At 57.5% G+C, this 138,640-nt stretch overlaps 3 protein-coding genes and 2 long non-coding RNA genes across 23 annotated transcripts in view; 3 read left to right on the forward strand and 2 right to left on the reverse strand.

Annotated features, from left to right (window-relative positions):
* The first annotated feature begins 5,796 nt into the window (after positions 1 to 5,796).
* Positions 5,797 to 38,227, forward strand: HTRA3 (HtrA serine peptidase 3). 6 transcript variants are annotated; one of them, XM_067036759.1, is made up of 11 exons: positions 5,797 to 6,213; positions 17,056 to 17,155; positions 19,933 to 20,155; positions 23,087 to 23,281; positions 24,043 to 24,075; positions 25,820 to 25,934; positions 27,753 to 27,788; positions 33,760 to 33,808; positions 34,925 to 34,996; positions 35,374 to 35,469; positions 37,081 to 37,644. In XM_067036759.1, exons 1-11 carry the CDS (start codon positions 5,829 to 5,831, stop codon positions 37,244 to 37,246), a joined length of 1,470 nt encoding a protein of 489 aa, XP_066892860.1. In that variant the 5' UTR covers positions 5,797 to 5,828; the 3' UTR covers positions 37,247 to 37,644. The 6 variants fall into 6 exon arrangements, with proteins under 6 accessions (XP_066892860.1, XP_066892862.1, XP_066892861.1 ...); XM_067036761.1 differs by lacking the exon at positions 34,925 to 34,996 and having other exon boundaries at positions 37,081 to 38,227; XM_067036760.1 differs by lacking the exon at positions 27,753 to 27,788.
* A 20,013-nt stretch (positions 38,228 to 58,240) lies between these two features.
* LOC136794447 (uncharacterized) lies at positions 58,241 to 60,031 on the reverse strand. Its single transcript, XR_010841212.1, has 4 exons — positions 59,782 to 60,031; positions 59,084 to 59,239; positions 58,592 to 58,704; positions 58,241 to 58,376 (listed from the first exon to the last, which is right to left on the reverse strand). It is a non-coding gene; the product is annotated as an uncharacterized lncRNA (long non-coding RNA).
* Positions 60,032 to 71,958: 11,927 nt separating this feature from the next.
* ACOX3 (acyl-CoA oxidase 3, pristanoyl) lies at positions 71,959 to 118,727 on the reverse strand. 13 transcript variants are annotated; one of them, XR_010841158.1, is made up of 18 exons: positions 118,514 to 118,688; positions 111,219 to 111,374; positions 110,661 to 110,891; positions 109,710 to 109,784; positions 109,140 to 109,229; positions 106,687 to 106,830; positions 102,851 to 102,939; positions 97,692 to 97,788; positions 95,662 to 95,844; positions 93,625 to 93,747; positions 91,945 to 92,065; positions 89,745 to 89,867; positions 89,388 to 89,501; positions 85,237 to 85,352; positions 79,568 to 79,742; positions 78,349 to 78,416; positions 75,931 to 76,355; positions 71,959 to 72,722 (listed from the first exon to the last, which is right to left on the reverse strand). XR_010841158.1 is itself a non-coding variant. In XM_059066504.2 (18 exons), exons 2-18 carry the CDS (start codon positions 111,360 to 111,362, stop codon positions 72,603 to 72,605), a joined length of 2,100 nt encoding a protein of 699 aa, XP_058922487.1. In that variant the 5' UTR covers positions 111,363 to 111,374; positions 118,514 to 118,727; the 3' UTR covers positions 71,959 to 72,602. The 13 variants fall into 13 exon arrangements, 9 of the variants coding, with proteins under 9 accessions (XP_058922487.1, XP_066892866.1, XP_066892872.1 ...); XM_059066504.2 differs by having other exon boundaries at positions 75,931 to 76,017; positions 118,514 to 118,727; XR_010841157.1 differs by lacking the exons at positions 71,959 to 72,722; positions 75,931 to 76,355; positions 78,349 to 78,416 and adding exons at positions 80,095 to 81,830; positions 82,490 to 82,552; positions 83,333 to 83,445 and having other exon boundaries at positions 79,659 to 79,742.
* LOC136794406 (uncharacterized) lies at positions 91,951 to 96,977 on the forward strand. Its single transcript, XR_010841161.1, has 2 exons — positions 91,951 to 94,395; positions 94,684 to 96,977. It is a non-coding gene; the product is annotated as an uncharacterized lncRNA (long non-coding RNA).
* Positions 118,728 to 126,544: 7,817 nt separating the features above from the next.
* The window catches only part of TRMT44 (tRNA methyltransferase 44 homolog), a 24,432-nt gene continuing 12,336 nt past the window's right edge, over positions 126,545 to 138,640 (forward strand). For both annotated transcript variants that reach the window (XR_010841156.1, XM_059066578.2), the window contains exons 1-6: positions 126,545 to 127,185; positions 128,864 to 128,978; positions 131,911 to 132,130; positions 134,096 to 134,164; positions 134,950 to 135,057; positions 136,292 to 136,363. Coding sequence is in view for 1 of the 2 variants with exons in the window: in XM_059066578.2 (XP_058922561.1) it covers positions 126,576 to 127,185; positions 128,864 to 128,978; positions 131,911 to 132,130; positions 134,096 to 134,164; positions 134,950 to 135,057; positions 136,292 to 136,363 (1,194 nt within the window). In the remaining variant the exon portion in view is untranslated. The remainder of the gene's footprint in view (positions 127,186 to 128,863; positions 128,979 to 131,910; positions 132,131 to 134,095; positions 134,165 to 134,949; positions 135,058 to 136,291; positions 136,364 to 138,640) is intronic.

Here is a 138,640-nt window from a genome sequence, read left to right on the forward strand (position 1 = left end):
GATGGGCCGAGGACACTGTGAGTTCCTGGATCAGGCCATACCTGACGTGAGATCACCGTGCACCTACCAGAAGGTACACCGATAAGCCCTCTTTGGCTGAAGCCAGCTGGAGCGGGGCTTTCTGTCGCTTACCCACAAACAACTTGGGGCCAAGGCATCACCTTTTGCACCTGGATCTCTGCAGAATCGCCCGCCAGGTCCCTTACTTTTTGCACGCCCCCTTCTGGCCAATCCAGGCCCTCACGTAGCCGGAGCCAGCTGTCTCCCAACAGCTGACCATGCTGTGCTGCTCTTTCTTCTCCTCCAGGGTCCCCACTGCCCTGGAGAGGAGGCCTGCCTTCCCTAACCCTGCCGGCCCCCTTTGCACCCCTGCACCCTCTCCTGGGGCTCTCTGTCTTCCTGCTCCGTCCAGCAAACCCCTCCCCAGCATTCAGAGCCCACTCAGGGAAGGCCCTCCTTTCCCCTGGGCCCCCGGGGTGGCCCCCCTCCAGCCCCCAGGCTTCCCCGTGTCCCAGCATCCTCCGCGCGTTCTGTCGTGGTGTGGTTGCCCCGAGACAGCGCGGCGAACTGGCCGTGGGCATGCGCTCTGGAGCCACACACCCTGGGTCCATATCTTGCTCCGTCTCGGGCAGGCTCTGTGCCTTTGGCCACCTTACCCCACCTCTCTGTGCCTTGGCCGCCCCACCTGCAAAATGCGGATTATAGTAGCACCTATCACCCCAGGGTCCCCAGAGCGGTCCTGAGTGCTAGCTGGTGCCTGCCCCTCCCCCTCTGCCCCCGGAGGCCAGGGCCCAGGGAGGACACAGGGGCGAGGAGGGAAGTCTCTCTCTCAGAGAGACTCACCTCCTCCAAGTGTGGTAAGGGCCAAGGGGCTGGGGGGTTGAAGACAGAGTGGGTCCCACCCACCCTCACCCCCTCCCCACCCTAACCCTGTGCAGGGGGCCCACCCTCTGAGTCACCCACTGACGTGGGCTGACGAGCCTTACTGAGGGCCGAGGTGCGGTTGGGATGCAAAGTCCCCAAAGTGACCTAAGTCATGACCTCATCCAATGTGAAGCCTTAGACAAGGTTCGGGTCAAAGGGCAGAGCTTGGAGAGCTCGACCCGAGGACCAAGGCCCGGCCGGCTGTCCAGCTCTGTGCAGAGATGGAGGCCTGGGGTGGAGGGTCCCCCAGGGGCTCCCGCCTGGATGGACTCAATTCCATTCCGATCAGTGTAAGTAACCTTGGCCCACGCCCAGCCTGGGGCGATGAGACACTGGTCCCTCTCTGCGAGGGGCTGACGTCTGGAACGGAGTCAGGCACGACCCAGAGACCACACTGCGATGGAACCTGGAGCCAGGCCGCTCGCTATAGCAGGAACCCCTACCTGCAGATGCAGGACGCTGAGCCCCACAGAAAATGTCCCTTTGGCCCAAGAACCCGGGGGCGTTTCCCAGAGGGCGCTTCTCCCGAGCTCACAAACGAGGCAGAGTCTGTAGGGAGCACGACTGCCCACAGGCCTCAGCCCGCTGCTCTGCCGGTGGCCAGGGGTGCGCCAGGCAACCCCACCGGTCTCCCCCGCCCAGGTCCTCGGGCGCCAGGCTTCGGGGACAACGCCTCGGTCCCCTGGGCTATGTTTTGTCAGAAGGTCCCAGAGCAGAGTGTCCGGGGCCCTCGTTGACATGGCTCTGCCGGCCTTCAGTCCTCATGGCCCGCTCCCCTCTTCTGGAACCTTCTCCCTCTGCTGTGTCGTGCGCCAAGAGTCACGTGGGCTGACCCAGCCCGCGCACTGAAAGGTTCGTGGAGCTCTCGCCCTGCGGTACAGCGTGTTACTCGGGGAAGGCGTTCTCACGAGCGCGTGAGGCCGGTGCTCATCAAGTTCAGTACCACCACAAGTTCCTGCTGCTGAATGAGGTTCTAGGACGTTCCACCAAGCTTGGGCACTCACTGCAGAGCTCCCCTGCTAGGGGGAGCTTACTGCGCTGCTGGCTGCAGTGCTGCCCCTGGGCCAGTCTGAATCCCACCTGCTAAGGAATGGAGCTTCTTGCAGGATCCCTAGTCTGGCTGGCCCCTCACTCCCAGTGAGAGCTATTTTCTGGGGAGCTACACGGGACCGGCTGTGGAAGGTGTCAGGCCATCCTGCAGAATCCTTTCTGAGGCTCCCTGGGGACACCTCTTTCCCCTTAGTAGTGAGAGGTCAGGCTGCTTTGGAGTAATGGCTTCTTTCTGCAACGTGGACGTCACGTTTCCATCTTCGCCTTGGCTACCAGGAAGCTGGGAGCCAAATTTGTGGGCATGCACTAAAAACCAGCATCTTCTGACAAGAACTTGTATATAGCTCCACCTCTGGCTTCCCATTATTTTTCTATCACTCTTTTTTGCTTTACTTGATTTCTCTGCCTTCCTTTTTATCTTGTTCTTGTTTGTAAACTGCCTTAAGTACCGACGGTGGGGATAAGGGAGGGTAAACATAAATGAATGAATAATAAATAGGAAGAGCCTCTGCCTTCCTTGAAGCACCACCTGGGAGCGTCCTAGGCCCTTGAGGACGTTCACCACAGGAGGGGAGAGTCAGATCCAGCGGGAGGGGTTCCTGCAGCAGGCGGGGAAGCCCCTCAAGGTGCCCTGGTTTGCTCCCAGAGACAGGATGGAGAGGGAGCAGCAGGGGGCGCTGCTCCCTCCGTCTCCCCGGCAGCTGCACCAACATCTGGAAACAGATTCCCTTTTCACCCACAGAGCGCTCTGGGCCTGGGGCCAGCCATGCTCGCCGCAGCCTCTGTGACAGGGGCCTGCCTATTTCAGGCAAAAACAAAGGCAACCCCAGGGGCTGCACCCCAGTTTCAGAGGGGAGAAGGGAAGCGACGGACGGGTCCTTTCACTTCGGGCCTCAGTTTCCCCATCTGTACAAGGGGAACACATCTCCCCTTTGCAAGACGGTTGTAAAGGTCAAATCAGGTGACCGTTGGGGACAGTGTGGTCTTGCGGGAAGAGCACGGACTGAGTCCCAGGCTGCGACACACTGCGACCCGTGCATCCCAGAGCTTCCTTCAAGGATCGCGATACCCACCTCCCAGGGCAGCCGTGAACGTGGCATCAAATCATGTAAGCAGAGCACCTGAACAGCCGCGGGGCCCAAGAACAGCAGGCGTTGTCCCGTGTAAACTGTACAGAGCTGTGAGAGCTCTGGTCTGCCGCTGTGGCCAGCCCAGGACCTCTCCGAGACTTAGTTTCCCCACCTGAAGACAAAAGGTTTGGAAGGAATGAGCTCCCGGTCCTACCCAGGTCTCTGATTTTCTGTGCACTGGAGCATCCCAGCAGGGTTGGGTGTCTGGCCTGCCGAGGGCCCCCAAGGCGCCTACTCTGGGTCACGGTGCCCCCAGGACGTCCTGGGCCCATGGGCCACTCCCTCTGTCCCCTCAGGCCTGCACCGTCCCTAGAGGAGAGACAAACCAGGAGCCCTGGCCAGGGTTGGGGGAGGCCCAGACCAGCCCTGTGGTCCCCCACCCCTGGCATCCTGGGTGATTCCAAGAAAGGCCTGAAATTCGCCACATCTTCAGAGCAAAAGGCATTTCCAGTTTTTCGAGGCAGAAGTGCAGACGTATCCCATGTGCCCTTTGTCAAAGGGCCTTTTGGAAAGGGAAGAGCCAGGCTCCTGAGGCCCGTTCTCCTGCCTCACGGCCACTGCCTCTCGGGGCCCCCAGCTCCCCTTCTGTACCCCAGCCTGAGCCACTTCCTCCAGCGTACCTGTCTGATGGGCTACATCCTGTCTGACTTCTCAGTAGTAGCCAGTCCTTCAAGGATGCCAAGGCCCTCAGGGACCAGACACAGTTCTCCCCCTCCCCCCCAGCTCCCTCTCCCTCCTCTGAGCCAGAGGTTCCTAACCTGGGTGTCTGAAAACTTGGATGAAAAAAAAAAAAAAACTTTATTTTCACCATCCCCTCCCCTGAAGCCCAGCATATCCTTCCATGGTGAAGCAGGCCCAAGCCACAGGGCCCCTGGGACCCCGTCGCCGAGAGGAACACAGGTATTTCCCCCCCTGCTGCAGCGGCTGCAGGCACCTCTAGACCCCTTTGTGCTCTGAAATCTGGCCGGGTGTCCCACTGCTGGCCAGATCTTATTTAAGGGGTTCACAGAGAATCCACGTACGGACCGTGGATTTATATGTTTAAATAACTGGATTAATAAGAGCATTGCTTCCCCTAGTAATGCTGTGCATCTTGTTTTATGCATTTAAAAGATATCATTCCAAGCAGGGCTCTCCAGACTTCACCAGGCGGCTGAAAGGCCTGCCAGAGAGGGTACAGACCCCCAACTCCAGGGTCTGCACCGAGGGCTTTCTCTGCCGAATGGGCTGCCATTCTGACTTGCCTTTGCTTCTGGACCCTTGGCCCAGGTGGGGCAGAGCTCCTGGCTTGACCCTGCCAACCCCAAGGCCCATGACGGCATCCAGACCCCGCACCCTCTTATTTATTTATTTATTTGGCTGTGCCAGGTCTTAGTTGTGGCATGCAGGATCTTTAGTTGCGGCATGCAGGATCTTTAGTTGCGGCATATGGGATCTGGTTCCCTGACTAGGGATCGAACCTGGGCCCCCTGCATTGGGAATGTGGAGTCTTAACCACTGGACCACCAGGGAAGTCCCAGACCCTACACCCTCTTGAAGCTCACCTCCAAAGGAGGGTTCTGGCCTCTCTTCGGATCCCCAAAGCCCTTGCCTTGCTGATGACATCACGGTCACCAGGCTCTGAGCCCTCGGGCAGGGCCTGGGTCTGAAGTGGCTTTTCAGAGACCGTGTGCGGAATAATCAGGAGGAGGGAGCAGCCTCCCGGTCCCGTGGGCCGACTGCGTGCCACGCACAAAGGGCTCGCAGACATTCCTCCACCATCCACGGCGTGGGACTCTCCCTACAGCCTACGAGGCGGCAAGTGCTATTCCTTCCCCTTTCGTGGAGAGGAAACCGAGGCACAGAGCCATAAGACAACTGCCAGGGCCACAGAGCACCGAGAGCAGGTCTGCCGCCAGACAGGCCCTGTCCCGAGCCTGGGGGAGCACATCCTCCAAGCTCTAAAGACTGAGGACAACGGGGTGGGGGCGGCACTTCCTGAAGGTTTGTCCCCAGTGGAGGAGGGGAGCCGGGAGGGGTGACATCCATCCCTCCCACCAAACGTGGATTGGTCCGGGCCTCTCCTGAGGGCTTCCTGGCCGAGGAGGCCTGCGGTGCGGGAGGGAGCGCGGGGGTGGCGGGCGGAGGAGAGGGAGGGGCGGCTGGCAGGGGAGGAGGAGCTGGGACGGTCTGGCCTTGCCCATTTCTCCGGGGGGGGGGGAGTAGCTGAGGTCACTGGAACTCAGTCATGAACTTGGCTAGCTCAGGGATTCCCAGGGGTGCCGGAGGCCTGCACACGGGTGGCTCCTCCTCCCCAAGGCCCCTAGCCGGGGGCGGGGTCGCAGAATATCCATCACACCGCTTTCCCAGACCAGGCAGGCCCCGCTTTCGGCCGCGGGTGGGTCCAGGCCCGGAAGGCCGGGCGGGGGCGGTTGGGCCGGGGCGGAGCTTGCGGAGGGGCCGGGCCGCCCCCTTCCAGCGAGGGCGGGCGGGAGGCCGGCGCCTTTAAACGCGGCGGGGCCGGCTACCCGCCACCGTCTTCCCAGAGGGAGCGGGCGCCTCCGCAGTCCCCCGCGTTCTCCGCGCCCCGGGCATGTCTCTGCGGTCCCGGCGTCCGCCCGCCTAAGCCGCCGGCGCGTGTGGCCGCTCTCCCGCCCGCGTTCCCTCCGTCGGCGCCCGGAGCGGCGGCCCCGGTGCGCCCCTGGCCGGTCCCCCGCGCTGCCGCCCGCCGCGGGCCCGTCCGCCATGCAGGCGCGGGAGCTGGTCCTGGCCGCCTTGGTCGCGCTGGCGCTGGCCCGGGAGCCCCTGGCCACGTCGTGCCCCGCGCGCTGCGACGTGTCACGGTGCCCGAGTCCCCGCTGTCCCGGCGGCTACGTGCCCGACCTCTGCAACTGCTGCCTGGTGTGCGCCGCCGTCGAGGGCGAGCCGTGCGGCCGCGCCGTAGACTCGCCGTGCGGGGAGAGCCTGGAGTGCGTGCGCGGCGTGTGTCGGTGTCGCTGGGCGCACGCCGTGTGCGGCACCGACGGGCACACCTACGCCAACGTGTGCGCGCTGCAGGCGGCCAGCCGCCGCGCGCTGCAGCTCTCCGGGACGCCCGTGCGCCAGCTGCAGAAAGGCGCCTGCCCATCGGGTAAGCGCTCGGTCGGGCTGCTCCGCTAGCCCTGCGGGGGGTGGAATGAAGCGGTCTCCTGGGGAAACAGGCTCAGAGCCAGGGCGGAGCCTCAAGGTCCACACTCCCCGGGCACAAGTGATGGTTTCTTTGAGAAATCATCCAACCAGCTTTCTGGTCTTCCAGGTGGGGAAACTGAGGCTGGGAGAGGTAAAGTGCTGCCCCCAAGGTCACAGAAGTAGTCAACAGTGAAACCCGGTGCTCCCCCCCCGAGGGGCCTGGTCTAGCTCTACATCTCTCCAGCCTCTGGCCTCATCAAAACTTACCCGTGTTGTGTCTCATCTCCCCTGGTCCCCATATCCCTCCCTGCCTGAGCGGTGGATGCAAAGCAATCTCTCCTGGCCTTAAATATCCGGTCTGGGTATTCAAGAGACACCAGTTGAGTGACATGTGGTGTTTTCTCTCTTGTCTTGCACGGCGCTTAAAACGCGTGTCACCCGAGGGCTGTTTAGGAATGGGGAGTGGGCTCGTGGAGCCTCTGGGCTGCTTTGGAGCTCCGTGGGGACCGGCCGTCGGGGTAGGAAATTTCTCAGTCCCGTCAAACCTTAGAACAGCCTCCCCCCAACCTGGACTTGGCTCTGGGTTGCTTCTTGCCACGCAGGTGGACCCTGTGGAAGAAAATGCTGGAAAACCCCGCTGTGCCCTTACGTGTTTGGGGCGCCTCTTAGGAATGCAGGCTCCGGCGGCGTTGGCTCCGCAGGTGCTCTGAGCGCGGCAACCTGCGCTGGGCCCGGAGCTCGCGGCGGTGGCGTCGTCAGGCCCCGTCGTGTGCCCTCAGCCCGCAGCCGCCCGCCAGGAGATGCTGACCACCCGGACAGGCTCTGCCGTGGGGGGCGCGGCTGCCGGCGGTGCCGGGAAACCTTCAGGGGTGAGGGGCAGCTAAGCTGAATCTCCGAGGATGGGGACACGTCTTCCAGGTAGCGGGAGGGATAGGCTTTCTGGGAAGAGAAGGCAGCGCGAACCGCCACGTGGAGGCGCGTGCGCGGCGAGCCGCGTAGCCCAGAGCAGTTGTCGTGCAGGGGACGCGGGTGCGCGCGCGTGCACCTGGGCAGCTTGGCTGGGGTTAGGACCCCAAGTGGCCCATACGTGTCGTGTTTCAGGCTCCATCCTGTAGGCCAGGCTTCCCGAGTCATGTCTGGGATTCTGAAAATAAATGTCCTGTGGCCCCCAGAGTTTGGGAAAGTAAATGCCAGCCCTGCAACGGGGATTCACGCTCTGCTTGAGTCTATCAGAGCTTCTGAGAAAACCTACAGCAAGGAAAAAAAAAAACCCACAAAATGATAAAACCCAGGGTTTCCCAAGAGAACTTCAGCAGAGCTCTTTCCTGGCAGAACACACGTGACCTCCTCCTGGCACACCGGGGTTCTGGGGAGCCCGGTTTGGGAAGCGTTATGTGGGATTAGCCATGAGGATGCGGGAGAGCCATTGAAAGGGTTTAAGAGAAGTGAGGGTGACGAGGTCAGTCTTGTGTTTGGACCGCGTCCAGGAGACTGGGAGCATGGTGCCACTCGATGTCATGGAGATGGGCGTTATCATTTCTTGAACCCCCATGGCACCTTCTGACTCGGGGCTCAGAACCAGCCGCCTGGTGGGTCTGGGAGTCAGAGAGCTCAGGGTGGGGCTGGCGCCTGCCCACTGCAGCTCGGTGGTGCCTGTGGGCCCCTTCCCAGTGCCAACTCTCCCAAGTAGTGGATGCTGTTAGAATCCGTCTCCAGGGTGCCGGGGGTCAGCAGGGACGTTGGAGGGGGTCCGATAAAGGTTTTGAAACCTTTATTCTTGACTGAGGGAGTCCGCGTCTGTGAAGCACCTTCTCTGTGTGTCCCGCTGGCCGTGGGCTGGTAATAAGGCCCCTGTAATGAGGCAGACCCCCATCTGTGTCCTGGAGAAACTCAGACAGTGGTGGAAACACAGGAGGGTGAGAAGAGGACAGTAGCTCAGTGACCACAGACAGACGTCTGTCCAGCCCCTGGGCTCAGTAGGTGCTGTGGAAGGAAAGGCTGGCCCACGTGGTGGGTGTCCCTCCTTGCATACCTCCAGTGATGGTGGGTTCACTACCTATCTGTGGAGCTCTTGTGTACTCCCATGTCTGTGCTAGGCAGATACTGCACGGTGTGGGTGAATATCTATCAATGGGAGAGTAAAACCCAGAGAACTGTGTGCAGCGGGTCTGCGTAGAGCAGAGGTGTCCCTTTTCACAGCCTCTCTACCTACAACTGCAGACAAATAGGCCTTCAAGCGTGCAGTTAAATCAGAATCTCAAGCCCTGGGCGGTTCACAACGTGGCATTTAATCATCAGCTTTTATTGTTCAGCCCCAGTGCAGGTGCCAGCAGAGGCCCTCGGCTCTATTTATTTAAGCGCTTTGTTGGCTTTCGATTTTTAATCCTCTTAGCAGCTTCCTGGGGCCTCGTGGGTCTCAGAATTCTGCATTCAGGACTCATCACGCATCGTGACTCCTCTCACTCCCCATGCCCAGACAGCAGGGCTGAACTGCAGCGTCTGGTGGCTCCTGAGGACTCGTGCCAAGAGCCAGGAGTCCAGCCAAGAGGAGCTTAAGGCCCGGGGTGCTGTGCAGCTGTCCTTTTCCCTCCAGGGCTTGGCCTGAGAAGCACCCTCGCCCTCCACGCTCACTGAGCTGGTCTGGAGGTGCACTGGGATCCCACAGCACCCCGTCCAGTCCGTCCCCCCAGGCCTCTCCCCTTCCCATGCACCTCCACACGGTGGCCCGAGGGGGTGGATATGAGACGCACATCTCCCCAGCCCAAAGCCCTGCTGTGACTCTGGGACCACTGGCTTTGGGACGAAGCAGGACTTCTGATGAAGCCTGTGGGCTCAGTACCTCCTGGCCTCTGCAGCCTGCCCACCGTCACCACCAGCAGCGGAGTCCTTGTGAAATCCCTGATCATCTGTGTCGCGAGGGACAGATGACAATGTGTGGAACTCAGGGGAGGGAGAACCCGTCTCTGGGATGGGGAGAGACATAGATCAGGGAGGGCTTCCTGGAGGAGGTGGCATCTAAACAGCCATGGAGAGGTTGACGCAAAGAGAGCCTGTGCTGAGGAGGACAGCAGGAAATGCTGAGCATAAGCTGGTGCCAGACGGAGGAGCTGTGAGGGTGACCCATCTTTGGGAGGTGAGGGACCCCTGAAGGCTTATGGGTAACAGGTGTGCAGAGTGGGTACAGGGGCCCAGCTAGTGCGAGTCTGGTGCCCTGAGGAGGAAGAACTGATGAGGCCTGAGCTAGGGGGACAGCCGAGGGGGACAGGCTCCAGAGGCGTTCATATCTCATGACTGATGGGGGTAGGGGGTCAGGGTGGGCGGCGGGGCCTCTCCTGGAGCAGCGGGTTCGGAGAGCTGTGATGTCATTCTGGCGGGGGGCTCTGGCATGGAGGGTGTCTAGTGGGGCACGGGGTTCCATGACAAGAGCCTGGCTGATGAGTGGCCCTGTCCGTGTGTTGGTGGCAGTATTGCTCTGTTGGTGTCATTGAGAAGGGGTGGCCTAGGTTTGGGACAGGGTAGCGGCCTCACCCACTCTCCAGGCTTTGGGGGCCCCGCCATGACCTGTGAGGCCTGTGGAGCTCCACCCCCACCCAGCCCAAATCCAGGTCCGTCCTTGCCCTCCAGTCCACGTCCGAGGGGACCCAGCAGAGACACCCAGCCGCTTTGGGGATGGACTGCCCTGACTCGGTCACACTGCAAGCATTGTGCTGGGTGAGCTGGAGCAGGGGGGTGCCAGGCTCAACCCACCCCACTGGCTGCGTCCACCTGGCCCGATACGTACCTCTCAGCTGCCGGGAGCTCTGGGGAAAATGAGGCCAAGCAGAGATTCACTTGGCCTCCTTGGAAGCCTGGGGTTCGTGCAGACTGGATGACGGAGTAGCCGGCGGCTGACCGAGTGAGCCGGTGTGTCCTGCCAGAGGGTCTGAAAGCGGCCTCCTCCTGGGCCTGCTCTGAGGCTGAGAAGCCACCAGGTTTCACCAGGGTCAAGGGCGAGACCCTGTGCTCTGGGCTAAACACACATCGTGTCTGGGTGTTTTTGTCACGGCCCTTTAGAAGAAAAGACTCATCAAGGTGAAGTGGGCTGCCCGAGGTCACCAGGTGGGGAGGGACAGCCGTGCTGAACCCGTGTCCTCCTGCCTGTGCATCCGGTGCCCTGTACCCCGGGCAGGCCTCCAGCACCTTGAGGAGGTGGCCTCCCTGCTTGGTTTTGATAAGGGTGTTGAATAAACAGGTTGGAAAGAGAATAAAATCACAGACCCCTTGTCCTCAGTGTAGCAAAGATGTGGCCAGGACGTGTGGGTGTGTGTGCATCCCAAACGGAATGCCCGGTCTGGTGCAGAGGGTAGCAGTACACAAGCCGCCCAACTGTATTCTCCAGCCCCTCTAGCAAATAATGGGCAGAGAGCCACAGCCGAGACCCAGTTCTGTTCCCGGCTGCTCAGGGGTGAGTCCCAGCTCTACCACTTCCCGTGGAGAGACGCTGCAAGTCTAAGCTCTCCACGCCTCAGTTTCTTCATCTGTGAAATGGGGACAACAGATCCTCCTCACTGGGTCATTGACAGTCAATGAGATGATGAATTTCAAGTGCTCTGCACGATGTAAGCGTTAATTAATAGGCGTTAGTGGGAATAAACCTAAATGTTGACAAGTGGACGTCTCTGACGTAAGTGGAGTTTGTGAGAGGAAGGTGGGGCAGTGGAGGACGGGAAGGGTCTGGAGGGCAGTGTCGGTGGAGCGGCTGCCACGTGCCAGGCCCTGCCCACGGGGGTTCCACTGGCCTCGTTTAGTACCCACGTCACAGCTGAGGAGCCTGAACCCAGAGGAGTCAGCTGATGGACCAGTCAGGGCAGGGAGGACTTCCTGTAAGAGGAGGACCAGGGGCTGACCCACCTTGGCTTCCGTGGCTTGGGCGGCCCTATGGGCAGCCCGGAGTCCTGCCTGGCCTGTGGGGCCCCTTTGACAAAGCACAAACGAGCTGATAGCCGAGCCCTCTCCTCCACAGGGTTGGCTGCAGCCCCAGTGGGCTTCACAACCAGAAAAGCCAGGCTGGCCCTAAGCTGACGACCGGCCAAGGCTGGGCTCTCCTGGGGGCGGGACAGCCAGTCACCCTGGCTGAGGACCAGCCTGGGGAGAGAGACGTGCGGGGGGTCAGGGGTCTGGGACCTGGCTGCGGGCCTTGGCGGGTCTCCTGACCTCTCGGAGCCTTTCCCCTCACCTGCAAAATGGGTGAAGATTCCTGCGCTGCAGAGCTGCTGTGAGAACTGCCTGCTCTCGTAAGTGCCCGCAACCCCGGCTGGTGTGGCTCACGGAGACGGAGGCCCGGCTACAGCCCTCCGCCCTGGGTTCCAGAGCCGGGGGCCTGGGGGTCGCACACAACAGCATCGCCCCCCGGGAGCTGTAGCCGCTGTCTTTGGCTGGGGGGAGACAGTTCACTCGGGGACAGGCGTGCTTTCAAGAAAAAGAAAAACACAGGCAGGGAGCCGTCCTGGGAACTAATCAGACCCGGAAGGAAGGCAGCTCTCGGGGCCTCGAAGCCTGCCCCTTGTGGGTGGTGGGTGGGGCCTGGGGTGAGGGCGAGAGGCTGTGGAGGAGCCCCTGGTAACTCCCCTGCCCCCCTGCTGCTCTCCGCTCACCACTGTGGGTCAGGGGCGCCCAGCCCACGGGGACAGTCTCGAAGGGCAGGTCTGGGAGGGGTCACCAGGTGCCTTGGGCCCCAGACGAGTGAGCTCGGTCACTGAGCCCGCTGAGTCAGGGCAGGCTCCGCAGGGGAGGCACGTTGGCCTGGGCCTGGGGGTGATGAGGGAGGGACTGGTTACAGAGGTTTGGGTTGGGGGGGCACTTCAGAGCACGCGTGCTTGGGGAACCAGAGCCGAGGGTACCGGGTTGGGGGCGTGCGGCAGTAGCGAGGCTGCAGGTGTAAATGGGACCTGGACACCCCGGTCCGTGAGCCCTGCTGAGAGGTTGCCATCTGGCCTGCAGGCTGTAGTCAGCGTTACGGACAGATGGGCGCAGGCTGGGACCTTGTGGGCACCTGCGGATGGCCCCTCCATTCCCAGCGCTTACCTAACTACTGGGTGATGGGGGCGCGGTGTCTTCTGATTGCAGGAGGCAATAGAAGAAGGGGCAGTGACCTCGGAGTTAGAGGAAAGAGCTGGGTCTCAATCCTGGCTCTGCCCATTGTGTGCTGGACGGGTAACGCGTACGGTTGTGCAGGTTGCGCACTGCACGATTCCAAGGGAGGTAGTCACGCTGTGATGTTTGTTAAGAATGGTCCTGGAGTTGTGCAGTACACAACCCGTGCAGCAGTACCAGTGGCCCTGTGGGGTGCCTGGGCCAGCCACTGTCCCACCCTGGGCCTCGATTTCCCCATCCCTTCCATGGCAGTCGTGACTGTCCAGAGCTGGCACATCATAGGTCCTCTTTCAGGGTCTGCCGCTGTGCCGGAGGCCCTGACATGCAGAAATGTGGGAGGTGGAGCCCCGGGCCCCGCCTGGCTCCCTGCCAGCCCTTCTCCCCGTCCCTTTCCGCTCTGGCTGTGCCCCTTCCTCTTGCGGGAGGGCGCCACCGCTGGACACCTGGCCTTGTTTGCTTTGCTCTGTGTCAAGTTCTTCCTGACTAGAACTTCCACAGCCTGTGGATTGCAGCTTATTTTTGAAAACAAACAAAAAAAATGTTAACAGCTGAATCTGGTCAAGACTGACTGTTGACTTCAGAACTTTGGCTCCAGGACAGCGTGCAGGCGGGGATGGGGGTTGTCAAAACCCCCAAATAAACAGAGTCTGCCCCAGCCGTGGGGCCCAAGGTTTTCATGTGGAAAGAGGCAGTGGGAACCACGTCTTCCCTTCCCACTGATTCATGGGATGATTCATCTGTGTGCGGGGAGGAGGACCAGGAAGCAAGCCCTGCCCGCCTCCTACCTCCTCCCCGCCACCCACCTCGCTGGCTTAAAGGGACAGGGCCTGGCAGGGCCTGTGTCACCGGCCCCGGCTGACCCAGGAGCTCCACAGGGGAGCCCCAGGCCGTGGGGTCAGGGCGGGCGCGGGCTCTGAAGTCCATGGGACCTGGGGTAGCTCCAGGCCTGTCTCCACCCTAAACCGTCTTTGTCTCCGGCCTGTTTCCTGGGACGCACTGACGCTGCTCTTGTGAGGCTGCTCCCCCCAAAACCTGGTTAACAGGCTGAGCAATGTTCTTTGTGGTGGTGTTTGCAGACCTACTGTGTGCTGGGCCGGATGGGGTCAAGCAGAGCATCATCGCCCTTGGGTTACGGTTAGGGTTAGGCCCCGCCTCCCGTGCCCTCTCTCAAGGGCTGCCTTGGGGGTTCACGTATGCTGGTTACAGCTGGGCTCTCGGGGGATCCGGACATGTGTGTGTCCCAGAGGAGCTGGTGCCTGGGTGGGAGGTGAGCCCAGCCCGGCTTCTCCTTGGAGCTTCCACAGCCCACCAGTCACCAGGGCCCTGCCTCCCGTTGTCTCACACCCCAGCCTGGCTCACAGCCCGTCCAGGCCTTCCTCTCTCGCTTCTGTTTCTTTCTATATCTAACTCGCTTACGGGAGAACATTTAGAAAATCCACAAAAGAAAACAAAATCACTCATAACTTTACCTCTGCCCCCGAGTATCCACCATGAAATATTCTGATGTGTTTCCCGCCAGCCTCTGGCCTGTGAATATTTTACAGGGGGTTTTTGTTTTTAAATCGTCACATGAAATTGAGTGTCACCTATTTTAAGGGATCTCTGCAGAGGCCACACGGGAAAGAAAAGCATTCGGAGGGAGGCGGCCGTGCCGTCCAGATCTGCGGGGGGCCAGGTCAGCTCCTCGGCTGCTTGTGCAGCTCGGCGCTCCGCCTGCGGGACCCGGGCTGGGTCAGCCAGGGGCTGGACAGGCGCGCCTAGCGCTTTGGATCCCTGGGATCTGGGAGTCACGTGGCAGCGCAGCCTCTTCTGATCAGATGTTTTCGCCCCTCCTCTGTCTTATTCACACTGGGCCCAGTTTGGAGTCGGCTGAATCCACCCATAGCTGCCCTCACGCGTGATGCTGTGTCTTTGCATCTCTGTTCCCCTGCCGGTGTGCTCTTCCAGGCCTGGATTAGGGGTGCCACTGGACTCCCCCATCTCACCCTGGGCCTCCCCCTCTCCCGTCACTGGTCACACAGTGCTGTGCCTGGCTGGTCACTGTCCTGTCCCCAGCACTGAGCACACACACACGGAAGGCACTCAGCATCCCTATGAGAGCGAGTGTGGTGGATGAGGCATTACGCTGGCAGCCCCAAGGAGGGCTGGAAAGAAGATGGCCGGGGGGGCTGCCTGGAGGAGGCGAGACTTGAGCTGCACCTAGGACAGGCCAGAGCATCGTGGTAGGGAAAACTGGGGAGCGGTCCACGTGGGAAGGGTGGATGATGGAGCAGAGACTGGGGGTAAGTGGCCCCCATGGTTTACAGAGCAGGGGCGGGGGACACGTGGCCTCACCCGCCTGGGCTTGCCTGTTCCAGCATGGCATGGTGGGCCCGAGCCTTGGCCACAGTAAATCCAGGCCTGGTGCTGAGTCCTCCCCACTGCCTGGGGTCCTCTGGGACCTTGGTGACATGGGGATTGCCTGGCAGGGGAGCTTTCTTGTCAGAGAGCGGAACCTGGAAGGGGCAACAAGGTTGGTGGCTGGCTTCCTTCCCTGTGCCTTTAGGATAGAGCGTGGGGCTTCCCTGGTGGCGCAGTGGTTGAGAGTCCGCCTGCCGATGCGGGGGACGCGGGTTCGTGCCCCGGTCCGGGAAGATCCCACGTGACGCGGAGCGGCTGGGCCCGTGAGCCGTGGCCGCTGCGCCTGCGCGTCCGGAGCCTGTGCTCCGCAACGAGAGAGGCCACAACAGTGAGAGGCCCGCGTACCGCAAAAAAAAAAAAAAAAAAAGCTAGCGCATGAAAGCAGGTTCCCAGTGCCCTTGGGATCGGGCAGGCAGAGCCGGGCTCGGGCCCCACAGGCTAGCTGACGGGTAGCTTCTCCTCCAGAGTTTCAGGGACTGTTGGCCGTCCGCATGGAAATAAACGTGCCTGGCACCCACGTGTGCCAGGAGAGGCAGAGCCGTGGCCCGGCACGGGCCTTGCCCACAAACACAACCTCTGAATCTTAGACGCCACCCCTGCATTGGGCTTTGCCTCTGGGAGGAGGGCTCTGGGCACGGTGGTCCCTGGCGGCCGCAGTTTGATCATCAGGGAGCCACGAGGTGGCCGGCAGTGGGCCACGTCTCCCAGCCAGTCTCCAGCCACCCCGGATAGGCGCCCTTTGATTCAGGCTGACCAAAGGGGGCTGGGCCCACCGTGACCGGCGCCCACAGGCCGGTTGAGAGGCAGACATCACAGGATCCGTGGGGTGGGACCTACTCGCCTCCCCGGACGGAGGAACCCAAGGCAAGCTCTCCTCTGGGCCCCGAGTCCCAGCTCAGGCTTAATTCACAGTCAGGGCCTTGCGGGGGGGGGCCACGGCGGTGGGGGGAGGGCCCTAAGGAAGGGAGCCCTGCAACCCCTGTCCGGATCCTGGCTCTCCTCGAATTGAGCCTCAAGTTTCCCCACCTTTAGGATGGAGCTGATGACCCCTGCCCTGGCTGCCCGCCTGGACAGCTGGGGAGGTGAGTCGGGCTGTAGACGGGGACCGCATTTGTCCACAGATGTTTATGAGGTACCGACTGTGGGCTTGCACCCTGCTCCCGTGCTGCACCCAACCTGCTCCCTCCCGTCCCCTTGGACAACCAGGAAAACCAGATTTTGTCTAGATCCCGAGGCTCCGCCACTTCCCAGAGACCATCAGGAGACATCAGCTGCAAAGCTGGACCTTACAGGCCGAGCCCTCTTTGTTCACCAACGTCAGGGAGCAGGGTGGACCGTGGGGTCCCCCCTTCCCCTCCCACCCCTGCCGAGGCAGGGAGCGTTACAGTTTGCAAGTCACAGCCTATTCCCACAGCTCCCTGGGGGATGGGAGCGGAGAGGCATCTTTGGTCTCACGTTTCAGGTGAGGTGTCGGAGGCCCAGAGAGGGTAAGTGATTTGCCTAAAGCCACACAGCTGGAGCTCAGTGGTGCTCAGCCCAGTACTCATTTCAGGCCCTGAGAGCCCTTACAAGCAGGGCTGGGCAGCGTGGGTTCCAGACAGCGCCGGTCTGTGGCGGGGACCTGGGAGACCCCAGCGTATGCCCGAACAGGGAGACCAAAGGGGTGTGGGCCTTGTGCCACCCACACGTCTCAGGCCTGTGGTCCTGGCAGGCAGCAGCTCCACTGCTGACGGCAGCAGAAATCTGAGCCGGCGACTGTTCCAGGGAAGGTCGTGAGCTGCCTGGCGAGCCAGCCTGGGGCCTGGCTAAGTGAGACACAGATCAGGGTCGGGGTGGGGGCGGGGGCGGCCCTGGCGGCTCCGACAGCGGCAGCCGACCTGGCCCAGATGGGGGCCACATCATGGCCAGGAGGAGGCAGCTCCGAAGGGACTATCCAGGGGCTGCTGCTGTAACCTTGTCCAGCCACTGCAGTAGCCCAAGGCCTGGAGGGACAGGCCGGTGCTGGCAAGGGGCAGGGTCGGTTTCCTCACGCCAGGGCGTTGCTGTATCTGAGAGAAAGGGCAAGGGCCCAGGGCGACTAGCCCAGATCCAGCCTGAGTGTCATGTCAGTGCTGTGTGGCCCCGGGCAAGTGTTCTGACCTCTCTGAGCCTCCTGGCCGGCCTGGCGAGGTGGGGTGAGGAAGCTCAGCAGTAACCATCCTTGGGGCAAGTGAGCCCCCCTTCCCAAACGTCTGGGCCTCGCTAAAGCGCCTGGTTGTGCCTGCCAGCGCAGGTCTCCACCAGCTGACCAGCCCGCGGTACAAATTCAACTTCATCGCTGACGTGGTGGAGAAGATCGCGCCGGCCGTGGTCCACATAGAACTCTTCCTGAGGTACGTGGAGCCCCCCTCGCCCCTCCAAGGCCTCCCCCACAGCTGCTGGGCCCAAAGTAGGCTGAATTCTAGCATCGGGGGGCAGTAGAAGCCAGAGTGGGCGTGGGGTCCGGCGGGCCTCGCTCGGAGCGCCGGGCTGCTGTCGCCCTTGCGGGGGATGCCCCCCTCCCTGACTCTGACCTCCTCACCGAAGGAGACAGAAAGCACCTCTCAGGTGACCGGGCTGTGGGACGAGCAGGTGCGAGGTCGGGGGTTGCTCAGGTGTCACAGGGACACTGCAAGCCGCTGGCTCCCTTGGAATCCTGGGGTCTGGTCCCAAACTGACTTCATACCCCGCAAAGAGAAGACACGAATAGCATGACTTTTCTCAAATCTAAAGTGTTTCTTCCATCGAGTTTCCTAACCTTTTGGCCGGTAGCAGCCCAGATGAGCCACACAGGGTCCGAACCCCAGTCCACCCGCTTGGGATTGGAGGGAGCCAGGCCCCCGTGTGCCACGCTGCCCGAGGGGACGGTCACTGAGGCCTCGACCGCGACCCCAGGACCTTGCGTGACCTCAGAGCGCTCTGCCCAGGCGGTGGAGGCTGGCCGGCGACACTATGCCCAGCTGAGGCACAGAGGACCAGGTGGCCCTGGGGGTTCCCGGGAGTGGGCACAAGTGCTGGCGCCCTGACTCCTGGCCCCAGCACAGGGCCCCCTGCTCGCTGGCCGTGGGGCTTCCCTGGTGGGAGCCCTTGTCTCTGGGCATGACCGGCCCCCCGTCTCTGGAGGGCAGGGCCCGTGCTCAGCACTGCTGGGGCTCCATGCGGGGCGGGGCGGGGCGGGGGAGACCAACGGTGTGGGCTCGGCAATGTCCGCGGACGCCTGCTGGGTGCCCGCCTCCTAAAGGAGAGGCCAGGACCAGGCAGCCTGTCCCTTAGCGCTGACTGACAGCCCGTGCCCCTTCCCATGGATCCATAAGGCGGGCTCCCGCGTTCCCATTTTCTGGACGTGGAAACAGAGACCTGGGGAACTGCCCCAGCTGCAGAGCTGCAGAGCTGCCCCAAGTCTCCTGCACCTCAGAGCTGAGCCCATCCCCCTGCTATACGCTGACCCCTCACTGTCCTTTCCACGGGCCCCAGACCCTGAGACGTGTCATTAAGGAAATGACACTCACTGGACATGTGAGTGGCGCGTCCCTGGCCTTGCAGGTGGCTTGGAGGGGGGCAGCGTCTTTCCAGAAGGCCCCAGGCATCAGACCCCCAAACCGGCAGGGCAGGCGGTGGTGCCATCTCCACGTCAGCCTTGGAGGCTGATGTCGCGTGGTGAGGCCAAGGCGGGCGAGACCCCGGACACCCGGAAATGATCCTCCAGCGCAGGCGCCTCTGGCCGTGACCCCGGAGCCAGAGAGGAGGCCCTGGGCGGCCCGGGGCCCTTCCGCAGACACTCGACAAACCCTACACGTGGCAGCCCGTGTGCGGCTGCCACTCGGGGGCCCACGTGGGAGGAGGCGGGGCCAGGAGCTGGTTGCTGGCGTGAGGGCACAGACGCTCTGGTCACCCCTGCAGAGGGCCGAGTGACCAGGTGCCTGGTCCAGACCCCCGCTGTGCCCTCTCCCTGCCTGGCCCGGGCAGCTGGTCACGCCGCTGGCCCCGGAGGCCCGCCTACCCCGTAGGGCTGCTGTGGGCGCGGAATGACTTGGCCCCTGGCTCTTGGTGACACAAGTTGTCCCTGGTCCTCCTGACGGTGAGGTGGCATTTCTGCACCTCCCAGAGACCCTGCCATCCCTGCTCCTTCCCTCCCGTTGTCTCTGCCACGCAGCCTCAGGCACTGATGACCTGCTCCGTCCAGGCCCTGCACTGGGGTCCCAGAGGAGGCCGACCCCGCTCCCGGGGTACGTCCCCAGCTGTGTCGGGCGCCCTGGGAGCTGAGGCTGCGACCCAGAGGGCCCCAGCCGCGGGGGGGGGGTTGTCCCCGCCAGAGATCACTGACTCGGGCCCCAGGCCAGCCACGTCACCTGTTCCACCCCGTTTCACGGAGGCAGACGCTCAGGCCGGTGTCCATGCTCTGCCACGCCCAGGGCTGCCCCTGTAGGCGCGTGGCGTGGAATTCGCAGAACGCGGCCTCACCAGCTCTGCTCCTTGTGCTGTCTAGGGCTTCAGGGTAGGCAGCGGTGGGGAGGCGCCAGAGGGAGGTGGGAGCACGCTCCCCTCAGCGTTTAGACCCTCTCTCTGCGCAGCCAGAGGTCTGGGACACTGACGTTCCCCGGGGACCTGCTGTGTGACGGTCCGTGGAGGCCCGGTGCACATCCCTGCATCTGCCCTGTGCCAGGAGCAGCCCTGCTTGTCGGCCAGCTGCCTGCAGGCCCCCGGCTCAGCGGAGCCGGTGTTGTTGGCCCATTTCCTAGATGGGGAGACTGAGGCTCAGCGGGGTCGGCCTCCTGCCCACAGTCAGGCAGACGTGCGTGGGGACTGGACTCGGGGTTAGAATCCCGGTCTGTCTGGCCCCAGGGCAGGAAGTGCCTGCTGTGTCGTCGGGGGTCTGACATTCACGGGCCTCCTGACTCATCCTCGCGGGTGGCAAGTCACAGATCGCGGGCCCCTCTCTGTGGCCGTGAAATGGGTCTGTAGACGCAAAGACCTGGCCAAGGCCACAGCCAGGAGGTGGCGCAGCCGGGATCCGACGCTGGGCCTGGTGGACGCCAGGCCCGGGCACTGGCTCTGCTCCTTTGCCCCCGGCCCACTGCTGCGGCCGACCCCCACCCCGGTCCTGAGCGGCCGCCCGCTCGCCTCCCCGCAGACACCCCCTGTTCGGCCGCAACGTGCCCCTGTCCAGCGGCTCAGGCTTCATCGTGTCGGAGGCTGGCTTGATCGTGACCAACGCCCACGTGGTGTCCAGCACCAGCACCGTCTCGGGCCGGCAGCAGCTCAAGGTGCAGCTGCAGAACAGTGACACCTACGAGGCCGCCATCAAAGACATCGACAAGAAGTCGGACATCGCCACCATCAAGATCCACCCCAAGGTGAGCGCGCGGCGGGGCAGTGGGGGGGCGGGGCCTTCCTGGCCCCGGGGCTCTGAGACGCGCTGGCCCAGCCCTCCCGTCGGACGCTCGGAGGAAGTGAGACCCCCCGGGGACCGGCGACGTGTCCCCGGTCTTGGGTCTAGTCAGACTAGAAGCCGGGCATCCGGACATCGCCCTGTGCCTCCCCTGAGCCGCCCGTAGCCACTCCCACGCGCAGGGTCTCCGAGGCCCAGGACACTCCCGCTGTCCCTCCCGGGCCCATTCCTGGGGATGCCGCTGTCCCCGTGGGGGTGACAGAGGCCAGTGGGGAGCACTCGGCGTGCTTGTCCCCCTCCATCCCTCCGCTTCCACATCGGCACCCCAGCTGAGCGGGCGGAGCTACCCCGGGGCCACAGCGCTCCTCCGTGACGACCACTGGCCATTTCTGGGAGGCCAGCCTGTGCGCGCTCCCCCCCCGCCGTCCCCACCATAGCCCTTGGCGGGAGGGGCGCCGGTGGCCGGCTCTTTCAGAGGGGAAACTGAGGCCTGGGCGGTCAGGTGATTGCCCGAGGCCAGGCTAACCGAGGGCAGGTCGGGCCCACTCGGCTGAGTCCTAGACTCCCGCAGCGTGTTTCCTGTCGTCCAGCGTTGTGGTCACGGCTCTGCGGGCCGCTGCGGGCTCACCTGCGGTGACCTGTGCCCTGCCTATGCCACGAGGTCCCCGAGGGGCGGGCCCATGTGGGCCGGCGAGGCCAGCTTGGCCGAGTCTGACCCTGGCTTCCGCTCTTTCTGGATAAAGTCGCCAGCACTTGAGATGATCGGTCTTCTGCAAGGAGGTGTTCTCTTGCCCGATCACGGGAGAGGAGGTTTGGTGGCTCCATGCCACTATCCTAACGGAGGCCCCTGCCCACTTTTGAGCCCTTTCCCAGTAGTTGTTGAGTCTGGGAACACCACCTCCATTTTAAAGACGAGAAAACTGGGGCTGGGGGAGGAGGGAGGGACTCAAGGACAGAGGCTGGCACACTTTTTCCGTGAGGCGCCAGGTAGTAAATGATTTGGACTTCGCGGGCCCTGTGGTCTCTGTAGCAACTTCTCTGCCCTGGACTGGGCAAACAGCCACAGGCCGGATGGCTGGACTCTGGCCCAAGCAAAGATCATTTACAGAAGGGGCTGCTGGATTGGGCTGCATTTGCCCAAGGGCCACAGTGTGCGACCCCTGCCCAAGGACCCCTGTGGGGAGAGACAGAGCTGGGTTGGAGCCCAGGTCTGGCCGTCTCTGGGTCTCTCCCCTTCCGGGCACTGGAATCCCATGGGGGGCAGGGGCGCACCCCAGCAGCCACCTGGGGCCAAAGAGGCCAGCAGAGTCAGTAAGACCCAGGGGCCCTGCTGCCCAGAGATGCCCAGCGCCTGCAGCGGTGCTCCTGACGGCAGGTCTGCCTCTTAGCCTCCGAGCCCTGCACGTGGCATCAAACCAAGCTTTGGGGAAAGCTGCCGACCTGCGTTGGCCCTCTGGGTCCTCACCCCGATGGCAGCGCCCGGTGCCTCCACCTGGGACCCTTTGTGCCACTTACTGAGGCTCCGCCGTCCAGCAGCACAGAAGGTGGCACGTCGAGACCCCACGCCTTCCCACGTGGGCACAGCCGCTTGGTGTCTCCTTAACCCGCCCGGAGGTCCCCTCACTCCGTTGACAGGCGTTTACCTTTCCGCCTCTGTTGAGAGCCGCTATGAGAAACAGGGAAAAATTCTTATTTGACGTGGTGGCAACTGCGTAGAAGGGGAAACTCCCGACATGGGCGCGAGAGCAGAGGCCAGATGGAACCCACGGTGCCGAGGGTTCATAGTGGGGGATCCTGCCCCCCGACTTCCAGAGTTAGCCGAGGCCGCTGTGATCCGAGCGCGGCCGCCTCCGGGGCTTTTCTTCCGTTTTCCATTGTGTAATTTAGAAGCTTCACTTCCCTCCACAATCAGCATGTGGATTTCATGTTATTTCGCTCACCTGGACGTTTGCTTCCTGCAGTTGCCTTTGTCCCTGACACACCATTGGTGGGGAAACTCCAGCACCCTGTAGAGAAGACTTTTTACCTGGAAATGAGGACAGACCCTCAGGAAGCTGTAGAAGGGGTGCTGAGGGGGGTCCCACGTGCCGCCCCTCCCCCCGGGGTGACACCTGACATGAGGGGTGCAACGTCCAAACCAGGAAACCCTCCAAGTTCCCGGGCGTCTCCTCCTCTGAGCTTTTGCTCCCCGCAGCTTCCAGAACACGGAGGCAAATGAGGCACGGCCCCTCTCCGAGCTCCCAGTCCAGTTGTGGAGTCAGACAGACAGACAGACAGGCTCCGCCGGCTCCAGGAGAGAACAGGAGAGGAGAGTGCGGGTGTCCTCGGCACGCAGGGGCGGGACGGGGATGTGCAGAACGTGGTTAAGTCACTTTAAATGTCTGGCCTCAGCTTCCCTGTGTGCCTGTATTGGGAGATCGGGTTGAGCTGCATCGGATTCCAAAACCAGTGTCGCGGGTCCCCACCGGGCTCCGGGGCTCCCGCGGACCCCACTCCACGCATCGGTGTGTGCATTTTCCGGCTGCTGCTGTCCACGGCTTTTGTCGGATTTTCAGAGGGATCTGAGACCATTGAACCACTGAGCTCGGTGGGCTCGGTGGGCTTGGAGGCCGGGCCTGGTTCGACGCTCTGTGCGTTCTTCCTGTGACGGCCCCCCGAGGCCTACCCTAGGGAGACCCGTGGTCACTGGGGGGCCGAGCCTCTGCTCTGTGAACGCCAGCCCTGGGTCTCGGGGCCACCACAGGGCAGCCAGACCTGCCTTGGTCAGCAGCCCTGACGGCTCTGTCCAGCTGCTTCAGGGGCCACCCTGCCAGGGGCCTGGACGTGATCTGGCTCTGGTCCCACCAGAGGCCGGCAGCTGAGCCTCCCTCCCCGTGTCCCCCCCACCTCCCCCCAGAAAAAGCTCCCGGCGCTGTTGCTGGGCCGCTCGGCAGACCTGCGGCCCGGCGAGTTTGTGGTGGCCATCGGCAGCCCCTTCGCCCTGCAGAACACGGTGACCACGGGCATCGTCAGCACGGCCCAGCGGGACGGCCGGGAGCTGGGCCTCCGGGACTCGGACATGGACTACATCCAGACAGACGCCATCATCAATGTGAGCTGCGCCCGCTGTAGCCACGGGGCTCCGGCCCCAGAGCCCTCGCTGTCACCGGGCGCGCCCAGCGGCCAGGAAGTTCTTTCTTTCCATTAAGTGGAGCCCTGACTCCCTGTGACTTCCACCCACGGGTGCCAGGCCGGCCCTGGGAGTTAGAGGCTGCTGCCCTGACCCGGGACAGCCCTTCAGGGGTGTAGAGGCCTAGCCAAGGCCCCTGAAATATCTTTGCCCCAATGCACACCCCGGTCAACATTGATTATTACCATTATTGTTACTGCCGCTGTTATGGTGGACGGCACCTTTTGCATATTCACAAAGCACTTTGACGCCTGGCGCCTGCCTCTCTGGCTTTGCCGTGGTTCAGACCCTCTTCCGGAAGCGTGAGGTTTTGAGAGACTCCTCGAGGCTGGTGGGGTGAGAAATGGTGCCCCATCCTGCGTCCGCCTCGTGCCGCCCTCCCCGCCGCCGCCCCCCCCCCCCCGTGGATGTGAGGCCGGAGGGAGCCCACGGGGTCTGTGCAGACAGCACGGGGCCGGTCGGACCCTCGTGATCAGGCGGCCGTGCGCTTGTCCTCTGTGGGCCTCGGCTTCCTTATCTATGAAACGGGCGACAGTGATGAGGCCTTTGGACGTTGTCCGGGGATGACATTCAATTTCATGTTTCTGTGCTGGTTGGAATGGTAGTTGGAAGAAAAAGCTTCAGGAACCCCCGGGGTCGGGGGGCTCAGGGCACAGCTAATGCCGAATTTCTTCCCCCTGCAGTACGGGAACTCCGGGGGACCGCTGGTGAACCTGGTAAGTGTCCCCTAGAGCAGGGGCCTCAGGTTTTCGGGGGCTCTGCTCACACGGCGGGTGGGGCACAGCCTCGAGGCAGGCGTGGGACCCAGAACACAGCCAACAGCCTGGAGGCCCGGGAGGAGGCTATGACCCCGAGCACGTGCTGCCCCGTGCCCCCAGGGGAGCTGGTGCTGTCAGAGGAGTGAGGGACGCCCCGAGAACAGCAGCCCAGGCCGGGGCTGTGTGCCTGTGGTGGACCTGGGGCAGGCGACACGGGTTGGGGATGAGTCGCCCCCTCGGGGTCCCCCTGTTGTCGTGTTGATAGGAGACAAGATGGGCGTGCCACGCACCTCGGCACCCGGGCTCCGTGGGTTTGGTCCCTGCGTCTGGGCCGTGTAAGGATAGACCAGGCCAGCCGAGGTGCAGCCCTCTCTAAGACACGGATGCCTGTTCCCCCAGTGCCAGATCTCAGGGAAATGCCTTAGACTTGCCATTCAGGCAGGACTTGGGAGGGGGTCCCATCCAAGGAGGGGGTCAGACAGGGACACACCCAAGCACAGTGTGAGGAGCAGGGAGAGCTCCAAAGCTCCAGCTCCGGGCTGGAGGACCTGGCAGCTGACGTGCGATCAGGGAGGGCTTCCTGGAGGCGGGAGCATCTCATCTGGGCTGTGAAGATGGAGGGTTTGGGTGGGTGGGGACGTGCAGGAGAAGGATATTCCAGGCAGAGGGCAGAGCACGGGCACGGGGTGGAGGCGTACAGGCAGGTGTCGCTGCTGGAGCGACAGATGGGACGGTGCAAGGAGGCCGGTGCACCACGTCCTGACGCGGAGGGTGCGTCTCCCCGCGCCCTGACAAGCCCGAGGCTCTAGTAGCGGTGCTGAGACCATAGCGCTGGTGTTCAAGAAAGCTCGTGTGGGAGGACCTTAGGCCGGAGGTCAGGAGGCCACGCCCTCTGGTCCAAGCGGAGGGGGGTGGGCATACGGAGGGCGCCGATGAGAGACTCTCCACCCCTGGATCCTCTCCTCGCCTGGTCCTCCCGCCTCACGGCTCCTGGGGAACAGGTGGGGATGGGCACTTGTGGGACCGGGCAGGCGAAGTGTGCCTTTGTCCAAAGCTCTGCGGCAGGCCCCAGAGGGCACCCCTGGTGACCAGGCCGGGCTCTGGCCTGGGTCGTGTGCAGGTGTCACCCCCGAGGTGAACGGGAGAGCCGGGGCAGGGGTGCCTGCTGGGCTGAGGGAGGGGCTGGGTCCAGGAGAGAGGCCTCAGGCTGCAGATCCGGCCCAGCTGCACCAGCCTCGTGGTGGGCAGGGCAGGGCAGGGTGGGAGCCCAGCTCCAAAGCGACAGAAAGGAGGGGGGATGCTGGGGGCGGCCCTGGGCCCACTCGCCCCGCCCTGCTTCTAGAAGGAGGGCATGGGGGGCTCCCACAGTCCTCATCACGTCCCTCTTGGCTCCAGCCCCTCAGAATGCTGCCTGGGGGTGTCTTCGGTCGGCGGGCTCTGCTTCTCAGGGGCAGACTGCAAGCTTCCCCGGCCGACACTCTCCAGCGATGGGGGCGGGGTCAGCTTTGGAGGCAAGTGGGGGGAGAGGTGGGGGTCCCTGACCCAGGTGTGAACCCCAGAGCACCTTTTCGGAGCTTCTCGGGGAGGGTGCTGATGGTCAGGGTCCCCTGTGGGGGCCGAGCCACGGACACGCTGCTCTGCCGCTGAGGGCAGAGGTCGCTTGGGCTCCCCGAGTGACCACCCGCTCTCATCACCTGCCCAGGACGGCGAGGTCATCGGCATCAACACGCTCAAGGTTGCGGCCGGCATCTCCTTTGCCATCCCCTCGGACCGCATCACGCGCTTCCTCACGGAGTTCCAGGACAAGCACGGCAAAGGTACGGAGCCCCCACGTGGAGGCAGGGAGGCTGTCCCAGGGCTGAGGCCACAGCCTCCAGCCGGGCCAGGAGATCCTGCAGTGCTGTGTGCCCAGGCTCACTCCTGACCCGGTCCTGACGCCCTGAGACCCCCGCCCGGGACACCTCAGCCTCTCGCAGGCCTTCCGCTTCATGGCCACGGTCACCCCTCTACCGTCCAGACGGGCCCCTCTGGCTGGGGCTCATCAGCCTCACCTCCCACCTCCAGGGGTTTGGCCCCTGGGCTTCACCTGTCTGGGCTGCTCCGTAGTTGTCAGAACCCAGTGCTTCCTTCTTTCCATCCACTCACCCCCCCACCCCCCCGTCCGACCGTCCGTTCTTCCACCCGCCCCCCCATCCCTCCACTCACCCTTCATCCATCTATCCTTCCTTTCTTCCTTCCTTCTCCTTCTTTCCTTCCTTCCATCCCTCCTTCCTTCCTCCCACGCATTCACCTGCCCACCCATGAGTTCTCCCTCTTTCAGCCCTCTGGCCATGCAGACTGCCAGGCAGCATAGCCTCTCCTCCAGGGGAGCAGAGCCCAGAGTCCGGATCCTTGGACATTACCCTCTTCTCATCCTCCGTCTCCTACCCCCATCCACACAGGCATGTCCAGCCCACCCTGCCTGCCCCCAGATGGCCACGAGCATCCATCTGGGAGAGGCCTTGACGAGGCCAGCTGACTGTCTGTCCCCTGTCCCTTGTCCCTAGTAAGGACAGGCCAGCCGCTTGCCCCAAGTCAGTGGTCACGGCCACTCTCCAGAGGAGGGCCGCGTTTCTGATCTCTGGACCTTTCCTGGCGGCCTCCGCCTTCCCATGATATTCTCTTCACCTGAGCAACTTCTCCTTCCGTCCAGTGTGTCTCCCATGACCCCTCGTGGCCCGCGCCCAGACCTGACGCAGCCCTGCTGTTCACACCTTCACATTGCTCCCCGTCTCCTCCCAGCCCCTTCGCCAGCAGCCCACTGAGGGCAGGGAGACTTCTTCATGCCTGCCCCGTCCTGCACGCCCCCACCAGCCAAGTGCACAGACTCCAGTACAGCCCAGACCAGGGCTAAGAGGACTGGTCCCATGAAGAACCGCAGTTGAGGACCCCGTTTGCTTCGTCTGTGTCCCTTATGTGAAGACAGCCTGAAGCCAGGGCACAGCCGGTCTTCCCTAAGGAAGCTGAGGGCTTCTGTTGGCCAGGGGATCATCTCACCTCTTGAGCCCTTTTCTCCTTGGCTGCTAGGAAGCTCAGAACTTGATCCAGGGCTGCACCTGCGTACCACACTTGGTTTTTCCTCTAATAACCAAGTTTTCCAGTTTAATTTTCTTCTGCTCCAGGGGTGCCTTTGACTTTGGCCACCTTCCTGGAAATCAGTGGGGCTGTACCTGGCACAGATTGAGCTGTGAGGTGACTGACTTGTTGGAAATGGGGTGATAACATCCTCTTCTTTTTTCTCTCTTCCTCTGTTGTTGTACAGGGACTGTCCCCATCCTTTGTTGTACGGGGACTGTCCCATCAGCACTGACCTCACCCCGGGCCCCAGGGAACACTCGTCCCCTGTCCCCAGAGCTGTCACCTCCCTAAGGACGTGTGGACTAATGAAAGAGCCCAACAGATTTTAGCTGAATGACTGAATTTATAATTTTAGAGCCTTCTGAAATTGACTGAAGTTCACTTTTAGGTTTTTTTTTTTTTTTTAATAAAAATACCAAATCATCCAAACCCAGTTAATCTAAATTTCTTTAAGACTAACCATCTTTTTATTATAGTGAGGGCATGTTAGTTAAGATGTGCTTCTTGTTTCCATCTAGGGGTTGGGGGGCAGAGGACTCCGGGGGACTTTCAAGGTAAGCGTGGCCCCCCAGGAGTGTCTGGGGGTTCAGGCAGCCTTAGGTCTAACATGTATCCACAGCAGGTGATTGAGTTAGTGGACTGGGCCATCCTAGGTGTCTACCCAGAAGGTACGCAGATAGTACACAAGCTTATGCCCAGGACTGAGTCGTGTGTGACCCTGGACTAGCCCTGTCCTTACTGGAAGCCTCGGAGAGTTGGAGAGGGAGGAAAGGGAAGAGGGCCAGTTGTGCTTACATATAAGTCTAACCCTGACCACACTCTCCACTGTCATTCAACATGGTCTAGGAAGTCCTAGCCATAATAATTAAATGAAAAAAAAAAAAAGAAAGAAAGAGATAAGAGGAATCTAATGGCAGAGGATAAAGGAAAACTGTCACTCTGTAGATGACATGATACTCTCTATATAGAAGATGCTGAAGGCGACACCCAAAACCAAATAGAACCCGTCAGAAAACTCCGTTAAGTTGCAGGATACAACGTTAATCTACAGAGTCCATTTTGGGGAGACAAGAGTCGATGCCGGAGACCAGTTAGGGGCCCACAGCAGCCTTTCTGGTGGCCAGGCTCGGGGGTGGCAGCCGTGGGGTGAGGGCTGGTCGGGTCCGGGATCTGTCTTGAACTTGGAGCCAGTAGGACCCGCTGAACCGTGGGGTGGGGTGTCAACGAGAAACCGATATGGCTCAGAAACCCTCTGAGCGAGGGGGAGTGAGGGACATTTCCTGGGGTGGGGGCCCTGGGGCAAATCAAGAGATTAGTCTTGACGCCGAGAAGTCCAGGTGTGAGAGCATCGCTGTCGTGTCTGTTGGTTGAAGTGAGAGTCAGTTCACGTGGCGCGCGGTTGACCGTGTGAAAATGTACCCTGCGGTGCATTTCTCCTTCCCGGGGTAGCATCCGGCCCCTCAGGCAATCACTTCCCCGCCCCGCCGCCCGCACTGTTGTTTTGTTACCGTCTTTGATGTACTTGCCTCACTTTGGATCAGCCTGGTTCCGTCTTTGTTTTGTTACCGTCTTTGATGTACTTGCCTCACTTTGGATCAGCCTGGTTCCCTGACACGTTTAGAAAGAAACAGGGCACCCAGCCTCCCTCCAAGCCTTGTTTCCAGCATCGGACACGCATCACTTAGGTGATTTTCCAGTAAGGACGGAGAGACGAAGGGTTGCAGTTATGATTCTGTTTCTGGAGAGGAGCCCGCGAGTGGGCGGGGCCCGCTGCTCCCGGGTGGGTGGAGGGTGAGGAAGCACCTGCCCCAGGACATCTGACGGGAGAGCCACTGGCCGCAGGTGACCCTGGGCTACGCTTCTCGAGGCCGCGGGTTTCTTCCTCTTTGGTAAGCGCGACCTTGGGGCCATGAGCGAAGCTGACCGGCGGCCAGTACCCGTGTCAGGAGCAGGATGGAGGGCTGAGGCCTCAGGCCCCGGGCCCTACCCCTTTCCGCTGAGGACCTCATCCAGTCTTGTGGATTTAAGTGCCATCTAGAGAGTGACTCCCCCAAATTGACATCTCCAGCCTGACCCTCTCCCCAAACCCTAGACTCAGATGTACAACTGCTTGTCACCCCCCACCCCCAATCTGTGTGTCCCCATCACCATTCCCCTTCTCAGTTATGGCAGCTCCATCCTTCCAGATGTTTCACCTGCATCCACTCCATCAGCCAGCCCCGCTGGCCCTACCTTGGGGACCTGTCGGTCCCCTACTGCCCTCTTGCCATCTCCAGCTCCACCCCCCCTCCGCCAAGCCGGCCACCAGGGACACTCAGCTCCTCTCTGCTCCTCTGTCCCTGCCTTTGCCCCCCACAGACTCTGCCCACTGCCAGAGGAGCTTCTTGCAAAATTGAAGGCAGACTGTGACGTGTCTCTGTGCAAACCCTCCCCGGGCTCCACCTCACTGGGAGTAAAACCCCAAACCCAGAGCCCACCGGATCGATGGGGTCGGGGCTCCCATGTGCTCTGACCTCATGTCCCACAGGTTCCACCATCTGGAACATCCATCAGTCTTCCTTGGTGAAATGTCTGTTTACATAATTTGCCCATTTTAAAAATTGGAGTTGTTCGTGTTCTTAAGTTTTGAGAATTCTTTATACATTCTGGATAGGATCCCTCTGTCAGATAAATGAATTGCAAATATTTTCTCCTGGTGGCATGTCTTTTCATTCTCTTAAGAGCAGAAGTTTTGTAAATTTTGATGAAGTCTAATTTACCAATTTTTGTAAATGGATTGTGAGTCTAGTGTTATATCAAAGAAACCTTTGCTAACCAAAGGTCCAGGAAGATTTTCTCTTACATTTTCTTCCAAAAGTTTTACTTTGTGAGGTTTTTAGACTTAGGACTATTAAGTGCTTTGAATTAATTTTTTAAAATAGTGCCAAATATGAATCAAGTTATTTTTTCTTTTCTTGCCTTGGATATTCAGTTGTTCCAACATCATTTGTTGAAAAGACTGCCCTTCTTTACTGAATCACCTTTGCGCTTTTGTCAGAAACAAAATGAGTATATTCTGTTCCACTTGTCTTTTTGTCCCTCTTTATACCAACATTACTGTCCTCTTTACCGTAGCTTTACGATGAGTCTTGAAGTCAGTCTTCCAACAGGTCTTCCTTTTCAAAGTTGCTTTGGTTCTTCTAAATCCTCTGCATTTCCATACAGATTTTAGAATCAGCTAGTCAATTTCTACAACCCCCCCCCAAAAAAAACCCTGCTGGTATTTTGATTGGGATGTGCTGAATCTATAGACTGATTTGGGGAAAATTGTCATTTTACCTATATTAAATCTTCTGGCCCCTGAACAGAGATACCTCCTCACTATTTAGGTCTTCTTTGATTTCTCTCAGCAGAGTTTTCTAGTTTTCAGAGCACAGCTATTACACATCTTTCATCAGATTTATTCCTAAGTATTTTGCAATTTTTGATGCTATTCAAAATTATTCTTCTAAATTTCAGTGTCTGATTGTTTGTTATGAGAATATGCAAATAAAATTGATTTTTGTATGTTGATCATAAGAGACCTGCAACTTTGATAACTCACTGATTAGTTCTTTTTGGTAAATTCCATCAGGTTTTCTAAATAGATGATTATGCCGTCTGTGAATAAAGACAGTTTTACTTCTTCCTTTCCAATCTGAATGCTTTTTTTTTTTAATTGCCTGGCTAGACCCTTCTATAAAAATATTGAATAAAAGTAGTGAGAGTGGACATCCTTGCCTCATTACTGGTGTTAGGGAGAAATTTTCAGTTTTTCACCATTAAGTATGATGTTAACTAAAGGCTTTTCATAGATGTTTGTTATCAGGTTGGAAAAGATCCCTTTTATTTGTAGTTGTTACTAGGAGTAGATGTGAGATTTCGTCAGCTGCTTTTTCTGCATCCTTTGAGATGCTAGTTTTCCTTTTTAGTCTGTTAATATGGTAAATTTCATTGGTTGGTTTTTAAATATTAAACCGTCCTTGCATTCCTGGAATAAACCTCACTTAGTCATGACGTATTATCCTTTTTATATATTGTTGGATTTGATTTGCTGAAACCATTTAAAGATTTTTTTTCTCATATATCTTCATGAGGGATATTGGTCTAGTTTTCCTTTCTGGTTTTGGTATTGGGATAATGAGTTGAGAAGTTGTTTAGGAAAAAAACTCACTCTGTCAGTCTCTTCCGCTCTCAATTTTCTACTGCGATACTATTTCGCTTCTGACACATCTGGTCAGCAGTGTGTGGGGTTTCCCCACGCCAAGCTGGGTGCCTTACAATTTAACTCAATTCTGACACCGTCTACCTGGAGATAGCATCAGACCCCACAAGTTAAGGGCTCAGTCCTACAAGACTGCCCCCCTACCCTGCTTTCAGATGCCAATTACACACCTGTGACTGTAAATCAGAATTACCCATGACCCCCTTCTCGGGTTGGATCATTTGCTAGACCAGGAAAACTGTTTACTCACTAGATTACCAATTTATTATGAAAGGATATGTCTGAGGAACAGCCTGATGAAAGAGATGAAGAGGGCAAGGTATGGGGGAGGGGTACGGAGTCCTTGCTCTCTGGGTGCACTATTCTCCTTGCATGTCCACATAGTCACCAACCCAGAAGCTCTTCGAACCCATCTTTTTGGGGTTTATGGAGGCTCCATGACATAGGCATGATTGAATAAATCATTGGCCATTGGCAACTGATTCAACCTCTAGCCCCTCTCCCCTCCCCAGAGTCAGGGAAAGGAAGGCTGGGGCTGAAATTTCCAGTCCTCTAATTACGTGGTGGTTTCCTCTGGCAACCAGCCCCCCTCCTTAGGAGCTTTCCAAAATTCACCTCATTAACATAAAGTCAAGTGTGATTGAAAGGGACTTGTTATGAATAACAGAAACCCATTTCACCTTTATTGTTCTGGAACTATCTCAGGAACTGAGAGCAAAAGATGCCCCCTGTATCTCTAATCACTTTAGGAACTTACAGAAGTTTTAGGAGCTGTGAGTTAGGAACTCTGGGCAAAGACCAAAATATATATTTCTTATTATAAGTCACAATGTCACAGAAGTACCGTTTTCCATTTTCTAGAGCCACTTGTGTAGAATTGATATGGTATCTTCCTTAAACATTAGTTAGAATTCTCCTGTGAGACCGTCTGGGTCTGAAGTTTCTTTGTGGAAAGATTTTTACCTAGAATCTCAATTTCTTTAATAGATATAGGGCTATTGAGGTTATCTATTTCTTCTTGAGTGAACTTGGTAGTTTGGAAATTTCAAGAAATTTGTCCAATTTACCTAAGTTGTCAAATTTATTGACATCGAGCTGTTCATATTAGTCTCTTATTATTAGCCTCTTAATACGTGTAGAATCTGTAGTGATGTCACTTCTCCCATTCCTGATATTGATCATTGTGTCCTTTCTCTTGTTTTCCTAATCAGTCTGGCTAAAAACGTATCAATTTTATTGAACTCAAGGAATCAACTTTTGATTTTCATTTATTTTCTCCACTATTTCTGTTTTCTATTTCTTTGATTTCTACTCGTTATTATTTCTTTTCTTCTGCCTGTATTAGATTTCATTTGATCTTCTTTTTCTAGTTTTTAAGGAGAAAGCTGAAGTTATTGATTTGATATCTTTCTTTTTTTTCTAATATTGGTACTTCAGTACTATTAATTTCCCTCTAAGTACCACTTTACCTACATCCCACAAAGTTTGGTACATTGTATTTTCATTTTTATTCAGTTTAAAATACTTTCTAATTTCCCTTTTGATTTACCTTTAAAGATGGGTTATTTAGAAATATATATTTGGTTTCTAAGTTATCGGGAATCTTGTAGGTACCTTTCTCTTAGTGATTTCTAGTTTAATTCCATTGTGGCCAGAGAGCATATTTTTATGAGACGACATTTAAAAAATGTACTGAAACCTGTTTATGGTTTAAAATATGTAAATTCTATTTCTGGGTCTAAGTCACAGGCTGGAGCAGCTGGGGGCATAGAGGTACCATCTTAGCCTATTATGTGTATAGTGCTCCAACCAGAGGGCCTGCCACATGGTTAGAGCTCACTGGGTATTATCAATTAATATATTATGTATGGAGAAGGCAGGGGAAGGTGACGAGTTCAGACCAGAATAAGGTGCGTTTGGGGAACCTGCGGGATGGAGGCTGGAGAGAAGAGCCCCACTGTCCGCTGGGGTTTGGATCTGGGGCTTAGCAGGAGAGCAGATGTCAGAGCTGAGGTGGTTGGATGGTGCCTGAGAGGGTGAGGGTGGCACAAAGCCACAAGATTAGAGCCAGGACGTCTCCCAGCTCCTCAAGAGCAGCCTAGTGGAGAGAGGTAACTCTAGGTGCCTGATCACAAGGGGCTGGGCTGGTCCAAGCAAGGTGACTCCTGCTGCCTTTACTACTGGTGTAGGGGGTGGGGGAATTCTGCCCCTGCCTGGCTCCTCGGCGGGGACAGAGGCTTTCACGGTGGCTCTAACCAAGTCCTGACATGCTCGGTTTCTAGACTGGAAGAAGCGCTTCATTGGCATACGGATGCGGACCATCACACCAAGGTGAGTGCTGAAGGACGCTGCCCCCTGCCACCCCTCCGTCCTCATCCCTCACCTCGAGCTTCCTCCCAGACCCTGGCCCCGACATGCCCGGCCACCTGCAGGTGCTCCAGCACACCAGACACACTCAGGCTTCTGAGCCTTTGCTCAGGCCGGCCCCTCTGCCTGGAATGCCTTTCCCCCTTTGCCTGATACGTTCCTTTGGCTTCCGTAGGACTCCATTCAGGTGCCCCTCCTCCAGGAAGCCTCCCAGGTTAGTTTCCTGTGGCTTCCGTAACAAATTACCGCAAACTCGGTGGCTTAAAACAAGAGAAATTCATTCTCTCACAGTTCTGGAAGCCCACAGTCCAAAATCAAGGTGTCAGCTGGGCTGCACTCCCCCAGGACACTCCAGGGGGAGGATCCTTCCTTGTACCTCCCAGCTTCTGGTGGTTCCAGGTGTTTCTTGGACTGTAGTTGCATCACTGCAAGCTCTGCCTTTCTCATCGCGTGGCCTCTTTTCCTGTGTGTCTGTGTCCGATCTCCCTCTTATTTCTCTTATAAAAACACCAGCCATTGGATTAAGGGCCCACCCTAAGTCAGGCTGATCTCACCTAGAGATTCTTAACCAACCACCTCTGCAAAGACCCTATTTCCAAACAAGGTCACGTTCTGAGGCCCTAGGTGGACGTGAATTTTGGGGGTGGGGGGGACACTATCCTACCTCCCCGGGCTACTCGAGTGGGAGGAGGTGCCTCCCCTTCACTTGCAATGCCGTGCGTCCCTGGCCAGCATCGCACTGGTCCCACGGTGCCAGAATTGCCCATCCACAACCTTGACCGTGAGCTCCTTGGGAGCAGGGACTGCGTCCTGCTCATCTGTCTGCTCCCCACCGCCCCCCAGAACCCCGTCTACAGCAGAGTGGGTGCCTGGAAATACTAAGTGAGTGAAATAGAGAAGGGGGCGGGGAAGAGGAGGGAGAGCGCGGAAGGAAAGGAAGCTGAAGGGGAGAAAACGCAACGTCAAGTCCAAGGTTTGAAGAAGGAAGAGGTCACTGCGTTGGGGAGCTCTGGGAAGAGATAAGCTCACCTGATTGACCCCCCCCCCTCAGTCCCTAAAATAACCTTCTTCCCGTTTCAGCAAATGTTCACATGGGGATAAATCTGAAAGCAATTTGGAATCAAGACCAATATGCCAATTGATCTCCTCAAGGTGTTCTTTCTCTCTCCCTATCACCCATCCACCCAGTCTTGTGTCTCTCCACAGCCTCATTCACCCGTTGTCTGTTCACCCTCCTCTTCCTTTCCTCCCTCCCTCATCTTTCCTCCCCCCACCCTCCCGTCTGTCTGTCCGTCACCCTCCCCTCTTTACACTTCTAACCATCCACCTTCACCGAGGTTTCTCTTGAGGAGCCCGTGTTGAGTAGGGGACACAGACAAGAATCCGTGACAACCCAGCGTGGCCAGTGGCAGGACAGGGCAATGTGGGAGCCCAAAGGAGACGCCTGGTCTGGCCTGAGTGGTGGAGAGAAGGAAGAGTCAGTTTAGAGGCTCAGAAGAAGTGCCTTAACAGTGGAACTGCCTTTTCAGTTTGGTGGAGGAGCTCAAGGCCAGCAACCCAGACTTCCCGGCGGTCAGCAGTGGAATTTACGTGCAAGAGGTGGTCCCAAATTCACCTTCTCAGAGGTAGGCTCCACCACAGGAAGCAGGGAGACTGGGCAGGTGGGTACAGGGCCTGGGCTGGGCTTCACTGATCTGCACGACCTTTAGCTTCCTGGCAGCATGATGCAACGCGGAGTGGCGGGCGGGATTCTGGCCAGTCCTGTAAGCCAGAGGCAGGCTGGAGAGGGGCAGGCCGTGCCCTTCCTTGGCCCAGAATGTCCTTTCCTTGTGTCTGGGGAGACAGGGTAGCAGAGGTCACCCCGAGCTGAGAACTCGGCATCAGCGTGGCTCTCACCGGCCCAGTGGGCCAGCCTGGGTCTTTCTGGGCCAGTGTTTTCATCTACCAAATGGGCATGATTCGGCTTAATCTTCCTGTCCCACGAGACATTGTCAAGATCAAATGAAATAAAACCTCGTCTTCTTGGAAACCATCAAGTACTAGAGAAAGGTCGAATGTTGCAACACTGGGAGCTGAGGCAGGCAGTGCGGTGGGTGGGGTCTGACGCACTTGCACGGCTGATCCTGTGCCCCAGACCAGCTCTGAGCAAGCGCCTGCCCCCCGCCACCCCGCCTCAGGGCTCCATCAGTGCAGTGGGTGGGCTGCATCAGATCCTGCTTTTAACTGTAACTCCGGAAGCTGGAGACAGTCCACGCTGAGGTCTCGGGCTGCTGTAAGGGACGGGTAGAGGGCGGGGTGGAGCCGGGCAGGTGGGCCCCCCCCAGCCCCTGTGGCCCCTTCAACCCGACAGGACCCCCCCTTTCTGTTTTGTGTGCTGCACTGGGCGACGCGGATCTCTTGTGTCCTTCTGCCGTGAACACAGCACACACGCTCAGCCCGCAGCCAAAATTTTACTGCAGTAAAAATTGTTGAAATACCGATCCGTGAAGCCAAAGAATAACCACCACAACTCAAGCTCTTTATTCCAAGTTGCTGCACCCCAGTGATTCAGCAGACAGCAGTCACCGAGAGCGGCCACACGCAGGGCACCCCAAGAGCCAGACAGGGGAGCTCGGTGGTGATGGTGGCTGCCGCTGACCGAGGCTGCGTGTGAGCTGTGCGTTCCACGTGCGTCATCTCAGTTAATCCTCACCGCAGCCTGGGACAAAGTCACTCCTCCGAGGTCACACGGCCCACACGTGCGGATCTGGGCGCTATCACCCATGCATCGAACCACAGTGCCACCCTGCCTGCCCTCTGGGTGCAGGGGAAGGTCACAGCGAGTCAGGTGCAGAAAAGGGGGGCCAGCCCAGCTCGCTCTGTCTCTGATGGGAAAGTCTTAGGTTCGAATCAACCCCCTGGACCTCGTCATTTGCAAAGCACGTTCCCACAGAGGGCTGTAGATGTGGAAACTGAGGCTCCAAAGGGCAGAGCACCTGGCCCAAGGCAGCCCAGCTAGGGAGGCTGCAGCCAGAACGTGACCCCAGCCCTTCTGATGTATAGAAGTAGACCAACAAAGCGCTAGTCCATTGTAGGACAGTGCCTAGCGTCTGGTGTGAGGGCCTTGCGGTCGGGGCCCTGTTCTTCCCTGTTGACATGAATTCTCTTAATGTACTGCTGTTAAAGCCCACTGTGCCCAGACCCGGGCCCGGGCCTCTCGGGGCGGAGCTGTGACCATGTGTCTCTCCTGTTGGCAGAGGAGGCATCCAAGATGGCGACATCATCGTCAAGGTCAACGGGCGCCCTCTGGCCGACTCCAGCGAGCTGCAGGAGGCCGTCCTGACCGAGTCGCCCCTGCTGCTGCAGGTGCGGCGGGGGAACGATGACCTGCTCTTCAGCATTGTGCCCGAGGTCGTCCTGTGAGGGTGGGGCCCCCTCCCTCCGTCGCAGACCCAGAGCCAGCAGACGGGCTCCGCCCAGAGCCGCTGCCTCCCATGGGGTCAGGACAAAGGACCGAGGTCGGTCCTCAGCAGAGCCAGAGGCCTCCCCCCGGCCGTCCAGGGCCAGAGCCACGGGCTGGGCTTGGCCAGGGGTCTGCAGCTCAGCCTTCTGGGAGGATTGGCTCCAGCGTCACGGTGCCCCTGGGGGCAGCCCAATGTCCCCCCACCCACGAAATGCTCCTGAGGGCCCTTCCAAGTTCCCAGATCTAGAAAACTCTTCTATTTCGCCGGAGGAAGTCCCATCCTCTCTCCCGCCTTCCTGCCTTTGCACCTGTTGATAGGATACCTCTCTCTGGAATGCCCGCCGGCCCTCCCCTCCCCTCCCTGACTCTCACCTGTTCAGGTCTCAGCCCTCCAGCCTCCTCCTCTCCCAGGTGCGCCTCCCTGGCCTCCCACACCCGATAGCACAGCGCCCACCACGTTGAATGACCAGGGCTGTCTGCCCGGCCAATCGGCTCCCCTTGACGAGTCAGGTTTGACGGGTCTGGCCCGGAGCTGGCACGGCGGGATGTCCCCCGGCTGTCCAGCTAAGCCCCAGGGCTTGGCGATGAGGTCCGCCTTCCCAGGCGCAAGAGAAGCTGGCAGGGAGCGGAGCGCGTCTGACCCCCTGGAAGGCCGCCCGTGCTCCGGGAGGGGCCCCTGGGGTGGAGGGCGGAGTGCAGAGGAAGCTGGGGCCTGCGGGGGGGGGGGGGGGGGGGGAGGGAGGACGGAGCCGGCTGCAGCTCCCCTGGCTGCTCTGTGTAGAGCGGGACTCAGGGCGTCGCCCAGGAGCAGGCGAGGTGCTCCTCTCTCCGTGGGGAGCCTGTTTCCAGGCGGCCCCGGGAGTTCACTGCGCAGCCCGGCCCCCCATGTTGCTTGTACTGTACGTTTCTCTACTGTATGGGAATTAAAGTTTACAAGCACACGGTCCTGTGCCAGCAGAGGCGTCTGGGGCGGCCCACCCGCCGCTGTGCAGCCTCTCCCGACCCAGAGCTGACACATCGGTGGGCACGGAGACCCGGGGCCAGCCGCCTGGAGCGCCCAGGCATCGCCACGCCCCAGCCGCCCCACCACTCAGCCCTGGCTCCCCACTTACTCCCAGCCCCCCGGTCCCCGGCAAGACCCCTCCCCTCCCCGTGCCGTGGCCTCTCCCACCAGGCAGGAGGGTCCTGAGACCCCCGACCTCCTGGCAGTCGGGCAGAGCCCTTGGGGAGGCGCCTGGCTGGCAGCGGCAAGTCCGCTGAGCGTGCAGTGTGTGCCCGGCCAGGCCGTGTGACAAAGGCTGCCCTGCATCTCTGCTGTGTCATCCTCGCCGCACACCACCCAGCAACAGGGAGTGAGGCGGGACAGGAGGGACAAAGCTCGCTGCCCAGGGACTCCGCGGGGGCTGCCCAGGGATGGCCGGAGCTGTGAACTTGCCCAGGGCCAGCTCCCAGGGTCACAAGTGGGGTTCTGAGGGTGAGGGGCGCCCATCAGGGCTGAGAGGGAGGGGCCCAGCCCCGTGTTCTGGACCACCGGCCCAGGAGGATCAAGGCCCCTTGGTTCCAAACCTCCCAGAGGGGCGGGGTCTGCCGCCAGCCGGCCTCTGTGTGACCGCGGCCACCTTCTGCCTCGGGGGTGGGGCGGGGGAGTGACCTCAGACTGCAGACTTCAAGCTTTTCCGAGCTCCCAGAGCCCGAGGTTCAACAGGTCCAGACTTAAGTGACCCGCCACGGGGCGGATTTCAGGAGACGCTCTCAGACGGCCATGGCGGCGGCCAGAATCGTGCTCAGTGCCTAGAGGGGCTCACAGGAGACGTGTGGGGACAGGCGTGCCGGGCGCTGGAGATGCTGAGTGCGGCCAGCTGGCTGGATGGGGGAAGGGAAATCGGACCAAAAAGCACTCAGCACCCACACTCAGAAAAGAACCAGAAGCTGTCACAGGAGGCTCTTTAATGCCGGCTCTGGGATCTGGTTCGCCATCCCGGGTTTCGCAATCCCGGGGCTCAGATGATCACGTGAACTGAGTACCCTTCTTAGGCCCCGCCCCTGGGCTGTACCCAGGCCCTGCTGGGGAAGGAGGGGGCCAGGCATAGAGGCGGCCCTGCCAGGCACCTCCAGACCCCTACCATGCCCTGGTCCCCACTGCCGGCCGGCCCGCCGGCCCCCTCCCGTCCACCCTGAGCTGGACTCCCACAGCTACAGCCCGTCCCGGTGGCAGCATCCTCCGAAAACGGCAGAGCACGGCCCCGGAGCCTGGTTCAGCCCACGCCGCGGGGCTGCCCCCCTCCCAGCCAGCCCCCATCCCTCCCCTCCCCTCCAGGGTGGGCCACAGTGTCCCCACAGAGCAGGCCCCGTGCCATCCCACCCCTCAGTCTAGAACAGCCCGAACGTCCGAAGGCTGTCCACCCTCTGAGGTCTCTGCTGTCCCTCCCACCGGGCAGGCCGCCTGCTTTGCGCCCTTGCGACGGCCCGTGCAGCGAGGCCCTCGCTCTCCATCTTCAGCCGTCCCGAGCACATGCCCCGCGGCCACCTGGTCCCCCCGAGAGTAAGAAGCCCGGGGCTGTGGGAGCGGCAGTCCAGGGCATGGCCGCTGGCGGGTGGGCCTGGACTTGGGCAGAGGGCGAGCTGGAAGCAGGGCACTGAGAGCCCATGCCTACGGTGGAGTGTATCATCTGAAAACAAACACATACCACCACCACCCCCTTGTCAAGAACAGAAGCCTGACAGCCTCCACACCACCTGCGGCCCCTCCCACGACGCCCCCTCCTTCCCTCACGTTGTGGGGTCCTCATTTCCTCCCTTTGCTTTAAAGTTTGATCACCTACGCCTGCATTGCTAAACACAAGCAGAGTTTCACGTGCAGCTTTCACTGTTCGAAATGGGATCCCGCGACGCGTCCTCGTTTGTGTGTTTTACCAAGTACGGTGCCCGTGAGCCTCATCCGCGGTGACGCGTGGCCTCAGTCACCGATGTTCATCATCGCTGCAGAGCGTCTGGTCCACGAGCTCCTGTCTCCTGGTGACAGACACCTGGGCTGTTTCCAGCTCGGGGCTGTGCCTCAGCTCCTCCACGCAGCCGTGAGCATGGGTGTGTGTCTCCGGCGACTGCGTAAGCATTTCTGCTGGGTGCCTTTCTAGGAGTGAGACGGCTGGGTCACTGGGTGCCCGTATGTGCCGTTTGGGTAGAAATATAAGCTTTTTGAAGTGGTTTTACTAACTTGCACTGGCCCCGCCCCCCACGTGGATGCGAGGTTCTCACTGCTCGTCACCAGCGCTTGATGTAGCCAGCCTTGGGCGTGAGGCATTCTGTGGCCACGGAGCAGTAGCTCTTGATTTCCGTTTGCAAATCTGTGACTCCTGGGAGCCTGGGCAGCTTTGCGAACACTTGTTGGTCATTTAGATGTGCTCTCTGGTGCAGGACGTTCCACATCTTGCCCGTTACTCTCTAGAACAGCCTTTTTCTTATCGCTTGGTGGTTCTTTTATACACTGTAGAAGTGAGCTCTTTTCACGACTTTTGTGCTGAAAATACCTTCTCTGTCTCTCTAGCTTGCGTTGCCACTCTCCAAACGGTATCCTTTGATGAACAGAAGGGTTTGTTTTAATAGCCCAATTTACCCATCTTTTCCGTCCTAGCCAGTGTTTTTTATATCTGGCTTAGAAAGTCTCTTCCTACCTCAGGATCCCTACCTTCCCGATAGTTTCCTGAAGCTTTATTATTTTACATTGTACACTTAGATACATAATCCAGCTGGAACTGACTTTTACGTGTGGTGCAAAGGAGAGGTCAAGTCCCATCCTTTTCCATCTGGACATATGGAGATATCATTGTCCCATAAAAGGCAATTATTTCTCCCTTTGTCAGAGCCCAAGCTCCCATATATGCCTGGTCTGTTTTTGGACTCTTCTGTCCTATGGATTTTCCCCTCTACCCTTGTCCCAACACCATCCAGTCAAAATCACTTCAGTTTTATGATATATTTTATTATCGAGTACAGTAAAACCATCCACAGCGTTCTTTTCCTTCAAGGGTGCTTAGCTGTCCTTGACTCTTTGCTTTTCTGCATATATTCTAGAATAAGTTTGTCAAGTTCCACCTCTTGTGAATTTCATTAGCATGGCACTGGATCTACAGATCAACTTTGAGAGAGGTGACATTTATAACATCCAGGCTTCTACTACATGAACATGGGTATTCCCCCATTTATTTAAATTTCCATTAATTTCTCCAAAAATGTCATATAGTTTTCTGTGTAGATAGCTTACATTTGATGTTGTAAATAGTATCCTTCAAAATTTTTTAAAATTTTCTGACGATTGCTGATATATAGCTTTGTTTTTATGATTTTTTTCTTATTTTTCAATAATTTTGTATACTGGTCTTATATCCAGCAACCTTGTTAATTCTAACAATATATATAGAGTATTTTGGATTTTCTACATACTCAATAACATCATCTATAAATAATGAGTTTTGTTTCTTCCTTTTCAATCTTAATACATTTTACTTGTTTTTCTTGCCTTGTTGCACTGGCTAAAACCGCTAGTTCAATGTTATGTAGAAAAACTGATAATGGACATCTTAATCTTGTTTCTGATCTCAAAAGAAGAGATTTCCACATTTCACCATTAAAAATAATGTTTCCTATAAGTTTTTTTATACTAACCTTTATCAGCTTAAGAAAGTTTCCTTTTATTGCTAGTTTGCAATAATAATAAAAATTATGAATATTGAATTTTAACCAAAGCCTTTTCTGCCTCTACTAAAATGATTAAATGATTTCCTCCCTTGCTCTGTCACTGTACTGAAATACCTTGATTTTAAAATGCTATACCAACCTTGCACTACTGGACAAAATCTTATTATGGTGTAATATCCTTTTTTCATATTTTGCTGGCATTTTGTTTGAGTTTTCTGTGTTCATTAGTAGTTGGTCTATAATTTTCCTTTTTCTGGGTGTTCCCTTCGGAGTTTTCTATCACAATTATTCTGACCTCATAAAATGACTTGGGTGGTGTTTAATCTTTTTCTGTTCTCTGCAAACATTTGTATAAGATTGACATAATTTCTCTCTTAAGTGGTGATAGAATTTTCTGGTAACGACATCTATTCTTGGAGTTTTCTCCAAGAACCTTCTTGGGCAGGTCTGAACTATGGATTCAACCTCTTTAGTGTAACAGGGACAATTCAGATTTTCCATTTCTTCTTATGTCAGCTTAGGCAAGTTGTGTTTCTCTGGGAATGTATTTATTTCATCTAAATTTTGCAAGTATTGACAAAATTGTTCATAATCTCCTCTTTTTATTTCTCTAATGGCCTCTGTTTCTCCCATTATGTCCCGTTTTCATTCTTGACATCACCATTTGTGCTTTCCCTCTTTTTATCCTGATTAGTCTTATCAGGGGTTAGTACATTTTATTACTCTTTAGAGAAGATTTGACCTTGTCGACCCTTTCCATTGTATACTTGTTTTCTATTTCATTGATGCACAGACGTGTCTCAGTGTCCAGCCCAGAGTGGACACCCAGACCTGCCGTGCCCCAACTCCTTGTTCAGAAGATGAACCATTCCCAAACAGACCCAGCTCTGTTCTCAACTCCCCTTGGCTCACAGCTTTCCCAGGGCTCCTGCCCCAAAGCTGGCATACCTTTGGGCTGGGATGGATATGTCTGAGTCTCTGGGGGTCAAGCTTAGGCGCGGCCGATTCCCCGCCACCTGCAACCTGCTCACACACGTGGACAGCGTGCCATCCGGCCCTCCTCTCTGCCACCCGGGGCCCCGCCCCCGCTCCACGAGCCAGGGCTGAGCTTTGAGCAAATCTCCTGACAAAAGACTGTGCATGTGAAAGGCTCAGGGACCCAGGGCCGCACCAGCCAGGGGCCAACAAGGCCCTGTGTATGTGCTTACGTTCACTGAAATAAAACTCTGAAGACCACCAATCTGTCAGATGATCGGTCATGACCCAGATCACGGTGTACTGAGGGGCAGGGAGTCTGTGAATCGGTGTCCTCAGGGGCAGGGAGCCCTGGGCGCCTGCTTTCCCTCCAGTCCAGACCTGCTCTGCTGGTCCCACAGAGAGCAAGGAGCATCCCTCTCTGTGTTCACTCCTCCTGACCTTCTGACCCAGCACTCTCACTCCTGCCTTCAGGCCCACCTGGATTCCTGAGACACTGAGCAACTCCACTGCTTGACATGGTGTGGGTTAACCCATCCCACGGTCACCCAGGGTCGCGGCATTCCCGCTGGGCTGTGCCGCTTCCTGCACCCGGTCCTCCTCCCGCACCTGGCTCCCTTCCATGGTTCCAGGTCCAGGCTCACCTGCGTGTTCTCAGTCTCTTTGAGGCCCCAGGACTTCTTTGCCAACCCTCTATTCTTCCCAGACATCCTCTTTACCTTTATCTTCTATCCCCACCTGGGACCTCTTTTTCTGCCTGTTCTAAATAGTGACGACAGACTTGTCAGATCACAGAAGTCACTGTCGCTGAGGGGCAGGCGTGCAAGGAAAAAACGCCATATCCTGGAATTCTCTGAAAAGAAGAGTTGGCAGGAGGTGAGGGCTGGAGGCACACCAAGGTCGAAGCATTTACACACGAGGTGTCTGAGGCCAGGTCCCCTGGATGTTGACCCCGAGCCGTGGATTCAGGCGTAGGTGACCCCCAGAAGCACTGCAGGGAGTGGGGAGTTGGGACAGGGAGGGAAAGGCAGCCAAGAAGCGGGTGCCTTCAGAGGCACCTGGGGCGAGATCCTGCGGGGGAGACGGGGGAGGGGGAGGAGGAAGGGGGGGGAGGGGGAGGAGGAAGGGGGGGGAGGGGGAGGAGGAAGAGGGGGAGGGGGAGGAGACAGAGGCTCCTGGCTGAGCCTCCATTTTCTCATTTATGAAATGGGATAGCAATGTATCCAACTCATGGGGTGGTTATGTGGCTTGAGAGAGGATTCAGGTGAGTTATTAATACAGCACCAGCCCGTAGTGAGAACGCAATGAATAACTAGGGGCTATTATGATTTCTGTGTTCCTGAGATCGTCCAAAACTCCCAGTTCTCACATCCAGTGGCTTTCCAACTCCGGGAAGCCGTGATAACGATAAACTATGTCGAGCACACACTCCTTTAGCAAGTAGGATCCACTGTCTCCCTGAGCTCTGCCTGTTCCCATATGCCTGACACCGAGATCTGCCCCAGGAAGAAGTGCCTTTTTCTGAGGTTAACTGCAAGATGTTTCTGCAAGCCTTTTTATACTGTATTTGGGTAGGAAGCATGGATGTGTCCGGGTCATCCAAGGGCGGGGCTGTCTGGATCTGTCCGCGGAAGGCGAAGCCTTGGCCAGCAGGCCATGACATCCACAGGTAGAGCCATTTTCTATTCTGGTGTCGCAGGGTGGGCTGCTCGTGGACAGGATCAAGTTGGCCACTATCTTGACTATGTGTTTTTGCGTTTAGAGCTGAAATGAGTCTAAGAGTAGGTCTGGGAGAGACGGTTGCTGGGGCCGGCATTCTGGGTGCCCAGTGGCAGGTTTGGGGGCTCAGGATGGAGCCCCGGCTGAGAATGTGAGCAGAGCAAATACAAGGCCCTGCCTGCTGGCCTCCCCAAGCCGCCATCTGAGCACGCCTCCCCTTCTCTCCAGGGCCAAAGGCCACCTCCTCCAGGAAGCCTTCCCGACCCCTCAGCTGAGGTGGCCTTCTTGTTCCTCCCCTGTGGTCAGTTTACCTGCCTGTCTCCTCCACGAGACTGTGAGCTCCTTGAGGCAGGGCTGCTGCTTCTTTGCCTTTCTATCACTTGGCCTAGATGCTTAGTGAAAGCTCTGAGTCAAGCCCACATGACTTTTCATCTTGTCTCTGAGTCCCCAGCTCTGTGACCTTAGGCACAGGCTCTCCCTCTCTGGGCCTCAGTTTCTGCACCTGGGAGGCAGAACAGCAATCCCTCCTCCTAGGGGTGGTTGTGAGGCTCAGAATATCCAGGCACCCCCTTCCTTGGTGCCCTTGGACTCTTACACCTGCAGGAGCAGCTCTTTCACCTGGAGCAATGGGGACGTGGAACGCATGCTGGGAACGATAATGGTGTACACTTAGAGACGGTTCATTAGGAATAAATGGGATCAATCGGGTAAAATAAAATTAAAACTGTGCCTGAGACTTAGTAGGTATCCCCAAGTATTAGGAGCCATCATCACGATCACCACCATCATCATCACCATTACCATCATCGTCACCATCATCATCACCATCATCACCATCACTGTCACCATCACCACCATCACCATCATCATCACCATCACCATCATCATCACCATCATTGTCATCATCACCATCATCACCATCACTGTCACCATCACCACCATCACCATCATTGTCATCATCACCATCATCACCATCACTGTCACCATCACCACCATCACCATCATCATCACCATCACCATCATCACCACCATCACCACCATCACCATCATCATCACCATCATTGTCATCATCACCAACATCACCATCACCATCATCACCATCATCACCATCACCATCATCACCACCATCATCACCATCATCACCATCACCATCATCATCACCATCATTGTCACCATAACCATCACCACCATTACCATCATCGCCATCATCACCACCATCATCACCATCATCACCATCATCACCATCATCACCATCACCACCATCACCATCACCATCATCACCACCATCATTGTCATCATCACCATCATCATCACCACCATCACCACCATCATCACCATCACCACCATCACCATCATCATCACCACCATCACCACCATCATCACCATCACCACCATCACCATCATCATCACCACCATCACCACCATCATCACCATCACCACCATTACCATCATCGCCATCATCATCACCATCATCACCATCATCATTGCCATCACCATCATCACCATCACCATCACCATCATCATCATCATCACCATCATCATCACCATCACCACCATCATCACCATCATCACCATCATCACCATCACCATCACCATCACCACCATCACCATCATCATCACCATCATTGTCATCATCACCATCATCATCAGCATCACCATCATCACCACCATCACCATCATCAGCACCATCATCATCACCATCATCACCATCATCACCGCCATCATCACCATCATCACCATCATCACCATCATCACCACCATCATCACCATCATCACCATTAACATCACCATCATCACCATCATCATCACCATCATCACCATCATCATCACCACCACCCCTGTGATCACCATCTTCTTCAGTACTTCTCAAGAAGAATCCTCTTGCAAACGATATGAGAGGAATATTGACTACTGAAGATTTCGTGGGGAACAAGGGAGGGAAGGTACATCACAGCCTCACAGCAAACAACTTAAAAATGCCTGCAAACTACAATAGGGTTGCTTCCCCTGGAACCCCAGTCCTCACTGGAGGGCCGCCTTCCACTCTGCCCCGCTCCACCTGCTCTCTGCACACTGCCCCTTCCCCTCCCTGGTCTCCCCAAAGCTCAGCAAGTCCCCTGCCCTGGTTTGCAGAGTATCCTCCCAGCAGGCAGGCTCGCCACAAGGCATCCCCAGACTCAAGCACATCCATGGTGGCTTCCACACACTTGTTCCATGGTGTTAATGAACATGCGCCCAGCCCCGTGCTAAGTATTCAGGGCACAGCACCTCGTCCAGTCTTTCCAGAAGAAACTACAGCTCAGAGATGCCCGAGGACACACACTCAGGGCACAGCTGCAGGTGGTGGTTCCCACAGGGGCACTGCCCAGCAGGGTCAGCTGTTATGTCATCTGTGCCATTCGTTCAGTGGAACTAACGTGGGGCCTGGAGCTGGCTGAGCGGGCCTCAGTTTCCTCACCTGTAAAATGGGGATAATAATACCTGTCCTCGTGGTTTTGGAAGAACAGACACAGGCAGGCGGAGAAGGCGTCCACGAGGCTCCTCTGAGGAAAGTGGGCGCGGCAAGTTTTTCTGTGAAACTCCGAGGGTGGCCACGGCTGGGCTCGGCCACGCAGTGCAGTGGGCAGGCCCAGAGGTGTCCGAGACAAACCCTGCCCACTGGGGGAGCCGCCCACATACAGAGAGGGGTGCCTGACGCAGGCAGCGCCCCTCGTTCGTGGGGGGGGTGCAAATGCTCTGGCCCCAGAGGAGCCCACCTGTGGATTAACGTGCGGCCTGCCCAGCTGCTTCTCCGATCCTCCTTGAAGCAGGAATAGCTGGGCCCGGGAGGCTGCGGCGGGGAAGCCTTCCTGGGTTGTCCCCGCCAGGCTGGACCGCGTGCCCGCCCCCCAGCCCCAATGCTCACCAGCATCGCGTTGGCGGCTCAAAATCAGCCACTGCGCGAGAATTTACACGGGACAGGTGGCAGACCCCACGAATCAGGGCTGTGTCTTTGTTTTAGCCGCAGAGCCAATGGTTAAACAGGTACCAGCCCCTGGCCCTCCCTCTGCACCTCCCTCCTGCATTTACACGGGATCCCAGTGCGCCTCTTCCCAGCCACCCTGGGGAGTCAGCCGGACGACCCCCTCCCCCCTCCCAAAGCCTCAGTTTCCCCATGTGTGAAATGAGGCATCTGGGCTCAGACTTTTGGAGTCTAGAAAATGGAGTCTTTCTAAAACTGGGACAGTTTTTCTGCCTCAGTTCTCCTAGTGCTGCTCTTAAATAATTACCGTAGACTCAAGGCGCCCGAGTTACCTTCCACCCTGCTGCCTGCACGCCTCTGACCCTCTGGGAAGCCAACCATCCCGGTACCGGGCTGGTCCGTCCCATCCTCAGCATCGGCCCCGCAGGCTGCGGTCCCGGCTCCCCGCCCCTCGGGACGAGGCCTCCGCCCCCAGAGCCCCAGTGAGCGCTGCTGACGCCCCCCAGAGAGGGGACGTGTCCCCTGCCTGCTTTGCTCAAGGACAGGGCCAGGCGCGTCACACGGAGCACAAACAAACGTCAGCAAGCGCAAGGGAAGGAAGGGGCCAGCGTCGCCAAGAATGGGGGATGGAAAGTGACAGCCACCAAGAGATGCCATCCTACCGTCACCAGCGGAGCTTGGAGGCACTTAGGTCCATCCGGGCCCTAAGGTGCGGAGACAGGCCACACGCCCACCGCGGGCAGGAGACCTTGTGTCTGTTAGAGGGTTAAATGCTCATCGCTTCAACCCAGAAATCCATACCAGAAAAATACACGTCTTTGCAAAAGTATGTGCACTGCTGGCTGGTCCACTTATTCCACGGCTGACGAGAGCCTCGCGGGGCTGCCCTCGGGAAAACTGGGATCACTTCCCTGGCGCCTGCTTCCCACAGGCCACCCCACCCTGCTGCTCTCCCCGGGGCCACTTGCCCTGACAGGAGGACTCCCGGGCAGGCCACTCTGGAACGTGGCTTCAACCCCTCCGCTCTGCAATGGCTGGCGCTTGTCCCCCGTCTCCCTGCTCGCCTGGTACCCTCGGATTTTCCACGGCCGCGCCCAGCTCTGTGCGGCCCGGAGAGACAGCTTTCTGCCGGCGAGTGGGTCTCTGCAAGCCCCGCGCCCGGCTTGGGGCCCGCACGTGCCTCTCCCGTCACCTGGGGATGGAGGCGCACGGCCCCCGGGCAGCTCGCCCCTGAACACCCGCCCTCAGGTCCCTCTCAATCACCATCAGCAGAAGCGGGTGACGGCTCAGGTCGGTATGCCCAGCACCCCTTAGTCACCCCTTAGTCACCTTTTCAGGGAGGTTCCGGCTCCTTCTTTAGAAAGGGTGGGCATTAGCCGGCTTTGCTCTCAGAAACACATTCTGGGGTGGGGAGAGCCCCATCTCATGGCCCCTGGCCATTGTGATGCTGTGCCGACCGCCCACCAGCTGGAAGGCTGTGCTCTGAGCACTTGATGTCTGGGTGGCATGGGATCCTCTGATGACCCTGTAACTGAGTTTGTTTCCCACTTTTGCAGATGAGAGACGTGATCAGAGAGGTTAAGGGTGTGCCCAGGCCACACAGCACGAAGCGGGTGGAGCTGGAATGTGATTCCAGTGTCAAGCTGCGAGAGCTCTGCGCACACTGCCTGCAGGGCCAGTGCCAGCACCCCTCCCGGGCCTGAGCCTGTTTTACAGGGACCAAGGGTCCTGCTTTGACTCAGAGTCTTGGAGCTACTACCGGCCCCTGTGACAGCCTCAGGTTCAGGGCCTGGCAGGTCTGGGGCTGCTGATAAATATTTGTTGGATGAATGAAAGCTTGTCACCTCCCCGGGATGGGTCAGAGCTGGCACGGACCCTCCTGGCTCTGTTTTCTTCATCAAACCTCCGGATACCTGCCCTGGGCCCAAGGAGACAGGGGCTGGGGGAAGTGGCAGGCGGCCTACCTGGGTCCTCAGCCTGCGTCAAATGTTGCTCCGGGCTAGTGTCGTGGGCACAGCCTCTGGGGTCCTGTGGTCGCCCCAGGACACGGGAGGAGGCGTGGTGACGCCCCATCCCCACGCCCAGGCCAGCCCACCTGCTGACGGTCCCGTCACTCCAGCCAAAGGCTGCCTCTGTCTGACATTTCAGGCCAAAGCACCAGCCTGCGAGTGTGCCAGCAGGTGCCCAGGCAGGACGGACATGCCTGGGAGGCTACGCCCAGGAGTGGCCCTCAGCCAGTGAGGGATGGCCGCCTGCGGGTGAGGCCAGCTTCCTCATGCCTGGGTGGGACCACTCGAGGTGTGCTCCACAGTCTCCCAGGGGGCCCCACTGGGATTGAGCCCCAGGAGCCTGCAGCCGTGATTCTTGATGCACCCTCTGTCCCCCACTCACTTCCTCACTCCCCTGTCAGGGGTCACTGGGGTCAGCCTGGTCCCCTTCCCTAGTTTCCTCCACGAGGAGAAAAAGCTCAGTGACCCAAGACAGGGCAGGTCAAGCACACTAGGACACCAGGCAAAGGGGTGAGCCCTGTGGGCCCAGGAAACCAGAGGGGGCTTCCTGGAGGAGGTGGCACTGGAGAAAGGCCTTAAAGCCAGAGCAGAGTCCAAGGAGCAATGCCCTCACAGTCCTTGGGCCTCCTTGGGGCCTTTCCGCTGCAGGCTGTGTGGACAGGGGACTTGGCCGTGAGGAATTGCAGTTGGGCTTTTCGGCAGTATCTGCTCCATCATCTATTTCAAAAGCCTTTTAAAAGAAAGGACCCCAGCTGGAGAAATAATCCCCTCTCGGCCCATCCAGACCATAGAAAATGGATGCTTCCCAGGTGTTCCATCTCCGCAGATGTAAAATGCAGAGAGGCCCAGACCCCAGGCCAGTCTGAGTTGAATTTCACTGTGGGACTATCTCTCCAGCAAAGCCCTTGGATGGGGCAGGCTGGGGGCGGGGTGCCCAGACACCGAGAAGGAGACGTATGACAGCTGGCCCCAGTGACACTCCTGGGTCCCGTCCAGCTAACTCCAAAAGGCTCTGCTGCTAAACTCTTCTGCCCGGCCCCTCTCTGCTTACTCTTCTTTCTTTCTGCATTTATTTCTTTTAAAAAATATATAACTTCATTGCTCTTTTCTAATGTTAAAAGCAGCATATGCTCATGGCAGAAAAATCAGAAAAGCACAAGTAAAAAACTTAAATCACTCGTAATGTCAGGGCACAGTGGCAGTATCTGCCGACTTTGGTGTGTCCTTCTAAGTCTTTTATTGACGTCCACAAAAAAACAGGCTGAGATTTTAATCGGGTTGCTATGAATCCATAGAGCAAGTTGGGAAACTGACATCTTGACGATATAGAGGCTTCCTGTCCACGAACATGAACTACCTCTCTGTTTATTCTCTGATGTTCGTCTTTTTCCTACGTCGCAATCTTGTTGCATTGAGATCACACTGAGGTAAATTTCAGTCCTGCTTTCCCACTTCATCTTATGTAACGTTAAGCTTTTCCTCAAGCACAGATGCTAATTCCTGCCTAATTTTCCGATATGTGGAGACACAGGAATGCACTAATCATCCCCCATTATTGCACCTCTAGGTTGTTTCCAGACTTGTTTTGAACTAAAATAACGATAACGAAGAAATGCTTGTCTTCTGTTCACTAAAACTTGAAAGCAGTTCAGCCGAAAGCTCAGAAAAGGGCTCATGCACGCTCAGTCAGCTGTCCTTCTCACCGTGCAAGCTGCACCCACCCTGTGTGATCACTGAGACCTACCGCGGGCAGGCCCGGGGCACTCAGAGCACAGGAAAGTCCTAAAAGCATGGGGTCAGGACAGGAGACCCGTTCACGATGCTCGACCAGCCTGAGGGCACGGGACTCGACTCCCCCCGGGCATAGATTCTTCTGTTTCCAAAGCACCTCGGATTGATTCCCCTGGGGGCTCTTTGAGACCCTATACACGGTGGGCACCCTCAGAGCTCGCTGTTGACAAAGAGCCCGAAACGTCGCGACACGTCCTTCACCCTACTTTCCTGTGACTCCTTTGTCAAGGAGCCTTTCCCTGGCTATAACGTGCATACAGAGAAGCTCTAATCGTAAGGGTGCAGCTGGGGACTTTTCACAACGTGCCCATGCCATGCACCCAGCCCCGGGTCTGAAAGAGAACGGTACCGGGAGTGCCTAGGGGTAAACTCCAGTCCAGGGGCTCTCGGCTGGCGCAGCGTGGGCCCCGGGGCGCGTCTGGCGAGGAATGCAGACACTTTTGATTGTCGCAACTGAGAGGGTGCTGCTGGCATCGAGCGGGCAGGCGCCAGGGATGCCGCTCAAAACTCTTCTGCAAAGGTTGCTCCCCAAGTGGAGGACTAGTCAGCCCCAGGTGTCCACAACTCTGGCTTTGGGAAGCCCTGCTCTCGTCTATCCTGACTCCTAACTGCACAGACTAGTTCTGTCTGGCACTTAATCCACCAACCAAACCCGGTCCAATTGGGTCTTTCCGGGATCAGTTCACGCTTCTCACCCGTTCCTTCCTAGCCTCCCCGACCTCTGGGTCCAGACTCTCATGACATCCCGCCCGAGCGAGGGGCGAGCCTCCCCAGCCCCCACTCGGAGTGGTGCCCGACTTAGAGGTCAGGAGCGAGTGAATGCTCCCCAGGGCTGGGACAGGTCACCAGGGTCCCACCTCTGAGCAGGACCCCAGCACCAGGCAGGCCCCCCCAAGTCGGGTTCTAGAGAAACCCCAGGCCCCTGGGAGGAACAGCGATACCCCGAGGGAGGAGGGGTGGTCAGGGACTCTCGCGCACTGGACACCCAGAAATGGACCCAGGGCGCCCTTGCCCCTCAGGAGCCCCTGTGCCGAGCCCGACCAGGAAACAGTCAGGAGACCTGCAAGACAGTGACTCTGGCCAGTGGCTGGGGAGAAGCGAGGCAGATGGAGAAGTGGAGGAGTGTCAGCCTGGGAGGAGGCCAGGACTGGGGAGGCCGGGAGAGACGGGGAGGAGAGATGGAGAGGCTGTGACTTCTCGGGGAAGCGGGAGGCTAGATGATGGTCCTGGGGGAGGGGCGAGCCAGGCCCAGGGGCTGGATGCTGGGAACAGGGGCCAGGCAGGCCCACGGGGTGTGGGGGACAAGGGAGCCTGGAGGCTGCCCGAGCCCAGGTGCAGCTGAGCCGCAGGACCACCGACCACGCTGGGTCCCTAGCGTCGGGTGACACCCCCGTCCACACTCCTTGCAGGCTGGAGGCGGCCTGGCAACCCAGGAGAGGCAGCTCCGCCCTCCCCGTGTGCCACAGCCGCTGGGTCACCCAGCTGCCGAGCAGGCATCAGGCTGCACCTACGATGCCCAAATCACGCCTCTGCGCTTGCACGCCCCCGAAAAGTGGGCACCTCGTTAACCTGTGCCCCGGGCACCCACCCTAGTCCAGCCCCGCGTGAGCCACTGGGAACAGGGACCCATGAGCACGTGAGGCCCCCTGGGTAGGGCCTCACCCTTCACCTCCCGAGCGCCAGGCCCAGGAGGACGGCACGCTGCACGGAGCTGGTACATGAGGGAGCCGTGTGGCGGAGACACCCAGGACCTTCCGGGGTGTCAGCGTCTCCCCGGAAGCCGGCAGGGAGCAGATGGGCTGCCGACTGAGGGTGCGGGCGGGGGGAGGGTGGGTTTCAGACCCCCGTCCCAGCCAGCTGGGCTGCTGTACAGACCACATGCTGCTTCTCAGGGCGCTGGAGGCGGCACGTTTGATGAGACTATGTTATGCTTCAAACCAGAAAGAAATAAATTGTATCTAATCAAAAATTAAAGTCTGAGAATGTTTTAGCGCTACAGCCCTCCGGGGAGAATTGCTCCTGGAACCAGAGGTCGGGCTCCCCAGCGTGAGACTGGCCCAACTCCAGAACATCAAAGCCTGGAGTCCTGGATGCCTCGGCTGTGGCCCTCGCATTCTTTTTTTTTTTTTTTGGCCGTGCCGCGCGGCACGTGGGATCTTAGTTCCCCGACCAGGGATCGAACCCGCGCCCCCTGCACTGGAAGTGCGGAGTCTTAGCCACTGGACCTCCAGGGGAGTCCCCTGCCCTCGCATTTTAAACAGGTCCTTGCTGCCCCAACCGTGCCTCCCGGCCCCCACCCCACCCCCTACCTGGGGGGGCCAGACGAGGAAAGCGAGGCACCCAGACCTGCACTGGAGGAGGTGCTGCTCGCAGGCCGACACCCGAGAGAGACAGAGCTCGGCCTCCTTAAACGTTGCCCCTGGTGCCTCTCTCCCCTCGCCTGCCCCACCCTGGGCTCAGGCCTCGACCTTGACTTCTGGACCACAGAAGACAGCGACCTGTCACCTCCTCACCACGTGAAAGGCTCCAACAGGCTCCATGCTCAGCCTGAGGCCCGTTGGTGGCATCTCCGGAGGCCACTGGGCCTGCTGGCGTCAGAAGGCAGGGAAGGGCACCCCGGCCCCTCCACCCACGGCGCTGAGACCCTGAATTGCTCAGTTGACTTCTCAGACCTCAGTTTTCTCATCTGTTAAATGGGTACGGGCTCTACCCCACAGGGTCGCTATGAAGAGCCTCTGAGACCACCCACGGGCAAGTGGTCCGGCGCTGCACGCACTGCAGGCCCCTCCATCCTCATGATGTGAGTAGCAGTATATGAGTCTGAGACATGAACCCCCACCCCCACCCCAGAGCCCGCACCCAGCTCGAAGCAGACTCAGGAGCTTTGGTCCCCTCTCTCAGGCTGGCCGGCTGGCCGTGGCCGTGGTCCCGCGGCTGGCAGCCCTGGGAGGGTGAGGTAGTGTCTGTGCCGGGTCCGGCTCTGGTGCCCGCGTGATGTGGGTGTAGGAGTGGGGGGCTGGGCCAGGCAGGGGCCCAGGCGGAGGGCACCGGGCCACCCCCCAGCCCCTTCCCCTCGTGGGACCAGCCCCCACCTGTGCGGCAGGAGAGAGAGCTGAGCTGGCCTCCTGCCCGGGGGACTGAGGGAGGTGAGCAGAAAGATGAGGTCACAGGGACAGAGGGCGTCACTTGTTTACAGTCAAACACCCACAGCCAGAGACACCGCGTGGACACACACGCGGTCCAGTGCACGGACAGCCCTGCCCGGAGAGGGTCGGGCAGGCGGGGCCCCGGTCGTCAGCCGGCTGGCGTGTCTGGACGGCAAGGAGGTGACACATGTCACTTGCAAGCAGCGGGCTGTCAGGGCTTCAGCCACACGGCCCAGTAGGAGCCGTGCACGAGGCTCCCCGCTGGGCTCCACAGGAGGGGCCCTGGCACGGCCAGGAGACTTGCATGGGGAAGGGGCCCAAGGGTGAGACTGGGCGGCCTTGGACCCACAGACAGAGAGACCCCGAAGGCCTCAGAGGGACCACGGGCCTCGGTCTCCCCAGGGCACCCTAGGGGACCAGACCACAGAGGTATCAACCCCTCCTGGGTGTTATTTTGGTTTGTTTTGTTGTTGTTGGTTTTTGGTTTTTTTGGCCGTGCCGCGCGGCTCTCGTAGGATCTTAGTTCCCCGACCAGGGGTCGAACCCGTGCCCCAGCGGTGGAAGCGCCAAGTCCTAACCACTGGACGCCAGGGAATTCCCAACCCCTCCTGTTTTAAAGCAGGAGCCACTAAGGCATGTAAAACGGGAGTGAGGGGTGACCAGGAGCGCGCCAGGTGGCCTGGGCTCCCCTGCAGCCCTGGGAGAGGGCGAGGCGGGCATGTCTGGGGGCTGCAGTGGTGGGCGGCCAGGAGGTCGCCGGCCAGGAAGTCACACACACCCCTACTGAACCCACATCCACACTAGGCGGACTCACAGGTTCCCACGTTCACGCACAAGCACACCCCGCGCAGTCCAAGCCCCAGGAAGACGCGGGCGGCCCTCCTCTCAGCCCCGCAGCGGGCACCGCACCCCGCGCGCAACGGCTGAGCCTCCGCCGCGCAGAGGAGGGGAACGAGAGCACCGCGCCCGCTTCCGCCCGGCGCCGGGACCCGCCCTCGCCGCTCAGGACACGCACAGCCACCTCCCGCCCAGAAGCTGCCGGAACCAAGGAGGTTGCCCTCGGACGGCCCCTGGCCTGTGGTTGGCAGGGAGAAGCAGAAGGAAGGGAGCAGGCTGACCCGCCCACAGGTGAGATCAGCGTATCGCGGCCCCGGAAGCACTGCTTGAGCACCGTTTAGGCACCAGGCCCAGCGCCTCTGCCCCACGAGACGGAAACTCTCACTCCCTGCTCACCGCGGGCTCCCAGGGCTGTGCAGGGGTGCTTTTCAGCACTGGGGCAGCCGGGCTGGCGCTGTGGGGCTGCTGAGAGCCCGTCTGAGAGGCACGGTGGGGCCTGGGCCCTGACGACGCTGTCTGAGCCCCGGATCCGGCAGCGCCTGGGTCCTGCCGTGCACTGAGACGTATCGGTCACCCTTCGGCCGAAGCTGGTTTGAGTTGTGTTTCTGCACCTTGTGACCACGAGGGTCCAAATGGGCCCAGTCAACGTCTTCTGAATCTGAAAGTCACCACTGGAAGACCTGTGTCCCGAGGAAGCACGAGGGTGCACCCCCCGTGCGCCCCACTTAGCTCACGTGCTTACTCTGCCCAGGGCTGTATGAGGACCTCCGGGGGTGCTCGGTGCTTTTGCTTCCGTGGATTCCCTCCTTCATTAAAAAATATTACAATTATATTTTACAACTGTGCCGGTACAAGTAGGAATGTGATTCAGGCCAGATTCATTTTTATGCATTTATTATTATTTTCACTTTTTATGCTATTTTTTTTAAAAAAATTAAAATAGAACATTTCCAGGGGCCCCTAGGAGCCTGTCAGGCCCTCAGGTATGTGGGTGCTGTGACTGCTGGAGAAGTCGGCCCTGACCTAGCCCAGCAGAGACTGGGTGCTGTGCCCACCCAGCAGCGCACCCTAAGTGCGGGGCGAAGCAGACACAGAGGAAAACCGCCCTCCTGGCGAACTGTGCTCATGGAGGGGGCAGGAGGGGGCAGAAATCCTGCTCAAAACTCCCGCAAAGGCACCAATACACGAGGACCCCGCTGACTTGGACCCGTGGACCACCAGGGAAGGGAAAATCCCGAGGATGGAGACCCGAGAGGATCCAGGAGACGAAGATCAGAGCACCCCAGGAAGGCCTGGGGGACACAGAGGGAGCCCTCTCCCCAGCACCTGGCCAGGTATCCAGTGACCTCCTGGATCCCTCCCCCACCAGCCCCACCTGCCCCATTCCCGTCACAGAAATCATTCTGGCCACCGCCCGCTCCCTCAACCCCACGTCCAGGAAATGCACACGGCCCGGCGGCCCCTGGGGTCCCCAGGGTAAAAGGGCCGGTTCCTTATGCCAGGGTTCCAGCCTCTGACCGTCTCTGCCTCGGGTCCATTCTCTGTAGCCACGCTGACCTGCCTGCAAGAGAGGCTTCCGACGCGATCCTCACCCATGCCTGGAAGGCCCGCAGCCACCCGGTTCAGCGCCCGTGGCCCAGCCCAGGCCTGCTCACGGACCCCGAGACCACGCCAGGACCTCCTCCACCTCCTTCCTGGAAGGTGCAGGTCCCCTGGCTTGACCCTGGTGAGCTGACGGAACTTGGGCTGTGACGGTCCCAAGGGGACTGTGACCATGACACCGCCCAACAGGGAGGGGTAAGGGAGGTGGCAAGCCCTAATGAGAACCAGAGGGGCGGGCGGCCCAGCCCTTCTTGGCGGGAGTCCCCCGCCTCCCAGAATGCCACAGCTCCAGGTCGGGGATGAGGGGGCTGTGGTCTGCATCAGGCTCCAGCTCCCCGGGGACAAGCCTGGACCCTCTCTAAGTGGAGCCTCAAGGGCATGTGTCACAAGCGTTAGGCCCACCAAGGACCCCTGGCTCCTTGGCAGACAGTCCGATGGTGAGTCTGAGGACCCACCCTGTGCCACTAAGTGCTTATCAAACCATACCTCGTTACTGTTTTAATTTTCCAAACAGCTCTCCTCTCCCCATTTTACAGGTGTGGAAACTGAGGCCCGAGGGATCAAGCCCCTAACCTTGGTTTATATGGCTGGGAGGGCGGCCCTGTGGTTTTAACCTTCTATCCCATGCTCTAACCCATCCCAACATGAACCCACTCAAACCCAAGGCAGACAGGAGGAGGGGACAGAGTCTGCCTCCCTCAGAGGGTCCGCCTGCAGCATCGGGGGCCTCATGTGCTCCCCACTCCACGCCGAGCTGGGAGAGATGCACACAGTCAGCTACCTGAAGGGCCGTGGGGACCCGGGAGGGGGCTGACGCAGAGGCGGCTGGGCCAGGTGGGTGCTCCCGCGTGTGGATGGGAGGGGGACGCAGGTGCCCCGGTGCAGGGGGTGACGGCGCTGGACGCTCCCCCTGCCAAGGCCCACCGCGTGCCGGGCGCTCCACGCAGCGCCCGCGGCCAGTCCTACAGCACACAGACCCACGGGAGTTAAGATTCGTGACAATAAGTTTCACCCCCCCCCCCACATCACAGTACCCACTGGCTCCACACTAGATGGAACATAAAGCCAAGATTTACTCCTGAGATTAATCTGGGGTGTGAAGTCAGCTCCCCCCGACATACATAAAACCAAGACTTGCTTTTGCCTGTTTGAAAGATGCAGGCGTGAGGGCCAGATGAGAGCATTCACAAATTATTTTTTTTAATTACTTTAATGTTTGAATAAGTAATAGAAGAGCAAAAGGTCACACACGAAGTATTAGGGATCAGGATGGCTTTGGACGTGACAACGGTTATAGTAGCAGCTGGAAGACGATGGAGAAATTTCTGCAAAATTGGCCTCTGCGCACCCTTTTCTGTAGGAAAATGATTTTCAGGTTAGAATTTTATACCCAGTGTGATAGACTGAATGTTTGTGTCCCCCACCCCCAAATTCACAGCTTGAAATCCTAACCCCCAAGGCGATGGTGTTGGAAGGTGGGGTCTCTGTGAGGTGATTGGGCCACGAGGGTGGAGCCCTCATGAGTGGGATTAGTGGTCTTATAAAAGGGACCCCAGAGAGCTCACACACCCCTTCGTCCACAGGAGGACACAGCAATAAGATGGCATCTACGAACTGGGAAGCTGGTCTCACCAGACACTGAGTCTGCTGGCGCTTTGATCTTGGACTTCCAGGCTCCAAAACTGTGAGAGATAAGTGCCTGTTGTTTCTAAGCTGCCCAGTCAATGGCATTCTGATGCAGCAGCACGGACGCCCTGGGACAGCCAGCCAAACTATCCATCAAGTGTAGGAGGCCATGGACCTCTCCAGACAGTTGAACTCTCCCCTGCACTCTTGTTGGAAAGGCAGCAGACTACAAGCTCCCAAGACAAGGGAGTAAATCCAGGAAGATGCAGAACACCCAATGTGTCTGCGGTCTGGAGATTTAGACAAGAGGCAGAGAGGGTCTGAAGCTGGATTAACAATAAGCACATAAAGAAAAAAGAAACAGATAAAACAACACAGCGATTGATAACTATAGGGGAAAAAGGTAAGGCAGGAAAAGTAACGATAGTATATTACCTGGCTCTGCCGTAGGCTCCATTTACGTGATCATGTGAACTGAAACCACGCTCTCTGCGTCGCAGGGCTGGTGCTGAGAAGGAGGTGGTAGGGGCAGTGGATGAGGGAAAATTTATGCCTCTTCTTCATAGGGGAAGTCAGTAGATCCTGATTCAGCTGAAAAAACAAGGAGCAATACAAGAATGTTATTTAGGAATACAGACAGAAATACCAAAAGGATTACTTTTTTAGAAAAGAGGAAGTTGCCGCCTCTGGGGAAGAATAACTGGGGTGGGTGGGGTGGGAGGTAGGGGATTGCTGTTTTTTTATAAGAAGCCCTGGGAATTATTTAACTCCTTAGATTATATGCACATACAACTGTGATTTTAAAAGACTTAAGAAAAGGTTTTCCCGTGAGCCCTGGATAAGCGAGAGCTCAGATTGCAGCTGGAGGGAAGTTGGCCCGGGAGGCGGATGGAGACCCTGCCTTGCCTGAGAGACATGGGGGAGGGAGGACGAGTGAGAGGCAAGGGCCCTGGGTTCCCTGGTGGAGACGGGGCTCTCAGAGACCACCAGGCAGTGTGGCGGCTGCCTGCTCCCTGGGGCACGTCCAACCTCCCGCTGCAGGTCCGGAGGAAGGCGCCTGGCAGCAGGGCCCCGAGGTGCTCGGGGAAGCCACGGCGGCCAGGCCGTGCGGGTGGAACCCAGGTCTTCCCCACCTGGTCTCGCCTCCCCTTAGATCCTATCTGGAGACACTTAGGGGCGGGCACAGTGCCCCGTACTGAGCTGACTTGGCCGCCCTCAGGCCATTCCAGGGACTCTGTCCTCCCGTTTCCAGATGCAAAACCAACACTGGATTTTTGCCATTTGAAGGACGCGGGAGCGAGGGCGGAGATTCCTTTGTGTTCTGAGAAAAATACAGCATCTGGCCCCTCTGCCCCCAGCGTGGGAACAGACAACCCTCAAAATGTGTGGGCGTGCGTGTGCGTGCGTGCGCGTGCGCGTGTGTGCGTGCGCGCGTGCGTGTGTGCGTGCGCGCGTGCGTGTGTGCGTGCGTGCGCGCAGAATCACACTCCTAGGGCCCATCTGTCCTTTGGGCTTTAGGATAGTTTCCTCCGCGTTGCTGGCAAACCCTGCCGTTCTGACGGCAGCTGTGACTGCTCCGCTGAGTCTCCGGAGCCCCGTGACCACACAAAGGGCTCGGTCTGCCAGTCCGTAAACCTGCCCCCGGCAGCGCGCCGGGCAGTGACACGGGGGGCGAGAGGGGCCGGCTCAGGGGTCTCGATGTGCTAGGCCCGAGTCCTTGCCGCTCAGAGTGTGACCGCAGTTGGGCAGCTGGGTGTCACTTGAGAGCTTGTTGGAAAGGGGGCTCGCCAGTGGCACCCCCAGATCTACCCACTCGGGACCCGCGTTCAAGCAGATACCTGGGAGGTTAAAGTTCAGGGCTACCTGGTTTATAGGACTTAACGGTCCCCCGAATCATGCAAGGTTGGGGTGTCACCTGCGGGTGAGAAAAGTGTGGTTCAGTGAAGCTGGGTGACTGACCCCCCCTCACCCAGCCATGAGTAAACGCCCTGGCCTTGACCCCAGGGCCGGGCCAGCTGGGCTCAGAAGGGCTGCCGGCTGGTCTGGACATGGCCTCTGGTGACATACAAGGGACACCAACTGTCTGGGGCTGTTTCCTCAGCTGGAAGGTGGGGAGGAGCGGCTCTAAGGGCACCTGCATTTCACACACGGTTACGAACCCGCATTCCGCTGTGGGGCCTCCGGGGGGCCAGACACAGTCACGGGGGAGACAGGCGGTGGGCGGGCAAGGACCCAGGCGGCCAGAGGCAAGCACCAGGTGCCTATCTGCATCCTGACTCTGCTCCCGGCTGGCTGTGTGACACTAGGCAAGTGACCTGCCCTCTCTGTGCTTCAGCTTTCCTCCTCTGTGAATGGAGAGTAACTGGAGATGAAATACTTCACTACTTGTAGGGTGCTTCCAACGGAGCCTCGCGTGACAAGCACTCTAGACTTGTTTCTTAAACAGATATTAAAGAAAAAGCGCTAGGCCAAGTTCAGCTCAGGGGCAAGAAGGAGGGTGGGGGTGAGGGGAGGCTTCTGGGAGGAGGAGACCCCAGGCTGAGATCACCTGGGACACAAGGAGCAGGGGTGAGGGGCCGGTGGAGAGAAAGGAGACCAGGGACCCCTTGGGGATGGCATGTACGTGGGAGTTGGCTGGTCCCAGTGGGGTGGGAACAGGCTCCAGGGCAGGTGGGGAGAGATGAGGGAAGGCGGGCTTGCTGGACCCAGTGCCACCACCTGTGGGATGAGATACCAGGTCCTCAAAGTCAGAAATGATGCCTGACACCTGAGTGAGATGTTTCCAAAGAGCTTCCTTTGTTTTGTAGAAAGAGCTGAATGCAGGACGTTGCTGGGAGTGGACGCTGAGCTTGGGTTTGGACTGCTGACGGCTGCAGCCCGGGGCGCAGCTCACGGGAAGGATCCCAGGCCACTGTGCACACAGAACCACACTCCATTACGGGCACCCCTGCTTTGGGCACCCCTCCCAGCCTCTCTTCCTTCCCAGGTGGGGCAGGTATGGACCAGGAAATGCCCAGGTGAAGGGTCCCGAGGTCCAGGGACACAAGCTCCTGATGGGGCAGGGGCAGGGAGGTCATGCAGGAGCAAGCTGGGCCACGGTGGTGGGGCTGGGGGACCAGGGGGACCTCTGGGAGCTCCAGGAAGCGGTGCCCTGGGATGGGGCAGATGACCAGCCTTCAGAGGAACGGCACCCAGCGCGGACCTGTAGGTGGAAGGCTTCCCGCGCAGGAGATGCGGCCACACCTGTCCGGTGGCATGTGTCTCCTGAACTGTCGGGAAGCAGCCTCAGGACTTGTCACCTGTCCCAGGTCACAAGGTAACAAACAAACGGCTGGGCTCAGGCCCATCCGAATCTGCCTCCTGGCTGCCCTCAAAGTCAATCTATCCCTTCAGGGTCTACCTCCTGACCGGCTGTCACCCCTCTGTCTACCACCATCTCAAGCATCTGGCAAGCAAGTCCCAAAGGCCTCACCACCCACAGACCTAGAACTTTCCCACCATCTCGCTCGGAGCCACCATCAGCTGATGGGTCCCTGTGGGACCCTCTGCCTGTCTCCCTGCTTCCGCCCTTGCTGCCCGAGGCCTAGCCCTGCCCCACCTTTACTTTCCCCAGAGCACATGGCAAGCTCTGTTTACTGTTTACGCTTTAATCTAATTCTCCCCATGGGGATGTCAGCGCCATAGGAGCAGTGCTCTCTGCTTTCTCCCTTTGTGCCCCCATCCTACAACAGCATCAGAGAGGGGGCAGGCACAGGCAGGGAGGCCAGCTGGGAGGCTGGGGTTCTGATGGAGAGAGTAGGGGTGCTGACCCAGGGGTCCAGGAGGGCTCCCTGGAGGAGGTGTGGCTCAGTCGGGTGGGCTTGGCTGTGGACGCTCAGTGACTTAGATTAGCAGAGGCTCAGGAAGGACGCCTCAACTCCCTGCTAATCAGGACGCAGCTTTGAAGGAGCATCTGCAGAGGCCCGGCCCTGGCCATTCAGCTTTGTGCCTCAGGAGTTAGCAGGTACCCAATGCGGCATGGCTCCGTCCCACAAGTATTAAGTGGACGCTTTCATTCACATGAGAGCCTAGAGGAGCCTGGAGGGGAACCACAAAGCTGACTTCCGCAAGAGAGCATGGACTTCTGCGAGACAGCACGACGTCCGCAAGAAAGCACGGACTGCTGCGAGAGATCACGTCTTCCGCGAGACAGCACAACTTTCGCGAGAAAGCACGGACTTCTGCGAGAGAGCACAACTTTCGCGAGAGAGCACGACTTCCGCGAGAAAGCACGGACTTCGGCGAGAGATCACATCTTCCGCGAGACAGCACAACTTTCGCGAGAAAGCACGGACTTCTGCGAGAGAGCACAACTTTCGCGAGAAAGCACGGACTTCTGCGAGAAAGCACGGACTTCCGCGAGAAAGCACGGACTTCCGCGAGAGAGCACGTTTCTGCGAGACAGCCGTCTGTGGAATGCAGGTAGGCCACCTGGGACACAGAGACGGAGAGGCCGAGTGAGGGTCAGTCTGGGAAGAGGAGCTGCTGGGGGGACAATGAAGGGAATGGTGTTGGAGGCAGAGGCAACAGCCTGTGCAAAGGCTCTGAGCAGGAGGCCCCAGCTGCCTCGCCGTCCTCCCAGGGGCCTGGCGGGATTGTGGGAGGACAGCGCTGGGCCCGCCACACAGCAGTTGCACCTGGAGGGGTGGGTGCAGGGACCTGTCAGGTGGACTTTCTCCGGCACAGCTCTTGGCTTTGCTCACGTGCCCGCCAGCGGCCTGGCAAACGTGCCGCGGAAACCCCACTTGGTTGTTCTGGTTTGGGTTTGTGTGTTTCTTTTTAAAGAAAAACAGCCGCAAGGCCAGGAGAGAGTGGCCGTTTTGGAGAAAGTTCCGATGCCACGGGCCCGGCTTATACACTCAGGGCCAGGCCCCAGAGCCACCCCCTCCCGCAGGCCTGGGGGAGGCCGTGCTGCCCCGTCCAGCAGGATGCCAGCCCTGCCCCCTCAGGCCTCGGGCTCAGGCCGGCACGACATCGAGCTCCCTTCAGCTTTCTCAGACGAGGGCCTCCCTCCGGGCAGAGCCCAGACCAGCCGTGCGGTGTGCTCTCTGGAGCCCCGCTCGCCAGGCTGGGCTGAGCCCAGGGCCTGTGCACAGCCGCCCCAGCAGGGCTCCACCCTGAGCATCTGCCGGGCCTGGGGCCGCCCTCCATGCCCCCAGAGCCCCAGACGGCACCGTCCTCCCCGCCGTGACCCTGCACAGCAGCAGCTGGTCACCACCTGCTAGACGTCTCATAGGAGCCGGCCCACTATCTCCTCAAACCCTCACGGGACCCCTGCCATGTAGGCGGGGCCGCCCCATTTTACAGGTGTGGAAACTGAGGCACCGGCAGTTTGTGTCGCTTGCCTGATCCCAGGAGTGGGGGTCGGGACCCCTGATGTCAACACACAAGTTATCTCCCCTCCGGGGATCTGGGTCCAGCCTGGAACAGGGATGAGAAGCAGCCGGATATGGGCCCGGAGACACGATCCTCGGGTCGCAGGCTGGCCTCTGACGTCACCGCCGCCCGGAGAGGCTGGGGTTGGAGTCCCCACTTCCCTCACCCTCCACCTCTGCCGTCTCACGACCAGTGCCGGAAAGAGGGTCCCCACGTGCCTCTGAGGTGAAGCGGAGAGGGAGGGGCTGTGGTGGGTGCCCTGGGGGCAGAGGCAGGGGAAAGTCTCAAGAGAGGGTCCAAGCCGAGGCTGGCCAAGGGCTTGGTGAATGGCCAGAGGTGACTTTTTCTGGGCTGCAGGGGCAAGAAGGGGAGAAGGTGGGGGGCCGTGGAGGCTGCCATGAAGGGCCCTGAATGCAGTCCAAGGAGCTCCCCACTGGCCCCCAGGGGCGGGGGGCATGGGGAGGCCTCTCCATCAGGCCCAGGTGATGGGCGCTGGCTCAGAGAGGTACATGGGTGGGCATAGAGAGGAGGGGCTTCTGAGGGAGGGGGCACCCGGGGGCCTTGTCAGGACCAGGTCGCTAGGGGCCAGCGGTGACCCCAGGACGCAGCTGGGGCTGCGTGGGGAGCACGTGTGGGAGCGGGGGCCCCCACAGCTGTGCCCTTCCCTGGGGCGGGACCTGGGGAGCAGAGGGGTCAGCTGACCGTAGCCATCGGACTGGGTGAGATGGGACCCCGGGGCTCCCGGCCTGCCCAGCGCTCTCCACGTCCACCCTGCCTCCCTCTAGTCCTGGCCCACCTATTAAATTGAAATGTCCTGCAGTAGCAGTGCCTGCACTGGGGGGTAAGCTGACAGCCGCATGCATCCCCAAGCCTCACTGTTGACTTGACAAATTGGGGTTTTTGTGGGGTTTTTTTGTTTGTTTGTTTGTTTGTTTCGGTATGCGGGCCTCACACTGTTGTGGCCTCTCCTGTTGCGGAGCGCAGGCTCCGGAAGCACAGGCTCAGCAGCCACGGCTCACGGGCCCAGCCGCTCCGCGGCACGTGGGATCCTCCCGGACCGGGGCACGAACCCGCGTCCCCTGCATCGGCAGGCGGACTCTCAACCACTGCGCCACCAGGGAAGCCCGACAAATCGGAGTTTAACAAGTGTGAAAAACAAACTTATATGAGCCAGTAAACATCAAAAATGTGCATGAACGTCGACCCAGAAGTCTCACTCTGGGAGGACACCATATAATCCCAAATACACAGGGGAGGACACACACATGACCTTGTCCACCCCTCGCTGGGCCATTTGTCATAGAGGGAATCAGAAAACAGCCTTCACATCCAACCACAGGGAAATGGCTACAGCAACCGTGGCCGTGTGAGCGCTGTACGGTGCCATGGAGAATACTTAGAATCGAATATTAACAGAGAAAACAAGAAAAACCATGTGAGCCCAGGCATGTAGTGCCGTCCAGAAAACCCACTGCAGGTGAAGGTGCGGGGGGTAGAACCCCCTCGATGAAGGATTTGCTGTTTGGAGGCGTGTGGCCAGGCTGTGGGTGGTTCTCTTCCTTGAGCTGAGAATTTTATATGACGTGTTTGTATTATCTTTCTGATTTTAAAAAGAACCCTTAACAGAGATCGAGGTGTGGGCAGGGTTGTTCCTTCTGAGGCCTCTCTCCCTGGCTTGAAGACGGCCACCTTCTCCCTGTGTCCTCACAGGCTCATCCCTCTGTCTCTGTCTGTGTCCTAATCTCTTCTTACAAGGACACCAGTCCTCCTGGACTAAGGCCTACTCTCAGGACCTCATTTTCCCTTAATTACCTCTTTAAAGGCCCTAACTCCAAATGCGATCACTCTGAGGTAATGGGGCTGGGGCTTCAACATGGATTCAGGGACGGAATTCAGCCCAAAACTCACAGCTGTCCCCAGCTGCAAGGGAGGCTGGGAAAGCAGGCCTGTCAGGCCCAGCCGCAGAGAGGAGATGACAGCTGTAAATCACGCACACGTGGGTCTGCGAACCAGCCCTGAGTCTGGTGAAAGGCACACGAGAATCAGGAAGGGGGCCGCGGCCCCGCATGTCTGTGTGACCCTACGTGCCCAAGGCTTACTATTGATCCATTTAGGCTAAGATTTCTGTTACGATGCCGTGGTTTCAGCTGGACCATATTCATGGGCTCTGCTGCGGTGGGAAGTTTGCACAAAGGTAGCAAGTCGTGAAATTCCATCGGCTTCCTTCACAGCCAGAGCTTCTGAAACTCCGCTGCGGTGGACAGAGCCCCTAGCTTGTGCCCGGCACGGCAGAGCACCGGGAGCACAGAGGAGGGTCCCCGAGAGTGGCTTTCGCGAGGGTCCAGGGGCAGCAGGAAGGGCGTTCCAGGCAGGAGGAGCAGCCCGTGCAAACGTCTGCGGAGGGGCTGGAAGGGGCGTTGGCTTGAGGGCAAGGGGGAGCCCAGGGGAGACGGGAGTCGGGCTGGGGGGGGGCGCGGGGCGAGGTCTGAACAGACGGGCCATGGGGTGTGGAGGCGTGAGGCTGGGACAGAGGGACACTGGGCAAGAACCATGAGTGGCTGCAGTGAGAAGGGAGGCAGGGCGGGTTCGCCCGGACATCTGGCGTGAGCGGACGCACGGTCATCGTAGCTTAGTTACAATTTTAAAAAATGCTTTAAGAGGCCCCATGGTGCCAGCCCTGCAGGGCAGTGGCGCTCCCTGCAGGTCCCCGTCCTGCTGCGTGGGGCCCTCTGTCTGCCTCTGCAGGCTCCCGGGGTGGAGGCACACCTGCCCACTCACCACCGTCCTCCATCGTCCTGGCGCTGGGAGGGAGGGAGACGCAGGCTGCCGCACCCTGCCCACCCCGTCCTGACGCTGGCTCTGGGCTGAGCACCCGGCAGGTCTGCTCAGGCTGCTGAGTAGGGGACCCGAGGCAACAGGCCTTGTCACGTGACCTGGGGTGAGTCTCGTGACTTTGCTGAGCATACCTACTGAAATCTGGGGGAGTGGGGGATTCAAGCGGTCGCTTAGCTCAGGGGTCTGGCACAGCCTCGGCGTACCAGGTGGCAGACCGACCGCTGCAGCTCAGCTCTGGACCGGAGCTCGGTGGCACCTGAGTGGTTAATGTTACTGCCTGGCAGGAGGCTGGGAATTCGCCAAAGGAGTTGTCAGAGTTTACCAGGGGGCCTCTCTTCCCAAGACACTCGCCCTGGGGGCCTGGGCCATCTTAGAAGCCTCCACCGCCGCAGGAGCCCCTGCCCGCCTCCCAGGGCTGGACCTGCCCCACGGTCGGGCCGATTAACTGGACAGCCATGACCTCACAGGGCGGCTCCCACAGTGCCCAGGGCTCGGTGATAAGGGACGGACGGGGTCCCACATCTGGGATGGATCAGCCGCCCTGGACAGGCCGCGGGCCCCGGGTCAGGCCGTGCAGAGACCGTCTGGGCTGCAGAGCGGATGCCGCAGAGCAGGAGTGCTCGGCACAGCCGAGGGGAGCCGTGCACGGAGGAGTAGCCTCCCCTGGCCGCCCTGGTTCAAGGGCTGTGTGTGGCTCTGCTAGATTCGGAAGTGCTGGGCAATAGTGCTGGTGGCAGATGTGCTGCGTCTCCTCCACGCCCACTGCTTGGGTGCACACTCTGTGTCCCAGACTTTGTCCCCACAGCACCCAAGAGCCAGTCACCGGAGATGTGGAGCCACAGCAACGGGCACTGCAGCGGCCAGCCCCCTGCTGGGCAGTTCCAAGCATGGTGACCACGGAGCACCTCCACTTACCTGCTCAGAGACCAGCACACAGCAAAGGCTTAGTGGGTGTTTGTTAAACAAATGGTGGATGTTGGGGAGGGGCTGGATGGAGGTGGGGGAGGGGTGGAGCTGGATGGAGGTGGAGGTGGGGGCTGGCGGGTGGGGTGCCTATGGCTGCTGGCTACCCCAGTCCTGCTCATGCCTCTCCGAGCCCATCACCCTGGAGTTTTCAAGGTTGCTTCAGGGAAGCGTGGGACCTGGTCCAAGGCTGAGATTTGTTGAAACCACTGTGGTCCTCTCCCTGGTGACGGGGCCGCGGGGGTGCTTCTCCAGCCTGGCTGTAGGAAGACGTCGTGCAAACACAGACCAGACACCGTCTGAGGCCTACAGCTTGGCAGGATGCCCGCACCGTCTTCCCTCCTGTCCCCACAAAGGGCTCTGTGTCCCCCTGGCCGGGCCGGTGTCACGGCTTTCTGAGCAGTGTTGTCTCTGCTGCCTCTGGCCCCCGTGGGCCAGCCAGGCAGGGGTGGGGGGAAGCGGGGAGGGGTGGGGCAGGCACCATCGGCAGAGCTGTCGCGTCATCGTGGCTGCAGACGGAGAGGTGAGGGTCCTGCAGAGGTGCCACCAGGCCCCCAGGCCTCCCGCCTCCCTGAGGGCATCCCTGGGAGCAGGGCGTCTTCCTGGAAATGCCCACCCTCTCTGGGAGGATGTTGGCCTGGCCCCAGACCTGTGCTCCTCACATGCGGCTCTCCTGGCCTCAGGCTGCGAGCACGCCCTGAGGCCGGAGGCCCGTGGTTCCTCGCCGTCCTGGGGCGGATCATTCAGCCCAAACCAGTCTGCTTTCCACTCCTAACACAGCCACTAGTGTGACTCTGAATACCCGCCCACCCAGCGCTCCAGACAGAACCAGCACACTGGTCCTGAGGCCCCTGCTATGGACGAAGGAACCTTCTGGAAGGATGATTTCACCGCAGACCACCCGGACAGAACGCAAGGCGGCCGGTCTCCTCTTCCACACTCTTCTTAGCGCACGACGGTTCTGCTGCCACCTTTGGACTCACAAAGTTAGCCCTGGAAGGGCTGCAGCCCCCAGCCCGGGAGCCCCTCGCCGAGGGACGGTGGAAGCACTTGGGACTGCAGGCTGGTCACTTGAGCTCTCAAGCAGCAGTGTCCTCCCCTGGAAAATGGGCACAATCCCGACCTCTGGAATCCGATGCACACGGCCTGCAGTTTCTCCCCGGTGGCAGGCCAGTGCGCTCTGGAGCCGGGGAACCTGAGTCCACATCCCAGCCCCTGACTGTGGGCTGCCTGACCCGAGAGCCCACCTCCCTGTGGCCACCACCCCCGGGGCTGGTGGGAGAGAAAGGCAGGCAGGGGGAACGCCAGCTGTGGGTCAGGTGCCACCTGGACACCGGTGCCCAGGCCAGCCCTGCACACGTCTCCTCCTGGCTTCCCTTTCAATGTCCCACGCCAGCCGGCGCCCACATGCCCACGATTTCCCCGGAAACACACGTCGTCCCCGTCCCCTTAGCCTTTTCCCTCTGGGCAGCGGAAACCCAGGCTGAAATCTGCACTCTGGGTGCAGGGTGCCCGTTGCCAGAGGAACCCTGGACCAGCCACCGAGCCACCCGCTGGAACAGGTGGAATCATTTGGTCCCTGGCTGGGCTCACAGAGGTCATACGGGAATGGGTCCTGTGCGTTTCCTTGCCTGGGCTTCCAAACCACAGAAACTGACTTCTTCACAGCCCTGGAGGCTGGAAGTCCAAGATCAAGGTGTGGGCAGCGTTGATTTCTTCTGAGGCCTCTCTCACTGGCTTGTGGACGGCCGTCTTCTCCCTGGGTCCTCACGTGGTTACCCCTCTGTGTGCGTCTGTGTGCCGATCCCTGCTTCTCATAAGGACACCAGTCTTACTGGATCAGGACCCGTGTGTATGACCTCATTTTACCGTAGTCACCTCTTTAAAGGCCCATCTTCAAGTACAGTCACATTCTGAGGTGCTGGGGGTAGGACTTCGTCATATGGATTTGGGGGGACACAGTTCAGCCATAACATCTTGTGTGGTCATTACTTTGGGGAAGACGGGCATCAAATCCAAGGTGCAGCAGCGCTGGTCACAGGGGAAACCCCCGGACTCCAAGTCCTCCCTGCTGAGCTCCCCCAGTTCAGAAGATGCCGAGGATGTGCTCCTTTCCTGGGGTTGCCCTTCCCACCTGGACCTCCCGTGTGCATTTCCCTTCCTGTAAGTTCCCGTGGAAGGTCAGCGTCCGCTTGCTGAATGACCAAGCCTGAGCGGGACCACTGCTGCTGCTCTGGCCGTGTCGAGTTTGTGTTCACAAAGCCTTTATCCGGCGTTCTGTCATTTGATACGTGATTTTCTACACAGGAGTAGAAATACACTCCTTAAGAAAACCACTTGGTTACTGAGACGGGCAAGTGAGTAGCTCTGGAAATAGCATTTGTTCATTTAATAGGGCTGGAGGGGAGCAGTGGCTTTGGCTTTTTTTTCCCTTGTGATGATTTTTAAAGAATTTCAACTGCAATGATATTGCAAGATGAGAAATGGATTTTTCAGTGGCTGGCGGGCTCCGTCTGGTCATACGGCACTCCAGCATTATTTTCACGGCGGTCCACACGTCCTGCCTGCTGTAGACGGGATGCCACTGGTCTTCAGTGTGAAGGACGTGCCCCCCCTCTGCCCACCTCTCCCTCCACGCGGCACCTCCGCCCCTGTGAGGGGCGGAGCTAGGAGACCATCACTGGTCCCAGGCATCCAGACGGGAGGCAGCCCCACCCAGGGTAGAGAGCCCTGGCTACTGCCTTGGAATGGGGCTGACCAGGAGCTGCAGCCAGTACTGGAGCTGGAAAGGTGGGCGGGGGTCAGCATGGGCTCAGAGCAGCAGCACAAGCCCAGGATGGAGACAGGAAGGCCCGAATCTCACACAAGAAGGCGAGCAGCCCCACTTGATGGAGTGATTGGACCACAGCTGTACCTGCCATCGCTGGGCACGGGGGCCAAAATGGTCATTCTTCCTTCAGCAGCATCTAAATCCGCCCAAATCATTTTTGACTCATTCATTCATTTGTTTCTTCACTCATTCATTCATGAGTTTTTTCATGCAACTCATTCACTCTTTCGTTCATCCACCCACCCACTGATCCACCCATCCACCCATCCACGCCTCCCTCCAGCACTTGCCAAGCGCTTCCTGTGGGTGGCCTCGAGCTGGGCACTGGAAACAGGTGACTCAGACCTGGTCCCTGACCTCAACCAGCTTCCAGACCAGTGGGAAGACTGACTACAAACCAGTCAGTGCTGTGCCGTCCAGGGAATCGGGCTATGCATGTGGTAAGGGCAGCATGTCACGTAATTCCTCCTGGCACACGAGTGGCACCAGGGCACAGGACAGGCCCCCCTGGCTCAGATACCAGGTGGGAAGGGAGTCCGCTGCCAACACCACATCCGGGTCCACACAGAGGCCGCTGCTCGGTCAGGAAAGGGGGACACGCCAAGGACGGAGGGAGCCGGGGTTGGGACGCCACGTGGGCATCCCTGGGACACAGCCGATCGTCCGTGGGGCCCCTGGCCCTCGACAGCCAGGTGTTGAGGTCGCCCACAGACAAAGACCACGTGACAAGGGCTCCCCCGGAGGGCAGGCTTCTGTGCAGCCCGGTATTTGCAGAGAAGGGCCGGCCTGGGGCCACGTGAAGCTCCTCCTGCGACCCCACCAGTCCCTGGTCCTCCGGCAAGACCCTGCACCCGGGCAAGAGGGCTGGAGGCCGGGGGCAGAGCCGGTCCCGGGCACACACAGGAGGTGAGGGGGCCGCACCTGGTCAGCCTCCATCCTCCATCCTGGCCTCTTCGTAAGGCCACAGGACGGCCCCTTCCCGGCCCCAGAGGCCAGGGGGAACGGAGACGGGGTGTCGGGTGAGAACCCACCCACCAGCCATCATCGTCCTGACCTGGGACACTCGAGTGACAGGTGGAGACGCCCATCAGCCTCCTCCGTCTGTCTCCCCACCGCCACCCCATCAGGGCGCTCAGGACCGCAGAGCAAACGCCCCCCCCCCCCCCCCCCCCCCGCGGAGCCAGGCAGCAGTGGGCGTTCCATTGCCTGTAGGAACAAACCAACTCACGTAACAAAGTGACAAAGTACACAACTGGGAGGTCAGAACTTAAGGATGACCAGACGTTCAGATCATTATGCATTTTTTTTTTCCCTTTGGAAACATGTCTTTGATGGAAGCTTCCAGTTCCACACAACAAAGTAATAAAACTGATTGTCTTTTCCTTCAAACTCTTCAACTATGTCATTCGGGTGGTCCATGATGCAAATTAGTAAGGTTATAATTTAATTACATGAGAAAGTCAAACCAGAGTGAACAAAGAATCAGATCGGCATCATATAGGGCTTAGTGAAGCAGAGCCTTGTAAGAAATCTCAGACGAAGAGAGAATATTGCCTGACCGGAATTACCAGCGGCCAGTTTCATAATCAGCATATGAAAATAGAACGTACAAAGCTCTAATTGTCAAAAAGCGCTCAGTCCATCAGGAAGAAATGACCTTGCAGGTTTTCTTTTCACCCAGCAAATCGGGATGGACCCAAATCAGCCCTGCCCCTCAGGGGTTACCCACCCTGCTGGGACTCGGGGTTGGGGGCTGGCCGGGATGAGCCAGTCCCGCCTTGGGCTCGACGGGACGAGCAGCCGGGCAAGGGCAGGGCGGTGGGCTTGGAGGGCGGCAGCCATCTCGGGGGCCTCCAGAACTTGAACTCGAGGCCCCTGTCTTCACGGCTTCGCCACAGTTAGCCAGTGCGACTACAGCTTTGATTTCAAACTTCCTATGACGGGCTTGTTGGCAGAGAATTCCGACCACCACGATGCCCTCTCTAGCACCTTGCTTTCCTGCAGCACCGCGCTCCAGAGGTTTTTATAGAGCTGCAAAAGATACATACAGAACACACACGTCCGTGAGGAGAAAGGTTCCGAGTGTGCCAGTGCAACTGTGAAAAGCCAGGAAGTTCTCTCCTGTCACTTCATGGAAACATTTTAAGATGATTTAAATTTAATTTACGTAAACCAGTCTTTGTCGGTAGAGAACAATTGTGAAAACGCAACTATAAAGGACCAGAAGGTACACTTAACGATGACGACATCCTGCTTGCCCTTGGCTTTGGAAATTCTCGTGGAAGGGGGAGTCTGCAAGTTGACGCTTCTCTCGCGCCCATGTGGCTGCTGGCTGGCAGGCGGCGGTGTGCCCTGGGCCACGGGGCCTGGGCACGCACTGTCCCCTCTCTGCCTGCCCCGTCGGACTGTGCAGACTGGGCCAGCTGGCTGTCGCCTCAGGGCCCCCCAGGTGGATGTTATCTTCGAGGAAGGTCCTGAGCGTGGCAGGCAGCTGCCTGACACCTCCCTGCTCCCAGCACGGCCAGCGTCCAGGCTGAGGTCCGTGGAGACAGGGAAGGGGCCGATTTTGTATCTGGCTGATGGTGACAAATGTTACTCTTAAGAAGCCACCCTCCCCGGCACCTGCTAAACACACTCAGCAATTCTGCCCACGTGCTGCTATTCTCGGCTCCCAGGGAGACACAGAGACAGGCTTTGTCTCCACAGGTCATCAATCCGAGGTGACACTGCCCAGCCTGGAGCGTTAATGCTTCACCTACTGATGACCTCGATCTCCTACAGCTGTGCTTGTTCATCTAAAATGAATTTCTGGGACTTGCCTGGTGGTACAGTGGTTAGGAATCGGCCTGCCAATGCAGGGGACACGGGTTCGAGCCCTAGTCTGGGAAGATCCCACACGCCGTGGAGCAACCAAGCCCGTGCACCACAACTACTGAGCCTGCGCTCTAGAGTCCGTGTGCCGCAACTACTGAGCCTGTGCGCCACAACTACTGAAGCCTGTGTGTCAAAACTACTGGGCGCGTGCTCTAGAGCCTGCAAGCCACAACTACTGAACCCACGCACCACAACTACTGAAGCCTGCGTGCCACAACTGAGCCTATGCTCTACAGCCTGCGAGCCACAACTACTGAGCCCGCGCACCACAACTACAGAGCCTGCGCTCTACAGCCCGTGCGCCACAACTTCTGAAGCCCACGCACCACAACTACTGAAGCCCGCGCACCTAGGGCCCGTGGTCCGCAACAAGGAGCCACCGCAGTGAGAAGCCCGCGCACCGCAACGAAGGGTAGCCCCCGCTCGCCGCTAGAGGGAGCCCGCGCGCAGCAACGGAAAGTAACCCCCGCTCACCGCAACTAGAGAAAACCCGCGCACAGCAACGGAGACCCAACGCGGCCAAAAAAAAGTAAATAAATAAATTTATAAAAAGTAATGCCTGACATTAAAAATAAAATAAAATGAATTTCTTACCTAGGAGCACCTAGTTCAAACCTCAGCCCTTAACACTAGGAGGAACGCGCGCTGTGTAAGGCACCGTGTTGGGTGAAGCCTCAGGCTGGCTCTGGTGTCAGCGTGGAACCCGGGGCCCCCGTCTCGGGACAGCACGGGATGGGACGGACCTCCCCTACTCCTCCGCCGCCCGCCCGCGAGTCAGGGCCGCCTTCTGCAGAGCCGCTCGGCGCCGCCTGTTCGGGGCTAACGCCCCCGTGTGTGCTGCCTGCTGCTGGGAGCCCCGTGTCGCAGAGGCCAGCCCCTCTCCCGTGGGCTCGTCAGCACGTCCTCCTCGTGCTCCAGCTGGGGCCCTGGCCAAGAGCGAGGTTCACTCTCTCCTGCCTTCCCTCCAGACGGTCCATCTCGGCCCCAGTCCTGGCTCCGCTACAACCCGCCCGGCCCCTCCGGACGCTGGGTTTCTCCCTGGCGAAGTGGGCGTGGTAACACACACCGTGAGGCGGGGAGGGGACGCCCCGCCCAGCTGTGCAGCCAGAGGACAGCAGACCCTCCACAGATGTACAGTCCCCGCCGTCCTGATTCGATGGGGGACTCGTCCGAACCGCCCACCCCAGTGCCTGCTACTCCCGTCCCAACCCCAGGTGTGGCCCGGGCTGGTCAGAGGTCCAGGCGCCTGCCCCACCCCCCAGACTGATGGCAGTGTCCCCTGGGGACAGACGGAGGGTTCCTAGCACCCTACGTTCAGTCTCCTGGGTCAGCAGAAGTCTCAGCAGAAAGAACACGACAGCCCTGGGACCTCAGCACGTGACTTCAGCACTTTGAAACGCCACGTCTCCATGGAAACACAGGGACCACCGCCCACAGGTAGTGGGAAGCACTGAGCAGACCCGTGGGTGTCGTCCAGCACGGGCATCTCCACGTGGTGGAGGAGGTCAGGCAGGGATGCCTGCGGGCACCGTGAGGGTCCCAGGGCAGGACAAAGTGGGGCCACTCTCGGGCGGGGGCACTTCAGCTGGCGGCCAGAGAAGAGCTCTCCGAAGAGGCGGCATCCGCTTAGCATGAACAGAAGCGCTCCGGCAACAGGAACACAGGTGCAAAGGCCCTGGGGTGGGAATGAGCCCAGTACGCCGGAGAAACAGGAGGACAGCGAGACTTTAGTCCAGAGGGTGGGAGGGGCGGGGCGTGAAATGACCTTGGAGAACCGGGCAGAGGTCAGGCCGCGTGGGCTGGGGACGCAGGAAGGGATGTGGGTGCTGTTTCAGGTGTGGGGCAGGTGCAGGTGCAGGGCTCCACCCGAGCAGCTGTCTGACAAGGTCTGCTTTTTAAGCCATCGTTGTGGAGCGTGGGGAGGAGGGGGAGGGGCGGAGCTTGGGAGCCACGTGCGGGCTGCCGGGGAAGCACAGGTAGGGGGTGAGGGGCTACGAGCTAGCGCCGTAAGACGGTCACAAGTCCCGGGAGTGGAGAGGCTCCCGGGAGAGCGTGAAAAGAGCGAGACAGCTGCAGGTCCCCGAGCTTCGCACAGGCTCGGGCTGACCTCGGCATCACAGCCCAAGAGGGCGGCAATGCCGTCCCCTTTCTCGGAGGAGGGCAGGCCGGGGGACGGCTGACCCGCCCGTGACCACCCCCACTTCTCCCGGCCACTCCCTCCCCGCTGCCCACGTGTGACCAGCGACTCGTGGGCCACGCCATCGTCTCAGGCTCTGCCACGACTGCCTTGAGGCCCCAGAGGGCCCCCGGCTCGCGGTCCCGAGCGCAGTGCCCCCAGCCGCCACGGGAGGAGGCTGCTCTTTACCTCGCCGTCAGCTCTGCCTATCGGTGAGTCCAGGATGAAGTCAGGAGGGGCCATCACATCGACCAGGGCGACAGCGTCACCTTTCAGCTGTTGGAAAACAAAGTCCGTACACTTGGCAACTCCCGGCATCTCCATGGCGACCCCCGAGCAACGGAGCCTGCAACCCACTAGCAACGGTAACTCCAGCGGGCAGGCACATGCGGCTCAGTTACTAAAGCATTCTCTTCTCACTGGCCTGGATTTTACGTTCCCTGAGTGTGTGTCTGAATATTTTCACCATGTCGCTATCCGCTCAAGACTTCCAACGTTTTATTTTGTTTTCCAACAAGGTACGGACCGCTCGTAAAACTGACGATTCTGTGGCTCATTAATTGGCAACTGTCTTCTGAGGTTTGTCTCTGAACCCTGCCTTATCTGGGCCATTCCTGTTCCAACGGAGGAAAATATGTCCGGAAAAAAAATGTAAGAGAAAAAGCATCTATGAGCACCTGGAAAAGCCATCGTTCCAACGCTCTCTGGTTCCCAGTCGTTTGATTATTACTCCCGTCCCATTATACAAATTATTCTTCAATATGACGAGTGGAATTTATAGGAGAAGGCTCTCAAGCATTTTCTTGAAACGCAAACAATAATTTTCCTAAAATAACTGAAATGCCGTGGCTGAACTGAAGAGAACGCTGGAACGGGGGCGACTTGAACCACGTACGGAAGCAACCGCCGAGCAGAGAGTCGCGGGAACAGAGGAAAATGCAGCCTGCTTTGTGGTTCAGATGCTGCTGCAGGGCCCCGCACACCCTCGCCCCTCGGCGGCTGAGGGGAGACGAGCCCGCCCCGCCGCAGGGGCACACGTCAGCAGAGCAGGGTCCTGGGCTCGACGGGCTCGTAAGGGGCCCACGGGAAAGAGCCCGGCTTTGTGGGCCGCAGGGCCTCTGTCTCACGCTCACCCCCGCTGCGACGGTGTGGACGGCCCCACAGACGACGCACGAGGGAATGGCTGCACCCGGGAAGGGGCTGGCGCCCTCCACCCCTCCGACCCTGGCCTCCCCGAGTCAGGCCGAGCCTGGATCTGCCAGGCGGCTCGGGCTGCATTACGGCCCAGGACCGCCAGCCACCGGCTCCGTGGTGTGCGTGTCACGTTTGAGAGCAAGGAAACCGATGGCTGTATTTTTTATGACGGCAACTCACCACCTGTGGAACACGCGAAGGCAAACCCCCTCCTGTCTGACTAAACGTGGCCTGTGTACGTGGCTTGATCACAGAGACACCCTTACCCGGAGCCCACGTGGGGAGAGATGGGCGCTTAGGAAACAAACCCGGGGAGAGCCTACTGCCAACCGCGGAGGCGTCACCTAGGACTACATCAGCCTGAAAGCCCTGAAAGGGGAGAAACAGCGCGGCCTGTCGCCCGTCGTGTGAGACGCTGGGCAAAATGCTGGGACTTTGGTTCATGTCTTAACCATCAAAAGTAGAGAAATGCCTCTAGCTGCACCGCCCGAGAGGGCAGCCACGACACACGTGACTTGTTTCATTAAAATTAAAGAAAACTGGACTTCCGTGGTGGTGCAGCGGTTAAGAATCCGCCTGCCAACGCAGGGGTCACGGGTTCGATCCCTGGTCTGGGAAGATCCCACATGCCGTGGAGCAACTAAGCCCGTGTGCCGCAACTACCGAGCCTGCGCTCTAGAGCCCACGAGCCACAACTGCTGAGCCCATGTGCTGCAACTACTGAAGCCCGTGTGCCTAGAGCCCGTGCTCTGCGACAAGAGAAGCCACTGCAGTGAGAAGCCCGCGCACCGCAACGAAGAGTAGCCCCCGCCCTCCATAACTAGAGAAAGCCCGTGCGCAGCAACGAAGATCCAACGCAGCCCCAAAATAAACAAAATATAAATAAATGTGTTTAAAAAAAATTAAAGAAAACTAAAAATCCTTGGTCACACCGGCCGCCATTCTACCGCCAACAGCCCCAGGTGGCCAGTGGTGATGGTATGGGACAGCGCCGCCCCAGAACACGTCCACCCCCCAGAAAGCTCCAGTGGACAGAGTGTCGCCAGAACGTGACGTGGGGCTGGGGCCATCTGACTTTTCTGGGCGACGAAGGTAGAAGGATGCAATAAAAAAGGAAAATACCATGAAACGAACTAAAATTGGAGGCTCACTTGAAATGCTGGAGAGAATTACCGATTTTGCTGTAAAAAATATTATTAGAGCAAGCTGAACGTGTACAGATTCTACGACAGTGCCCGAAAGCGACGCTTCCTGAAATTTCTGACATAGGCACGTTCTCTGTTAAGTTTCCCGGCTGTGCTAACGGTTGCACGCACGCAAACGAGTCGGAAGCTAAGGTCAGTGAACGTTAATATACGGGTGATGGCGTGTAATGTGGAAATCGCATAAGGATATAAGGGGATTTCAACTCACCTGGGCACACAGGGCCAGGATGGCGTTCTCCACCATTTTACCTGCTTGTTCACCAGAAAAGTAGCCACCTGCAAGCAGAGCGCTGGTTACTCTGGGGTCTGCTACCCTAGCTCCCAAATTACCCACAAATGGCAAACATGCTGAAACAGCTTTCCAAAAGAGCCCATTCTGTGTGAAAATGCCTCGCTACTGCTGCCCGAGCCCCGCTGCGACCCCTTCACAGAAAGGCACCGGCCGGGGCTGGGCTCCGGTGTCCCCCTTCCCGCCAGCTCACTGAGCCTGTGCCGGGGGTCAGAGCCGGGAGCTGGGGAGGCTGAAGCCCAGGAAGGGCGGCCTCGGGGGGCTGCGGGGAGAGACCCGCGGGGCAGGGCCGGCGGCAGGCGCAGCGCGGGCGGCGGCGGGAGGCTGGGCTGGGGGCCGACGGGGGCTGCGGGCACACAGCTGCAGCTGCGGGCATGTGGGCGTCTGTAGCCACCGGGGGCTGGGCACGAGACCCAGCGCCTCAGCCTCACCTCCTACGCTGCGGCGGGCCGTGCCGTGCCGTCCAACAGGCCTAACGAGGTGGCCCCGACTTTGCTGCGGGACTGACTGGCTTCTGTCTGACTTTTGCCGCAGAGGACGGCGCCCGCTCACTCGGAGTGGGTGGGCTCCCCGCCCCACACACCGCTGCTCCGTCCGCCCGGGAGCCCTCGGGCACCACCTCCCAGGGGCAGCACCAGCCCCACGAGGGAAAACATGGGTTCTTGGCCAGGGGGAGGGGAAAAGTGTGCTCCTCACACAGCCCAGATGTACGCACAGAACGTGAACAGATACAGAGAATAGCTGTAGCGTTAACACGTCGTGGGGGTGGTTGGGAGAAAACGTCTAAAAGGGCTCCTTGGGGGATAATAATGAAAACGAAGGTTGAGAAACTCAGGTTTACCCCCTTCCCACCAATCTTCCAGGAATCAGGCCGTTCATCACCGCCTCCAGGAAGCCCTCCCGGATCCCCAGTCTGGGCATTCCTGGGGGTGCTGCCCCGCCCCAGCAGCCCGGGCTCAGCCCCGTGGGCGCCACCCTGCCGCTGTGCTTTTCTTCTTGTGGCCTCTGGGCTCCTCATCTGCTTCTCACTCAACACGTGATGAACGCTCCGAATGTGGCACGGAAGGAGCACCGTACGGGGAAAGCAGAGTCTCCCGGGTAAGGCGGAGGGTGCCCAGCTCCTGGGCAGCGGGCTCACCTCGGTAGAGCAGGGCCGTGTGCTGGTTCAGGGCCCACAGGGCGTAGAGAGCGCTGAGCCGGCCAAGCACAGCCCGCAGCGAGGGTGGCACGTGGGGCTGGTGCACGTGCTCGTGGAACCTCCGCACGACCGTGAGCTCCAGGAATGCCAGGGCCAACGGGCGGCAGCAGTACACCTTCAACAGAACAGAGCGCGCCGCGTCGGGGAACACACACCACAGCCTGCGTGCCAGCAGCACTAGTGCAGCAGGGGACAGACGGGGCCGGGCAGTGCCTCTGGGGAAGCACCATGGAAAGGCCTGCAGGAACACAAGCCCAGCTGCAGCGGCTCTGGACCTCAGGCCCAGCGACCTCTCAGCTCAGTCCCACCTGGGACGCGGGGCGACCCCGCAGCCCACACACAGGCACGGCGGGCTTGTCCAGCGCGGCCCGGCACTGCGGAGCAGCGGCGTCTCCAGGAGGCGGGCTCCCTGAGAGCATGAGGGCAGTTCTCAAGTAGCCGCGGACAAGGCCACTCCAGGGGCTCACCTGAGAGTGACGTCAGCTCCTCCAAGGGCGTGGCCACGCCCCTGCCTCGCCTCGCAAGTTTCTAGAGATCAGCCTTTCTCTCCCACTCTCCTGTCACTTCCAGGAATAAGGGAACCGCTGAACGGGGGCCAAGATGTGCAGCCGTTCCCAGCCGAGTTTTACTTGCGTGTGAGTTCGGATGCTGGCTTGCTTTGTTTGTGGAAGCAGGAAGTCACCGCGGATCTTTGGGTCCCAGCTTTTCCTTTTTGAACCAATATCCGAAACATCTGCCGCTAATCATTAGCTTTGCTTGACAGTTTTTCTTTCCCCATCTCTAATTTATCAGTTTACTGGTTTTTTATTAGAACAATTATAGATGCACTCCTGATCTGTTTTAATGAGCATGTGTTGCTTGTGTAGTTGAAAAACTAACCCAGCAAGGAGGTGACCGGGGATGGGGCAGGGTGAAGACCTTTATTCAGCGCCTGCCTACTTTGGCCCCGAACATCAGCCGGAAGCAACAGAGCGCGGTCCACGGTGCGGGCGGGGGGAAGGGGGTGCGGTCAGCAAGGGGCAGGGGCTACGATTTCAAGGCCTGCTCTCGACTTTCAGAGCAAACACTGGGTCGTCCCTTGGTCGCTTCCGAGGTCGAGGCTCCCCCAGGGCCTGCCCGAGGCTAGGCGCCCTCCGGAGAAAATTCTAGGGGAGGATGCTTCCCCGGCCTCGTGCCAGTCTGCCCGGTCCGACCCCAAGACCCCGCTGGGCTTCGGAAGCCGCGAGGGCACACATCCCGCGTCCCCGTGTCCCGCCTGGAGGGCCAGCCCGGGGCCTTCAGAGCAGCTTTGCCCCCTCCCCTCTCGCACACGCTGTGGGGTGTGCGCCCTTGGAGGGTGAGCGTTGGGGGAGGCTGGGTGAGGAGACCTCACAGGAGGGAAGCTGACAAAGCTGACGACGCAGGTGGGCAGGCAGTACCCCACCCTCACCCCAGGCCGGGCACTAAGCGAATAAGAGCCAGCAGTTTATCACCTCGATCCTCCCTGGACCCCACGGATGAAACAAGGTCACGCCACGGGCAGGAGGTGGAGACACGGTGGAACCCAGGCAGGCTGGCCCCAGTGTCCCCAGCCCTTCACTGCGTCGCTAGAGCATATGTCGTTACAGCAACCACCGGCTCCCCTAAACCTGCTCACGCGCCGTGGGCTCCGCTCTGCATGGGGGCCCTCGCGCACCCCAGAGGCCGGGCTCAGAACCGAATCCAAACGCTCCATGCTCTCCGCTTTACTCTCTCCTTTTCAACCACGCGGACTTTCTGGTATTAAATCACGTTGCGTTCATCTTATTTTCCTGTGCAAACAGCGCACGTCCATTTCAGCTACGGCATCAGCTGGTGCAGCCTGGAAAGGCAGCGCCGCCTCTGACCTCGCCACCCGAAGAACGCATCCTGAGCCCCGCCGAGCTCTCAGTCACTGACGCAGCAGTGATTCGGGGTCGAGGGGACCAGCTTCCAAAGCCACTCGGCTTTTCCAAATGTGCCCGTGTGGACAAGTGGTTTCCGCCCCAAGCCCGAGCTTCTGGGTGGGAGCTTCCGAGGGGGCGTCAGAGTGCAGCCTCCAAGCGCTGCCAGGCGGAGCGTCACACGGCATCTCAGGCGTCCAGCACTGGCTCGGGGTCCCGGAAGCTGCTCTGTGATGGAGGCTGCTATTCTACTCTGTCTCAATCCCAGGACGCGGACACACATGACGCTGCTACGTGTGCTTCTGGAAATGTTCAGATGAGGCCGTGAGCCACCCGGGGGGCGTGGGCTTTGGGGGTCCGCCCCACCGCGACCTCCGTGCCCAGGACGCCCGGTGCAGCAGCGGGCTCAGGAAGCCCACGCCTACTCCCTACCCCGCTGACCGGGCGCCAGGGGCTGGCGGGCCGGCTCTCCCGGCCGCTCGTCAGGCCACCTGACCTGCTGCCTGAGAAACGGAAGAGCCGTGGAGGACACAGTGCACGGGCAGTATATGTGCTGGGCCTGGGTGGTCATGTGGGTGCAGGGTGGCGGCCACGCCAGGCCACGGGCAGGCAGGAAGTGTCCGAGGGGAGACATGGCGGAGCCGAGATTCCGGGAGCCACGGAGAACGGATCTGCTTCCGCTTCCCATCAGCTCCGCCCTCCAGACAGGAGGCTCCGCTGACCCAGGGCTCCTTGACTGGGGCCGGCTTGCCCCCCTGGGGCACCTGGCACCGTCAGCAGACAGTTTGGGTTGTCACGACTCGGGGGTGCTCTTGGCATCTTCGTGGGTACAGGCCTGGGGTACCGCTGGGCACCCCACCGTGCACGGACAGGTCCCCCCAAATCACACAGCCCGAACACGCGTAGGGGTGAGGGCCTCACTCCAGCTCCCGTGCCCTCAGCTTCCCTCCCAAATCCTTACCCACAGCGCCCGTCCTTGACTTCTCCTGGACAGCCTGTCCTCGCCACCAGCGATCTGACCACGCTATTAACAGACACGGGCCAGTGCTCACAAAGGGTCCTGTACGGTGTCCACTCTGGGGCCATGGTGGGGGCAGAGACACTCAGGGGTGGTCCTACCCGCCCTGGCCCCAAGCTGCTCCGTACTCAATGCTTCCGCAGCTCTGTAATCGTGAAACGCTCCAGACAGAGGCCAGCAGGCTGACGTGTGAGGCCAGGAAGGCCCGTTCCCCTCTCCCTGCACTGGTCCCAGTGCCACGGCCCTCCCTCTCGTGCATCCCCGCCCCCAATAAACCTACAGCCCCAGGGAAAAAATGCGGATCCGGGCATCAGTTTCTGGTGTGCTCTGATTTCTGAGTATATTTGCATTTTAACAAGTCATAAATATTTCAGGCAAAAAACAAACTCTGAACTATCCAAGAGTGGACATCAGCCGTGCAGTGTGTGGAAAAGAGCCGGGCTCGGGGGTCAGCTGGCTTGGGTTCAGTGCTTGGGAGTTCTTACCAACAGGAGCAGATAAAGGAAAGCTTATCAACCCCCCACCCCCACCCCGCGCTGAGTCAAAGCGTGAACACGCTTTACGTTCTCACAAAAGCAGCCGGTAACCTCCTCCAGAGGGTGCAGTGGTCCACACCCTCGGCTGACAGCGCGCCGAGTGGCCCCTGTCCGTCCGACACCGTCCTCTGCCCCGCACATCCCTGGCCCTGCAGTGGCTGCTGTTGCTGCCACCTCGGGCCAGTGGCTGGTTTCCGGGCCAGGTCGACCCTCAATCCGTACCACCTCTTTCCTACCATCGGTTACGTACGTTTCATGCTTCCCCGGACAGGAATCTGTCTTCTGACTTTGCTTGTGGTGTCTTTTGCTGTTTAGGAAGGGTGAACGTAATCCGTCTTCTGACTTTGCTTGTGGTGTCTTTTGCTATTTAGAAAGGGTGAACGTAATCCGTCTTCTGACTTTGCTTGTGGTGTCTTTTGCTATTTAGAAAGGGTGAGCGTTTGTGTTGTCAGAACTGACAGTTTCCTCCTCTTTCACAGCCTCTGAGTTTCCTGTCATACTTGAGCAGCCCGTCCCACCGAAGGCACGTAAACGTTCGCTGAAGTTTCCCTCTCATGCTCTGCCGCTGCTGCAATCACCATGCGGGCGGGGGCCCCATCTCCACAGGACCCCGAACGCCCGGCCCCGGGCTCGGAGGCGCTCGCGGCTGTCAGGATGACACAGCGCTCACTCTTAACGCTCCGTGATCCAGACCAGGCCTGCAGGATGCAGCCCCCCCTCGGGTCACCTTCCCCTCCAAGCCCCGCGGCCGCCTTCCAGTCCACATCACGGCCGCTCCGTCTGGCCGCACCTCAGCTCTGAGGCTCTCCCCGGGGACACCCGTCTTGGCTGGACCCAGGCTGGGCGCGCCGGCCCCTCCTGTCCTCTGCCGCGAGGCTCCCTGGAGTGCCGTTACCGAGTTCTCAGTCGAAGGTCTAAACGTGAATTCCTCCTCAAACGACCAAGCCGCACGCTCGGGTTCTGTTGTCTGCGTGTGCAGATGCCGGGCACAGGCCGGCGGGCAGGGCGGTGTCGCAGAACGCCTCAGGCGAGACCTGTGGTGACCTTCTGGGCAGCTCTGCGGGGTTCGGATGTGGTGGGAACATGGGCGACCTCGGTGTCCTCCACCTCGTCGGGGTCTTGGGCTACCACGCAGAGAAAGGAGGAACTCCGCAGCCGTCAGTGTCCGAGCGACCGAGGGGGCCGCGGCCCCAGCCCACGTGGAAGGATCGCGTTCACACCTCCTCTCTCGGGTGTCTGGACTGAACTAGGGTCTCGCCAACCTGGACGTCTGCTGACTTCATGTCAGACACAGGCCTGATCTCGGTTTGCGAGCCCGCGGTCGGAGCCTTCCGAGTGAGGACCCGTCCCTGTGTGCACCTCTCCCTCCCCGGGGCAGGCGTGCCCGGCAGGTCCCTGGCTGCCTGCTCGGGCTGCATCTGCAGAAGGGGGCGAAGCTGTCCCTCGCGGCACAGGGGACGGGGCCCTCGGAGGACATGGGAAGGCGCGGGCCCGGGGGCTCTCGGGGGAGGCTCCAAGGCCCAGTGTCCGAGGAGAAGGGAGGACGCCAGTTTTAGAAGCTTCCTGGGCTACGTTTCTCCCAGACGACACCCGTCACCGTAGATGCATGGGGCCCACGGACCACGGCAGGGCTACATCCCGGGTAAAGAGGTGTTTAGAGCGGCTGTTTTCGTGCTGGGTTTTCCAGACACGGGAGGCAGCCCCGTCCCAGGGTGCTGGACCAGAGCTGCCCCGGGGCCAGTCTCCTTGGAGAGAGGCACGATGAGTGAGGAAGCAAGTGCAGACAGAGCGCGGGCGGGCGGGGCCTCAGGAGCCACCGAGCCGCCACTCTGCTGGTCCGGAGGGACCCCGGTGGCTGACGGGCTCCACTGTGTGCCTCAGGCTCCCACAGCCCCGGGTCCCCCTCCAACCCGCACGGCGCCGGCCGGCGGGCCACGCGCTTGTCGGGCACCTTAGATACGATGCCCACGACCTCCTCCACACGGGGCTAGGGCGGCGCCACCGTCCCAACTGCAAAGCGGGGCGCGGAGAGGGCGGGCCAAGCGCCCGAGGTCACAGGGGCTGAGCACCGGGGCCTGCAGCTCACCAAGGACGCGCCAGCGCGCGAACTCGGAGCGAGTCGTTAGCAGAGCGACTCTTAAAACAAACACATACCTGGCAGTTGTTTCTTGCTTCAAAGTCGTTGCTTCCCGATTGTTTCTCTTGATTTAATTTCTGGTGGCTCTCGCGGAGCAGGTAACAGACCAACCACTCGTACGCCGCCAGCGGGACTTCAAAACGAGAAACAGAGAGACCTGTGACCGACGTAACCGGAGGGCATCTCACCCTCGTCGAGAGCTCAGCTCTCCAGTTTACAGGTGCGGAAACCGAGGCCCAGAGACGGGGGGCTGCCCACGGCACACCCCGGGTGGTGGCCGGGCCGGGACAGGCGCAGGGGAGGGTATTTCCTGGCTCTGCTGTGAGGCCAGGCCGTGTTCTACACGGTTCTAGCAGCCGCGGAGTCCACGGGGTCACGGAGTCACTCTGGGGGCAAGCACCACATTTACGGTGAGGATACGCGGCCTGGAAGAAACTCGGACCCGCACGGATGTCAGGACGACTTTCCAGCAGGTGGTAGGAGGAGGGGCGCCCCGTCCGCCTGGACAGCCCGGCCCTGGGGCCCTGGACCTCACACCGGCTCCCCTGAGGCCTCGCCCCCCTCGCCCGAGAGCCCTGAAGGCAGGCGTGTAGACGGACGGGGACGGGCTGGAAGGGGCTGGACGGAGACCCCGTCCTCCTCCCCACCCCCCGGCGCCGCGCCCGCATCTGTGGGTCCTTTTCGTCACATCTCCGCTAGTTCCGAGGACTCGGCGACCTCAGCACAGCCTGCCCGGCAGGACGGCTACCGCCTCTTCCGTTAAGGACGAAGGGCGGCGAGCGAGCGGGGCGGGGTGAGGAGTCCGACCTGGCCGCGTGGCTCTGCGTCCACGCTTCCCACCCCACCGACCCAGGCCCAGGGCCCAGGGCCGGGGCCCCCAGGCCTGCGGGGCCTGCAGCTGCTCTCGGCTCCGGACTCCCGGGTGGGATCTGGCCGGACTGGGTCTGGGCACAAAGGCGGCACACGGGGGCCCTGGGATTTCCTCCGATGTCACACAGCCCGTCCCCTGGCAAGACGACACGTGGTACCCACTGGGGTCCTGCTACAGGCCCCTGACCGTCTCACGCGGTCGTATCCGTTACCCGATAGCACAGCTGAGACGTTCGTTAAAGAGCAAACGAGCCGTCTCACGGGGCTGCGGGATCCAAGGCGCAAAGGCTGCAAGCAGCCTGCCCGAGCTCACGCAGCTGTTCCCGGGGGGCCCAGAGAGGCGGGGGTGGGGACGTGGGACGAGGCGCCCCTCCCAGAGGCCTGCCAGGTGGGGTGGCTGGAACGGCGCCCCCCGAAGTCACATCCACGTCCTCACCCCCTGAAACCTGTGAATGTGCCCTAACTCGGGCACAGGGCCTTTGCGGATGGAACGGCGTGACAACACAGGGTGGCCCCGAATCCAGTGAGAAAAAGGAGAAGCGCACGCCCAGGAGAGAGGCCGTGCGAAGGCAGGGGCAGAGATGAGGGATGCGGCCACGAGCCCAGGGACGCCTGCAGCCCCCACGAGCTGCGGGGACGAGGAGGGAGCCTCCCCGGAGCCTCTGCGGGGAGTGCGGCCCCGCCCACGCCGGGGCTGTGAGCTCCGGTCCAGGACACATTCCTGCTGTTTCCACACCCAGTCAGTCCTGTGCCACGGGACGCCCACAAACCCGCGGCCCGGGGCGCTGCCCTCGAGGACATCCCTGAAAAGCCAGGCGGACGCTGGAAACCAGCTCTGATGCCGACGGGGCCCACTCGATACACGGGCGTCCCAGGGTCTCTGTGGCTAGACTCTCCCCGCCGGATGCACCGTCTCCGAGACGGTAACAGGTGGGTGCCACGGGGACTCGGGTTTTTCCATGATTTACCTCCGTAGCAACAGAACCCAAGGAAGTCGCCAAGGCCGGAAGCCGCTCAGGCTGATTCCTGACCCCAGCCGGAGGCCCCGTCATCCCACGACGCAGCAACCGCGGCTCCTCCGGACTCTTCCCAGACGCTGCCCGGGCAGGCGACCCTCTGCAGAAGTGACCCAGCTCCCCCGAGGGTCCCGCGCCACGTGGAGCCACCGTGCCTGACGTCAGCGGCCAGTTCACGGCTTGCTCTGGGCTCCGAGTGAGAAGCGAGCTTGACACGGGAGTTGCTGGAACGTTTTTCTTTAGAAATTCCACCTTTAGCCCTTAATTTTTCGCGGAGAAGTGGGTCGTGCTGCTCTGTGTCCACCCGGAAGGGCGGAGCCCCCGGCGAGCACACAAAAGGTACAATCACAGCCGGGCGGGCGGCGTGCGGGCCACTCGGCGAGTGCGGCGTCGGGGCGTGAGGCGCCATCGGGAACAGACTGGGGGAAACTGGCACAGGTGGGCGGTGACGCTCTCGCCTGGGAGGCTGCTGAAGGCCCAAGACAAATGCTGCTGCAACCTGAGTCCTCAAGTCAGGTTCCCGGGTCCCCAATGGCCTCTGAGGCGCTGCCACGCGGGGCCTCCTCGGGGCTCCCCTGGCTGTTCCTCTGCGCCCCTCGAAGGCCCTGAGCGCTGTCTGCCTCCCCACGCTGGCTCCCCCCACCCAGGCGCGCTCCCAGGGCGGCCGCTGTCACTACGGTCAGTAACTACGGTCAATGACTCCGAGGTCTGCCCACCCGCGTGGCCTCTCGGCGTCGGGGCTCCCCGACACGCCCACCGGGCAACTCAACCGCACCCCCGCTGTCCTGTGTATATACACAAGGGTCAGGGCAGCCAACACGCTGAAGTCCAATTATTTAATAGTTTTGCAAACTAAAGCCAACTAAAGGAAAGAACTGGGCCTCGGTTATTACGCGACGGGCAGCGCCTCAACACTCAGGACCATTTGTTAAACCCATCCTCAGCGCATGAATCAGAGGAGCCAGACAGAGAGCTGCCCCGCCCGCGGCCCCTCCCTCTCCAAATAAACCTTTTAATCCCCGAAGGAGAAATCTCCTGACCCTGCAGTCAGCCCTCGCTCAGTACTGGAAAGGTCGTGAGTGTCCAGCCCTACAGAGCCCCCGGGTCATATGTCACTTATGGACTTTTTACCAAAGATGCAGCTGAGACAAAGGCTGGCCCCGGAGACGTGGGATTTGATGATCAAATGCCCTGGAGACTGAACGGCTGGCCGCGGGCTCCCTTCTCCGCGTGGAGAAGCTCGTCAGTGTTGGATGCCAAGCCCCTTGTGTCAAATGCATTTTGTTTGCGTTCTTTGCTCCAGAAAGTGTTTTCACTTTGTTGGAACGAGCAGCAATTAGAGCGCCCGCGGGAAAAACAGATGACGCTGCCCTGGCGTGCTTCCTGATGGCGGTGCACAGGACAGCTTCTGCGTCCACAGCTCCAGCGAGTGGGGAAGAGACACAGCAGGCGGAGCAGACACATCCTGAAGCTGGCAGACCACGTGTTTACCTTCTGATTCTACAGTGGGCGACGGTATTAGGGGAGAAAATTCCGGTGGGGTTGAGGCTTTTAGAATGATTAGGGCATTTCTGGGGGCTTCCCGGAGCAGTATTTGGGGAGCTCTGTAACCATCAGAAAGAGATCTTCAAGTGTGTCCCTGCGTCCTCTTAGCACTTTAAAAAGGGAGATAAAGGGGGTGAGTTATTGCCAGAAAAGCTGTAACAAAGTGCGGTGAGGGAGACGAAGCGAGTACTAGCGGCCACGTTTCTGGGTGATGATGGTGATGAAGAAGATGGAGGAGAGGCGGCTGGCAAGTCAGCCCAGCCCGGGTCTGACGCCTGCTCTGGCCGCTGACACGCACTGGGGTGCGCTGGGGTGCGCTGGGCGGCCGTGGTCTCCTCTCCTGGAGACGTGAGCAGCGGTGCAGCCCGGCGGGGTCCCCCAGAGACGGCACGCCCAGTGCCCGCAGCTGCTGGTGTTGCGATGTGTCACATGATCTCCACGCTCCGAGTAAGGGAGGGGGCGGCTCCTTCACCAGGAGGACCCAGTGACCCGCCCCCAAGGGACACGAACACTCTGTAAAGCCAGGTGCCCTCCTGCCACGCCCAAGGCTCTCTGCTAACAGCGTTCCGTGGAACACACAGCATCTCGACAGCGGTTTTTGCGGTGAAAATCACAACTGTTAACACGGTGGGGGGCCAGGAGCAGACCCAGCACCCCTTGCTCTCTGGCAGACGGGCGGCCATTCCAGCTTCTGCCAGGCACAGTGCACCCTGGAGACACGGAGGGAGGGTACTTACCTGAGGAGTCCAGGCAGTCCTCGGGGCTGGAACCCTCGAACCTGTGGCCAAGGATGTTGGGATAGGCTTCCAGAAAGTCCACGGTCTTCAGTGGGCTCTCGATGCGGGCACCGCCTAGGAGCACAGCCAGTGACTCGGGAGAGCCAGGGACACCCCCACCCCCACCCCAGGGGACGTCTGGTGGAAGGACCCCACCTGCCCCAGCCCATCACTTCAGAAGCTGGTCCATCCCCATCTGATCACACACGTCCTTCCTGCAAACCCAGGGTCCATCCTGCCAGAAGAGCTAACTCAAGGGGGCCTGGGAACCGCACCCTCCTGCCCCCAACTGGGCTGCAGGGGCGCCGGCCTCCTCACCTTGGTCCCGGCGCACCAGCAGGCCAAGCAGGTAGTTGCTGGTCTGCTGCAGCAGGACGTTGTTGTCGCCTTCGTACGTGCAGTTCGGGTCGTTGTCATCTCTGAGGTCTCCCAGACGGTTCACTGCAAGGAGGCCCCAGCGTTCTCGTCACTGGGGGTGCACATGTGAGAAGTGGCCCCCAACCCCCAACTGCCACCTGGGACTCTGAGGTCCCGGGCCCGGCTTGACTGGATGAAGCACTTCCCACCCTGCTCCCAGAGCCAACTCCACCCCCGACCCGCGGTGTGCCCTCTCCGTCCAGCTGCTCCCTCTTTAAGGACATACTGGTGACACCCTCAAGGTCCCCGGGAAGAGAGGCGGGTGGCTCCCCTTGAAGCCCCGGTGCCGCGCTCAAGAAGCATCCGCTGCCAGCAGCATCCCTGTCCCTATCGTGAGCCTCTCAGGTCACCTGGCAAAGCGCCCTCCAGTGGGGTCACTGGCAGAGCTGACGACCTGAGCGGCGGGAGGGAGCCCTTCTTCCTTGTCCAACTGAAGGAACCCTTCTTTTGACACGAGACGTTTCAAATATCTGAAGACAACTCTCATTTTTTCTCTTGTCTCTCCTACCGGTGAAATAACCCAGTTCCTTTGCAGATTTTATAAAGTATGCTTCCCAGATCCTCACCACCTAGGTTTCCATCCTCTGATGGAGAATGTTCTCCAAACGTGAGGCTGAGACGGGAGAAAGGGTAGGACCCTGACTTCTCACACTCACGTATTGCCGTGAACAACCCAAGAGGGTGTAAGATGTTCTGCGGCATATATGAGGCTTGTGGTCACCTGTGACACCCTGATCACCTTCCTCTGACTTGCGGCCCACGCCACAGTTAGACCACTGAACGTGAAGGGCTAAGAGTGCCCTTAGAGAAACGATTTGCAACTGATATTTACATCTAGATAAACGGCTTTACATTTATCCCTGCTGAGCTGCGCCTCACTGGCTTCAGCCCTGTTTGTATTATGCGATGACACTTCCTTTAGTCATTTTTGTTGTCTGCAGGGCTGCATGATTCGAGTTCCTCCTTCCAAACTATTTATAGCGTCTCTATATGAGCTATAACAACAAACAACTACTACAAAGAGCATTGCAGAGGACAAAACACATGGATGAGTAACTTCCGCAGCCCCACGGTTACTCACACGTCAGTAAACGCCGAGTGTGGAGGAGGGGAGGGGGCCCCCCTGCCTGCCGCCCCCGCACGAGGAGTAACTGGGACACATCCCAGTTACTAAAAGCTCCTAAAAGGCTTCCGGAGGAATAAACTGTCAAGAAGGTCTCTGGCAGCTCTGTTGTTGCCTTTGTTGAGTAGCCAGACTTTAACCAACCAGTTATTGAAGATTAGCACGTGGCGAGTCAGGCAGGTAAGCGGCAGTAATGATGACGACCACGGTGACAATGATAATAACAATAGACCAGAATGACCGTCACACGCCACACGCCGACACTGTGCTGGACCCTTCGTGTGGGTCAGTTCACTTCCTCGCGGCAAAAACCCCCGGTGCGCTGCCCTATCCTTAGTCCCATTTTATGGAGAAGAAAGCAGAGGAGCAGTGGGTCTGGGCACCTTGCCCGCGGCCAGGAAGTCAGGGGCCGGCAGGGCCGGGCCGGGCCGTTGGTCGCCCCCTCTCCCCACCATCCACCAGCTGACCGAACAGCTGCCAGTGTCAATCAAAGCGAACTCTCTTTTCCTAAGTTTCAGAATTTTTCTTCGGAACAAAACTTGGTGCCGGTTTACTGCCAAAGTCCTGAGCTAAAAAGTTCCAATTCAGATGAACAGATAAGCTCCTCTGTGTTCTGGTTTTCGGTCTCCACGCTGCCCCGTGACACCCAGATTTCGACCGAGGAACGTCAGGTAGCAGCTAGCCGAGGGACCGGACTAGGGCAGGGGTTGGCAAACTTGCTCTGGAAAGTTCCAGCCAGTGAATGTTTTAGGCTCTGCTGAGGCGGCTCAGCTCGGCGGGTGGAACGGGAACAGGGCCACAGGGAAGTGTGTGTAAACGAATGGGCGTGACCAGGGGCCAAGAGATCTTTATTCACAAAGACCTTTACCCACAGAGACGGCTTTGGCCCACAGGCTGTCGTTCGCCGGGCCCCTGGCCGTGAGCCACATGGTGCGGGCGCGGGGACGGAAGACCAGCCCACGTGTCCCCAGAACCTACCGGCCAGATAGCCGTGCCCTCCGCACGCCTCCCGGCACTCCTGGATTGCGCGCTGGGCCGTCCACGAGGCCAGGGGCTTGCCGGCCGACGCCAAGGCGTGGATCTCGCGTCCCAGCTCTGCCTTGGGAGAGAGAAGCCAGCGAGAACAGGTGAAAAAAGCCTCTGACCCCAGAGGTCAGGGGTCAGGTCAAGCACAGCCTCGGAGGCTTACGTCCCCTCCAGTCTAATCCGAGGTACCCGACAACTACAAAGGAAAGAAACCCAATTTTAGTTTAAAAAACAGGATTCGAGGAAGCACGGATACCCTGCAGTACAGTCACACAACTTCACGACAGTGAAAATAAACGACCACCGCTCTGCCTGGCCGGTAAACACGGCGTGCGAGTGAGGGGGAGCAGGGAAGGCTGATCGCAGAAGAACATGACGTTATGACTCAGTTTACACGACGTCTGCAGCAGAGACTAAGAAGAAACCCAAGGGGTGGCAGGCTGTGCCGAGACACTGCCCCCCCGGGGGGGCGGGGGTGGCAGGCGGCCCCGGAGGACCGCACAGCCATGACCACCCGGTCCACACTGCGCCGAGGGCCCAGCCGGCATCCCCACCCTTAACACGTCTGGTAAATCCTCTTCCGCCTCGACTCGATATTCAAGGCAAACAATTACAAGAAAGACACACACGCACAGCCGCTAATTCACGTCAAGTGTGTGACCAGCATGTTCAACTTCAGAGAAGGGCTACTTTCTAACCCGTGCCTGGGTTGAGGCACCGAGTTTCAGAAAGAACAGAGCTCGATGACACTTCAAAACATTTTTAACAGGACAACTGCATTGTCAGCTGGCAAGAGTTTCCATGACTCACGCTTGGGAGAAAAAACACGCGTAACGCTGCACAGATGAAACTGTCTTCAGGGCCACGGTCCTCGCGGGTCAGCCTGACTGCTCGGCAGCGCACGCGGCCGGCAACCCCCCGCCGCCCCCCCCTCCCCCGCCCCACCTCTTGACTCCTGGATGTTTACGCTGAATATTCCACAACGTGCTAATTTGATACAGGCTTTTCAGGGCGCGGTACGTAACCCGGATCTGCAGCATTCCTAATCAGTTTTCAGACGCCGCCGCTGGCGTGATTCACGTTTCACCGCTGCCCAGGAGGCAGCATAAGGGGGGAGAAAAACAACACGTGAACCGTCCACATAGAAAGTAGCGGAGGACCCCTTTCTACGAAGGGGCCGATCTCAGTGGATTTGCACGCACATTTCTGGAGCGAAGCCTCGCCTGTCAACTCAGATCCAGTCAGCTGGATTCAGACCTTTGTGAGACCTTTGTCGGGTTGTTTACAAAGGGATCAGAACCGTGAAACAGGCAGAGGGGCCGGTAATGTGGCTTTTGCAAAACCATCATGTTCTCAAGAGGAGAACACAGCAGCTGAACTCACAGACGGGAACCAGGAGGCGTGTCAGCACATCCCTGAGAATCGGGAATGTGGACACGTGCCTGACACGTTCCCAATGCAGCGAGGGCTCCGAGAGGACACAGCCCGGGGGCCGGTCAGGTCGGAAGGGGCCTGCATCCCCGCGGACCCACGCACCGAGGCGGTTCTGAAAGAGAGGCGGAATCTGGGCTGTCCAACCCCAGTGAAATTTAAAGGATGATAGACGCCGTGGAGGAAAGCGGAGAGCCTCACCTGCCTGGCGCTCCGGTCTTTCCCCAGAAGGCCTTGCTGAAGCTCCACCAGATCCAGGAAGAGCGATTTGGAAAAGTGGTCCAAGGCGTAGGCCGCGGCCAGGTACGGAAGTAAGCGCCATTGCTGAAACAGACAAATCCCTGTCTGGAGACCTCCAGGCGCCCCCAGGGCCCGCCTGCCTTCCGGGGTGGGCGACAGGGCTGGAGCGCCAGGAACCCGCTGCCCACTGTCCCCACCTGTTGCCGAAGGTCCTCCCGTCTCCCGGACCCACCCCCGTGACGCCTGCCCCCCGACGCTCTTCCGGTGCGGCCAGGTCTCCCGCACCACCCCGACGACCCCACTCAGGGAGAGACCGTGCCGCATGCGCCACCTTGCACGGCCCCCTCACCGCTCGCCCATCCACGTGACCCCTGAGCCAGAGCAAATGCTGATCTACAAGAGAACTAAGAAAGCCAGGCGGCCGTGCCCGAGCGCGGGGCCCACCCGGCGATGCCTGTGCTTTGGGAGCCTCTACGGGGAATGAAGCGACCACCCCCCCCCGCCCCCGAGCCAGACGGGGAAACAGGCTCGCGGAGAGCCGAGGGAGGGTGTCTCTTTCACCAGCGCACATCCGCTGTTGCGTGGATGGAGGGGGCGGAGCCTGAAAGGACCTGGGAGACAGGTGCCCCCATCAGCAGCACCACGGTCACCTGCCGTTTCCTGGGTGTGGTCACCGTGCCAACTGCTTCCCGTGCACTAACGTATTTAATCCTTACAGCCACTCACAGAGAGGTATTATCACCAGTCCCAACTTACAGAGGAGAGAACTAGAGCACAGAGAGGTTCAGTGGCTTGCCCAAGGACACACAGCAGGGAGGGGGTGGACCTGGGGTCAGGAGCCCAAGCATGTGGCTCAGGTGGGCTCTCGTGCCCGCTGAGCCAGGCCTGATGCCCAGGCAGTCGGACGTGCCGTGACCTCACCAAGGCCACGGGGTTCGTGGTGTGGTGGACACTGTGTGCCAGCCAGGCATGAACCAGGCACTGGGCTCTTCCTTACTTGTCCATTTGGTATTAAAACAGATTCACGGCCATAGTAAAAGAGTGCTAAAAGAAACAACTTCGGCTTCCCTGGTGGCGCAGTGGTTGGGAGCCCGCCTGCCGACGCAGGGGACGCGGGTTCGAGCCCCGGTCCGGGAGGATCCCACGTGCCGCGGAGCGGCTGGACCCGTGAGCCACAGCCGCTGAGCCTGCGCGTCCGGAGCCTGTGCTCCGCACTGGGAGAGGCCATAGCGGTGAGAGGCCCGCGTACCGCAAAAAAAACCCAACTTCGATTCAGTTACAATTTCCTGAAACTTTCGCTCAAATACACCTTTGCTCACGCCTAACTGGCCAAGACCTGGGTCCGATTTAGCCGCTGACTCTGGCAGGAGCCGCCCACTCGATCCTCGGGGACCCACCTGGAACCCGGGAATAACCAGCAGCCCACCTGGCGCGCAGGGCAGCTGCATGGTGTGCGTGGAAGGGCTGGGGGCGCAGGGGCACGGCTGGGGGCTCGCTGTGATAAAATGCACCCCCCGCCCCTCCCCGGCGCCCAGGTGATGCCCAGCCCGAGCTGCACCTTTGCCACCGAGGGCTGCCTCATCTCGGAGGGCCCGGGAGGCGAGCATCCCCTCTGCTACAGGACGTCACCACGAGCCGTGCTGCACGCTCAGCCGCTGTGCCCTGGGGTCACTTCCCGGGGGTGGGACGAGTGCGCCGGAGCGCGGCCTGGACGTGCAGGGCCCTGCAGGTGGGAGAAGCGTGCACGCCTGCTCCCTCGGCCTCACCAGAGCGCCTCCTGCTGGTCGCACACGCTCCTTTTCAACTAAAGACCATCTATGGAGACCACGTGTGGCCCCAGACTCCGCACTCCTTCCCTGTGAGTGTCTGTCACCCCCTCTGCTAACTCCTGAAGAGGCCTGATCAGCAACCAGTAACCCAGGTGCAGCGACCTAAGAGAGAGGGTGGGTCTGCACGCGGAGCAGAAGGAAAGTGATCTCAGGCCTGCGGAAGCCGTACCTGCATCGGATACTCCAGCACCGGCACTTCCTCCTGGTCTGTTGGTCCGAACTGACGCCTGGTGGCCGAGAAACGCAGAGCTATGGACACGGCCAGCTTTAGGTTCACGACGGACATGCCCGCGATGGCGACCCGGCCGGAGGACAGGCTGCCCAGGGACTCGCTGAAGTGCTGCCTGGCGTCCTGCGGGGGGAAAGCAGGCGAGGGCGGATCTGGGACCCGCAAGCTGCCGTGGGAACGGGCACAGGCGCGGAGGGGTGCTCCTTGATTCATTCAACGCTTCCAGGCCCTGCCCCCAGGGCACCCCGGACACGGGCCCCTGGGCCCAGGAGGCCAAGCTGCACGGGGGCCGGCGTCCCCATCACGGGGTGCTGTGGGGAGGCACGGAGCGTGCGCAGCGACAGGAGGACGGGGCCCCGGGCAGACGCGCCATCTGCAGAGACCTGCCAACGGCCACCTGGAGGTACGGGGCCCTGCTCCCAGGCCCACCGAGGACCGGACAGCCGTGCTGAGAGCGGGGCAGGAGCCGAGGGCAGAGGGCGCGGCTGGCGCCGACATTCCGTTTGTGAAACAGGCTCCTTCCCCCACCCCCCCACACCGCCCCCACACCGCCTGGGATTCCTCCCGGCCCATCAAACCACCATTCTAAGGGGTGTGACGGTCAGCTGCTGTCCGTTGTGATCTCTGAAACTGGGTTAACTGCCTGTGTGCATCTATTTTTAACGTGCTGTAAATCACAATGCACGTATCGCCGTTTCCAACGGTGGCTTGTGCTCTGAGGGCCGTCGGCGGGCGGCGTTTGGGTACATCCGCCCGTCAGCCTCACCAAATTAACGGATCACGTGCACCTCCCTTACCCCCTGCTGCTTCTCCTGGGTTCACTTATTTTACTATGCGGACTTTTCTTCCAAAATTGCGTCCACTCTGGTATTTGTATGGCAACGTTTCAAGCCTCTGGCCGGGGACATTTATCACGTTCTCATGCGCGAATGACAGTCCCGTTGGATTTAGAAGCAGCGTGTTTACAGTTGCGTTCCCTCAATGGTGTGAAACGTCATCTCACTGGCTTCTTGCGTTCGGCGTCGTGCCGAAGAACTCTGAGACTAAAGGGGGTTTTATTCCGTGGGGGTCGGCTCAGCGCCCTCTCTCTGGAAGACCTCAGCGTCTTCTCTCCACGGTTCGGACATTTCTCTCCAGTGAGCGTGGGATGGGAGATCCTGACTCCCCCTGTATGGGCCCCTCCGTCAAGGTTTTCTTCCTTCTTTACTTTAGAGACATTTCGCTTCATCGTTGCCGCAAAACATGTTGTCTCCGTGGTTCTCTGCGTCCTTTCCTGCCGCCTCCTTCACCCCGATTCCCAACCGCTAATTCACTCTCCCGCTGTGTGTAGCCCCTCTGTTGGGTTCTCGCGGTGACTCACTTTCGTACTTTTCATTCCTTTTCTATGTCGCCATTTCCATTCCGGAGCGGCTTCCCGTGTCCCCTCTAGCTTCTCTCGTCATCTGAAGGTACCTGTCACACTCGCTGAAGCCCCGTCCCCTCGGCTCCAGGCAGCCGAAGCTCAGGGTCGGGCGGGGGCTCTCTCACGCACGCGTGCTCCCGGGACGCGTCACGCCGGCTGTGGCTTCGGGACTGGGAGGGCTCAGCTACCCCGACGGGCCACGTCTGCAAAGCGCCTGGGGCCGCGCCACTGCATGTCTACGCTCGATGAACTCAGGGCCGTGGCCGGCCCCAGACACCAGAGGACACTGTCACCCCCCGTTGGCGCACAGCCCCTGGTGGGGAACAGCACTGGCGGGGGGCAACCTCCCTACCCGAAAGGCCGGGGGGCTGGCAGGGGCGGGGTGGGGGGCGGTCATCGTGCGGGGGCCCCGGGGGTAAGGCCGACCCAAGCGCTCCCTCCCCCGTTGGCGGCACTGGGACCTGATCCCAGACAGGTCTGCACGGGCCACGGGCTCCTGTGGTGACTCTCCCCTTCTGAGCACGGGGGGGGGGGGGGGGGTGTCCCGTGGGCCTGGAGGCAGCTGTACCTTAACATGGGTGACGTAGGTGCCCTCGGGGGTGATATCTCCTGAGCGGTTCAGCAGGTCCTGGCGAGGAATCCTGACCTTGTGGAACATGGCAAATCTGTGTGGAGACGCAGCACTTCTGGTTAAACTGGGGTCGGCCCCCGGGGCTTATCTCCTCTCCCTCCTGAAACTCAGTCAAATAAAAGCTTAGGACAGCTCAAAAGGTGACATAATCCCCAAAAGACCAAAAAAACAAAACAAAACAAAAACACAGGCGAGAGAAGGCACCAGAAGACAGGACATTTCAACAAATTTTTCTATCCCAAAAAGCAGGCGTGAGAAGAAGTTGGCGTGAGTGACGGGCTCTGCGTGAGATCAAGCGGCCGTCGGTTGGTGATGATGGAGGCGAGCCCCCCACCCCCCGAGCCCCGGCGCTCGGGCCTCCGGGCTGCACGCGGGCTCCCGCTACACTACACGCTGGGAGGAAACGTCCTCGCTCGCTGCGGCCAGAACGCCCGGGACCGGTCATTGAGCAGAAGAGGCGGGGCCGTTTTCGTAAAGACGAGAGTCTCCGGTTCTCACGCTTGAATCCCACCCCAGAGTCCACACACGGCGGGACAGAGTCAGCAAACTGAGGTTTTAAACGTCCCGAGTCCAACAGGAGACCCGCACCGTCCCGTTAGGGCTCCAGAGGCAGGCGAGTCAGCCCCCCCGGGCAGCAGAGAACACACGCGCACACGCGTCCCTGGGGGTCACGTGTGTGTCGGTGATCGAAGGTATTGTCTGCGGTTGTCAGGAAGGAAAATCCACCCCACTGACAGCGCAGGGAACGAGGTTATGCGAAGTAACGGGTGGTACAGACACTGTGCAAAAAAAAACCCACACCACCTTAAAAGATCGATAGTTGTGACAGTGCCTTCTCCGATTTCTAAGCAGTTTCGATGTCACGCGGGACGTTCTCTTCCTGGAGCGCAGGAAGCAGCTCTGGGAAGAAGAGAGGCGCCCTGCGGAGAAGGGGGGCAGCTCCTCGTACCACCCCCAGCTCCTCCCTGGATCCCAGGCTGCGTGGCCCCGCAGGCACCGTCCCGGGCCACCGTGCTTACCCGCACCCTGAGCTGTGTCCTGATGGCCTGTGGCTCCTCTGGTCCCATTTCCTGCAACAGTCCCCCCCACCCCCGGCTCTTTCCAGGCCCCGCCCCGTCCCCCTGTCCCACACACGGGAGCAGAGGCCTCTCTGAACCTCAGCTCGGGACGGTCACACCCGGCACGAGAATCTTGGGTCCCTGGGACCAATAGAAGCGAAACCCGTAGGAAAACGTGGGAAGCCCTCCAGCAGGACCCCTGTCAGCTGCTGCAACAGCACCGGCCTCCTCGTAGCCCGCAGCCCGCGGCTGGGTCACACCTGCCTGCGTGACCGTGAAGCCGGCCAGGCCCTCTCCCGGCCTCTGGGCCGACGGCCCCCAGAGCGCCGCCACCTCCTCCAAGATGCCTGCCCCGAGGTGAGCACCCAGGGGTCCCAGAGCACCGTTGGCTGGCGGCCCTGGCCACGCTGTCCGCTCCCGGTGACCCTGTTATAAGGGGGCCACGTGCCCGGCGCCCAGCAGACACGTAATAGGCGCCGGGCACGAACCAACAGCGGCGAGACATCGTCCTTAGGGCGCTGGTGCATCTCCACACAACCCCGAGTCCCGGGGCAGCCTCGAGGGGGGCGGCACAGCCAGTGCACCTGGGGAAGAGCTGAGACCCGGGGCCGGGCGCGGGGCGGCTACAGGGGCCCCTCCCAAACTCCTTGGGAAGCGACTAGGATTCCTGCACGTGAGGCTACCAGGCCCCCACCAGCACCCAGGCCCGGGTCTCCCTCCGGCACGTGAAACGCAGGCCCGGCCCAAGCGTCCGAAGGCACCGCCTGGAGGGAGCCACCCGTCAGGACCTCTGTGGGGCGGCTCTGACTGGCCCCGGCAGCCTTTGCGGGGTTCAGACACCCACGTCCCAAGGAAGCCCGGCCTCAGTGCCGGTGTCCCTGCTCTGGTCCGGCTCGTCACTTGAAAGGCAGGGAGCGCTTCTCCAAGCCTGGTGCCGTCGACTCAGAGCGCCCTTTTTAAGGAGTGGAAAATCTTCACCCTTCCCTGCCACGCACGGGTGGAACAAGGCTGAATATATTTACAGTTGCAAAAGTATTCGCTGGAGTTTCACTGAAATCAACATTTTACACATTCTCTTTCGAGCACTGCCATGGCACGGGCTGTTCCAGAAACAGTCAGTGCTGGCCAGCCTGCTCAGGATCCTCAGTGTCCCGGAGGGTGGGGGGGCCGCACAGGTGGCGTCTGACACGGGGTGCACGTGCCACGGGGCGTGTGACACGACGGTGTGAGCGTACGGCAGGGCGGGGGAGCTCGCGGGCGGCAGGCCCCGCTCCCAGGCCCCGCACCCCTTCCTCCTGGGCCTCCCGCTACACTTCCCAGTGACCTCGGTGCTCCCGGGGCCTCTCACTGCTGCCCCAGCCCCACCTGGGCCCCGGAGCCTCCGGGGACGCCTCCCCGCCTCACCTCTGAGCAGGTGTGAGGAGGCCCTGCAGCCCACCTTGAAGGTGAGGCTCAACAGCTCACTTGAGGGATCTTTACCGATTTGCTTTCAGAGTTATTTGGCTAAAAGCAATCCGTGCCATTTACGTCTGCCTCTGATTTCTAGACAAGTCTTCCCACAGGCTCGCAGATTCTTGTGACCTACCTATGAACCGTTGACCACTTTTTCGAAAGAAAAGATCTCGGACAAAAATCACTCAATCGCGACACTGCTCTGCAAGCCGCAGGCAAGCAAGGAAAGCCCGGGATTCAGACCCGCGCGCCCCCTGCTGGGCGTGCGCCCCGAAGCTGGCGGGGACGGCTGCGTTGCTGGCGGGGCGGGCACTGCCTGCGTCACCGCCCCTGGCCCACAGCCCGGCCCCAGCCCAGGGGCCGAGGGACCCCAGGCGCCACTGAACCCTCAAAGGCTCAGGGACCGGGTACGGCTGCTCCCACGTCCTGTCTGCCGGCCTCCAAGTGGCCCCATGGGAACGGCGACTCTGGTTTGGGGGGGGCCGCTCTGAGCCGGCTTCAGGGGGGTCACCACGCTGCCCCCTGGTGCACCCGGGCTGGCACTGCTGAGTCTCAGAAGAGCTTTGCTCCCCTGACGTGACAGGTTTATTTAGGAGGCCGTTTGCTACGTTGGTGTGACTCCCTGGGACCATCGCAATAAGAAGCAAATACTCAGTCTCTAAAACGGGACTCGATTGGGGAGAACCAAAGGCAGAGTTTTTCATGGATGTCGCCAAACAGTGTTAAAGGTTCTAACTTGTAAAACCAAATGAACGGGGACTGGAGATCTGTGACCTCGCCCAAGGCCTTCCTGGGACAGCACTTGTTCACAGCTGGAGGGTCATTTCCCACCGCCAGGCGCCTGGAGATACACCTGCCCGGCCTTACGTGGGAGCACAGACCCTTCCACGGATGGAGTCCCCAAACACGCATTTTCCGGGTCCCACGACGGGACGCGTGGATCTGATAAAAGGACGCTCGCGCTCCAGAGCAAGACGGGGCCTTCCACCTCCACCTCCCGCGTGGTCCTCCTTGATGCTGCCTCGCCTCGGCCAGATCGGGTCCATCTTCTCGAACACACCAAGCCGCGTGGCGGCCTCGCTCTGAGGGCTGCAGAGCTTCCCCTGCCCCGAGGACCACGGCCCACGTGACCCATCCCTGCCGGGGGGGGGGGGCCCATGCACCCGCACAAAGCACTGATGGAAGGGAACTGACACCCTCCTCCCCCCACCGCAGGCCCCAGCGTTTATTAACAGGCTCTTTTCACAGGCCAGCGAGAGAGGCACTCAGAGCTCTAGACAGGTATAGGTTAGAAGGGCTGTGTGCGTGTGCGTGTGCGTGTGCGTGTGCGTGTGCGTGTGTGTGTGTTTCTGGTTTCACTTTTTAGCAACATCCTTCCGTTTTCTCCTCCAGCTACACAGAGTGAAAATCGATGGTTCTCCAGCCCTCTCTGGTACAGGCTGGGGCCCCACCTGTTCTGAGGGTCCAAGCAGAGGTTTGAGACGCTCTCCGTGCCCCCAGCTCCCCTACCTCTGGGGAGGGGTGGCAGCCGAAAGGAGGCTTCTCCACGCTTAGGGTGGTGGGAGACCACCGGGCCCAGCTTCTGTCTCGGAGATGAGCTGCGTCCTGACTTACTCTCAGCACGACTGGGGCCAGGGTGACCCGCGGGCTCAAGCTACGGCGAGGCGGGCTCCTCTGCCCTCTGCCCCCCGACGCAGCGGCAGGTATGCAAACATTCCCAAGACGCAGTGTGCGGTGCACGACTAAGGAAGCCCCGGCCGTGCCTCCCGCCAAGGTGGACAGCGTCTCAGGAAAACAGAGGGGCACAGGGCATCTCAGCCAGGCTTTCCGGGAGGTGGCACGTGAGTCCGCCTGCAGGCGCAGGTCAGGGGCGCACTGACAGGTAGCAAAGGTCGGTAAGACCACGCCCGGCCCCCAGGCAGCGCTAGCGAGGGCCCGGCTTCGGACAGCATGCCCACCTTACAGACGAGGAGACGGCCAAGAAAGCTGGTCACGATAACACAAAGAGGCAGAGGTGGACCCCGGATTTGAACCCAGATCTGCCTGATTCCAAAACTCAGGCCATGAATGAGCCCGGGAATCCCTCAGGGAGACTCCAAGGCCCTTCCCGACGTGGCTCCCCTGTCCACCCGCACCCCCTCCAGCTCCCCGAGCCCACGTCTCGTCTCAGACCACTCTGCCCCCGCGACCCGGAACCTGGCTCTATCCCCAGAACCCGCGTGGACACCTGGTGGGTGCCTGAGCTCCAGGATGGGGAGCAGGCCTGGGTCACAGGCTGCGGCCCCATGGGATACGGGTGTCCGGCCTGAGCCTGGCCTGAGAGCTGGAGCGGCCACCCGCCAGGGAGAAGTTTGTGGGCTCCGCCCTTGGGGCCACTTCTGCCTCCTGAGGTTGGAGTACAAACAGGACCCGGCCCTTTGCAACACGATCTCAAGGGCAGAGGTGAGGCGTATCCCGCGGGAGTCTGGGAGGGGACGGGGACGGCAGCGAGGGACCCGGGGGGCTCACAGGTAGGACCTACTGCGCAGGCGGCCTTGACGAACGGGCCCTGGAGGAGTGACCGGCAGGTACAAGGGGCGCGCTCACCCGTTGTCCAGACCGTTCTGTCCAAGCTTCCTTCCGATGTCGCCAACCATCACCCCTGGCATGGGAAGAAGGGTCTTCGGGTCCCGAATCTGCACAGACCACACATGGCAACTCTTACGACCACACGAAAATCAAGATGAGAATGTTCGCGACCCCCAGTGACCGAGCCGCAGGCTCTGCCTCCGTGTAGCTGCCGTGGGTTAAAGTGTCCTCCAGACACGTGACCTTGTTGGGAGACAGGGCCCTTGCAGATATAATTAAGGATCTGGAGGTGAGGTCACTCTGGGTGACCTGGGTGGGCCCTGAATCCAATGACCGCGGTCCTCCAAGAGTCAGGGGAGGAGAGGGCATGGAGAGAGGGGGGGCCACGTGCAGACGGAAGCCGAGATGGGAGGGAAGCGGCCACAGCCCAGGAACCCTGGGGTCACCAGAAGCTGGAAGAGACAGGAAGGACCCTCCCATGGAGCCTCCGGGGGGGGGGAGTGTGGCCGTTCTGACACCTTGATTTCACACCTCTGGCCGCCAGACTGTGGGGAGTAAATTTCTGTGGTTTCGGGCCCCCGGTCCGTGGTGCTTTGTTTGGTTATGGTGGCCCGAGGACACTGAGGGAGGGGCTGATTAGTACGTACTGCCTGGAGGGTGCCAGACATTTCCCAGTCACATTTTATTTTATTTTATTTTATTTTTTATTTTTTATTTTTTATTTTTTTTGCGGTACGCGGGCCTCTCACTGCCGTGGCCTCTCCCGTTGCGGAGCACAGGCTCCGGACGCGCAGGCTCAGCGGCCACGGCTCACGGGCCCAGCCGCTCCGCGGCACGTGGGATCCTCCCGGACCAGGGCACGAACCCGCGTCCCCTGCATCGGCAGGCGGACTCTCAACCGCTGCGCCACCAGGGAAGCCCCCCAGTCACATTTTAGATGGAGGACTTTCCGCTGGCTTTTAATGAAATGACAAAACGGCTGTGCACATACTTGCTGTGGATTATTTCTGTAAATCTCTGCTCCCCCACATGAGTTTCCAACAAACATACTTACTGACACACACACAGACAGCTAGCCGGCTGGGCCTCGCTTCGTGCCCTCTAAGCGGACAGTATGGAGTTTCGTTCTCAGAGACGTTTAGTGATTCCTACCGGGCGTGATGGCGCCACCCTCCCCTCCCAGTGTCATCTGCCGATGTCTGCTGATACTTCTGGTTGTTGTAAGCGGCGGCTACCACAGGCATCTGGTGGGTAGAGGCCAGCGATGCCACAGTGACCGCATGGTCCCGCAGCACGTGGAATTATCCAGCCCCGAATGCCAACGGCACGAGGGCCGAAAAAAGATCCGTGCTGAAGAACTACTGAATTTGCACTATTAGAAATTTAGCTATTCGTATGAATTGCTAGTTTTTCTTTATTTCAGCGGAACAGCTAGCTAGTTTAGTTGAACTTTATAATACTGATAAAATAAAATTGAAGGCTAGAGACAAACAATACGGCTCAGTAAAGATTCAGATAAAAACTCTTGAAATCCTTATGAAATAGAAAAAAAATAGCTTTAAAAAAAAGATGGAGAGGAGAAGAGATATAAAAAACAGTTAGTGAGTTTCAAGTAATCAAACAGAAAAATACTGCTAATGCCAGTTTTCAGTTCATCTAGAAAGAAATGTTAACATAGTCCTTACAAACTTCACGTTAACCTCTTAAATCAAGGAAAGGACGCTCACTAAAATGAAATCCAGAATTAAGTTAATGGTACAGCCACCCCTGGACAATCGGCCAGGACTCGATCAATACCGACCGCCTCCCTAATCGTTGTCCTGCCTCCGACTCAGGACCAACCCCAGAAGGCCCCGCCTGCCCCCTGACCAGTCACCCGGATGCACCCCCTTCAGTCACCCTGAAGACCCCCCAGGCCCCCAGCTCCCAGCAGGGCACCCTGAGCCCCCTTTTCTCCACTGGGAAGCTCGCCCACGCCTCTGCCTGCCTCTGGGTCTCTGCCAGGCACAATGACAAAGGCTGACCCCCGGCTCAGCCATCTCCGAGCACACAGCCTTTGCTTTCTCAGTCCCTGCTTGGTTCCACGGGGCAAAGGATTTGAATAGACACTTTGACAGAGAAGATAAGCAAATGGCGCAGGAAAATATGTTCCACATCGTTGGTTATTAAGAAAATGCAAATCAAAATCACAACCAGATACCGCTTCATACCCACTAGGGTGGTTATGGGGGGAAAAAAGGAAAATGACAAGCGTTGGTGAGGCTGTGAAGAAACCGGAGCCCTCGGCGTTGCAGGTGGGGATGTAAGATGGTGGAAACTAGTACGGGATTCTACAAGAAATTTAACACAGAATGACCATACGACCCGGCATTTCCACTCCTAGGTACATACCCCAAAGAAGTGGAAACTGGTGTCCAAACAGACACGGCTCACGAATGTTGACAGTGACATTACCCCCAACAGCCACCACAGGACGAACGCATACACAAACTGTGGACCATCCGCATAATGGACCATTTGGGCTTAAGAAGGAAGCGGGGGGCTTCCCTGGCGGCACAGTGGTTGAGAGTCCACCTGCCGATGCAGGGGACATGGGTTCGTGCCCCGGTCCGGGAAGATCCCACGTGCCGCGGAGCGGCTGGGCCCGTGAGCCATGGCCGCTGAGCCCGCGCGTCCGGAGCCTGTGCTCTGCAATGGGAGAGGCCAAGACAGTGAGAGGCCCGTGTACCAAAAAAAAAAAAAAAAAAAAAAAAAAGAAGGAAGGGGGTCCTGGGACAGGCCGCAACGTGGATGAACTTCCAAAACACATGAAGAGAAAGAAGTCAGACACAAAAGGTCACATAGCGCGTGATGCGTTTTATACGAAACATCCAGAAGAGGCAGATGCATAGAGACGGAAAGCAGACCACTGGGTGCCAGGGCTGGACAGGGTGGCAGGGAGGCAGTGCTGAATGAGTGCGGGGTTTCTTCTAGAAAGGAAATGCTCTGAAACTGGAGAGATACAACACCGTGAATTCCCTAAATGCCACTATATTGTTCACTTTAAAATGGTTAATTTTGGTAATTCCCTGGTGGTCCAGCGGTTCAGACTCTGTGCTTTCACTGCCGTGGGCCCAGGTTCAATCCCTGGTCGGGGAACTAAGATCCCACAAGGCACACAGCGAGGCCAAGAAAATAAATTCATTTAATTTAAAAATAAATAAAATGGTTAATTGCATGTTACACGAATTTCAGCTCAATTAAAAAAAAAATGATGATTTTCTTCTCTCATGAGAGCACCGCCCCCATCAGAAAAGTCTTTGAGAATAAAAAATGCCAGAATGGGTCTGGGGGTGGGGGAAGCAGGGTGTCATTCAGTAACCAGTCGGCCCAGATAGAAAGGCCCTGGAGAACCTCCCAGAGCTCCAAGTCCAGGGACGCTGCAGCCGCCCTTGGCAGCGGGAAACAGGCCGGCCGTCCCAGGCACCCCCCGATGGCCAAAGCTTCCGACCCAGGAAGGGGCTACATGAAAGCCCCCAAGTCAGACTTCACGTCGGAACTCCTGGAGCCCCTGAGACCGGCTGCCAGAGCCTGGGGGGGTGGGGACAGGTGTCCCACCATGCCAGTGTGGCCCCTAGGAGGACAGAGATTCTCCCCCCGATGATCCCGGGCTCAGGGTTTCTCAGCGGCTACACACTGACATTTGGGGGTGATCAGGCTTCTGGCGGGGGTTGGCAGCGGGGCTGTCGTGTGAACTATGGGGTGTTTAAGGCACACCTGGTCTGCACCCCAGATGCCAGAAGCACCCTGTTCCCAGCTGTGATGAAAACGTCTCCAGACTGGCCAGACACCCCCTGGGTAAAACCTGCCCCTACCTGCACGACAAAGGGGTGCAGCCCGTGGCACTGGCCCCCCGGCGTGTACAGCTGAGCAAACACCACCGCGTGCGTAGCCGTCTTTCCCATGTTCCCAGCCCAGAACTTGGCGGCTTCGAAATCAGGGGAATGTATGATGAGTTCCTGCGCGAGGAAACAACATGAAAGTTACGGTTGGAGACCGCGGAGTGCACGGAGTTTCTTTCTCTCTCTGACACGCTCGATTTTCTCTGTCCAAAACCTTTGGAGGCGAGAGCAAGAACAGGATGAAGGTCACCTCCTGCGTGGCACAGGTAGCCCTGCTTTTAAACAGAGCATAGCCTGGCTCTTACGACTCAAAGAAGCACCTTCCTATGGAAAAACGATGACCAGTGTGTCGAGCGATACAATCTACGCGAAATACCTTGGAAGCTGCCAACGCCCGACCGCGTTTACCTTGCCAGCAAGCCTCCCCTGAGCACGGCCTCTGGGAGGAGGGACGGCCCCTCCTCTGCCTCCCGCCTGCCTCACCCCTCATCCACCTCTGATTCACGACGTGCTCGCCCTGCCTCTCCCACCTACAGGTTGGGAGAGATGACGGGGGGGGGGATGACACCCCACGAGCCCAGGAGCACAGGCAGACAAGCACAGGAATTAAAGAAGGAGCAGACAGGAGGGGACAGGTCCTCCGAGGACACAGCCGGGGCCGTGGGGAGGCGGGAGAGAGCAGGAGAGCAAGAGGAAAGCAGGGCTGGGGGCTGCCCCCGGGGACACGCCCACCGGAGGGCCCGGGAAAGACTGAACCACTCCAAGGAGAGGGCCTCCGGGTCACTGGACGGAGAGCGCCCGCCTGCGGGCAGAGGAGGACGTGTCACCTCCCGCATAAATTCCCGAGGCGCCTGGAGGCCAGTTCCAGCTCCGCTTTCCTTGTTCTTGCAGGGCTCACAGGGACAAGTGCCTTCTGTAACTGGCGGTGTGAATGATTTTGTAAACTGTACGTGTGCTACTGCACGAGACAGTACACAGACACCCTCCCCGCAGCCTCCATACCCTCTCCTCACCACCCCCCACACGTCTCCACAGCCCTGGCACATCCAGCTTCTCCACGTCGGTGAGCACCGGCATCTCCCCTCCAGCATAAGAGTCCCACGGGCCTGCTCACCGCTGTGAGTCCAGGCCCCCACCGCAGCTTCTAGCACACAGCAGCTGCTCAACAAACACCCGTCGTCTAGACCAGCACAACCCGCGGCCCGTGGGAGGCTCGGGGACCCTAACCTTGACCGATCTGCACTTAAGGACAAACGCCAAGAGGAACAGCATCAGAAACAACTGCCTGTCCGCGTTCTGCCCAGGCCACCAGGCCACAGACGCACTGACCCCTCTGTGCCAGAGTTGGAAGCCCTCCCTTCCCCCCCTACCCCGAGAGCCCAGGGGCACGGGAGCCGAGGAAAGAGAGGGCCGAGAGCCAGAAAGACCTGGGCTCAGACAAAGGTATGTCGTGGCTGAAACGACAGGTAAGGAGCCAAGAGGCCACGCGGCCTGCTCTCGGCCCCGAGAGCGTGGCTGAGCCCCGGCTCTGCTCCCAGGCACCACCCGGCAGCGTGCGGGGCGCCCACCGTGAGCCCCCTGCACTGCTCCACTGTCCCCGCCCTGCCGGCCGCTCCTCGGCTTCATCCTCTTGAGCCCCCAGCCTGCAGCACGGCAGGCACACAGCCCACTCTCGGCCGGCGCTGTCCCGCGAATGACTGGGCGGGTGAGGGCCAAAGGGTCCCAGGACGCCAGAGCCGTCAGAGAGCGGAGGAAGGATGCGGGCCTCTGGGGGACGTGGGGGCAAAGGGGCCCGACGCCAGCGACGGGGGAGGGGCCTCGGGATGCAAGCGGCGGGGGTCACAGCTCCCCCGCACGCCCCGTCCTCTCCTGCTCCCACGCTGCCGTCTGCCCCGCACACCACGACCCGCCTCCTCCAGAGCACGCGCCCCCCCCGACAGCAGGCACGGCCGGGGTCCCACGGACATGTGCTACGAGGATCCACGAATGCAGGAGGAGTGCCAGGACCGGAGGGGCCGGGCCACTGCCCGGAAGAGCCCGGCCACAGGCAGGGGAGGCAGACAGACAGCTAGAGAGCAACAAGGGTCACAGAGGATCTTCCCTGCTGCTCGTCCTACAAAGCAGGAGCAGCCCGGACGGTTTACAAATCAAACACCAAACCTGGCAAACAAAGAAATACATTTTACCAAATGACAGCTCGTGCCCTCACCACATTCAAATGCCACCCGCAGCCAAACCAGGACAGATTTCCGGGTGGGTGGGACTGGGTTTCACCTCTCACAGCCTTTATCTCCTAAGCTCCAGTGACCTGCGCGACAGATCTCAGTGAGCGCCCACGTGAGAAGACGGGTTTCTCGGTCTCATTACGTGACAGCACCACGTTTCAGGGGCTCGGAGCCCAGAGACAGACGGGCGGCGGCGCCTACCTCAGTGGTGGGGTCGTAGTGAGCCGTCGTCCGCATGGCCTTGGTATTACTCCCGTGACTCACTTCAGTCAGAGCAAAACATCCAAAAATCTAACGTGGAAACAGAAAATGATGTAAGGCGGGGGTCCCCTTCGCGGAGGGACCGCGCCAACGCCCTTCCCTTGCGTGCGGCCTAAGCCACCCATCAAAGCCCCGAATCTCCTGTCTAACAACCAGTGACCTTCACTGAGCCCTCCTGCCGTGCCGGCCGCCCGTGAGGACGGCAGGTTAGATGAGCCGGTGGCGGCCTTGCTAAGTCAGCGCGGCGGCGAGAACGGCTCCCAGGCAGCGGAGGAGAACGGGAGGCTCTACCACGACGACGAGAGCCTAAACTCCTATAATGCTGGGGGTCTGGCACATCCCAGTTTGGTAAACAGCAGCCTTGGCTATTTGGTGAAAAGCCTAAGAACATCACGAAACAAGAGGCGCATCGCCACCCTCCCGCTGCAAGCTGCCCCCTCCGCAAACCTCTAAGGGGAGCAGGGAACGGGACATGAGCTCCTGTTGGACTTACCACGAACCTCAACTGACCTCCATACTGAAGATCTTCGGAAGATATTTGAAATGCCTTTCAGAACCAGAGCTGTAGATCGCTGATCCAAAGGTCTGAAAATACAACATCATGACGTTAAAAGGTGGGCGCCAATGAGCGCCGCCGCCCTGGGACTTCACACCCACCCTACCGTGGCCCCTCAGCACCACAGCATCCCACAGCGAGGTCGTCAGGTTCCCAGAGGTAAGGGCACTGGCGTCCAAGGTCCAGGGTCCCCTGAGACACAGCCTGGAGCTCGTGGAGTGGCGAGACCTGGATCCTTGTCCCAGGCAGTTTATGTGACTTACACAGAACTGTGAGGGTCCACGAACAGCAAGGACATGGGGGTTGCATGAGGGACGAGGGTGCAGGAAGGGCAAAGGGAGTCCACCTTTCCTTCACACAGCACGTGATGAGGCTGCCTTCTCAAGTGCAGCTCTACCCATGTATCTGAGGCAGAAACACAGGCTTCACCTTTGACCTTCTCTCTCTCTCTCTCTCTCTCTCTCTCTCCCCCTCCCTCCCTCCCTTTCTTTCTTTTTTGGTATAAAGCAAAAGTCCCAAAGCTCCTGTTCCTATGGGCCTTTAACTTCACAGCACTGCCCTTTATCCAAGGACTTAACGCGTAAATACTTGCATAAATGGCTGAAAAAAACATTGGCCTTCTCACTAAAAGTCACAAGACCTGCCCACACATTCTCATCTCTGCTTTCGTTTCCTATCTTATCTTCTAGAAATCTCTTTAAATGACTATTTCCCCAACGTACAGATCTCCCAAAACTTCAGAAGCAGGCAAACACTGACAACCACGAACCCGCAGAGGCACCTGTCTCCCTCTCACGGGCCGAGTGTGTTTTAGGTCCACGTGGACAGAGAGCCATCGTGGCCCCGGGGCGCAGGGTGAGGGTGGGGACCCCTCCCTCTCCTCTCCTCTCCTGGGGCCGACTCACCAGCGTGTGCAGGAAGAACTTGGTGGCCAGGGACCAGTCGTACATGCCCAGGCACTGGATCAGCGCCAGGACCCTCTGCGGGCTCCCCAGCAAGTCCTCCACGCGGAGGAAGTCGTATTCAAAGACCCGCTTGCAGCGCAGGAAGTTCAGTTCCCGGTACTTCTCCAGCGAGAGACTGCCGGGGGGATGGGCGAAGAGGGGGTCGTTCTCCAGAGCCGAGAAGATGCTCTTCTGGAAACGCAGGGGGCACAGAATGGCTGATTCGGAGGTAAAGGATGGAATGTCGCCATGCTCTGGCTTAGGTGCATCTCTCATGGCCACGTCTCATGGCCTCAGACGTGCAGTCTAACCCCGAAATGCAGGGACAGAGGTGAGAGTCCTTGCCAGGGGAAGAGCCGAGGGCCCCGGGCTTAGGAAGCTCCACCTGTCTGTGTTCATTCATTCCCAGCTCCCTCTGATTCCCGGAGGGCCCGCCCCACCTCCCTGCCCGGGACCCGGCCCCCCAGCAGACCCTGCCCGACCGCGAGAGTCCCCCGGCGCCGCCCAGCCCAGCCTCACCTTGAAGCGCAGCATGTCCGGCCCTTCCCAGAACAGCGCCAGTTCCTTCCAGGGGAAGGAGGCGCGGGCGCGGGCCGCATCCAGGGGCCCCCGGGGCAGGTCTGGCAGCACGGGGTCATCGCCCCCTTCCCCGAGGGGCGCCATCGCTCCCGCCACCTGCACAGACACAGGAACCAAGTCAGCTCGTGTCCTACTCACACCATCACCAACAACGGCCCACGTGCAGCAGGACGTGGAGGACAAACGAGCTCTGACTCCGAAGGGACAGCCGGCGGGGACCACAGGGCTGACGGCCGTTCTCCCAGGAGAGGAGGTGAGCGCGCCACGTTTCTATTCCTGAACCGAGGTGATGAGGAATTGGACGGGGGGCAAAGGGCAGCCCAGGGCCGGCGCTGTGAGGCACCAAGGTCCAGGGCTCTGTGTGCTGCTACAGCCTGGCCTGAAGACACCTCGCCCCCGCCAGGCCATCCAGACCGGCGGCCCAGGAAGCCGCACCCTGGAGTCGAGCCAGTGGGCCCAGTGCACTCTGGCCACATCCCTAGGGTCCCCTTGAGCCCGCCTGGACGGGGGATGCCTGCCCAGAGCCTGGACGGGGGTTGCCCGGCTTCTACTAACAGAGCAGCCCAGCTCTCCTGACCAAAGGTTCGATCTGGAATTTTCTGAGCAGACTGGCTCCTCTCCCACAGTGCCTGGGCCAATGAAGCCAGGGACGGGAGAGGCTCGTGAACACAGACCTAGAGGGCCACCAGGAGAGCAGAGTCCTGGGCGTGAACCCCCCGCTCAAGGCTCTAAGGCCCAAGGGAACCTTTAAATCCTTCTAGTTAAACATTAGAATAGTCTAGGGTGTCGGACTCTGAGTATGATGGTCAAGGTCGCTGACACACAATGGGGAAGTGGTCTCTTTACTGGTGACGCACCTCTGTCTTCTGTGTGTGTGACAGAGGAAAAGATGGGAAGGGGCACATCTGACCACCCACTTGTGTGTCGGGGATGATGCCCCGACAGACTGCAGCTTATTTCACCCCCTAAACTGTGAGCCAAGTGCTACTGTCCCTCTCGCAAGATGCAAGAACCCCAGCTCAGAGAGGCTTGCTGTCTTTTGGGAACTCCCACCGCCAAGAAGTGGTAGAGGAGGGACCTGAACCCAGAGTCTGACCCCAAGGCAAGTTCTTCAGGCACCACCTTAAGATGCTGGGGAAAAGCACAGACTAAACCCAGAGCAAGCAGAAAGGAAGAAGATAAAAGATTGGAGCCAAAATTAGGGACTAGAAAAGAGAAAATCAACAAAAACAGAAGTTGGTTCTTGGAAAAGACTGACAAAATTGACAAACTTTTAGCCTGATTGGCCCAGTTAAAAAAGAGGGAAAACACAAATTACTAACTTCAGGAACCAAGGAGGGACTATTACTACTGACCTTAAAGAAATAAAAAGGATTCTAAGGGAATCCTATGAACCACTGTATGCCAACAAATCCGATACACTCCATAAAATGGACAAATTCCTCAAAAGACACAATCTACCAAAACCGACTCATGAAGAAATAGAAAATGTGAATAGACCTATAACAAGTAAAGAGATTGAATTAGGAATCAATAAACGACACACAAAGAAAAGCCGGAGGCCTTCGGTTGTGAATTCTACCAAACATTTAAAGAAGAATACCAGTAATCTACAAACTCTTCCCCCCATTCCCCACCTCCCACAAAAAAAGAGGAAGGAACATGTCTGTAAAGTGTTCCATTAAGCCACTATTCCCTTGAAACCAAAGACATCACAAGAAAACTACAGACCAACACCCCTCATGAATATAGCAAAAATCCTCAATAAATCTTGCAGACTAAATGCAGCAACATACAAAAAAGATTATACACCATGACAAAGTAAAATTTATACTAGGAATGTAAGGCTGATTCAACATTTGAAAATCAATTCATGCAATACACCATCCCAACAGAATAAAGGACAAAAAACACATGGTCATATCAACAGTTGCAGAAAAAGCATCTGACAAAATTGAACACCCTTTCATGATAAAAACTCAATAAACTAGAAATAGTTTGATAAGGGCTATTTAACATGATAAAAGGCATCTACGAAAACCCCATCGCTATCATTGTACTTAAATATGAAAGACTGAATGCCTTTCCCCTAAGGTCAGGAACAAGACAAGGACGTCCACTACCTCTTCTAGTCAACACTATACTGGACGTGCTAGTCAATGTAATTAGGCAAGAAATGAAATTAAAGGCATCCAGATTAGAAACCTATCTCTATCTGCAGATGACATGACTTTGTATATAGAAATGCCAAAAAGCGATTAGAATTAATAAATCAGTTCAGCCAGTTGGCAGGGTACAAGATCAGTAAGCAAAAGTCAACTGGTTTCTATATACTAGCAATGAACAACTCAAAAATGAAATCAAGAAAACAATTCCATCAACAACAGCATTAAATATGATAAAATACTTGGAAATAAATTCAACAAAAGAAGTGCAAAACTTGTACTCTGAAAACTATAAAACATTTTTGAAAGAAATCTAAGACCTAAATAAGACTGCCCTGGTGGTGGAAGTCTTGTACCCCTTGTTCACGGATCAAAAGACTTAATATTGTTAAAATACCAATATTCCCCAACTCATCTACAGATTCAGTCAAAATTCCAGCTGGCTTTGTTTGCAAGAATTAAAAAGCTGACCCTAAAATTCATATGGAAATATAGGGAACTCAGAATAGACAAAAACACCTTGAAAAACAAAGTTGGAAGGTTCACACTTCTTTTTTTTTTTTTTTTTTTTTTTTTGCATTACGCAGGCCTCTCACTGTTGCGGCCTCTCCCGTTGCGGGGCACAGGCTCCGGACGCGCAGGCGCAGCGGCCACGGCTCACGGGCCCAGCCGCTCCGCGGCACGTGGGATCCTCCCGGACCGGGGCTCGAACCCGCGTCCCCTGCATCGGCAGGCGGAATCTCAACCACTGCGCCACCAGGGGAGCCCTCTCATATTTCTTTAAAAAATTTGACGTGAGTAAGAAATAAAGGGACTATGTTTCATTTACAGATGGAATTTTTTTTTTTTTTTTTTTTTTTTTGCGGTACGCGGGCCTCTCACTGTTGCGGCCTCTCCCGTTGCGGAGCACAGGTTCCGGACGCGCAGGCGCAGCGGCCACGGCTCACGGGCCCAGCCGCTCCGCGGCACGTGGGATCCTCCCGGACCGGGGCACGAACCCGCGTCCCCTGCATCGGCAAGTGGACCCTCAACCACTGCGCCACCAGGGAAGGCCCACACTTCTTCCTGATTTCAAAATTTGCTACAAAGTGACAATAATGAAGACACTGTGGTACTGGCGTAAAGACAGACATATTTATCAATGGAACAGGATTGAGAGTCCAGCAACAAACCTTAACGTGTAGGGTCAATTGCTTTTGGAGAAGGGTGCCAACAGAGTTCAGCGGAGAAAAACAGTCTTTTCTCAAATGGTGCTGGGGCAGATGAATAACCCCATGCAAAGGAATGAAGGTGAACTCTTTCCACACACACACAAAAACTTAACTCAGAATGGATCACAGATCTAAATGTAAGAGCTACAACTATAAACTCTTAGAAATATATATAAGAGTAAATCTTTATAATTTGAGGATAGGCAAAGCCTTCTTAGAGATGATACCAAAAGCACAAGCAACAAAAGAATACTGGACTTCATCAAAACGAAAATGTTTTGCTGCAAAGGTCACCATCAAGAAAGTGGCAAATCAAAACCACAATGAGGTATCACCTCACACCAGTCAGAATAGCCGTCATCAAAAAATCTACAAACAATACATGCTGGAGAGGGTGAGGAGAAAAGGGACCCCTCCTACGCTGTGGGTAGGAATGTAAACTGGTACAGCTGAGACAGGCCTGGGAGCTGGGACCCTTTGCTGCCGTGCTTTTGCACATGGACACACCTCTCCTTGAGCAACAAAAGGCAAAGAAACTATATGGGACTAAAAATAACTGCGTGCATATGGGCAGTTGGGGCAAATTCTGGACAAAATATACAAAAGACCAAAAAACGCAACTGCCACTTCTGAAGAGCCGGGAGCAAAAGCGGGCGCTGCGCATGCGCCCTGCACTCGACACCGCCAAAGGGGCGGGCAGACGCCCTAAGCCACCCCTCTGGCTCGACCCCTGTACCCACCCCTACCCTCACCCCATATAAGGAAGCGGCTCGCACCCCCTCAGGGAGCGAGCCAGCAAGGGAACCTGTTGTTTGCTCCCCGCTGACGCAGCAGGGGTCCCAATAAAGCCTTGTTTGAATTTCTTGTCTGGCCTCTGATCAATTTCTATTGGTTGGGGAAGGCCAAGAACCCTGGTCACTATCACTGCCGCTATGGAAAACAGTATGGAGGTTCCTTAAAAAACTAACTATAGAGTTGCCATATGACCCAGCAATCCCACTCCTGGGCATATACCCAGAGAAAACCATAATTCAAAAAGATACACGCACCCCAACGTTCATTGCAGCACTATTTACAATAGCCAGGACATGAAAGCAGCCTAAATGTCCATCAACAGAAGAATGGACAAAGGAGATGTGATACATATATACAATGGAATATGACTCAGCCATAAAAAAGAACAAAATAATGCCATTTGCAGCAACATGGAAGGACCTAGAGATTGTCATACTGAGTGAAGTAAGTCAGACACAGAAAGACAAATATCATATGATATCGCTTATATGTGGAATCTAAAAAAAAGGGTACAAATGAACTTATTTACAAAACAGAAGGAGAGCCACGGATGTAGAAAATAAACTTATGGTTACTGGGGGTAAAGGGGAGGGAGGGATAAACTGGAAGATTGGGACTGACATATATACACTACTATATATAAAATAGATAACTCATAAGAACCTGCTGTATAGCACAGGGAACTCTACTCAATACTCTGTAATGGCCTCTATGGGAAAAGAAGTTTTCTTTTAAAAAAAGAGTGGCTATATGTATAACTGATTCACTTTGCTGTACACCTGAAGCTAACACAACATTGCAAATCAACTATACTCCAATAAAATTTTTTTAAAAAAGTGAAATGACAACCCAGAGAATGGGGGAAGAGATCTGAAAATAATATATTGATAAGGGACTTGTACCCAGGCTACATAAAGAATCTTAAAACTTAATAATAAAGCCAAATAACCCAATTTAAATGGCTCAAATAGACAGTTCTCTAAAGATATACGAATGGCCAACAAGCTCATGAAAAGGCTCTCAACGTCATTAGCCATCAGGGAAATGCAAATCAAAACAAAAATAAGATACCACTTTGCATACCCTAGGATGGCCATGGATAAAAAAATAGATAATAACAAGTGTTGATGAGGATGTGGAGAAACTGGAACCCTTATACACTGCTGGTGGGAATGTAAAATGGTGCAGTGACTTTGGAAAATTTGGTAATTTTTCAAAAGCTTAAGTATACTGTTACCACATGACCCGGCAAAGCCGCTTCTAGGTATATAGCCAAGAGAAATGAAAATAAATATCCACACAAAAATTTGTATAAGCATATTCACAGCGGCATTTATAATAACCCCAAAGTAGAAACAAGCCATATGTTCATCAATAAAATGTAGTCTCTCCATACAATGAAATATTATTTGCCACCAAAAGGAAGGTAGTACTGGCATATGCTACAATGTAGATGAACCTTGAAAACATGATGCCGAGTGAAAGAAGTCAGACTTGAAAAATAACAGACTGCATGATCCCATTTAAGTGAAATGATCATATAGGGTAAAAAGAGAGAGACAGAAAGTATTAGCAGCTGCCAGGAGCTGGGGAGGTGGGAAGATACGGATTGTGCCAACTAACGTGTCCAAGGTTTCTTTTGGAGTGAGGAACGTGTCCTGGAAGTAAACAGCGGGGTTGGTTGCACAACTCTGTGAACACAGGATAGGGAAAACCACTGATCCGTACACTTTAGATGGGTGAATCGTACGGTGAGTTATAGCTCAATAATAAATAGGTTAAATTTAAAAACAAGAAGAAAAAGTAAGGCACAGCTCTTGGCAGAGACCAAGTGCCCCCAAGTGCAAGCTACAAAGTCCAAGGGAACTTTGTATCTTTCTGGACTTCGCTGCAGGCGGCCCCATCCGGGTTGCTCTTCGGGGTCCCTCCTGTTGGTTGGTCCAGAACACCACACTTCTCTCGCTGCTGCTCTCCTGTCTCCTTGCAGACTAGGCCTCGGCCACTCTCGCCCGGCATCATCTCATCCATTTACATTGACTTAATTCACCAAGGGCTCCCAGCTCCTCACCCCAGCCCCACGTGCTCATCGGCAGTTTCCTGGACACCCCTCTCCTCTCGTGTTCCAGAGGTCCTCAAACTCTGAATGTTCAGCACCGAACTCATCCTCAGCCCCCGGCTCTACCTGTCCCCCTGCGGGGCCAGTTCTTTGCTGCCAGTGGCCCAAGGGTTAGTTGATCTATAAACCCAAGTGTCATCCTGGAATTCCCCCCTCCCTTGTGCCCCATAATCCAATGAGTTTCCAAGCCTTCCTCCCCCCCCCACCCCCCATTGCACCTCTTTAATGCCAAGCGAACCCTTTCGTTTCTCGTTGCTCCTATTACATCTATCATAATAACCTCCAATTATTGAGCAAACATTGAGTGTGGGGGTGTGTGTTAATCTCGCACGTTGCTAACATAGATTGAATAGTTGATCTCCATGGTGCTGGCAACCCCACTAAAATCAGCACTCTCACTTTCCACGTGAGGAAACCGCAGCTTGTCAGAGTGGAGTAAATTGTCCAAGGTCTTAACGCTGTCATCAGGCACATCCCACCCCAAATGCCAGGATCCTAAGCAGCAAAATGCCGCCTGAGGTCACCAACAGTACTGCATGATGGTTCAGCTGTTACCTACGAGGATCTGAAGCCAGACGCCTGGTGTCAGATCCCAACTCTAGAGCTTACGCGTCGGGCGAATTTGGCAAAGTCACTTCACCTCTCGGGGGTGATGAGAACACGGTAAGTCTAGTCCTGTATCTAGTCTGCAGGCTGTTGCCATTCACGGGGGCACTTGGAGCAGTTCCCGGCATGGAATGTCCATACCATTATTGTGGCAATAGCCGCTTGCAGACAATTTCAGAGATGGGGCCCTAACATGCGGATCCGATCATTCTCCCTTTAGGTGACCTCAGGGGACAATGTCGTAACTCCTCAAAACGTCTCGCGCAGTTACCCGCCCGGCCGCCGGCCCTGGCAGCCTCTGCGCCCAGCAATCCCGCGCGGGACACACGTTTGCCCCCGGACCTTTGCACGTGCCGCCGCCGCGCTCCCGGGCTAAGGCGGTCTGGACCTTCGGAACTCGCCAGGCCCTCCGGCTCGCGGGTCCTCGCACAGCCCAGCGCACACAGCAGGCGCTCGACGTTCGTCCCCAGGACCGAGGCCGAAGTCCCAGACGAAGAGGAGCGCGCGCAGCCGCAAACAGGGCCTGCCGTCCGCACCGCCCCGGTTCTCCTCCCCCGCCCCCTGACGTCATCTCACCGCGCCGCCCGCCCCGTCGCCCGGGAAACGCAGGACGCGTCCGCGCGCAGCGGCAGCTGAGGCTGCGCGCAAACGGGGGACTTTCCTCCGACGGCCCCTGGCGCTCTTCCCAGCGGACCTTCCTGCAGAAGAATCCCGGGGATTCTGTTCCCTCCCTGGTTTTAGGACACTGCTTGACGTGCATTTGACAGGGAACGTGCTTTGGACATCTCTAGGTGGAACTGGGTGGACATAATGACTTTTGGGGCGGTGGCAAGGTGGGGAGAGAAGAAGGGTTCACACACTACTCAGGGTTGTTTTGCTGGGTAGGTAGAGATGCCATGGAGACCGACATAGGGGGAGCCACTTGGGAGAAGAGAAAGGGAGTTCTGTTTTGCACATGTTTTCTTGGCTACTTCCTGGTAAAGCCGCCCGGAGCTGGTGTGAGCAGTAGGGCAGGGCTCTTTCGGTAACTCAGCTGACGATGATCTGGCTCTGCTGGGGTTCTGCCGTCAGTCCCCATCCGCCCACTCTTGTCCTTTTGACATCTGTCCCACTCCACCCTGTTGGGCACACCCATTCCCTGCTCATTTTGAGTCATTTGCTCTGTTGGCCATTGTTGGTAACTGCAATTATTTGAACACATTGTTAACACTAAAGTCTCCTCCAAAACTCTGGCCACTTGTCTCTCCTTATCCCCTTCCTCCTTTCTCTCCCACCACCACCACCTCCCTTACCAGTTCGGGATCCTCAGAAGAGTGGTTGGAAAGGAGTCACCGGGTCACTGGGTTGGAATGGGCCGTGATGATTTGGTACCAAGTATGGTCCTGTCACAGCTCTGCCAGGACCACAAGCCCCAATCTCCTTCCCCGTAGTAAATCTACATCCAGTAGTAGGCAGCTGAGAATGGTATCGGGAAAGAGTTATGCAATGCAATATGGTTTTGTATGCTGCACACAGAAAGGGCCGAAGCTTTGATCTTCATGGCAAATGTTACAGGCATGAGTCAATGAAAGAATTTATTTTTGGAAACCGTAAACCCAACAATTCAATCCAAAGGGTTTAAATACTGAAGGAGACTTGGCATCAGGGGACTGTCTGGCTGAGGACCTAGAAAGTAAATGGGGAGGATAGGCTCCTACTGAAGTGGCGTGAAGCCCATGTTCAGTCAGCACGATAGGGCTGGCACTCGGGACACTCAGAGCCTAGAGGGCCTTCCCGCTGAAGCCTCAGCCGCTGCTTTCCCTGAGCTCCACCCGGTGTCCGGCACTTAGATGTTGAGGACCTAGCCTGGAGGATGTTTGGGAGTCCCACCTGGGTCTCTCTAGAGCCACACTGTCCAATACAGTAGCCACTAGCCTCATGCGCCTATTTTAATTCAAATGTGCATTAGTTAAATACATTTCACATTAAGTTCCCCAGTTGCATTAGCTGCAGTTCACATGTTCCATAGCCACATGTGGCTACTGTTTCAGACAATGCAGACCTAGAACATTTCCATCCTCACTGGAAGTTCTCTAGGCTAGCAGTATCCTGAGACCACTCCCAACCCCAGGCCACGGCTTGCAACCTTGACCTAAGCCTGGCTCTGACACACTGTGTTCCCTCACGGACATTTTCACACAGAAATTATCACTGGGTGTGTCCAGTGTACCAAAAACGAAGCTGGGGCTATGGTGGCAAACAAGCCAGAGTTCCTGACCTAAGGACACTTGTGTTCCAGAGGAAGAAAACAAAACACACTACAACGCTTGGATAATTATAAGAAAACAAAACAGGGCAATAAGATATGAGGTGTCTGGAGGGCTCTTATTTTGGCGGGGGGGTGGTCATTCGGGAAGCCCCGTCTGAGGAGAGGACATTTAATCTGAGCTCTTAATTGGGAGAAGATAGGGAACGAGCATTCCAGGCAGAGGGAACAGAGTGGGAGAGAGGGGAATGAGCTTCCAAGTTCCAAGGACAAGAAGCGCCCCGTGCAGGGCTTAGCAGGTGAGGGAAGGGAGACGAGGTGGCAAGGGAGGCAGGAACCAGCCTGTGTGGGACGTCGGAGGCAGGAGCCCAAGAGGCAGGAGCCCAAGAGGCAGGTTACCTGCAAATTTGATTCAACGTGTGGGCTTCTGGCAGGGAACCGGCATGAGCTTATGCAGGGATACCCCCCCCATCGAACTGGAATTTTCCACCTCCCCCTAAACATTGGCCTCTGGATTTATGACCTCACATTGCGGCACTGAGTTCCAACTGCTTGCCACTTGAAAGCTGATACTTGAGAGGCAGGTGTCGGTATAAAGGAAAGGTTGCTTTATTCAGGAGTCAGCAACCGGGGGAGAAGGTGGACTCCTGTCCAAAGGCCAACTACCCACTGCCAATCAGCAGGCAAGGGCTTTTATTTTTATTTTTTAATTAATTAACTTTTGGCTGTGTTGGGTCTTTGTTGCTGCACGCAGGCTTTCTCTAGTTGCGGCGAGCGGGGGCTACTCCTTGTTGAGGTGCGTGGGCTTCAGTAGCTGTGGCGCACGGGCTTAGTTGCTCTGCGGCATGTGGGATCGTCCCCGACCAGGGTTCGAACCCATGTCCCCTGCATTGGCAGGCGGATTTCCTCGCCACCAGGAAAGGCCCAGAGGAGCCTTAGAGTGTAAAAAAACTTCCCTCCTTCTGCAGCCTCTGCACCCCGTCTATCTTGACGGTTTCACTTTTCATATTCCTTGATCATTGTCTTACCTGTCTGCCTCCTCTGTCGGCCTGAAGGTCCCTGAAGGTCAGGATCTTACTTCGCCCTCTGCATCCTCAATACTTAGCCCAGGTCCCTCCACATGTCAGCAACTAATGAGGTTTGTGATTATTAATCTTTTGGGTATCCCACCTGGCTAAACATCTTTGGATAGTGGCGGAGGTTGAAGTATGTCTCCCCCCAAACACATGCCAAAGTCCTAACCCACAGTACCTGTGACCTTATTTGGAAATAGGGTCTTTGCAGGAGAAGAGACACAGAGAAACACAAGAAGGCCCCGTGACCATAGAGGCAGCGATTAGAATTAGTGGCCACAAGCCCAGGAACACTTACAATTGGTGGCCACCACCAAAGTTGAGAGGCAAGAAACAGATTTCCCCTCCGAGCTTTCAGATCTGTGAGAGAATAAATTTCCGTTGTTTGAAACCACCCAGTTTGTGGTAATTTTTTATGGCAGCCCTGGGAAAGCAATACAGACAGCATGAAAATCAACTCCACGGTCAAAGACTATGAGGTTTAGCATTCACTTATCTTTTACGTAATTCAACAGGCATTTGGTTTTTGCTCTTCTCTCTGATAAATCACATGATCTGAGTTAGTTTTCACTCCCTGATTCTGACCGAGACCCTTTAGGGAAGATCCCCACTGAGGGACTGTAATGTGCAAAAAGAATGAAGAATCTTTGAGGTTTTCGGGATATCACCAGATTCTGCAGACTGTGCAGGTGACCTGGGCGTAAACCCGCAGTGCCCGCCCTTCTCCGCTCCTCCTGGGAACACGCAGGTGACAGGTGACGTTCACCTGTCCTAATAAACACCCCAGGGCAGCGGTCAGACTCAGGAACGCACCAGCTGCAACTCTCCCACACGAGAAAGCACACCAACCCTGAACATTCACAGACATAGGCTCCATGACTGATCGGTGACAATACGGAGACAATCAGACGTCGGATAGCAGGATCGACCTCTATGATTTTCCATAAATACACCACCTCCAGAATTCTCCAGAACTCAGCTCGGGTCATGTTACTGTCCGGCACTGACACCCTCGGATGTTTCCCCGGAGAATAAAGCAAAGGTTAAATTCCGCAGCCCCGAGTGAAGTAAGTCAGAAAGAGAAAGACAAATATCGTATATTCACGCATATATGTGGAACCTAGAAAAATGGTACAGATGAACCGGTTTGCAGGGCAGAAATTGAGACACAGATGCAGAGAACAAACGTATGGACACCAAGGGGGGAAAGCGGTGGGGCGTGGAGCTGGTGGTGGGATGAATTGGGAGATTGGGATTGACATGTATACACTAATATGTATAAAATGGATAACTAGTAAGAACCTGCTGTATAAAAAAAATAAAATTAAAAAAAATACTAAATCTAGCCTTGGCAAATTTAAGAAAATTGAAATCGTGTCAAGTATCTTTTCCGACCACAGTGCTGTGAGACTAGATATCCACTACAGGAAAAGAGCTGTAAAAAATACAAACACATGGAGGCTAAACAATACACTACTTAATAACGAAGTGATCACTGAAGAAATCAAAGAGGAAATCAAAAAATACTTAGAAACAAATGACAATGGAGACACGACGACCCAAAACCTGTGGGATACAGCAAAAGCAGTTCTAAGAGGGAAGTTTATAGCAATACAATCATACCTTAAGAAACAGGAAACATCTCGAATAAACAACCTAACTTTGCACTTAAAGCAATTAGAGAAACAAGAACAAAAAAACCCCAAATTTAGCAGAAGGAAAGAAATCATAAAGATCAGATCAGAAATAAATGAAAAAGAAATGAAGGAAACAATAGCAAAGATCAATAAAACTAAAAGCTGGTTCTTTGAGAAGATAAATAAAATTGATAAACCATTAGCCAGATTCATCAAGAAAAAAAGGGAGAAGACTCAAATCAATAGAATTAGAAATGAAAAAGGAGATGTAACAACTGACACTGCAGAAGTACAAAAGATCATGAGAGACTACTACAAGCAACTGTATGCCAATAAAATGGACAACCTGGAAGAAATGGACAAATTCTTAGAAATGCACAAGCTGCCGAGACTGAACCAGGAAGAATAGAAAATATGAACAGACCAATCACAAGCACTGAAATGGAAACTGTGATTAAAAATCTTCCAACAAACAAAAGCCCAGGACCAGATGGCTTCACAGGCGAATTCTATCAAACGTTTACAGAAGAGCTAACACCTATCCTTCTCAATCTCTTCCAAAAGATAGCAGAGGGAGGAACACTCCCAAACTCATTCTATGAGACCACCATCACCCTGATACCAAAACCAGACAAAGACGTCACAAAGAAAGAAAACTACAGGCCAATATCACTGATGAACATAGATGCAAAAATCCTCAACAAAATATTAGCAAACAGAATCCAACAGCACATTAAAAGGATCATACACCATGATCAAGTGGAGTTTATTCCAGGAATGCAAGGATTCTTCAATATACGCAAATCAATCAACGTGATACACCATATCAACAAACTGAAGGAGAAAAACCATATGATCATCTCAATAGATGCAGAGAAAGCTTTTGACAAAATTCAACACTCATTTATGATAAAAACCCTGCAGAAAGTAGGCATACAGGGAACTTTCCTCAACATAATAAAGGCCATATATGACAAACCCACAGCCAGCATTGTTCTCAGTGGTGAAAAACTGAAATCATTTCCACTAAGATCAGGAACAAGACAAGGTTGCCCACTCTCACCACTCTTATTCAACCTAGTTTTGGAAGTTCTAGCCACAGCAATCAGAGAAGAAAAAGAAATAAAAGGAATCCAAATAGGAAAAGAAGAAGTAAAGCTGTCACTGTTTGCAGATGACATGATACTATACATAGAGAATCCTAAGGATGCTACCAGAAAACTACTAGAGCTAATCAATGAATTTGGTAAAGTTGCAGGATACAAAATTAATGCACAGAAATCTCTGGCATTCTTATACACTAATGATGAAAAATCTGAGAGTGAAATTAAGAAAACACTCCCATTTACCATTGCAACAAAAAGAATAAAATATCTAGGAATAAACCTACCTAAGGAGACAAAAGACTTGTATGCAGAAAACTATAAGACACTGATGAAAGAAATTAAAGATGATACAAATAGGTGGAGAAATATATTATGTTCTTGGATTGGAAGAATCAACATTGTGAAAATGACTCTACTACCCAAAGCAATCTACAGATTCAATGCTATCCCTATGAAATTACCACTGGCACTTTTTTATGGAACTAGAAAAAAAATTTCACAATTTGTATGGAAACACAAAAGACCACGAATAGCCAAAGCAATCTTGAGGACGAAAAATGGAGCTGGAGGAATCAGGCTCCCTGACTTCAGACTATACTACAAGGTTACAGTAATCAAGACAGTATGGTACTGGCACAAAAACAGAAACATAGATCAATGGAACAGGATAGAAAGCCCAGAGATAAACCCACACACATATGGTCACCTTATCTTTGATAAAGGAGGGAAAGATATACAGTGGAGCAAAGACAGCCTCTTCAATAAGTGGTGCTGGGAAAACTGGACAGCTAAATGTAAAAGTATGAAATTAGAACACTCCCTAACACCACACACAAAAATAAACTCAAAATGGGTTAAAGTCCTAAATGTAAGGCCAGACACTATCAAACTCTTAGAGGAAAACATAGGCAGAACACTCTGTGACATAAATCACAGCAAGATCCTTTTTGACCCATCTCCTAGAGAAATGGAAATAAAAACAAAAATAAACAAATGGGACCTAATGAAACTTAAAAGCTTTTGCACAGCAAAGGATACCATAAACAAGACCAAAAGACAACCCTCAGAATGGGAGAAAATATTTGCAAATGAAGCAACTGACATAGGATTAATATCCAAAATTTATAAGCAACTCATGCAGCTCAATAACAAAAAACAAACAACCCAATCCAAAAATGGGCAGAAGGACTAAATAGACATTTCTCCAAAGAAGATATACAGATTGCCAACAAACACATGAAAGAATGCTCAACATCATTAATCATTAGAGAAATGCAAATCAAAACTACAATGAGATATCATCTCACACTGGTCAGATTGGCCATCATCAAAAACTCTAGAAACAATAAATGCTGGAGAGGGTGTGGAGAAAAGGGAACCCTCTTGCACTGCTGGTGGGAATGTAAATTGATACAGCCACTATGGAGAACAGTATGGAGGTTCCTTAAATAACTACACATAGAACTACCATATGACCCAGCAATCCCACTACTGGGCATATACCCTGGGAAAACCATAATTCAAAAAGAGTCATGTACCAAAATGTTCATTGCAGTTCTATTTACGATAGCCAGGACATGGAAGCAACCTAAGTGTCCATCAACAGATGAATGGATAAAGAAGATGTGGCACATATATGCAATGGAATATTACTCAGCCATAAAAAGAAATGAAACTGAGTTATTTGTAATGAGGTGGGTAGACCTGGAGTCTGTCATACAGAGTGAAGTAAGTCAGAAGGAGAAAAACAAATACCGTATGCTAACACATATATATGGACTCTAAGAAAAAAAAATGTCATGAAGAGATTAGTGGTAGGATGGGAATAAAACACAGACTCACTAGAGCATGGACTTGAGGATATGGGGAGGGGGAAGGGTAAGCTGTGATGAAGTGAGAGAGTGGCAGGGACATATATACACTACCAAATATAAATTAGATAGCTAGTGGGAAGCTGCCGCATAGCACAGGGAGATCACCTCTGTGCTTTGTGACCACCTAGAGGGGTGGGATAGGGAGGGTGGGAGAGAGGGTGACTCAAGAGGGAAGAGATATGGGAACATATGTATATGTATAACTGATTCACTTTGTTGTAAAGGAAAAACTAACACACTATTGTATAACAGTTATACTCCAATAAAGATGTTTAAAAAATAAAAAAATTCCTCAGCCCCGAACTCCCCAGTCGAAGGATGCCAATGAATCCAAAGCAGGAAAGGTAGTGCGTCCATCTTGTTCCCTTCCACTTCCGGCCTCGGCGCCCCGCCCCCATGACGCAAACACGCCGCGCCGTAAAGCTGCGTCATCCCGGCCCGCCGCCGTGGCTCTCGGCGCAGACAGAACATGGCGGAGCTGGGAAGGGTTGTTGTTCGCGACCCGGATTCGCTGCTCCCTGACGGCTTCTGGGCGGCGGTGGCCGTGTGGGTGGAGAGGCCGCAGGTGGCCAACAAGCGGCTGTGTGGCGTTCGCTTAGAGGCCCGGCGGAGCGCCTCCTTGCCTCGGGTGGAGCATTCCGGCCCCCGGCCGAGCTCAGGCCCCGAGCGGGAGGAGCAGGCCCCGGCGGGATGCGGGCCCAAGGAGGGGCCGGGACACGGCCAGCGTTTCCCCGAGGCGGGGCCGGGCCCTCGGCCGAGCGCAGGCCTCGAGCAGGGCCCCCAGGGGTCCCAGGGCCGGCGCCAGCAAGGGGAGGACCAGCGGGAAGCAGCCAAAGCGCCTCTGCTCTCTGGGGCCGGGGAGGGCGACTTCCCCGCCTCGGACCTGGATTCTCTCTGGGACGATTTCTCCCGGAGCCTCACCAGCGGCAATCGAGAGATGCTAGCCTTCTTCACTCGCTCCGGGGCGGAATCGCAGCTAGAGGCTCAACACGGGCTCGACGTGATTCTCAGAACCGTCATCCCCAAAACGAACACGCATTGCCCGCTTCATGCTCCGAGGAGAGAAATAGTCGTGCAAGGTAAGAGTGTTTCTGATAGTGTCAGGTGTCAAAGATACATAGAGCCGGAGACTAGTGAAAGTGGCAAGGATAGGTTTTAATTGGTAATGCACTATCACAGTAGGGAGAAGAGTCCAGCGTGAACTGAACTCCACTGCGATTTGTGCAGAGGTGACTGGGCTTTTTACAGGGAGAATGAAGGAAGAGGATGGGGCGGTAGAGTCAGGGAGGTGAAAAATTAACCAGAAGCAGGAAAGGTGGGGGGTCGGGCCCTGTGACACCCATCTGGGTTTGCTAACTGGTGCCTGTGGCTGTTAGGTCCTCCCCTCCCACAGAGGCGGTCACAGGGGCTCTTGTTTAGGTGTGGGCTGGAACAGTCTATTTTTCTCTCAATCTTGAGTTTTTTCAGGTGGGCACTTTAAGGGGGTCTAGGGTCATGCTAGGACCATGACCTAGGGTCATGCTTGAGCTGTTGGGAACTGTGACAGTGTTTGTTCAGGTCTTCATAGGCCAAGGTTGAACCCTAATTGAGACAGGCCTCAGAAGGAGCCTGCCTAGAGTTTGGTCCTGAGGAGAATCTTTCGCAGAGGCTGCAGTTAGATTACAAACCAGCCAGTAAGTGAAAAGGCACTAAAGGCACCTAGTCTGCCAGTTCCTTTGCCATGCCCTAGGGAATTTGTAGATTTTTTTCATTGTTTTTGGAGGGGACACGTAGAAATGTGAATCCTTAGTACAGAGGGTGGGGTTGTGGATTGGAGCAGTGTCTGGAAGCCTTGGGGAAGACGGTGAAGGAGCGCTGGACCATGAGAGGGAAAGAGGAATTTACTAGGTAAAGGGATAAGGGAAAAGACCAGCTCCTGGGGCAGCTCGTAGAGGCCTCCCTGCATCTCAGAGCCGCACCTGTGCCCAATTAGTCTCCTGCTCAGAGCCTCATTGAATTCCCCTGCTGCTGCATCTTTTCTGCCTCTAGCTGGAGACGGTTCTCAGCGCTCACGTGGCTAGATTGAGCCCACCTGTGTAATCCAGGATACCCTTTCTCTCTTCCAAGGTCCATAACCCTCTTCACATCTGTAGAGTCCCTTTTTGCCATAAAACAATTCCGTGTGGTCACAGGTTCTGGGTATCAGGGTGTGGGAGTCTCTGGAGGCTGTTCTGTCTACCACAAGCAGCGATGCTGAATTACTGGTGGGTGCGTACTCCCTCCCCGCCCCCCAATTCTGCGGGCCTCTGTGCCCCTGTAAGACTCTTCGCAGGTGGCCCCTCTTGCAGGAGGCCCTCTCTGGCCCTGCTGCCCAGACTAGTTTAGGAGCCCTTCCAGCTTTTATCACCTTTTACACCTCACCTCTCCTGGCCTGAGGCCTTCAGACGTGGATGTCTGCATTCTCACATGGGCTTCACAGAAGAGCAGGGTGGGCAAAGCCTGTCCTCTTCCTCTTGGTGAGCATCGCTCCTCCACGGGGCGTGTGTGTGGGGGGGTCTTTCAGGACTGCGCTAAGCTCTTTGAACATGGCTGCTCCGTGTGGGGCGGTGCAGGCTCGGGGATGCGGCCGTGGCCAGGACATTCGCTGATGTAAATTGAGTGGGGAAAAGCCCTGGGGCTTGAAGGCACGGTGGATTCAGTACTGTTTTTTTAAGACCACTTTTGATGAGACTCTGAACTAAGCAGCTTTAATTGATCGTCCCTATCTTTTCTCCCCAGATGTCCTCAATGGAACTGTGACGTTTTTACCTTTGGAAGAAGACAATGAAGGGAATTTAAAGGTTAAGACGAGCAACGTGTATCAAATTCAGCTCAGTCGTAGCGAAGAAGAATGGTAAGGACTGGATAACTTATTCCTTTCTCTCAATGATTGATGCTTTAAATCAATGATTTTTTAAAATTAATTAATTATTTGGGGGGGGGGTCTGCATTGGGTCTTGGTTGCTGCGCACGGGCGCCCTCTAGTGGCGGCGAGCGGGGGCTGCTCTTCGATGCGGTGCGCGGGCTTCTCATTGCGGTGGTTTCTTTTATTGCAGAGCACGGGCTCTAGGCGCGCGGGCTTCAGTAGTTGTGGCTCACGGGCTCTAGAGCGCTGGCTCACTAGTTGTGGCGCACGGGCTTAGTTGCTTTGCGGCGTGTGGGATCTTCCCTGACCAGGGATCGAATCTGTGTCCCTTGCGTTGGCGGGCGGATTCTTAACCACTGCGCCACCAGGGAAGCCCCCAGTCAGTGATTTCTTTAGGCAGCTGTAAGATTCCGGTCACCAAGGAGCAGCCAGGACTCTCCCTCAGGCAGTTCGGGTTTGTGGGAGTGTGCTTTCTAGTGGGCATTTCCCTGACGCATCCTTGTTCCTGTTGGCACCTGGGTGGTCATAGCCTGGCTGGAGGGCCCGTACATTCCGTGTAGACTTGATGGTTAGTAGCACCTGGTTCTAGCACTGAATTCAAATAAACACAGTCCTTTCGTTATTTTGTTATTTCTCACACCTTGGTAATGGGTGGTAAGTGGAACCTTCTTTTTTATTGTCCGCTGAGGCTCACGTGGTCTTAGACCTAGGGGTATTCTGTGATGTTTATTATAAAAGCAGCAGTTTCATCCGTTCCCTGAATTCCACGTGGTGTTTCGGCCTGTCTGGAAAGTGTGAAATTTGATTTACTTCCATTTGGTATTTTTTAAATGAAGAAGTCAGAGGAAGGTTAAGTCGCTTGCTATTCTTCTGCTGCTGTTTTCCTGAGAGCTGCGTGGCTCTGTTCTTTCAAGACAGCCTTGGGGGTGAGCGTTGCACGCGGTCTCGTGGAGAGCTGAGGGGCACACTGGGAAGAGCTTGGTTCTGGGGTCGCGTAGACCTGGGTTTCCCACCAGCATTGAGCTTGGGTACGCTGCCTCTGTGGCCCTTGGTTTTCTCATCTCGGAAACGGGTTTGATCGTGTTTGAGCCCCCCAGGAGGGGGCTGGGCCGGGCTTCCCAGGGACCTGTTTCAGGCTTACACGCGGGTGGAATACTCAGGGTCTGCCGGGGTGAAGCCTCTTGCCAGTTGTTAAATGCTCCCCAAGGGGCCTTGCCCCGAGGCCCTTTCCTCTCCCCTGGAGAGTGAGGGCAGACGCCGTGGGAAAGCCGGGTGTGCCCCTGTGGGTCACCCAGGGGCTGCCGATGCCGGGGCTGCAGGGTGAGCGCTGGAGGCCGCTGTCCCCCCGCCTGGCCGGGGAAGCCTGGCCCGAGTCCGCCGCGGCAGGCCCTCAGTGTGGCTGACGCGGTGGAACCCCAGCCCCTGTTCTCCGTGAGCTTCCGAGTGCCCGGGTGGCTACTGCCCACCTTTCCCGGCTGACGTCTCGTGTTCCTGCCCTGCTGGGCAGCCGTCACCTACCTTGCGTTGGGAACTGGCCACACCGTGGGCCCGGATACGCGGCCTTCTCAGCGGAACACGAGTCAAACGGACGTTTGGTGGCTGCCGCCGTGGGATGCGGCGCTCCTGGTCTGTGCTGGGCTTCAGCAGGACTTCGGTGTGCCCACCACGTGCTTGCGCCGGGCCCCTGGGGTCAGCAAGGCCCGCGAGAGACGGGTGAACGCTCTAGTGCCAGGTGGTGCTGAGTGCCGGGCAGAGAAGTGAGAGGCGGCCCAGGCCTCTCTTCCCGGTCCCTTCGCTGGCAAGGGCAGCGCTGTGCCCATCGTACCGGCGTGGGCGGGAGAGGCCCCTGAGGCCTGAGCGGGTGAGGGGGTCGCCGTGAGCACCCCAGGGACACCTGGGAAAGAGCGCGGGGCCCAGGAAGAGCAGAGGAAAGCCCGAGGCCGTCAGCCCCGGCAGGATGGCTCCCGCAGGGAAGGGACGGGAAAGGTAAACATCTTGGGGCATGTCTCTCAGTGGACACCTGGCACCTGTTACGTACGGGAGTGAGCTGTGTCCCTTTGATGCGTCTGGTGGCCAACGCCTGACAGTCCTGACTCACGAGACCGGCGACCCCTCGCCCCTGCCCCGCGCCCGCCTCCAGCCCCGCCCCTCACCCAGCCGCCTGTGCTTCCGCTCCTTCTTAGGGGCCCCCGCCGAACGCCACCTCCTTCTCTGTGCGCCAGCAGACTCGGTGCTTCTCCCCTTCATCGCACTGCCTGGGTCGCAGCCTCGGTGGATGTGTTGTCGTGACCTGGGCCCGCGGGCTGCGCGTTTACTCAGCGCCCGGACAGCGAGCGCCCGCCGTGATCAGGCACTGCTGGGGCCGGGGTCGAGCAGCGAACAGAACAGACAGGGCCACGGCCTACGCGCTCTGGTGGCAGAGGACACACGGTGACCTAGAAGGGCTGTGAGCCACAGGGACTGCGCGTGTGTCCTCAGCTTGGAGACCGAGCACTCCGCTTTCTGGGTGGGAAGTGCCCGGGGGGCCAGTGCTGTGCGTCTGGGTGGCACGTGTGAAACGCATAAAACCTAGACAAGTTAGAGAAATCCGTAGACGTTTTAGAATCTAGCTAATCCGTGCATGAAGTGGGAGGTGAGAGGAACTGTGTCTTCTGCCGTCCTTCTGATGGGCTTCGTGAGATGTGTAAGTGCATTTTTAACAACGTTTGCAAAGGAGGAGGAATTCCTTCTGCTTTTTAAATGTGTTTTTCTCTGTAGGATGAAAATTCTGTAACTAGTTCCAGATTGTCTTGTGTTTGGGGTACAATATTTTGTCATCGTCGCTGTCTTAATTTCTCTCTTCTTTTGGCAAAGAAATGTGTAGTTTAAAAATAAGAATTGAAACCAGCCCTGCTTATTCATATTTCTCTTATTTTCCAAGGTTCACATCTGTTTTAATTTTCTGTCCAGAAAGATGGCATTCAGATGGCATTGTGTACCCCAAACCCGCCTGGCTTGGAGAAGAGTTGCTGGCCAGATTGGCCAGGTGGTGTGTGGAGAGCAGGCAGGGTGGGTTCAAAAGCACCCTGTCCCTCATTTCCATCATGAAGTACAGCAGGGCTCACCAGGCGCTTAAGGAGAAGTATAAGCACATGGTCAAGGTAATGCTGGGCAAAGACGTCCGTGACCTCCCCCACCCCCACTGAAACAAGGTGATGTGCCAGGCTGCTCGAGGTGATGTCGTTTCGCCTGTGTGCTGCGGATGCAGACATTAAGTCGAAACATACCCACCTAAGGCCCCACATTGCAGCCTGTACTTTGACCTAGTTAGGGATGCAGACCATAAAAGCATTGGCAGTTACACTGTGGAAAAGGATTTGGTGTTTCGTTTTGCTTTGTTTTGGCACGTTACTATTTTTTTTCCCAAGAGAACAAAAGGAAAATAATTTAATTTAAAATCATTGAATATTTAAATACTAAATTACCATAATTCTTTAGTATAAACGTAAAGGTATTTGAAGAAAATACATGAAAAATTAAAGTACAAAAGCATATACTTCCAAAAAGGAGACCAATTTTGTAAAATGTCCTTAACTTGAAGATGTAAAAAGAAGGTAATAACAAACATCTGTGTATTCACACCCAGCTTAAGAAATAAAGTATCACAAGCATCTCTCCATTTATTGTGCTTTGCAAATATTGTATTTTTTTATGAATTGAAGGTTTGTAACGGCCCTGCACAGAGTAGGTCTGTTGGCACCGTTTTCCAACAGCGTTTGCTCACTTCGTATCTCTGTGTCACGTTTTGGTAATTTGCACAATATTTCAGACTTTCTCATTGTTACATTTGTCATGGTGACCTGTGATCAGTGATCTTTGACGTTACTGCTGTAACTCACTGAAGACTCAGATGATGGGTGGCATTTTTTAGCAATCAAGTATTTTATTTTTCGGCTGCGCCAGGTGGCTTATGGGATCTTAAGTCCCCAGCCAGGGGATTGAACCCACGCTCTCTGCTGTGAAAGTGCCGAGTCTGAACGACTGGACTGCCAGGGAATTCCCAGCAATAAAGTATTTTTTTGTTTAAAGTACGTCCATTGTTTTTTTAGACGCAGTGCTATTGCTCACTTAATAGACTACTCTGTAGTGTAAACGGAACTTTTATACGCACTGGAAAACCAAAAAGTCTGTGTGGCTGGCCTTTCTGCGATATTTACTCTGTTGGGGCGTCTGGAACTGAACCCGCAATATCTCCGAGGTGCCTGCGCTAGCAGAGTTGAACCGACTTCGTCCTCTTCCTGTTCGTGCCTCCCTCCTTCTCCGAGAAGTAACCACACAGTTCATCGCTGCCCTGTATTTGCGTATCGGTCCCCTCTTGCTGTGCAGCAGAGCATCCCCCAAAGTCTCAGGCGTGCAACAATAACCACCCATTCCTGCTGGCGCTGGCTGGCCTCGGCTGGCTTCCCCTTCTCTCCCAGGTCCCGGCCTAGCGGTCCTTCATTATCTTACTCTTTAGTGCCTTTAAGATGGGACTTCTTCATTCTTCCAGCTTTTAAAATTGTCCTTGGTGAGAGGGTGCATCCAAACTGTCTAAGCCGCTGGAAACAGAAATCTGAACGTTTAACATGGGCCACTGGTTTTTTTCTCATCTGCCAGACTCCCGTTCTGCATGTTACTGATTTTAATAACGAGGCCTCACACTTGCACAGCCAGTATTTTCTAGTTTCATAGTACCTGACGGTCATCCTGCATGGTAATTAAGTCAGTCTTTATCCCTGCTTCACCGATAGGGAGATGGGGACAGAGCAGCTGAGTGACACTCCTGACAAGAGACAGCAGCTCACTGACAGACCAGAGGGTGGAGCCCTGACCTCCCGACCCCTGCGCCTTTGCTTCCTCGACCCCCCCCCGCCCCGCCCCTCATTCCCTTGTCTGTCATCCTTGTCTAGATAAGTGATGAGGGTAGCATAGCTCAGCGTTGTCCTCGGATGCCCAGTGGCCCCACCTACATGGCTTCCAGACAATGTCTTTATTCCACAGTCTTGCTTCAGACTCCATTGGTCTCAGTGTGTCCTGTTACACACAGGTGTGGTGAAAATTTACGTATGCCCTTGAAAATGTTGTAGGTGTGGCCCGAAGTAACTGACCCTGAGAAGTTCGTGTATGAAGACGTGGCTCTCGCTGCCTACCTGCTGGTAAGACTGTGTGGGCTGAGTTGAGGCGCGAGGGCGGGAGGTTGCTCTGGGTAGCTCGGGGCTCTTACAGTTCTGTGTGCCAAGGTTGCTTACACAAGTGATTTTTTTCCTTAAGCTTTGCATGGTGCTTTTGCATGAATGCAGAATAAGTCTGAATTGTGAAATGCAACCTCAGGAACTGAACTGCAGCAGCGCTTTCCTAATTAGTAGCCAACAGGGAACACGGAGATGCCAGCTGCGTTTGGGAGGTGCCGTCGGCGCCTCTGAGACGCACCTGCCTACTGGTCCTCGCGTGCGGCCTTTCTAGTTCTAGGCCTTCTCGGCTGCCTTGCTGACCACCGGATCTGGGCGAGCCTTTAACTGGATTTTCTCATCTATGAGATGTTTAGAGGAGATACCTTCCTGTTTCCTTTCAACCGTAATTCTCTTAGTCTTCGAGATAACGTTGTATCTCAAAGTATACAAAACTTGAAGAATTGACAGAACTCCTGAAGGAACTGACAGTAATCTGTACAGCTCTCGCCCAGAGACGACCGCGTGAACGTGAACTCGGGATGGAGGAAGAAGGCTTTGATGGCGCGCAACATCCGGCCAGGGCCGTGGGCGGATCCCGCCTGGCTCTGCTCCCCCGGGCGTCACCTGCGCGGAGGCCCAGGGCCTCGGTGGAGGCTGCTCCTCCTCTTGTGGGAGAGGATCTGTCGTTCCGTGTGGGGTTGTGTCTGAATTACTCTGGGGTGCAGTGAATCACAAACTGACTTCGGTGGTTTTTTTTTCTGTTTACTTAGATTCTATGGGAAGAAGAGAGAGCTGAGCGGGGAGAGACAGCCAGGCAGTCGTTTGTCGACCTCGGTTGTGGGAATGGCCTCCTGGTCCACATCCTGAGCAGCGAAGGGGTAAAGCATGCTCGGGGCCATTTCTCGCACCTTTGCTAGAGCGTCTTCGAGTCCAGCGCGAGGTCTTTCTCTGCTGGTCCGACGTGGATTCAGAGGCGGCCTGGCTGTCGGCATAGTGGCTGGTTGTGAACTCTGGGGCAGGCAGCTTGTAAACGGGACCAAAGACAGTGGTCTCGTTAGACTAGAAGAGGGTCCTCAGACACTCGGCCTGTGGAACAGCACACTTTGAACAGCTCTGATGTTTTTGTTGTCAGCATTTTCTTTGGAAAATCCACCATTTCAAGGCACAGGGAGGGGAATAAAGGATACGGTGGGTTCTGCCCTAGAGAAGTTTAGATTCTAGCTCAGAGGACAGTCAGGCACCCATGTATTGTATTGATACACATACATATGTAAAACTGTGATAGTCAGTCTTGCACCCATTTTCTGGATTGTGAAGCAGAGGCATTGAGAGCTGAGAACAGCCCCGGCCCTGGGAGCAGTTCAGGACTCACAAGTGTCAGCTTCCCCCGGCGTCTCGCGGCGTCCGGCGAGGCCAGTGCACTGGGCGCGGCAGTGCCGTCACCTGGCCCAGTGAGCTTCGTGCTCGAGAGTGACTGGGGATTGAAGCCCAGTCATGGTGACCCGAAGCCTGGTTTTCTTGTGACCGTAGCATCCTGCCTTATGGACAGACACATTTGTCCTCACCTGTGGGACTTTGGAATGGGGTTGTTAGGCGGGGCTTTCTGAGGTGCTTTGTAGAAGAGTGAGGCTGTAGTTGTGACCCCTGTGAACAGGCTGTCTGTGGGGTGTTAGTGCATCTGGTGCTGGCTAGGAGCCAGTGGGTGGAGACGTGGGGGCGGGGCCCCGGGAGAGCTGCGTGTGGCCAGGGTGCACTGGGTGAGAGAGACTCTGAGGACGAGGCTCATCTGGGGGCCGGAGGAGAAGGTGAGCCCGAGAGCTGAACTTGACCAGCTCAGAGGAGCTGGCTCCCTTTCCGGGCAGGCGTATTTCCCTGGGCTGCGTGTGGCCGTGGAGGTGTTCCCACGCCTTGGCTCTGTTCCCCCTTCGCGAAGCCTCGGCAGCACAGGTTCTGTCTGTGCCCCGCGGGACGCGAGTGTCTGTTCTCAGCAGCCGAGGAGCTGAGGGTCTCCTGCACTTCATGCAGGGGTGATACCTGCAGTTTGATTTGTTCTTGCTAATTTATTATGGTGTACTGACCGTAACCTTTGATTCCTAAAATCCCTCGTTTCAGCATCCAGGCAGAGGGATTGATGTTCGAAGACGAAAAGTCTGGGACATGTACGGACCAGAGACGCACTTAGAGGTACCGGCTCTGTCCCTTCCCTTGACCTCAGCGCGTTTGTTTTAAGGGGTGTCTCGGTGTGTGGGCCGGTCAGAGATGCTCATAACCACAGCAGCCCACATTCGTCTCAGTGCTCTGAGACTGTAAAAGCGGATGAAGCTTCAGACCTCCACGGCCTTCCGGTTAAACGGAAGGAGGGATGCCGGAGCCGGAGGAGTGTCTCCTCCCCGGGTCTGCCGCAGGCCCTTTGCATCTCCTGTGGGTGCCCGAGGGGGCTCTCAGCTGCCTGGGGGGCAGGGGCGGAGGACGACCCCTCCTCTGCATCTCCTCTGGTGCCTGGGACAGGCCGCACGTTCAGACCTCCACTAGGCAGTGGGTGCCCACCCTGCCAGGACCGGGCCCTGGGCACCTTGGGCGGTCCCGCTCTGTGAGCAGCATGGCCAGGAGTGGCCTCCAGCAAGACGCGAGCTGGCGATGAGTCGGAGGAGGGGAGCGCAGTGGAGTGGCCAGACCGGGCCGCACACGTGCAGCTGTCCAGCGGAGACAGACAGCACGCCTGGCCTCAGTCGTGACTGCGGGGCTGCAGGGAGCCCTGTCCGCCCCGCCGTGGTCCAGAGCAGCTCCAAGCCATCAGAGAGGGGGGGTCTCCTCCGCGGCACCTCGTGGCAGGTCTGGGCTCTAGTATTTCCCGGTGTTGGTCTCTAAGAGCCCAGGCCTCCAAGCCAGCAGGGGAGCGGGGCGGTGGGACTGTACCCTTGGCTCCGGGGCGCCATGGGGCCTCTGCTGTCCAGCTGCCCGCATCGCCTGTAGACCCCGTCCCCGAGCGAAGACGCGCGGGGGGGGACTGGCACGCGACGTCTCATCCACCCGAGGGCAGGATGCTGACCGGAGAAATAAAAAGGGCATTTGCTTTTCATCGTGGAGAATGTCAGGAATATACCAAAGTGGAGAGAGGCGCGTGCCAAACCCCAGAAACTCATCGGCCCGCCTCAGCGATTCTTTTGTCTCATTCCTGCCCCTCCCCAACCACAGCAGCAGCCCAGCCATGGTTTCGAAGCAGATCTCGGGTATATCATTTCATCTGTGAAAAGAAAACGAAAGTTTCAAGACTTATTCGGATATTTTCTCTTGGCCTTTCTATTAAAGTCGAGAATATTATTGCAAAATACAAAAAGATTGGAGGAAGGGAGGTTCGTTGCAGCTGCCTGACAGCTTTTTATTTGCTCAGTTTCTCATATATTTATACTTTGCTTTATGCTACAAGGGTTTACATTTGCTTGTATATTCATATATTACAATAAATTAGAACATTTTTTTAAAATCTCAGGTTTGAGGAATGGTGGTAAACCAGATGCAGGACTAGGGGAGGCTCTGCAGCTCCATGGACAGACCACGTGTCCTTACACAGGCAATAAAATCGGGCTCCGAATTTCAATGAGGCTGATGATCAAAGCTAAGGGAATAACGTGGTTGATTCCAAAACCCTGTGTCCCAGGTGAGAAAGCAGAATAAAAAGTTCACTCAGCAGTCGAATAGGCTCTGTTTAAATCATGACCCCAAGGAGTGCCCCTTGGAGAACAGGTAGAAGATTCTAGTTCTTTATTCGAGGTTCCCTGTGGAGTGGGGAAAACCCCACCCCATCACGCAGTGAAGGCCTGCCAGTAGGAGTGCTGTGTCTCACCTCTTGTGGATTTGTTTCTCGTCACACCTGGACCTCTGGAGGAGGCCTGCGTGTTCAGGAGGCCTGCGTGTTCAGTTGTTAAACGTGAGGCTGGAGGCTGGCCACGCTTCGGGGACACCTCTGCTCTAGAAGGACGTGGCCAGGAGTGGGCCTGCCTTTGTTGGCAAAGGGCTTGGGCTTCTTGTGTTTCCTAGTGAATGGCTGATCTCCACGGATAGGCACGGCCTGGGTGTTCGAAGGCCAAGCGTGGGATACAACTTTTCTTTATTTCAAAAAGCTCGTTTGATTGTAAGCAAGAGACTGTTAAGGAGAACACATGCTTTTGATAACAGCGTTGTGAATGAGCACAGAGTGTCCTAATTTTGTTTGTGAAGCTCTGTAGGAAATAGGAATACTGCAATTTGCTGTATTCAAAATCCCAAAACTTTTTCTAAGACAGGTAGAGCTTTGTTGTCTAGCATGTTGTTGGAAAGAAAACTGTAAATGTGATTATGATAATTACTAAGTGTAGTTTGCTTTTGTAAATATAGACCATTGAAAGAGGCTGGCAAATTTAAATGTAGAATGGGTGGGAAGGAAGAATAAATAGTATCAAGTTTGTTTTTGATAGTATCAAA

This window comes from Kogia breviceps, chromosome 6 (assembly GCF_026419965.1).
Source record: "Kogia breviceps isolate mKogBre1 chromosome 6, mKogBre1 haplotype 1, whole genome shotgun sequence".
In the NCBI taxonomy this organism is placed as follows: Eukaryota; Metazoa; Chordata; class Mammalia; order Artiodactyla; family Physeteridae; genus Kogia; species Kogia breviceps.

Excerpts from the sequence above, each read along its gene's own strand:
- HTRA3 (XM_067036759.1), top strand. The coding sequence starts at position 5,829 with ATGCAGGCGCGGGAGCTGGTCCTGGCCGCCTTGGTCGCGCTGGCGCTG. Across the intron at positions 20,156-23,086 it reads CCATCAAGATCCACCCCAAG|AAAAAGCTCCCGGCGCTGTT; the intron begins GTGAGCGCGCGG and ends ACCTCCCCCCAG. Across the intron at positions 23,282-24,042 it reads AGACAGACGCCATCATCAAT|TACGGGAACTCCGGGGGACC; the intron begins GTGAGCTGCGCC and ends TTCCCCCTGCAG.
- ACOX3 (XM_059066504.2), bottom strand. The coding sequence starts at position 111,362 with ATGGCGCCCCTCGGGGAAGGGGGCGATGACCCCGTGCTGCCAGACCTG. Across the intron at positions 85,353-89,387 it reads GGACTGCCTGGACTCCTCAG|TCCCGCTGGCGGCGTACGAG; the intron begins GTAAGTACCCTC and ends CTCGTTTTGAAG. Across the intron at positions 79,743-85,236 it reads AAGCAAGAAACAACTGCCAG|GTGTACTGCTGCCGCCCGTT; the intron begins GTATGTGTTTGT and ends GTTCTGTTGAAG.